Genomic DNA, 136652 nt, shown 5'->3' with positions numbered 1-136652 from the left:
GTTAGACAGAACCAAGGCATTGCATGGTCCTCGGACTCAAGCCTACGGGGAAACTAATCACACAACTATACCTGGGTGCTGAACAGAACAGGGGCATTGCATGGTCCTCGGACTCAGGCCTACAGGGAGACTAACTACAAAATATCCCAAGTTAGGAAAGGATCAAGCCCCACCTAGCCCTTGAGGCGCAAGAGAGCTGCCCATGCATACGTTCTCTCTCCTTATCATCGTTACTGGCACAATTGGCCGACATACAATTCAAGCTAAAATCGTGCAGATCAAAGGAAAAAAGGAAAAGCAGGCAGCGTGTACACAAATAAGTAATTTAAATAAATATAAAGGGAAATTAAATTCGCATTACAATAACAAGTCTGTAAAAGTCGCATGGCAAGAGCCACAGTACATAGAGGAGAAGCACAACAAAATAAAATGAAACAACGCGAAAGTAGGACGAGCCGAGACACTGGGGAGTCTACTCTTTTTGCTCAGGCGGGACAAGGGCAAACCCTGACCCCTCCGAGCCCTGGCCGGAGGGGACGGCCTGCAAAGGTGTGGCGAGAACAGCTACTTCCTCAGTGGCGGGGGTTTGATCGTCGAAAGGGATCTCCACTATCTCTTGGGGCACCTCCTCACTCGAGTGCTCCCCTAGTTCAACAACCCCCACCTCCTCAACAATCTCCCCGGCCTTAGCGCCATCAGGGGCGGCCTCGTGGATAGCGGGGGGGTAATACACGCTCTCTGCCTTCCATAGGTCGGACGTGGCCTCCACCCCAGCTTGTTTGAGGGCCTCAGCCCAGACCTGGGAACAGTATTGCCTACACACCCCCAGGACTTGAGCTTTGTAGAGGGCCTCTACCGCAGCCACCCCATCAGCGTAGGCTGCGGTCTCAGTCTCGTCCTTGGCACTCAGGGTCATCTCCCTGCCATGGTCCGCCTCGTCCTTAGCCCGTCGAGCCTGGTCTCTGGCCCATTCGGCCTCCCTCTGGGCCCCCTCGGCCGATGTCACCTTAGCCCGCAGATTTGCGATCAGATCCCTCGCGATTTGCAGCTGATCCTCCGCCTCGCCCAGGCGCCTTATCTGCTCCTTGGCCTGGGTCTAGGCGCCCTTAAGACCAGACAGTACACTGTCCCGCTCCCTGGTCACCGCCTTCAAATCCTCTTGGACCTTGGCGAGGTTAGCCTCGGAGTTCTTCAGAGCCCCGGTGGCCCGGAAGCGCCAATCACGCTTCCGTTTGAGGGCCTCCTTCTGGTCGTTTGCCACCCCTTCCAACATAAAGATAGCTTGGACAGCCTGCCAGAATAACCAATATGCTATAAGTCCAATAAAAAAAAAAAGAGTGGGAGAAGATTCAAGGTTATAGCCCTTACCATCCCCACATATCGCTTGAGGCTGAGGAAGACATGTTCGCTCGTAAGAGTTAAGCTCGGCCATGTCTGCCGGGAGCAGCAGGCTCCTCTCCAGCGCGTCGGCCACGCGCGCACCTTCACCCTCATTGAAGTCCCTGAGGGAGGCGGTATCCCTCAAGGGCTCCCCACGGAGCATCGGGGCTGGGAGCTAGGCCTGGGCCTCGGAAGAGGTGGTGTCGACGACCTGCCTCTCCTAGCTCTTGTCGCCTATTTTAAGCTGCTTAGAGGGCCGCAGAGTAGTGTCCTTCTCCTGCGAGGACACTGTCTTATCCTCCACAGGCCTTTTACCCTTATCCTTCTTCTTCTTGGGGCCGGCAGGCACGGACCCAGAGGGCGAGCGCGTCTGAGAAGGAGAAGGAGGGAGCTTCTGCCGAGCGGAAGTCGACCTAGTCTTCGGAGGTGGAGTGGGAAGTTTCTGTTGGGACTCCCCCGGCTGGCCCTCAATCAGGTCCAGCAAGTTGGTGGTGGGCTTCCTCTTGTAACCCATTGTCGGCGGAGGAGGGGCTTTTGAAGCAAGGAAGTCTATTTTGGTTAAATTGGGATCACCCAAGTCCCCGGGAGGGTCCTCGAACTGATCAAGCTGAGCGAAAACGTCAAACGCGTCCTCTTCCCCCTCTAGAGCTTCCTCAGCGGCCTCGGCGAACGGTTGGGAAGAGGAGGGGATGGCTAGTGTGACAGCTTCCTGGTCGGAGGGCTCCTCGGGGAACGAAAATCTGTCCTCGGTCACAGTAATCCTCTGAAGCCGAGGATCGTTGGCTCGGATGACGTGCTTCGGAATCAGGAACGATTTCTGGGTAGGTTTATACCCCAAAATTATGTGAGCGGCCCTAACCTGATTGTCGTCCTCATTTATATACACCGACGCCCTCAGCACCTTTTGCAAATCTTCCCGGTTGACCAGATGGAAGTGACGCTCAAAAGCGTGCGGGTCTTCAAGACGAGAACTTGAAACCCCTCCTGTTTCCCACTGCCCCACCTGGTATTCCCTCTGTTGTTGGGCAGTGAAGGCCATCGTGCCATTCCCCTGACGTGATGAGGAAATCCTCGTTGAACCCTTTGCTGGACTCGGGGAGGCACTGAATGAGCCACACCCTGTCATCTCTCGTCTTCAGGTAATACGACTTGCCCTTAAGAAGCTGAAGGTTGTAACACTAGTTCACGTCGTGGTGGGTCAACCTCAGCCCCATCTTCTCGTTCAAGGCGTCCACACAGCCCAGAATCCTAAAGACGTTTATCCCACACTGGGTGGGGGCTAACCGGAAATGCGTGAGGTAATCCCTCATCACCGACCCCATGGGGATCGTCATCCCCCTTTCAAGGAAGGCGACAATGGGAATTACCACCTCGCCCTCCTGTCTGTGTATGCGCCAATCACCATCCTCACAATATCTCAGACCTACATTGCCGAGGATTCGGTAGTCAGTGATGAATTTCTCCATTGCCTCCTCAGTATCGACGTATTTCTTAAACCTACCCATCCCGGTTAACACCTAAAAGAACTAAGGAAGAACAGGCAAAGTAGAAGAAAGAGTAGAGAAAGAGCTCAGAGAGGGATAGAGCGACTTACCGAAAAGAGGAGGAGCTCCTCGGACAGGCTTTTTATGCTGGAGATGCAAGTGAGAGTGTGGCTGAACTCAGGAAGGACGCACGAGAACTCTTGAATACAAATGAGGAACAGGAAGAAGCGGTTCATGTGGGTATTTATACCCCAAATCGAGGAACCGTGCAGGTTTTCCCGCCCATAAATGCGAGACGAACCTCCACCGTTAGATGGGTAACGCCTCATTAGACGTGGGGAGCACAGAGCCGCCTGAATTTAATGATGGGCACGTTACGTGCTCCGAAACGTCAGCGACGTGCCTTGGGCAGATGAGTAGACCCCAGTACTGACGAGGGGGGGTAAGGCCGAGGATGTCAAAATCCTTCTCTCCGCCCGAGGATGCGTGCAGCAAGATTTTGAGGGGCTATTGTGGGGCCAGAAAATCGGGTAGCCTTGGCCCACCCCAAGCCAGGCCCAAATGGCCCACGCCGAGGATGCGCAATGGGTCCGAGGATAACCCTGTCCTCGAGCGTCCGAGACCTCGGAAAAACACGAGGACCACCCTACCAACGGACTCCTGGAATATCCGAGGAAAAGAGGGCCTAGTGCCACGCGTTGGCAACAGAAGTACGAAGAAGGGGCAAGCCTTGGGCGAACTGTCACCTCGGCATTGAATACGCTCACCTAACCCTTCTGGCCGCATTAATGGGGATGTAACCCCTTGACAGAGCAACATCGATCAGGGTGAACCACTGGAGCATGGATATGGCCTCTGATGGGACAGACGGTCAGAAGGGAGGCCAATAGATGATCAACAGGAGGAGGAAGAGAAGGATATATAAGAAAGGTGAGCAAAATGTAAAGAGAAAAAGGAAAAGAGAGAAAAAGGGAAAACCTCATCCCCCAGTTGTAAATTGGTCTTAGTGTCTTCCAATAAAAGAAAAGTAGTTTATGCTTCATGAACGCCGGCCGGCGCATAAACCTTCAATCCACTCTCTACAAATTCATTGTTCTGGGTTCGTTGGGCCTGGGGAAACCAATATCTTTTGGGCTACAAAATCGTACTCTACAATGCTAATTAATGTTTGATACTTTGATTGCATGCCCTTAAAAAAGACATAAAGTGGGATACTTTGTTAACAAAGTATCAAAAATTAATAAACAAATATCTATTTAACAAAAGGTTGTTGGACTAAATAAAATAAAATAAAAAACTGGCTGCTTATGATAAAAATGTTCAACCTTAATCAATAGACTTTGATACTCGTTTATCAGAACCAAAAACTAATAAAGCCTCGCACATTCAAGTTTTTTTATTTAACTGATTCTCCCAAAAAAAAAAAAGTTATTTATTTTCCAGGTTTTTCTTATCCTGATTTTATTAATAGGGTATGGTTTTTTTTTTTTTTTTAATTTTTATGATAAATGATAATATTTAACAAAATTTAACCGTGAATGGCCGCTTCCTAGAAGCTGTATAAAATAACAATTACATTTCTTTAGAGTTGGAGTGTTAGACCGAAAAGAATTCCTAAAAGATTAGGGTTTGTTACAAACGAAAGGCAAAATGAATTGAAACCCCATTTAGGTGGTGTTTTCTATTCTATCGTTTAAGTTGAGTTGAACTATACTATTGCCACCTTTCTTTCTAAGTATTTTTGGTTCAAGTATTGCTATTGGAAGTTTCAAATGTAGTAACTTAGTAGGGAGGAGGGATTCCGGCAGTAGCAGGAGCATTTCTTACCAATAATACATATATATATATATATATATAAAAGAGAAAAGAAATCTCATTATGATTGACCTATCACTCGAGTAGTAAATCAAGACGTAAATTGTGTTTTTAGTTTTGACCCTCAAGCAGGCAAGAATGAAGCTAGAATTTGAAGTTAGGGTGTTAGTTTTGTTGCTGTTTGCGTGCGACGAATTCGACTTCCGAATTTGCTACTCAACTGCTCAGGGGTTTTTTATTTATTTATTACTTTTTTATTTTTTATTTTTATTTTTTTTTGTTTTTTGTTTTTTTTGTTTTTTGTTTTTTGTTTTTTTATGTATGCATCTGCTGCTATGTAAGGACAAAATTATTTTGTTTAAAATTTTTTAAAAGGCCGAGTTGTTTGTTTTGAGTAAAATTGGTTGATTAAGCTTAATTGTTTTTTAATTTAATATTGGTAATTTTTTCGTTTGGCTAATTTTTTTAGTGCTTGAATATTTTGTTTTAGATTTTAGATTTATAAATTTTTTTATGGCCTTTAAATGGAGGAAAATGTTAGAGTTGCAAACTTCTTTACAAATTGCGAATTTGGTGAGTTGTTATTGTAAAGTAAAAAAGTTATGTTTTGAGCTACTACTCGAGTGAAACATCAATCTTTTGGGACTTTATCTCTTCTATTTTTAAGCTTATACTTCCCTTCATATTGCATTTACAAAAAGAAAGGGTGTCTATGCCTATATAGTTGTCATGGAGACCTTTTTTATTTAATTTTCATGTTGATATAATATGATTTTGCATTTTGGGGTGGTAGGTTGGATTCCCCCCCCCCCCCCCCCAACCACCATGGAAAAACATTAGATAATGTTGATATTTATTTTAGACTAATTGGAATCAACGGATGGTGTTGATTCAAGTGGGATCAAATTAGCTGAATTGACACCTCTCTATGCACTAAGTGCTTGGTGATTGCTATGAAACATATCATCAAACTACGTAAACTAATTAGGATGATAGTCTGATATTCACCATGACAATGTGCAACTTAAGGCTCTACTTTCTGTTGACGACAAATTTTTCACACCACATGACTTCATTTCATTGGCCACTCACGCCACGTCAACACTATCATGGATTTTGGGAAAATCTCTTGTAAAGACCAAAATAGCCCATATTTACACAAAAAAGGCGTCAAAACCCATGGTTCAAGCTAATAGCATATCATCTCATTTTTGGCTCATAATCCAAGTTTATGAGTCTCATTAGGAGAATTTTGAGAGTCGTGATTTGAAAGGTCAAGAAGTATGTTCAGTAAAGCTCCAATGGTTCAAAGTTGATAAAAGAAAGCATGTTACTTGGCATGTCTTCCTCAATTCCCTGAACTCTAACAGGTCAATGTGCAATAGGTAACACTTGGTAAGCCTCTCATATCAGATAACATTTAAAATGATAAAACTCCCTACACTCTTTACATAAAAATTAATGTTTATCATATAATATAAGTTTAAAAATGTGATTATAGTATTTCATATAATTTATATTATTATTATCTAAATCAATTCTAAGCACATGGCTAAATATATATTAATATCTCATATCTAGCATTAAATGCTCTCTCTACTCTCCAAGGTTTGGTTAAAATACATAAAGAAGACCATAATTACATCTCTAAAACTTCGTCAAATATCAACCAACTAGTCTATTACTTACCAAAATTATATATGGACTAAACATATAATTTTTCCAAGAGAGGAAACTTAGCCAAAAAAAGGGTTCCAGCAGAAGCTGCAAACAACTTCTGCACAAGCTGTAACAGCTCCAGTGGAAGCTATAAACAGCTTCTGCAGAAGCTGCAACACCTTCAGTAGAAGCTGTAACAACTCCAGCAGAAGCTCCAGTAGGTTGACACATGTTCTAAAATGATGTCATTTGCCCATTAATGTCCAATCCCAGCAGCTTGCTGTCATACCCAGAGAAGCAAGAGGATCCCATAAAGATTATCTTGCCACTTTTAGCCAAATCATGAATTTAATGCCAAATACTTTTTTCTCCAAGCAAGATGTCATTTGGATGATATCATTCAGCTGTGACAACTGTGATTGACAGCTGTTACAGCTATAACATCAACCTTAAAGTCTCTAACTTTCTTCTTGTGGCTAAAAAACAAAATCCCTCTAATGAAACCACTTACCTTGTTAAGGACTTTTTCTTTTTTGCTAATTTACCCTTCAACTAAGTTCTGATCTAGTTTCATAGTTTGGCTCTATATAAAGAGGACCAAGCTACACACTAAAGAGGCCCCTCTCTCATCCCCAATATTCTGAAACTTCACCTTTGTTGTATATATCTCTAAATTCTTCCATACTTCTGCATCTCCCTTACAAAAATATCTCTTTTTAGATAACACCATTACATCACACCACACCATTACACACTATCCATCTCTCTCACACTTTAATATTCTGAAACTTCATCATTTTCCTACCCAAAAACACGTCTCCATCTCATTCTTTATTTCTCATACAAAATCTCCCTTCTTAGAAAGCAACATAACCCATGACATAACACAAAAATCACTCCAGCAGCAGCTATAATCTCATGTATTTACCACATTTAACCTTCATATTGTCTATCTCACAATTCCATATGTTTTGCAAACACATTCCTTGCAAAATACCAATACATACTTCTCATATGTCTTTAAACTCCATGTCTCTCAAAGTATACATATACATGATCCATGTTTAACAAAGTATCTACATATAATTCCTATACATATTACAAACACCATATCTCACAATATATATATATATATATGTATGTATGTATGTATGTATGTATTTCTTACCATCTCCACACATCTTAAAACATATCAAACACTCTTCCAAGAACTTATTACTGAAAGCCCTTTCTCATGGAAGATATATATTTACAATGCCAAAAGCCCTTCTTATGAAAGGCAAAATATTAAAAGTCATTCTCATGGAAGGCAACATCACTCAAACTTGACTAAAAACTAAAAGAGCATTACATGGGAAAAATCATTTAAGTGCATGATTAAGGGGACAAACTTAACCAACCGATGCACACAGCTAGACATGCTCTCTCTCCCTCCAATTGCACCCATTTTTCCCTTTTAATTTTAAAGGTTGCTGAAATGTCTAAGTCCACTACTGTTCTACAGCTGAAGCCCCAAACTATGAAGATAAGTCATTACATTTTACCTTCAAACTTGTATTATTAAGTATATTTTATTCATTATCATTATACCACTCAACTAATGTTATTATACTGCTAGAATGTCATCAACTCATTATTGTTATATGGCTAGAGTCACAAATCATACAAAGAACAAAGTAATGCTATACGGCTAGAGTCAAAAACACATAAGATAAGTCAATATTTCTCTATTTTCAAGATTACATTATTAAGTACATGTTAATTCATTATTATTGTACCGCTGGATGCAAGTTACTATAGTATTATCTCACCATTTAATAAACATGATCACACTAATACTTCATTAATGAACATATATATATATATATTAATAAATTGATCTACCATAGTTGGACATGTTATTTGAACAAAAACCATTGTTGGATGTATATTACTTGGACATGAACCATTGTTAGATGTATACCTTATTAGGACATGGATCATTGCCGGACATGCCTTATTATGTTGAACATGAACCATGAACCGCAACTAGACATGGACTATTGGACTCATCCCATTGTTGGACATTTGACACTTAATTAATCATTTTTTAACATTGGACATCACTTAATATACATAATAATAACATATCAACTCACCATTTAATCAAAGCTATCATGCTAAGTATATTATTTATTTATTTCAACCATTATCATTATTCTAAGACTTTGGGTTTTATCTATTTTGTAGGCTTAAAAATACACTGGAAGCCATTGGTCTATGTGGCCCAATGTCGAGTTCCGGGTTGAACTCTCCAAAACAATCCAGGCCTAGCAAAGTCACACCTCCAACGAAAGACACCTGGCTACGTACAAGAAACCGCCCCCAACACTTTCTACACCACTTTTGCACATTTAAAAACACCAAAAATACCCAATCTCTTAAAATGAAATTGTTTAATGCAATCTCTTTTAAATTAAACCATTAAATTATTAACAAGTGATTAGCGATAAAAAAAAATGATTGAAAAAGATAACAACTTTGTGAAAAAAATTCAAACATTTTAAAATCAAAATTCAAACTCAAACTTTTGCACTCACCAGGGGCAATGAAATTGTTATGTTTTGGCTCAGCATGTAATGCCTTCACCAGACACTGTCTTAGTGAAAAACTCAAACCATGAGTATGAGGTTGAGGCCAATCTGATAATAGCCTAAAAACCAGTGCTCTTGAAAACACCAAACAAACAAACTCAATCATTATTAGAACAATTAAACAACAAAAAAGAGGCAACAATTTCATTCAAATGAATAAACAACCATTTGAAATTACAATAGATGAAGAAGAAGAGTTCTAAATCAAAACCTTAATTAAAAAAAAAAAAAAAAAAATCTAATCCAATTGCCTAAATCAAAACCAACTTATTACAATACCAAAAACTAAATCCTATTAAATCTCAACGTTAATATAAAATTTACTTTTTAAGCCTATATATATTTTGATGAAGATTAATCTTTCAAACATGGAAAACTCATAGCTTGTTTACAATTATCTTATGGGTAACATCTAATATAACAGTAACTAACAGACATTGACACCGAAAAATCTATAATATATTTAGAACCTTATTCAATAGTTTTGCATTAAAAGAACACAATATAAAAACCCCAATTTCACTCCCACTAACAAACAAAGAGAATAGGTAAGGGGAAAACCCTGAAATTAAAGTAAAAACATCACTAACCATTCTTTAAAGCCCATGTAGAATTTAATCTTCTATGATGTTTCCCTAGATTCAACCAAAAATAATAGAGGAAAAAGGATTCTTGGATGTGTTTCTATGACAATCCAACACAGTTATGAAAGGTAGATGTCTATTTTCTCAACCAAATTAACTCTGGTACATCTTTAGTCTTGTATCATTCTTTCCATCAAAATTAATGCCTCTAAATCATGTTAGAGGTAGTGTCACATTCTTTACATAAATATATACTCTATTTTGTAGGATGGAAAGCTAAAATAGTCAAATTTTATTCTTATTTAATTGAAGCTAACTTAAATTAGCTTTTGGGAGCCTTGACATTATTCCAATATTCTATGCTGCTATGCTAATTATTGAAAGGTTGTTGACTCTATAGCTAAAAGTTACTGTGATGAAATTTGAGACCCTAACATCAAAGATAGTAGAAGACATTAACTTATGTTCAGGTTTATTCATAAGAAAACTATGAGGAAAAGAAAAACTAAATCAAAAATTCCCAAGAAACAAACAAAGGCTTACACAAAATATTTATTCTTGGCCCCCCTCCACAAAAAATGTTTACAAATTAACCCATGATACCCAATAAAAAATATTTTGGTCCATCTCCTTTGCCGGCCATTTCCCCCAAGAATAAGAAGAAAAACCTTTGGACAAGCAAAAAATACCAACACAACCAATCACAAATCCAATATACTCAATATAGCCCCAAGAATAACAATAATAACCTATAGACAAAACAAATAAACTATAAAATCAATCTAAGTGTGAGTTTGGATTGCGCATTTGCACGTTTCCAGTGCGTCTGCATTTTTTTTCTGTGGGTCTCATGCACTGTTCATGGAACTTGCAAGTGCAGATTTCAACAAATCTAACTTTAAAATTCGGTTCCACAACATTATTCACACATTTAAAAATTATTTCGCTATAGTGTTTTCAATTTTCAATAATAAACGATATCCAAACAGACTCTAAACAAAACATAAAAATAATCAAGAAGTTTAAAACTTAAATATGGCAATTGTTACTACCTTTAATGTTATTTTTTGGAAGCAATAATATTTAGTGTTGTCTGGATTATCTGCCTTTTTTTCCGAAACTTTTGACTGCCTTTGATAACTACATTAAATTAACTCTAAAATATGTGAAATGTCTTTAGTTGACGTATAGAAGTATGATTGATTTTGCAAAGTGTGTATTAGTTTTGTTTTACAGAGGACTAAAAAAAGGTTTTTATTTTGCAATTGTTATTCAAAACAATCAATAGAGAAATTCAGTCGTTTTTGGCTTAAATTATTTTTTTAAAACACCAAAATACAAATTGGAGTTGCAGTTTCATATTTTTATTTTTGAGTCTTTTATATATATTGTATATAATAGATCAAAATCCCATTATGATTGACCATTCACTTGAGTAGTAGCTCAAACCTAACTTGTGTTTTAGTTTTATTATAAGATATGTTCTCAGATATTTTTGGGACAAATATAACATATATTTGTTACGTGTATGTCTAGACCCAAGGACGACTTTACATTGAAGTCAGGGTGGTAACAAGACCAGCTGGCTTGAAAAAAAAAATTATATATAAATTTTTATGATTTTTTACCTTTAGAAAAAATTCGTGACCAATAGCTATTACATCAATCAAAAGTTTAGATTTCTAGTTTCGTAGTCTAAAATTATATATATATAAAATAAGTTTATAGATCGAATAGTAAATAATATTCAATAACATGAAATTTGTCACGTGTTTTAAGGACATGAAGAATATACAATTCAATGATGATTAGATTTTTTTTTTTTTTTAATATGTAATCATGTTAATTTGTTTAATGAAAGTTGTAGCCTTAGACTACAATTATGTTTTTAGCCAAACTTCGTCCTTAAACTTTCGTTCTCTTAACAATATATTAGACCCTAACAAACAAAAAGAAAAAGCCCATGAAAAATTTTATTTAACTAAAATTTTGGAAGAGATGTTGCTTGCAGTATTGATAATAAAACTATCATGCAATATTTGTATTTGTGTGTGTGTATGTGTTTTTTTTTTTTTTCTCTCTCTCTCTCTATTGTCAATATATAAAGTTCTCTTTTTATTAGATTTTATATAATTTAAATTTCTTAACAACTACCTTAGTAAAAATTCCTAGAGCTGCCTCTATCTTGACCCATTCAATTAAATTATCATGCTCAAACCTTAATTCAGATAGTCGAGCATCTATCACATGGAATAGGAGACCCTGCTGATCAATTTGTTTCTCGCGTAAACTGGATTCACATGAGTGAATCAAGAACAAAGATCAGGTTCAACTCTTACTTGTCCCTTCTAAACATTCGTCATCTTTCAAACTTTTTTTTAGTCTAAAGACTGAAATTAGCTTCACGTAATAATCAAAGCAAAAATAATAATAATAATAATTTTGCAAGAAAATGAAAATGACAAATGGACTGAGTCCAGTGACTCGAATTAGGTTACATGTAACTAAAGGAATCATTGATAACTTGCTAAGATTCCATATTTGCCCACTTACACTTCTCGAAATGTGGTGGTCTCATATCAATTGTATCGAATAAAAAGAATTGACCCTAATCGGCTTCTCACGTATACACTTTTGGCCTTCCACCTTTTTTTTAGATCTCCAATTCCAGTTCTTCCATGTACTTTTTGGTGCATTTTTATATTTGGTCACCTGGACCAGTTCACAATTTGATAAGTTTTTGTAAAAATTATAAATGCAATTGAAGAGGGAGAAATGTACGGCTACAAATCCTAGTATAGCGGGCCGGGCTATTCACTGTTTATGGGCCGTAAAATAGACGAGCCTATTGAGTGCAAGACTTGTTGAGGACGGATCCGTAATGAACGGATGGAGTATAGATGGATTGATTGGTCATGGGTCAGACAGAAACCCTAAAAAGGGATACTTGTGGCACATACCATAGAATCTTAAGGGAAACAGAATTCTAATGCGATGAGGATTTCAGAGGTTACGTATATTGATGAAGATCTTCTCTATAAGGAAAAGATTTGTCCATCATGTTTTGGACTCCTCAAGAGGATTTCTACAAGGAGAGGACTTCGACTCCAAGTAAAAGATGTCAACTTTCGACTACTATATAAACCTCAATACCCTTACAAATCACGGTATGCATAATTGACCCTCTCTAGCACTCTGGAGTTGTAAAAGATTCTAACTTGACCTTTGGAGGCTATTTGACCGGCACCACACCGGTGCTCTTTGTTTAGGTCTTACTCCTTTCTTGTGTTGTGTAGGTTAGATTCTGAGCGTGCGAGTACGTGTGGCTCACTAGTGGTTTTTTTGACATCATCAATTGGCGTTGTCTGTGGAAACTATTCGAGTAATCAGTCATTGCTTTATCCCTGAAGACAAAAGAGTTGCATGGTGCTCACTCGCTCGATGGCAACCACCAACGACATCCAAGGAGCAGAACCACCCACAACTGCCCTCGAGAGACAGGTCCAAACTCTCACCGCGGCTGTGGAGTGTCTCACTAAACAAAACCACGACCTAGAAGAGCAGCTGCGCTAGAAAAACGCAGCACCAACAATTTGAGAGAGGACCAGGAAGGTACCAGCGCCATGTGAAGAGATCGAGCGGGGCCTGAAGGCAGTAATGCCCCAAGCAGGCCAGAACGGCAAAATATGAGTCTCCCATCCCTTACAGATACGACTGCACCTCCTATTGTCGCGGAGATGCAGGCAATGAAGGAACAGATGGAGGTCATGATAAACTCCCTCAAAGGACGAGTGTCTAGCGATCTTGACGACCTAGTCAACTGAACCGACTCTCCATTCACCACCCCCGTCAATTCCTTTCCCCTACCACACAAGTTCCGCATGCCGCAGATAGAAAGTTACGACGGGGTAAAGGACCCTCTAGACCACCTGGAAACCTTCAAAACCTTGATGCACCTACAAGGGGTGGTAGATGAAATTATGTGCAAGGCATTCCCTACAACGCTGAAGGGCCCCGCAAGGATATGGTTCNTACAGATTATAGGATTGGGGAGTTGCGGCGAGACCAGGTGGCCGCCCGTGAATGCTACATTGCCATGCTAGAAATGGAAGATCACCAGCAAACCATGTGTATAGAAGAGCAACGAACCATAGCGGAGCCGGTTGAAGAATTAGAGGAGATAGCACTCGATGAATCAAGGCTTGAACGGACGACAAGGATAGAGACACTGGCCAACCAGCCAATACGTGAAGCCCTCGCAGCATTCATCAGGATAAACCAAGACGTATTCGCGTGGAGTCACAAGGACATGCCTGGGATTGATCCCTCAATCATGGTTCACAAGCTTAACATGAACCCCGCATCCTCACCCGTCCGACAGAAAAAGTGAGTGTTCGCTCAGGAACGAGACAGAGCAATAGTGGAAGAGGTCAGGACATTACTGGAAGCGGAGTTCATTCAAGAAGTATATTACCTAGAATGGTTGGTAAACGTGGTCATGGTCAAGAAGGCTAATGGAAAATGGCGAATGTGCGTCGACTTCACAGACCTCAACAGGGCGTGCCGAAGGACAGCTACCCCCTCCCTCGAATAGATACTCTGGTAGACTCAACGGCTAGACACCAGCTCCTAAGCTTCATGGACGCCTTTCTGGGCTACAATCAAATCAAGATGAACGAAGCTGATCAAGAGAAAACTTCCTTTGTCACCAACCAAGGACTTTTCTGCTACAAGGTGATGTCATTCGGACTCAAGAACGCAGGGGCGACGTACTAGAGACTAATGAACAGAATGTTCACCCACCAGACTGGGAGGAACGTACAAGTCTACATTGATGACATGCTGGTAAAAAGCCTGCGCGAAAATGACCACGTAGACGACCTCCAAGAGACGTTCGACACCCTTCGATCATGCAACATGAAGCTGAATCCAAGCAAGTGCGTGTTCGGAGTAATGGCAAGGAAATTCTTGGGATTTATGGTATCCCAGAGAGGTATAGAGGTCAACCGGAGAAAAAGGGCAATCATGGAGTTAGAACCACCGAGGACAGTGAAAGAGATGCAAAGCTTAAATGGCAAAATTGCAGCCTTAAACAGGTCTCTAATGCAACGGACAAATGTCTACCATTCTTCCGCACCTTGAGAAAATCATTTGAATGGACAGACAAGTGCCAGAAGGCATTTGAAGACCTAAAGAAATACCTTGCCTCCCACCATTGTTCAGCCCGTCCAAACCAGGGGAAGAACTCTACCTCTACTTTGCGGTTTCGCAAGCGGTGGTTAGCACGGCCTTGGTAAGAGAAGAGAAAGGATCTCAACGACCCGTCTATTTTATAAGCAGGGGTTTACGGGGGCAGAAGAGGTATACCCCCAGATGGAGAAGTTGGCCTTTGCACTGGTGACTGCAACCTGAAAACTCAGCATACTTCCAAGCCCATACCATCATAGTCTTGACAAATCAGCCACTAAAAAGAGCCATGAGCAGCCCTGAGGCTGCCGAACGAATGGCTCTGTGGGCAATAGAGCTGGGCGGTTTGATATATAGTATCGCCTGCGAACTGCAATAAAGGGGCGAGCTGTGGCAGACTTTATCGCTGAATATACTCAACCAGAAGGCAAGGGGGCAGACGCCCTTAGACAATGGAGCATCCACATGGACGGATCTTCAAACAAGCAAGCTGGAGGTGCCGGTGTGGTAATCCAAACCCCTGACGGAGATAAAATTGAATGCATGATTCGACTAGACTTCCCAACAACCAATAACGAGGCGAGTATGAAGCATTAGTGGCAGGGTTAGACCTCGCGAAGGTAGCAGGCACTGAAACCATGGTTGTACATTGCGATTCCCAAGTGATAACAAGTTAGATTAATGGCATCTACGAGTGCAAAAATGAAAGGATGAAGAAGTACCTGGAAAAAGTCAAGAATCGGATCAACAGCCTCAAAGTCAGATTCGTTCAAATCCCAAGGGAGGAGAACGAATGTGCCGACCGGCTGGCAAAACCAGCCTCGGCAGACTTCATGCTAGTCCTGATCAAATATTGTCGTTCGTCCAAGTTTCCTTAATTATTGATGACGGAACAAAAGTGCAAGAAATGAATTCCGAGAACAATTGGACTACGCTGTTAATAGCATACCTAAAGACGGGCACACTACCAAACGGAAAAGACGCAGCCAGGAAACTGAAAGTCCAAGCCTCGCGATTTGTGCTGATTAATGATGTCTTATACAAAAGGGGATTATCACAACCATACCTAAGGTGTTTGGGTAGTGAGGAAGCAGACTACGTAATGAGAGAAGTCCATGAAGGTATCTGTGGAAACCATTCAGGGGCACGGTCCTTAATGCACAAATTGATCCAAGCAGGGTACTATTGGCCTACAATGCAAAAGGACGCACAAGCTTATGTCAAAATATGCAGGTACGGGATACCCAGAGTGCTCATCTCCGACAACGAAAAGTAATTCGACAACGGTGCGTTCAAGGACTCTTTTCGGAGCTTGGTATCAGCAATCACTACTCGTCGCCTGCACACCCACAGACCAACGGCAAGTCTAGTCATGAATCGTCCTTACTCAAGATCATCAAGACCCGGCTCGAAGGGGCTAAGAGCATCGCCTAACGAACTACCGAGCGTCTTATGGGCATATCGTACTACAGCAAGAACACCCACTGGAGAAACACCGTTTAGACTAGCATACGGAAGTGAGGCTGTCATTCCAACGGAGATAGGGCTTACGAGCTATTGGGTGGACAACTACAACGAGGATAAGAACGAAGAGGCCTTGCGGCTTCAGCTAGACTTGGTAGATAAAGTTCGGGCTACAGCAGAGCAGAGGTTGGCATGATACCAGAACCTCATGGCAAAATACTACAACTCCAATGTCAGACATAGAGACTTTCAAATCGGAGATCTAGTGCTACGGAAGGTAATGGAAGTTGCTAAGGACACTTCACAAGGAAAGCTCGCCCCAACTGGGAAGGACCATACAGGATCTCATCATGGCAAAGGAAAGGGACCTGCCACCTCGAATCTATGGACGGACGGAAGCTGCAGCACCCATGAGACACGGAGCACCTACGGAGATACTACCATAGAGACGACATGAAGAGCATCGACGCCCCCAGTTTCCAGTTTATTGTTAAGTTTTATTAATTTTTACTTCGAACAATTTTTAGTTTTGCTATCGCTAGTTTTCACTTAGAACCAGTGCCTTTTTAAGTCCAAGAGGGCAAGTACTTTTCCTACATGGTTTTCTTTCAATAAGAGAAATATTCAAACACGACTGTGTTTTTCCTACTTTATTTACCAAGTCCAATATTGGACGGGTATAAACGTAGTCCACAAAGTGGAACCATCCCAAAGGGATGAATTAACAAAGTCTAGTAACGAACGGATATAACCAAGTCCACAAAATTGACGAATCATCTCAGGAGGATGATAACTCTAGTTCCAAAAGGACGAACATAGATCCACTAGATGGACGGGTATAAAAGTAGTCCACAAAGTGGATGGACCATCCTAAAGGGATGAATTAACAAAGTTCGATAAACGGACGGATAAACAAGTCCATAAAATGGACGAATCATCTCAAGAGGGTGATAACTTTAGTTCCAAAAGTGGACGAACATAGTTCCACTAGAAGGACGAGTCATCCCCCAAAGTCCAAAAATGGACGAATATAACTAAGTCCACAAGATGGATAGATCATCTCAAGAAGATGAAAAGTAACAGGTCTGAAAGTAGACGAGTATAACTAAGTCCACAAGATGGACGGATTATCCCAAGAGGATGAAAAGTAACAAGTCCAAAAAAGGACGGGTATAACTAAATCCTCAATGTGGACGGATCATCCTAAAAGGATGAAAAGACTATATCCAAAAGCAGACGGGGAACTGTTGTCACAATATGGACAGATCATCCCAAAAGGATGAAAAATTCGAAGTCCATATGGTGGGCGAATATAAATGAGGTCCGCAAAGTGGACGGGCCATCCCCAATGGATGAACGGATATATCCATAAAGTGGACGGAGCTTCACAAACGAAGTATCAAACAAGTAAAAGGATTGAGTCAAAATAGAAACATGGACAGGAATTAATAAAAAAAATAAAAAGAGCCCGCGAAGGGAAGATGTCTACATGATCCAAAAGCACATGACAAAGTAGTAACATATTGTTCTCCCAAATATTCTTACATATAAAGAAAAAAAAAACTTAGTTATTACAAATTATCAATTCACAGTAGTGGTGTCTTTTTCCTCGGTATGACGGGCCTGATCATCCTTAGGATCGCTTTCAACGACTGTCTGGTTAACAAGAGCTTCATGGATAGGGGTTCTCACAAAAAAGTTCATCTGTATCGTCTGATTAGGCGGGTTGGACGAGTGTTTGCTCTAGGGTAGTAATGGCGACGTTTGACAAATCCAGCTCTGGATTCAAGGTCTTCACCTGATGAATGGCATCGTTAAAACCGTCGTTATATGAAAGGCTAAGCTCAATAATTAGGGCGTCGGAGTCGCGATACTCCCGTATCACGACCTCCTTAGCTTGACGGACTTCCTTGTCTTTTTCCTCCAGAGCTTTCTTCAGATACTCTGTCAGCTTGATACATTCATCCCTAGCTGTTTCAGCCATTTTAAGTTTCTACTCTTAGACGACCTTCCAGGTCTTCAACTCAAGCAGCTCGTCCTCCGTCACCTTGGCCTTCTCACGAACACGATCTAGGGTCATCTCATGGTTGAGACACCGTCCCATCATCCCTTTCATCATAATCATGGCCTAAAAAAAAAAGGGAGAGGACGGACTATATGACAACGGATAAGTTACCTGAGCAATGCTAAAAAGGTCGTCTCTCCCATTGCCTCCGTCGAGTGGTTAGCCAAGCCTCATAGTCTTCGGTAGTTATGATGGACGAGAGCCTCTTAAGGGCATACTTGGAGTCCTCGCGGAGTAGAACGGGTGGCTTCTTCTGGCTTTCGGACAGACGATCATTAGGCCCTTACCGGCCCTATGTTTCATAGGGGTGACCGTCTTAGCCCCCTCGGCCATCAAGCCAACGACAAGCTCCAGAGGAACCTTGGGCTTTTTGGGTGCACGATCACCTTTGACGGTTGCTTCTTTTTAATTTTTTGCTTGCTGGAGCCCGTCCCCATAGGGTCTGCACCAGCTTCCTTGTTTTTGGCAGCTTGTAATCTGATAGCCGCTCTCCTTTTAGCATCTTCCATCTCTGAAGAGGTAGACGGGTGATCAAAAAAAAAAATCAATTTGAACAAGGAAGAATGACGGACTTACGTTGACGAGTGTGCTTTTCGTACTTATTTGCCACTAGAGTGGTGGCTCGGGTCCGTCAACAGTACCAATGGATGGTGTTGAGGTTGACGAGTTTAGCCCAAGTTCGTTCCTCTGGTTTGGACTTAGTAAAAATTTCTCAAGGAAGCTAAACTCCTCAAGAGTGACTTATGGGCGCCGTCAGACTATACAAAGAAACAGACGTTCAAAAAACAATAAGTATTAAATAAACTGAGAATAATTGTTATATGACTGGTTCATACCAGACGGATTTAATACGCCCCAAACCTTGTCGACAGGCATATGATCCGTTTCCCCTAGACGACATATCCAACCGTCGCCCTCAATGAAAAAATAGCGGCTCTTCCAGTTTCTATTTGAGTCTGGAGTTTCATAAATCACTTTCAAGACGGGGCTCCTAGGAACAAAACTATACATCCCCCTGGATTTATCTATCTCATCTAGACGGTAGCAGTGGAGGAATTCCTGTACCGTCAACCTTCTTCTACCGTCTATCATTAGTCCGTACAGGACCTCCATTGCTATGAAGACCCTCCAGGCATTTGGGGATATCTAGCTGACAATAGGCCTAGGTATTTGAGGAGTTCACGGTGCAGGGAGCTTAGAGGAAACCTGAAGCCTGCCTTGAGCATCTGTTCTTACACTCTGATACTGTCTACTCCTTCATAATAACATTTTTCTGACTTATAGGGCAGATGAATGGGGATGTAGTTTGGGATTTGGTAATGGGCCCTAAGGGTATTAAAATGTGGTTCTTTGATGGTAGATGTAAAGGCATTCACCGTCCAGACTCCTCTCCTCACTTAGATCGTCTTGGTCTTTGTGACCTGACGGGTATACCTCTTCGTGGTCCGCCCCGTCACGGACGACCGACTAATTACTTGACGCACTAGACATGGCCTACATGTAATGACAAAACCTAAGACTCTGACGGGCTTGGAAAGGGTGACTAGGGCATAAAGTCTAGAGAAAAAATATACACAATACCAAAAGGTAAATGAGAACTAAAAAGAAGACGGATAAAAGATTACTTACCAAGTTAAGAAATGAACAAACGAAGGTGCAGACGACGGGTGCAGAGCTGAACAGAATGGTCTCTGACAGGTGTGACGGACGTGCTCTGACAATATATTTCAGCAGAAAGTAGAAAAATGAGAGGAGGAGGAGGCTGATATTTATAGAAGAGGTGCACAGAAGACGAAGCGACACCTCGTTCTAAAACTACAGCCATTAAAAGAGTGACACACATCACAGGTCATAAATGAGTTCCTGATAACCTGTCAGGGTATGGGCATAAGCTCACAAGGTTATGTATCATGGCCATTTGCCTGAGATTTTGAACCGTCGCCCCATGGGTCCGTTTGCTTATGTATGATGGACCCATCGGGTGAAGGGGCAACTGAAGTGGGAGAAATGTACGGCTACAAATCCTAGTATAGCGGGCCGAGCTGTTCACTGTTTATGGGTTGTAAAATAGACGAGCCTATTGAGTGCAAGACTTGTTGAGGACGGATCCGTAATGAACGGATGGAGTATAGACAGATTGATTGGCCATAGGTCAGACAGAAACCCTAAAAAGGAATACTTGCGACACCTACCATAGAATCCTAAGGGAAACAGAATCCTAATGCAAGGAGGATTCCAGAGGTTACGTATATTGATGAAGATCTTCTCTATAAGGAAAAAATTAGTCCATCACGTTTTGGACTCCTCAAGAGGATTTCTACAAGGAGAGGACTTCGACTCCAAGTAAAAGAGGTCAACTTTTGACTACTATATAAACCTCAATACCCTCATAAATCATGGTACGCATAATTGACCCTCTCTAGCACTCTGGATTTGTAAAAGATTCTAACTTGACCTTCGGATGGTATTTGGCCAGCACCACACCGGTACTCTCTGTTTAGGTCTTTCTCCTTTCTTGTGCTGTGTAGGTTGGATTCTGAGCGTGCAAGTACGTGTGGCTCACTAGTGGTTTTTTTGGCATCATCAGCAATAATTTTGGGCCAACTTGATTCAACAATACGATTTGCTATAGTTGGCAATACATAATAAAAGTGATACCAGTGATAGACCCAATTAAAAATGATGCCATTACTTTTTCCTATTTCTCTTTAATAAAAACAAAAAAGTGAGTAGTAGAATAATAAATGGGGGGAAGGGTGTCTTCACCTCTTTGCTCTTTCTGTTATCTGATGCAAGAAATCTGTTCACTTGGCTATTGATGGTAGGGGAAGTAGTCCCACAAATGGCATACATTTCCCACTTGGTGTAGTCATTGTTCACCAAATGGATGTACCTATGCCTAACCCTGCAAATTAATGTGAAAAAGTATATGTTAAAACACCAAAATGTCCCAACTAGATAACAAACAAACCAAAGCAATTAGATCGACAAGTTAATTTACAATTTTTAAAAAAATTTCCTTCTGGTTCGTTACCTTGGAATTCTTTGAACGAGCCCCTCTCCAAAGTGATTGAAGGCAATAGTGATTTGCATTACCTTGTCTTGAGTGTAGGCATCACTATGTCCCAATAACATAGCCTTATCATGTTGTGTCATGTAATTGTTTGAAATGGTAATCATAGAAGAACTATCAACTACATCAATCAGACCATCATCACATTTTGAAAATGAGACATGGTCCACCCAAATATGTTTACCACTGAAGATGTTTATAGCATCACCATCTGAAACACCCCTATTCCCAAAGTGACTGGGGGAATCTCTCACATTAGTATTCCCTTCTGGCTTACAATCATGTATGTGTATCCCATGAATTATAATTTTAGTCACTGACAAAATAGTAATGCATGGACCACCAGCTGATGTAGGACAAAATCTACAATTTAATTATTGTAATTTATTCATTTTGGTATTTAATTTGTAATTTTAGTTATTTTAGGTTTAGGTTTATTATTTCCTTGTTTTTAGGTGCTTTTAATACTTTTTAGGTCAAATTTGGTTCTTGTTATGGTTAGATATCAATTAAGAGTTATTTTACATTATATTTTCTTGTCTGTCAAGTTTTACGGAGTCCTTAAATAGGCCTCTAAGTCTATACACGTTTTTAAACAATTATTCAATCAATAAAATTAAATTTAGACTTTTGTCTTTCTATTTCCTAGTGAATTCCAGACCCTTTTTCCTTGTGGATTAAGGACCCTTGTTGGCTCAAGGAACCCTCGTGGATTCGAGGTTATTTTCAGAAGCAAATTTCTTGTTTTTTAGAAGTAGACATATTCTGCTTTTTGACACTTCCGTATCCCGCATCACCAACTATGTGCACATTAGCTCCCCTACCATCAGTGGTCTTATAAGAGTTCATTATCAATTCCACCTTCAATTTGATCATCATATTACGTTCAAAAATAATCCACAATGGTTCTTCTTGGATTACTGCATGTCTTAAGAGTCCCGTTCTTGGGATTTACAACATCATTATCACTAGAATTTGTAACCACATAAATCTTACCATTTTTTCCACCAATAGCATTCTTGCCAAACCCAATTGCATGGATTGGGATAAAAATAGTAGGTTTTTTTGGGGGGGGGGGGGGGGGGGGGGGGAGATTAGTTACTTTGGACCACAAGATGATGCGATAATGCATGTTTATCTTTGTCTTTTCTCACAATTTCAAATTCAATCTATGAATTTGAACTCAGCAATGAACTAAAGCGGTATTTGACAAGGCCAAACTACAAATAATTCTTTTTTTATTGAGAAAAACAACTCGCAACTTAAATCGGTATATGAATAGAAATATTGAACCAAAATTTATGGCCTCTTCTAGTTGGTAACAATTACGCACAGTATTTCATAATTACTCTACTATTTCCGTCATATATTTGTAAATTAACATATGGTTGATATTTTTCTCTGTTCCAATAGATATATTTTTATTTTGAATACCAAGAGGCCTAAAAGTATAAAAATTTGCTAATTTACTAATGCCTCGTTACTGCTAGCCATAAGCCCCTTATATGAGTTGTGGAAGCCCGAGTCTATAACCGAAGAGCCAAAAATATTAAGAAAAAGCGTAAATCCATTCCAGTTTGGCAGGGGTGCACCACCTGGCCTTGTAGCCCAAGTGGTACCCGGTTCACCACATAACCGTCAGCGCGGGGGGTTCTATCCCCCACAATAAACAATTACCCAACAAAAAAAAATTTGCCAAAAAAAAAAAGTTTGGCAATGGTGCACCATGCACTTACCTTTCTTTTAAAATTGATCCTAGGCAATATTTCTAGTAGCCAGAAACCCAAGATGTATACGAGGGTGATACCCATGCATGTTGACCATTACAGGCCCAAAATGTGAGTGAATGAGTCAAACACAAAATCATCACTGAACAAGGAACACCATCTTTTTGTATTAAAGCACTGGCTTAAAGCTCAACTACCATGTCGCTGGTCCAAATTGGTGGTCTAAAGTAGTAAGCACCATATGGAAAGACCAGACACTGTTTCTCAAGTACCCTCCAAATTTTTCATCAAAAAAAAAAAAAATGTACCCTCCAAATTGGTGGTCCAAAGTGACAAGATAATTGTACTTTGAAAGGCCTGTTGAGGGATTGGAGATACAATTCATTGTTAGGCATTAATCAAATTTTATTTTTATACAAAAAAAAAAAAAAAAAAACACTCACACGCACTTTCTTTACTAAGTCGATACTTTTTTTATTGGTTAGAAATGCTCCTACTTCTACCTGGCTCTTCAGTCTTCCCTACTACGTTAATACCTTTAAAACTTCTAACAGCGATACTTGGATTAAAAATACTCAAAGAGAAAACTGGCAATGATATAGTTCAACTTAGGTAATGGGATAGGAAAAACTACCTAAATAGGGTTTTGATTCATTTTCAAAGATCAATACTTTCCCTCGCAAAACCTTTCGTTTAAACAGTAAACACTCCAACTCTAAAGAAATATAATTAGTACTTTATACGTTATGTTCTCAGAGGTTTTTGTGACAAATAAATGACATATATTTGTTACAAGTATTATACTTTAGACTCTAGACCCAATCAATTGAATTATCATGTTCAACCTTAATTTAGACAGTCGAGCATCTATCACATGGAATAGGAAACCTTAGAGTACGTTTGGTACACTAAATGAGAATTAAGATAGGATTGTAATCTTTATTACTATGAATAAAATGTGTTGTAATGTAATAACTAAATCTATTCATTAGTTTGGTTGTGAGTTATAATATTAGAATGAAACTTAACATCTATTTTTGGAAATTTCTTACTCATACAATTATATTTCCTTAAAAATTGTTATTTTTAAATTTAAGAGAGATATGTGTTATTTTTTATGATTTTTTATTTTTATAATTGTTAGATGTATATGGAAAGTTTATTTACTTGGAAATATATTAAGTTTTGAAATTATTACACTTACTAAGAAATAGCTATTACAACTTTTTAAAAATGAATAGTTATTCCTCATTTTGAATAATAGCTATTCATAAGGAATGATTATTCCTTGTAATAAAAACATAACCAAACTAAAAAAATAACTAAATCATAGGAATAACTATTACATTACAGCGTCTATTACAGTCTACCGAACATGCCCTTACTGGTTTGTTTCTCATGTAAACTGAATTCACACGAGTGACTCAAGAATAAAGATCATGTTTAGCTCTTACTTTTCCCTTATAAACATTCTTCTTCCTTTTATCATTTTTTATTTATTTTGTAGACTGAAATTGGCTTTCACGTACGTAATAATCAAAGAAAAAATAAATTTGCAAATTATTGAAAATGACAATTGGGCTGAGTCAAACTAATTAGGTTAATTCCGTGTAACTAAAGGAATCATTGATAGCTTGCAAAGATTCCATATTTGCCGACTTAGGAAAATATGGTGGTCTCATTTCATCATTTCTATATCGAATAAAAAAGCATGACTCTTTCATACAAGAAAAAAAGCTTGAGTCATTTAAATAATGATAGTTTTTATAAATGAAAATGACGTTTAATTGAGTGACTTGTTATGCCTAAATTATTTGTATGAAGCAGCATTAAGAATTAAACTACCAAATTAGCATTAATTCCTGCATTTCAACACTAATTTTCAATTTTCAACCAGTGTGGCCTTCATCTGCTTGTTTGTAAAATAATTATAAGAACCGAAATATATAGTAAAAGATGCACTCTCTGTTTAATTGGAAGACGATGATACTAAAATGGAGGTGCTGAGCCTAACTATTATAATGCTTTATAGCCCATGTTTTACTTCATACAACAACACCAAACGAATCTTAGTCCAATTAATGCTCTTTTTTTGAAAGTTGATTAAAATATAATTGCAAGTTGCAACTAAAAATAACAAGGATAGGTTTATCTCCATTGTCTCACTATATGTGGCCTGACGATGGCCTATCCTTTGTGATTGGAATGAGTTTATCTCTATTTTTTCTTTTCCTTCTTATGTGCTAGATTCAAAAGTTGGAGATGGTTTAGAACCCTTCTTTATTTTTCACACATATATATATATATATATATATAACCTAAAAATAATGACGTTTAAAAATGATGTACGTAAATAAAGAAACTGAAAAATTAAAAGAGAAAATACTACCCTTCTTCTAGATTTTTTTATTATTTTGGATTAACACCCTTCTTCTAGAAAGTCGGCTGCCTTATATTGTGGAATTAGTCTTTTCCTGATTCTTGAGGGAACATTGGCTCCTAACTATTTGAATATATTAATTAAGGACGCCACCTGAACTAGAAGTTAAATCATCATAACTGAAATTCTGGATCGGCAGTGATTTTGCACTGCATGTTTTCACACTTCACCGCAATTTATGCTTGACCACTTTGATTGTTGCATGCATAAATAGGGTAGTTACCGCAATTTATGTTTAACCACTTTGATAGTTGCATGTATAATAGGGTAGTTAAGCACATATAACGGACATTCACAGTTTGGGCAAATAAAAAATCAGCTTTAATAATTCTCAAAAAAAAAAAAAAAAAAAACAGCTTTAATTAGTTATAGATATCATTAAAGTTGTTGTATAATTGTGTAATTTGTGTGTGGTAATTGAATGATAAGTGGTAGTGATTTTGCATTGCATGTCTTCACACTTGACCGCAATCTATGCTTGACCACTTTGATTGTTGCATGCATGATAGGGTAGTTAAGCACATATAACGGACATTCATAGTTTGGACAAATGAAAAATCAGCTTTAATTAGTTATAGTTATTGTTAAAGTTGTTGTGTGATTGTGTAATTTGTGTGTGATAATTGAATGATAAGCGGTAGTGATTTTGCATTGCATGTCTTCACACTTCACCGCAATCTATGCTTGGCCACTTTGATTGTTGTATGCATGATAGGGTAGTTAAGCACATATAACGAACATTCATAGTTTGGGCAAATGAAAAATTAGCTATAAATAGTTGTAGTTATCGTTACAGTTGGTGTGTGATTGTGTCATTTGTGTGTGATAATTGAATGATAAGTGGCAGTGATTTTACACTGCATGTCTTCACACTTGACCGCAATCTTTGCTTGACCACTTTATTGTTGCATGCATGATAGGGTAGTTAAGCACATATAACAGACATTCACAGTTTGGGCAAATGAAAATCAGGTTTAGTTACTTATTATTATTGTTAAAGTTGTTGTGTGATTGTGTAATTTGTGTTTGATGATTTAATGATATGTGGAAGCATGAAAGAAAGAGTATACATGAAGGTTTAGGTAGTTTGGCTTAACGGTCTATGTTCATAATATGAAGGTTCTTAACAACTATATATTTTATTCAGCAAATGCATTACAATGAACTCAATGTAAAATTTACATGCTAAAGAATATTTGACTAACCCTAAACTAATCATATACTAATCCAAGATTAAGTTGCTTGTTCTTCAAGTACATGGACCTACAATTAATTTGGGTCACTTACGCCATAATATATCTAACATATATTAACTTATTGAGTTTGGGAAGATTACGATTCTCATCAACTCTCTTGCTTCTCAGTATAGACATTATTAGCATTTTTGGTTTCGTTTAATCTCCAAGTTGATTACTTCCAACAAGTCTACAGACATAAAATTTTGAAAACTTATGTATCTTGTGATGCTTGGTGCATAATCAAAGGTTTATTAGTGAAGAAATGTTATCTTTAATCACAGAAGTTCTGAAAAAAAAAAAATTATATCTCTAGTATTTCTTGGTTTCATTGGGTCCTGGTTTTGGTCATGTATTATGTGGTTCTCAACTGATATACTTTTGTGTACAAATACCTGTCTCTTCTTCATAGTCGTATTCCAATTAGGTCCATTTCGACTAATTTGGACTAATTGTCTGCCACATGTTTGGACCCACCCACATGTTTATCCAAGAATAAACCAGTTCGTTGCCTTACATATCTTGAGAATGTGCCATTCTTTGTTCAAACTTAGACATAAAAACTCTCCCATTTTTCTTTCTTAGTGTGATACAGCATCATTCCAATTCTTATCATCAATGGTCGCAAGAGTTGAGCCATCAGAGACCATTTGTATTGTCTATGATTTTAGTTCACTCATATTCTTTTGATCACATATGCCATGTTTCTTCTCACCAACATGGATGGACATCGATTCTTCCAATTGCAACTACTAGGACAAAAGTCACATGGAATATCCTTGTGACTTTTTGGAAGATTTATTTTGTGATTTTCATATATTGATAAAATCATCATTTATTTGAAAATGATTAAGTTGATAAGTATGAGTGAATTTAATCACTTTGTAGTTAATACTCTACTGCTTATTTTATGTATGGGGTCAAACTCCCTCTTAATAAGAGTTCCTGAATGTTTAACTTGAATGAAAGATATAATAGAAAGTTTCAAATTTAGAATCACATATTAATTTGAATACAATGATGAATTACTAGTTATTTCTAAGGTTAAAATGATTAGGAAAATGTATTTAATTATTCAGTGTTGTATATCATACATGTCACACAGAAATCCTCTCTTTTATTTATTTTTATTTTTTAAAGGAAATCACACAGAAGTCTTTGTTCAGTCACTTTCCTGCTAGAGCATTCATTGTAGTCTCTAACAATTGAAGAGTGCAATGCATGGACCTGAGGATACAGAGGCCATGACAGTGACAGTAAGACACGCTCAATATGCCTTCTGTGAATGGATGAGCTGCTCACGCCATGAATTTATCCGGTCCCTTTTGTGAACTGAAGTGAGAAGGGCCCATCAATTCTGGGCAGAGTTAGGATCCCACCACACCTTCTTATTATGTCTTAATAACACCGTGATTGGCTGCCATATGGGAGAGAAAGAAGAAAAGAGTAATGGCCAGTCTGGAAGGAGAGAGAATAGAGTAGTGTTGGTTGGGCCTCCATCCAAATTGGCCACGAGGAAAAAGAAATAGAAAAAGAAGAATAAAGTTTATTTACAAAATTGGTTATAATATAAGATTACAACTTTACTCGATAAAATAAATATTACTGCATATTTTGAAAATTTAACCATTAAGTTGCATGTTCTTTATACTCTTAATACACATGTAAACTTTTGTATCAATTGGATGTTATTTATTATATGACCTATAATCTTATATTTTATGCATAATTTTAAATTACAAAACTTACAATTCAAACAATTTATTAATGACATAGCTATTAATCTTTAATTTTCTATAAATTTTACAAGTATGGGGATATAAGAAGAAGAAGTAATCTAAAATTCATTTCCAATAAAAAAATATACCAATTTTATAACTAAATTTTGTATGAAAAAAAAAAATGTTCCCTAATATATGTTTGGAATGGGGAGAAAATGTGAAAAGAAGAGAAAAATATGCTCCTCTTTCCTCTGCTTAGTTTGCAGAGAGAAGAGAATTGGAATGAATATAAGTGTTTTTTTCTTAAAATCGATTTTTACATTTATACCCAAATGAAGTAAAGAGAGGTATAAAAACTTATGGGCAAAAATGTAATTTTGCGAGCAATTAAAAGTCAAAAATTGCTGCTATCTTCGTAAAAAAAAAAAAAAATCAGCTTTCTCCTCATATCCGCCCAAATTGGACAAATCACAAAATGTGGGCTGCGGAAGAATTTTTTTCGGTCACAGTTACATTTTTTTTTTTTCTTTCTCTTATGTCAGCTAAATTAAGGAAATTCAATAATTTTCATTCCCTTTTCCATATATTCTTTCCAAACGCAGCGTGTCGATGTTAGTGCCTACCCAATAGTTTTTGCTATTATTGACATGATTCATTATTATTAGTGCATAATAAAATTAATGTTAGTGTTAAGAAAAATTATTTTATGAAACCGTCTTATGAAGCGTCCCTCTTACATATAATAGATCTTATACACCTGTGAGATATTCATATTACCAAAGAGACTCTATGAGACGGATTTATGAAATACTTTCTCTCCGTGTGGTAGCTAGATTGTAGTAAAATAATATTATTTAACCACAACAAACCAATTCAATAATAATAAACTTAAAAAATGAAAAGAAAAACAATAGTGTAAAATATTATGACCCTATCATTATTCATATCTTATCGCATGCATGTGCTAGTTTGTTAATTTGATCCCAAATCATACTTTGTCAATCTAAAGTATTTTTTTTAAAACATTTCATGTTTTTAAAATACAATATTTTAAACAACCTCCCTTAAAAAAATGTTTTTATCAATGGTTGCCCTTTTGCATTAGTTGGAAAGTTAATAAGTAAATAAATGCCTACTATACTGATAGAATAGTTTCTTGAATCCCTCTAGAAAGGCAATATTATAAGACACCAAAAAAAAGTTACAGTTGGTAGTTGGTGCCATGAGCCTAGAGCACCCAAGCTTTTTGACTAGTGTCAGGTCGCTTAAGTCTTCAAAGATATGATGAATACCCTGTGCAACAATGTGCAGGAGCAGGACTCACTTTTTCTCATTACCCCCAAAGACAAAAAACGAAAAAGAAAAAGAAACTTCACTTGGGACTAGCTTGGCCAAGCAAAAACTCTAACATGAGTACATGAAACTTGAGAGGTGAGAAATGGATTGAAGAGCTGCAGCCTGCAGAACTAAAACAGGTACATAGATAGTAACTAGTCAGCATCAATGTGGGAACTGGAAGCTAGATAGGTCAATTTAAGCATATATATGAGGGGTTGGGACTGAGAGAGATACACTTTGTACCCTACTTCTTTTTGATGCATTGTACCCCCTATCCATTCCTATCCTACTCTTCAACGTGCATGTGCCTTTGCAGCATCATGGTTAGCACTATTCGATACCCACAAACTTCAAGAAAAGGACCCCATAATATGTGCAACTTTGTCAAACCTGTTGTAGTTGTAAACCAATCTTTAGTCCACAGCAAACAGCTCCATCAAAAGAAGGTCCAATCAATAAGGCAAGCATGTGCTTTCTCTTCCATCTCTATTCACAACTATTATATTTACCAAATTTGACACCCAAGTGGGTCCTTAAGCACAAGAACCTAAGGGGATTGGGAGAGAGAAAAAAAAAAAAAAAAAAAACAATTTTTTTGGAGGGAAATTGATTTGTAATAGGGTTTTATTAAAAATGATATTACATTAATCCTCATTGCAAAATGAAGAGAATCCCATCTTGTAGGAGTAATTTGTAACAATCTTTGTAATGTAATGTTACTTTAGTTAGTGCATAATATGCAAAATGATCTGTGTTTTTTTTTTTTTTTTCAAATTATGTGATACTAGTTATGTTATACTATTAGATTCAAAAAATAAAATTTTAAACGTAAAGTCAAAATGAACCTATTCCCCTATTTGTAGGGAATGATTCACCGTGATCTTCGCAATGCAACGTTACTTTTAATTTGTGGAATATTGTAAAGTGGTTTATGGTCTTTGTTGATTGAAGCTACTTGGAATGGACTGGTTGGATTTATCTAGATATACTTGTATTGGATTCCTCTCTCTTTATTAGTATTCAAGTACGTATAGGAACAACAAAAGATGCTCTAGTTGGCTAATTTTCTCGTTGTACAGCTAATTCGGTGACAGTTAAAGCGGTTGTTGAACTTTCTTAATCACTTAAATTAACAAGACTGGTAACTGGTATGGATTGCAACATTTTTCCTTTGTCTTACTTCCATTTTCTCTTTCTCTGTCTTTCAGTTCCGATTTTCTATTTACAAAATTCTTGGCTCTCTTTTTCTTAATATTGGACTCGTTCAAGGCTCATTGAGTTGTGTGAGAGAGAGAAGAGAGAGAGAGAGAGAGAGACAAAGAGAAAGAAGTTTAATATTAAAACCTATAATTGGATAATTTAGTTTTTCAACACTTCTGCACTTGTTTTCTCAATGACCATTGAGGTTCCCACATTGAATCCCCAAATGGTTCTAAGAGTAAAACAGGCCGCGGTTGTACATTGTAATCATGAAACCCTTGGTCAAAAGAAAAGAAAAAGAAGATATAGAGTAGAAATAATGGCTAAAAGAAAGAAAAAAATTACAGAGGAAAGGGAAAGTAGAGAAAAGTAATTGACCCTAATAGGCTTCTCTCTCGTACTCTTTTTGCCTTCCTCTTTTTTTACTTTCCTCCACTTTCTACTCAAATTTTCAAAGATTTAATCGCTTGTGGCCTTGTATGCAATGCTGTTTGAGAGATTTATATCACAAATCAGCATTTAGAACCCTTCCGGCAACTAAGTGTACCAGCATTAGCGGTAAGTAGAGAGAGAGAGAGAGAGACAAAGAGAAAGAAGTTTAATATTAAAACCTATAATTGGATAATTTAGTTTTTCAACACTTCTGCACTTGTTTTCTCAATGACCATTGAGGTTCCCACATTGAATCCCCAAATGGTTCTAAGAGTAAAACAGGCCGCGGTTGTACATTGTAATCATGAAACCCTTGGTCAAAAGAAAAGAAAAAGAAGATATAGAGTAGAAATAATGGCTAAAAGAAAGAAAAAAATTACAGAGGAAAGGGAAAGTAGAGAAAAGTAATTGACCCTAATAGGCTTCTCTCTCGTACTCTTTTTGCCTTCCTCTTTTTTTACTTTCCTCCACTTTCTACTCAAATTTTCAAAGATTTAATCGCTTGTGGCCTTGTATGCAATGCTGTTTGAGAGATTTATATCACAAATCAGCATTTAGAACCCTTCCGGCAACTAAGTGTACCAGCATTAGCGGTAAGAGTAGCAACAAGAGAAGATGGTTTGGCACCTAAGCTCGAAGCCTTAGCATAGCTTGAGGAAGCCCCAGCTCCAGATGGTGTGAAAAATGCACCATTTAGCAATAGGTCTCCTTCAGATCTCCAATTCCAGCCCTTCCAATCACTTTGTGGTGCATCCTCATGTTTGGTCACCTGCACAGGTTCACAATTTGATAAATTACTCAATTCAATAATATGATTCGTTGTAAATAATAGTATATAATAAAAATGATATTAGTGATAGACCCAATTAAAAACAATGCAATTACTTTTCTCTGTTTCTCTTTAATAAAAACAAAAAAGTGAGTTGTTGAATAAGAAATGGGGTTTTTACCTCTTTGCTGTTTCTATCATCTGGTGCAAGAAATCTATTCCCTTGGCTATTGATGGTTGGGGAAGCACTCCCACCAATGGCATACATTTCCCAATGTGTGTAGTCATTGTTCACCACATGGAAGTACCCATGCCTACACCTGCAAATTAATGTGAAAAAGTGTATATTTAAACACCATAATGACCAACTAGATAACAAACAAACCAAACCAATTAAATTAACAAGTTAATTTACACTTTTTCTTTTTCTTTTTCCTTTTGCTTTTGGTACTTTACCTTGGCATTCTTTGAACAAGCCCTTCTCCAAAGTGATTGAAGGCAATAGTGACCTGCATGCCCTTGTCTTGAGTGTAGGAATCACTATGTCCCAATAACATAACCTTATCATGGTGTGTCATGAAATTGTTTGAAATGGTAATCATGGAAGACCCATGAATTGCATCAATCAAACCATCAGCACAGTTTGACAATGAGACATGGTCCACCCAGACATGGGTACCACCAAAGATGGATACACCATCACCATCTGATATGGTCCTCCACCCATAGTGATTTGGGGAATCTCTCACCATAGCATTCCCTCCTTGCTTACAATCATGTATGTTTATCCCATGGATTATAATGTTAGTCACATACTGAATAGTAATGCATGGACCACCAGCAATGTGCACACTAGCGCCCCTGCCATCAATTGTCTTAAACGAGTTCATGATCAATTCCTCTTTCAATTTGATCACCATATCACGTGCAAAAATAATCCACAATGGTTCATCTTGGATCACAGCATATCTTAGAGTCCCTGGCTTCGGATTTACGGCATCATCATCACTAGAATCTGTGACCACATAAATCTTTCCATCTCTTCCACCAACAGCATTCTTGCCAAACCCAATTGCACAATCAGCCAGCCTCTGCCTATTCTTTTCCCAATTGGAATCACACCTCCAACAATCATCAATTGGGTTACCAGTTGAGCATGAGAAATACCCCAACTTTCTCCTAGTCATAGATGCATTGATGCTCCTGCCATATCAAAAAAAATGTGACACATTTTTAACACCATAGAATCTAAACTGTAATAACTAAAGTAACCAACTTTTTCAGGTAACATTTATAGTTTCTTACCTTTGTACTTCTTGTACTACAAGCTCTGGGTCATGAGCTGGGGTTGAGGCAATGAGGCTTGGGATTAAGAAAGAGAAGAGAATGGTGATGAGAGAGAGAGAAGAAGAGCTTGCCATTTTCTTATTCTCTGCTAGGAAATGTGAGTGAGAGAGAGAGAGAGAGAGAGAGAGAGAGTAGGAAAAAGTGATATGAAGGGAAGGAGGGAAAGATTGAATATAAAGAGATTAAAGCCGGGCTAACTGGCGTGATTAAACTAAACGGTGGGGTCCAATGTTCTTCGTGATTTCTGGTTTTATGGGATTCCCTTTGGGCAGTTGTGGCCGTTAAGCAAGGCCTGAATGATGGTCCAGAGAGAAAAACAGAGTGAAAGAAAAGAAAAAAATAAAATTTCAAAAAGGAAATTTCTCTATTTTTTGCTTTTTCAAATCTACACGCTCACTCGGGTGCATTATAGGGTACATTGAGTGGTACTACCTTGTGGGGCATATTGTGTTACATTTTTCTTTTCTTTCTCTATTTTTTTTTTTTTTAATGAACCTTAATGATTTATGAAGGTTCTTTTTTTGTTTTTATTTTTAGGGGCAGAATGAGAACATTGTTTTGAGTCTTTTGACAATATGGTAGTGAATTCAAAAACACAATTAGATTCCTTACATAATTAACAATTGGAATGGTTCAAAAGCACAAAATACTTATTATATACACCTTCTTGGATAATGAATTCAAAATACAAATATATTCATTATCTGAATTGGATAACTTTAAGTTGTAATTGGTTCAATTGTTCTAAAACACAAATAAAAATTCTTTTTGGCTGAGGCTCTTATATTCATATTCTCAAATTTAAAACCCAATTGTTGGTTGCTTACTTGCTTCAATATGACAAATTTGAACTGTAAATAATGGTATAATATAAAACCTAAAATAAGGATTTATAGATCATTCCCTTTTTATTATATGCCAATATTATTCAAACTCTCCTTTGTTACATTTTTAGGATTCCCTCTTGTACACTTTCCCACACAAGAGAAGCTCCACCTTTTCTAAGGTAGTTTATACTTGTATATATATATACACACACACACAATTAAAAGTTCACATTTTTACTAAATTGTTAAAATTACTACTAATTGTACTTTTAAAAAAAAAAGCTTATAAACTAATGTGATAATGAATGTGATTAGTATCACCTCAACAATATAATGAATAAATATTCAATTTTTGTTCTTTTTTTGTGATCAATGATACATTTTGTAAAATTAGTAACTTTTGGCTACTCGACAATGCGATAATGCATGTTCATCTTTCTCTTTCTTACCATTTCCATCTATGAACACATCCTTATCCTTATCATAGACAAAAAGGTATTTGACAAGGCCAGACTACAAAAAATTGGACTCTCCTTTGTTACATTTTTAGGATCCCCTCTTGTACACTTTCCCACACAAGAGAAGCTCCTCCTTTTCTAAGGTAGTTTATAAAGTTTTTTCATATATATACAATTAAAAGTTCACATTTTTACTAAATTGTCATGAAAAATGTTAAAATTACAACTAATTTTACTTTCTTTTAAAAAAAAAAAAACAAAAACAAAAAACCTTATAAACTAATGTGATAATGAATGTGATTAACATCACCTCAACAATTAAAAGAATAAATATTCAATTTTTGTTCTCTTTTTGTGATCAGTGATATGTTTTGTAAGATTAGTAACTCTTGGCTACTCGACAATGCAATAATGCATATTTATCTTTCTCTTTCCTTGCCATATCCAACTATGAACACATCCTTATCCTTATCACAGACGAAGAGGTATTTGACAAGCTAGGCCAGGCTACCAAAAAAATTCTATTTTCCTGAGAAAAACTCACTACTAAAATTGAAATATGATCAATAATAGAAATGTTGGACCATCTGCGTTTTGCATTTGCACATATTAATCATCACACAATTGGATATATAACCAAAACATAATTAGAAAGACACCGACACTTGCGATGTTGCTATCCAGATGTTGTTGATGAAAAAAAAAATTTACATTTTCGTTTGTTATCGTTATTTCCACACCATCATGCTTCCTATCTATTTGGCCCAGTTTAGCTGTCAAGAGTAGATACACTAGGTTGTTCTTTAAGATGACATTATTATAGGTAATCCTGTACATGTGTATTCTTACCTTGTCTTTGTCGCATTTAACATTGGTATTGATAGGGACAAAGAGAAAGACATTAATGGTTCTTAAAATAAAAAATAAAAAGATGATAATGAAGGAGAAGAAATAAACATAGACTGGAAGATGCAAAAAAGTATGAGAATTGTGTCTCATATGACAGGCATAACAAATCATATATAGAATTACCTAATAAAATAAATGTCATGTCATTTAGTTTTATTCTTTGTTTGTNTGGGAGAGGTTCTTATTTGGGAGATAAATGGCTTCCTACTCCAATAACATACAAAGTTATCTCCCCCCCCCCCCCAAAGCCCTTTAATGATTATCCTAGAGTCTCGGCGCTTATTGATAGGGAAAGGAAGAGGTGAAAAGATGATGTAGTGCGAGCTTTATTTTTGCCTTTTGAAGCAAGAACTATTTTGAGTATTCCTCAGCCATAACTTTCCTGAGGACCAAATTATATGGGTGGTAATAGAAAGGGTGAATTCAGGTTAAAAAGCGTATTATATTGCTGTTGGGGTGATTGATAATATGGAGGTAGGGGAAAGCTCTTCGGATTCTAGGAGTCTCCTATGGAGGAAGCTATGGCACTTAAATATCCCTCCCAAGGTACGTATTTTTGCTTGGAAAATGTGTATGAATGCTCTCCCTACATTTCTGAATTTGCAAAGAAAAGGTGTTAATATTTGTGACATATGTCCAGCTTGTGGTATGGAGCCTGAATCAAATCTCCATATTTTTGTTAAATGTGAAGTAGCTAAAAGAGTTTGGAGATGTTGGTTAGATAATCCAGCTGACTTGGTGAATGTAAATATGGATATTGTGGATATTGCTATGAAAATTCTTGATTTTGGTACACCTAGTGACTTGGAAATCTTTTTTGTGGTTGCTTGGGCGATCTGGTGTAATAGAAATAAAATTGTGTTTGAGTCTTTAAGTCAAGTTCCTGAGTATATTTGGGGTTTTGCCATAAAATATATCTTGGAGTTCAAAAATGCCTCAGCTGCTTACTCTCAAATTTTGCCTCAGTCAGATGGTAAATGGATGGCTCCTCCACCAGGTGTGTTCAAGATTAATGTTGATGGTGCTACATCGGAATATGGTAGAAACTCAAGTGTGGGGGTTATTATAAGGGATGCTACTGGTGATGTGTGTGCTGCGTGCTGTACATATTTTCAGGGTCAATACTCGGTAGAGGAAGTGGAAGCACTAGCTATGGAGCGCGGCCTCCTTCTTGCCAAAGAGCAAAAGCTTCCCCAAATTATCATGGAATCTGATGCTTTAGCAGTGGTCTCTAAAGTAAATTCTGCTGAAACTAGTGGCTGTCTTGGCCATATATATCAAGGGATTCTTAGTTTGCTCTCATCTTTTAGTTGCTGGAAAATTAAACATGTGAAAAGAGAATACAACAAGGCTGCACATGAGCTGGCACAGTATGCAAGGCTGAAAGAGGATTCTCAGGTCTGGATAGGAGTTTGTCCTCCTATGGTGATGCAGCTTGTTCAGGAAGATGGTAGATAGGTGTACTGTGTTGTGCTTTTATTTTTTGGCTTTGTTGTACGTTCTTTTCTTTATGGCAATGAAGTTCAGGTGTTTCTGCTTTCAAAAAAAAACTTTCTCTTGCTAATTGGATCTGTTTGTTCAGGGAAAAGAAAAGGCATGCCCAGTATTCTATGGCCCAATTGGAAATTGTCGAAAGCCCACTTCAAGTTGTGGATAATTTTCTGGCAAAGACCTCATGGGTCAATTCTTGGAAAACATATTGCCCCATATTTTTGTGACAACTGACAAACACACTGTGCACCCATATGGCATGAAAAGCAAAACTGAAGTGAGAATTAAATGCTGTCTCTTCAAGGACGATGCATTGGATCCTTATTGGAAATTGTCATATTTGAGCATCATATCTTAACCCAACATTTGTGCTAGACAACTTTAATTTTCCATTAAATTCTGAACAAACATTGTAGCAAATTGAATGAAAAGAATACATAATGTAGAATTTGTTGGGTATACTGAATAAATGATACAAGATCAAATTAAAATTTTCCATTGAAATGTAATTTTATTTTATGTAGTGTCATGTGTTGTGAGATAAATAATTTATATGTCAAATGTTTAAAATATCTTCTCTCTAAATAGAGCCTGGCTCAGTTAACAGTAAATGCTAGTTGATGTTACAACCATGCTTGCTAAGACAATTCTCTCACCCAAAAAGACAAAGATTCATATTTTTTCTTCTAGTTTTGCTTCCCCATTTTCCAAACCCTAAATCAGTGAATAATCCCAACCAAACTGACACATAAAGTTAGAACTTGGAACGGGCTGTTTCACCTGAATCTTTTCATGAATATTTGAGCAAACTCGTTACCTTTTGTGCATCATTTACATGATTGTAAATTCATTAAGTTGTTTATAAACAACTCTAGCTCAATTTAGAAAAGTATGTTTTTTTAATTTAATTTTTATTTAGCAAACAAGTCAAATTGCTCAAACCTAAATCTAGGCTAAACTATTAAACGAGTCAAACTTGAATATAATAAAGTATTTGTAAAAATAAGACTCGATTTAAATATATATAATAATATTTTCTCCTATGTATACTTATATAGACTCAAAATTAGGATATATAAACTTATAAATAAGTTCATATGAAATTAAAATAATTGTTTATAGTTTGTTGTTGATATAAACAAACAATTCGATGTGCAAATTCATAAATTTGCAAATGGGTAAAAAGTCTAAATAAACTTTGATTTCAATATATTTTTACCCAACTCAGTTTTACTAAAACAAAATAAACCAACAGTAAATAAAATTATCTAGATATTTGGTGTCAAAATCCAAGTCCAATTTTCCCCTTCACACTTTTTTTTTTTTTTTTTTTTTTTTTGGAGAAACTCCCCTTCACACTTCAAAAAAATGAAACAGAGTTTAGACAAAATAGGCAGAGTGGCAGAATAAATAGTGGTAGAAGCATTTGATTGATTGTCGCGCGCGTGCACGACATCCAAGCGTAAAGCAGCACACACCACAGCAATAATGTACAGTGTGAGTACAATAAGTAGTACTGAGCAGTATAGTAAATAGAAATTGGTAAAGTATACGGAACATATGCGAAAAGTGGTTGATTCACTTGACTGTTCAACAGCTTTGGAAAAAGTGGACCCCGGTTTAACTACATATCGAAATCGCTTTCTAGTTCGGTTTCCTTTAGGTACTGGAAATAACTATTTCAACACTATGCTGTTTATGCTTCTTTGTACGTATCACTTGAACACTATTGCATTAACTAAATTCACAATTTTTATTTTATTTTTGAAATGGGTGAATTGTATTCATGGAGATATGATTGATAGTCTCTTATTTGTATGTTTTGGTCCTTAGAATGGGTTTGAAAATTGATAGACCCAAATTACCTCCTTTTTTGGGGGGGAAAAAAAAGATACAATTTTTCCTATAATAAACTAATTTGCAACTTAGAAAAGACTGAATGGGTATTCTAGGTCATTTTTTAATGTATTTATTGTTCATTTAGGAATATTTTATTTAAGTTTTTGCTGAAAATGTTTTACTGAAAATATATTCAAGTATATTTATATTTTTAAAAAGTTATCAAAATCGTGGTTTTAAAAAATTGTATATAAAAATTAAAAAGTAAAAAGCTAGCTTTTAAGCTAGTTCCAAGAACACTTACATTTCTTAATGCTTCTCTCATTCAATCTCTTATTATATATATATATATATATATTACATCAATTTTATTCTTGAAGTCATGTGTCTAAAAAGTCTGCAATATTATATAACATATTTCAAAATATGACCTTGATGTGAACTCATTAGTCCTTAAATAATAAAGAGTTGTTTTTTATTTAATTTTTATTTAGCAAACAAGTTAGACTGCTCAAACCCAAATTTAGGCTCGACTATTAAACAAGTCAAAATAATAAAGACTTGTAGTGAATGTAAGTACCCCTATAAACACCTTGTTGCAATTTTTTATTTTTTATTTTTTTTCCAGAAATCTTATTGTGGGGTTAGAATCTAAATTAATGAATACTATTAATAAGAGCATTCACAAAAATGAGCTAAAAGAATTAGTTTTTAGTACCTTAAAAACCTACTTTATTTATTTTAACACCTCATTTTACAATACACTCATCATCAAAAATTCTATTTTAATATACAATAGATTAAAACAATATAAACAACACAATAAAATAATATATCTAACACTAGCCACAACCACCATCGCCATATCCACAACAACCATTGCCACAATCATGGAAACCACCACGTAGCCATAGTCACCGTCACCACCACCCACAACTGCAACCCTCAACCCCACCACAATCCCTACAAATTACAACCAACCACACCCAAAACAAAATAACCACCCAAAACTACCATCACCATCACCGCCACCTATAACCCCAACAAATTGGAAACCCCACCACCCAAAACCAGATCACAAACCCACATCACAACCATTGATCTAACCCACAACCCCCACAAATCACAAATCCACATCATAATCACTAATCTAGACCAAGAGTGAAAATATAGAGGCTTTAGGTTCGGTTAGAGAGAGAAGAGACGAGAAATTGGTTGGAAATTTGTGAAAGACAATAAGAAGAAAGTGGCTTTGGGTTTGATTGCAAGATGGAGAAGAGAGGTATCTTGGGTGAAAGAGATGGTTTCAGTCAAGAGGGGGGCGGGGAGGGGCGATGCATGGGTGATAGAAAAGAAACATAGGAGAAACAAAAAAAATAAAAAATAAAAAGAGAAAAGAGAAGAGATAGGTACTGTACACATGAACTGAATAAACAAATATTTTTTGTTTATAACTTTCAGCTACAGTAAACCACTAGAGATAGTAGTTGAGAACAGGGTCGGCCCAAGGCCTAGGCCATTTAGGCCATGGCCTAAGGCCCCCAAGTATGGGGCCATAAGTTTTTTTATTTTTTATTTTTTGGTAATTAAGGGAAAAAAAATGTGAGTTATGTGTACTTTTTTCCCCATTGTTAAGAAACCCTAAAATATTAGAGTTATGCTAGTACATTACTAGTTTGATTACATAGGTCCTATAAATTGATGTGCAAACAATTCAATACTTAATTGATTCTGTTGTTGAAATGCCACTTCATTGTCATATCAGTTTGTAAACTTTTTGTAATCAAATTTGTAAGTTTAGCATTTTTTTAACAAAAATAATTATTAGAAATACAACCCAATCACCATTAAGTGAATGAAAAATGCTAAAACTAATACAAATTTTACGACAAAAAACTTACAAACTGATGTAACATGAATATGGCTGGTGTCCTTTAAACAATATAATAAATGAATGTTTGAATAACTTTTTTTTTTTTAATTGGTGATATGTAATAAATTGAAATAAAAATTATATAATAAAATAATAAACTAAATATTATTTAAGTAAAATATAAAAAAGGCCCCTTTAAAATTTTCGCCTTAGGCCTCAAACTATATTGGGCCAGCTTTAACTGAAAGTTAAAATTTTTTAAGTATACCATATTTGATGTAGAGTGTGTTTTAGTGTTTTGAGTGTTAAAATAGCATTTTAGCAATGAATGATCTAAGTAATAGTAATAAAGTTTTATGGGAGTATAAGAAAAACAAAAAACGAATGAAAAATAATTGGTGGGAAGGTAAGGGAATTTAAATCTTTTACTACTCCGACAACAAAATGAACTTATATACATATGTTTTACATTAATAAATGATAAAAATAATCAAAAATTGGGGAGCAGGAATTCGAACTTGTATGTCTCCATCAAAAGTACATAGAACTGCCAACCAACTCTTAGGGGTTGTTTGGTTTTTGTATTTTCATCGCCCATAACTTTGTTTCCATCACCCATAACTCAAATATATGTAGGTCCCATGATTGAATGGTTTGTTTGGGGATGTTTTCAGTTTTTGTTTCCATCACTCAATTTTCTAATTTTTGAGTGATAAGTTATGGAAACTGAAAACACATTTTAGGTATTTTCAAGTTATAGAAATAGAGTTATGATGGCAATATGGTAATTTCATTACACTTAGAGGACCCACAGGTTTGTCTTGTCATGTCATGCCAACTATTCCCCACTGGCTCTCTCTTTCTCAGACTCTTTTTTTTTTCTCTCTTTTTAGTTTTCTTTCTTTCTATTCTCCTCATCTCTTCATTCTTCATTTTTTCTTCAACACAGAGCCTCCATTTCTTCATTCTTTCTTTCATTTTTTCCGACTCCAGTGAAACAAACTTTTCAATTCAAACAATATCCACAAACTTTTCAATTCAAACAATCTCCAAAATCTCTAACCTACCACTCTATTTTTCTCCAAAATCTCTGACCCACAAACTTTTCAATTTAAACAGAGTTGGTTCGTTGGTCTGGAGGGCTCACCTGCGATTGGAGTCCATCTCCAACGGCGAGTCGTTTTAGTGAGAGAATCGTCAATCCGTGCAGTTAAGGAGTATCTGTAGAGTCTTGCAATGACGAAGATGGATGACTGGACTCGCCGACGGGCTTCAAGTGGGACTTTTGGCGACTACCGCGCACTGAGTTGCAAGGAGCTTGAAGAGTGTGAGTGTGAGTGTGATTGTGTGAGAGATCAGAGATGGGTCTTGCTATTTCTAGACATTTTTTTTATGTATCATAAATAAGTATGAATGGAGTTTTGAATTTGGGGTGATGAGCTGCTTTAGGTGGTGTTAAATTGTTGAGAGTTTTTGTTGTTTTTACTTCTTTAATTGCACTTTGGCACTATGGCTGTGGTAGTGGTGGTGGCAAAATGAAATGAGCAGTGAAGAAAATGGCAAGGGATGAAACCTTCCGCGGATAGGCTAACAGCTTTGCTTTGACCAAGTTATAAGTATGGGCCTACAAAAAGTTGAAAAATTTGAGGGATGACAAGTTGAGTGAAGTGTGCCAAACGGGTGGGTATAAGAAATTGAGATATTTTAAGTGATGAATGATGAGTGATGAGTGATGAGTGACGAGTGATGAGTGACGAGTGATAAGTGATGAAAATTGAGTGAGGAGTGATGAGTGATTAAAAAAAAAAATACACTATGCTGTTTATGCTTCTTTGTACGTATCACTTGAACACTATTGCATTAACTAAATTCACAATTTTTATTTTATTTTTGAAATGGGTGAATTGTATTCATGGAGATATGATTGATAGTCTCTTATTTGTATGTTTTGGTCCTTAGAATGGGTTTGAAAATTGATAGACCCAAATTACCTCCTTTTTTGGGGGGGAAAAAAAAGATACAATTTTTCCTATAATAAACTAATTTGCAACTTAGAAAAGACTGAATGGGTATTCTAGGTCATTTTTTAATGTATTTATTGTTCATTTAGGAATTTTTTATTTAAGTTTTTGCTGAAAATGTTTTACTGAAAATGTATTCAAGTATATTTATATTTTTAAAAAGTTATCAAAATCGCAGTTTAAAAAAATTGTATATAAAAATTAAAATGCAAAAATCTAGCTTTTAAGCTAGTTCCAAGAACACTTACATTTTTTAATGCTTCTCTCATTCAATCTCTTATTATATATATATATATATATATTACATCAACTTTATTCTTGAAGTCATGTGTCTAAAAAGTCTGCAATATTATATAACATATTTCAAAATATGACCTTGATGTGAACTCATTAGTCCTTAAATAATAAAGAGTTGTTTTTTATTTAATTTTTATTTAGCAAACAAGTCAGACTGCTCAAACCCAAATTTAGGCTCGACTATTAAACAAGTCAAAATAATAAAGACTTGTAGTGAATGTAAAGTACCCCTATAAACACCTTGTTGCAAATTTTTTTTTTTTTCCCAAAAATCTTATTGTGGGGTTAGAATCTAAATTAATGAATACTATTAATAAGAGCATTCACAAAAATGAGCTAAAAGAATTAGTTTTTAGTATCTTAAAAACCTACTTTATTTATTTTAACATCTCATTTTACAATACACTCAACATCAAAAATTCTATTTTAATATACAATAGATTAAAACAATATAAACAACACAATAAAATAATATATCTAACACTGCCACAACCACCATCACCATATCCACAACAACCATTGCCACAATCATGGAAACCACCACGTAGCCATAGTCACCGTCACCACCACCCACAACAACCCTCAACCCCACCACAATCCCTACAAATTACAACCAACCACACCCAAAACAAAATAACCACCCAAAACTACCATCACCATCACCGCCACCTATAACCCCAACAAATTGGAAACCCCACCACCCAAAACCAGATCACAAACCCACATCACAACCACTGATCTAACCCACAACCCCCACAAATCACAAATCCACGTCATAATCATCAATCTAGACCAAGAGTGAAAATATAGAGGCTTTAGGTTCGGTCAGAGAGAGAAGAGACGAGAAATTGGTTGGAAATTTGTGAGAGACAATAAGAAGAAAGTGGCTTTGGGTTCGATTGCAAGATGGAGAAGAGAGGTATCTTGGGTGAAAGAGATGGTTTCAATCAAGAGGGGGGCGGGGAGGGGCGATGCATGGGCGATAGAAAAGAAACATAGGAGAAACAAAAAAAAACTAAAAAATAAAAAGAGAAAAGAGAAGAGATAGGTATTGTACACATGAACTGAATAAACAAATATTTTTTGTTTATAACTTTCAGCTACAGTAAACCACTAGAGATAGTAGTTGAGAACAGGGTCGGCCCAAGGCCTAGGCCATTTAGGCCATGGCCTAAGGCCCCCAAGTATGGGGCCATAAGTTTTTTTATTTTTTATTTTTTGGTAATTAAGGGAAAAAAAAAAATGTGAGTTATGTGTACTTTTTTCCCCACTGTTAAGAAACCCTAAAATATTAGAGTTATGCTAGTACATTACTAGTTTGATTACATAGGTCCTATAAATTGATGTGCAAACAATTCAATACTTAATTGATTCTGTTGTTGAAATGCCACCTCATTGTCATATCAGTTTGTAAACTTTTTGTAATCAAATTTGTAAGTTTAGCATTTTTTTAACAAAAATAATTATTAGAAATACAACCCAATCACCATTAAGTGAATGAAAAATGCTAAAACTAATACAAATTTTATGACAAAAAACTTACAAACTGATGTAACATGAATATGATTGGTGTCCTTTAAACAATATAATAAATGAATGTTTGAATAATTTTTTTTTTTTATTGGTGATATGTCAGTTTATAAAAACTATATAATAAGTAAGAATAAATAATAAATTCAAATAAAAATTATATAATAAAATAATAAACTAAATATTATTTAAGTAAAATATAAAAAAGGCCCCTTTAAAATTTTCACCTTAGGCCTTAAACTATATTGGGCCAGCCTTAACTGAAAGTTAAAATTTTTTAAGTATACCATATTTGATGTAGAGTGTGTTTTAGTGTTTTGAGTGTTAAAATAGCATTTTAGCAATGAATGCTCTAAGTAATAGTAATAAAGCTTTATGGGAGTATAAGAAAAACAAAAAACGAATGAAAAAGAATTGGTGGGAAGGTAAGGGAATTTAAATCTTTTACTACTCCGACAACAAAATGAACTTATATACATATGTTTTACATCAATAAATAATAAAAATAATCAAAAATTGGGGAGTAGGAATTCGAACTTGTATGTCCAAAAGTACATAGAACTGCCAACCAACTCTTAGGGGTTGTTTGGTTTTTGTATTTTCATCGCCCATAACTTTGTTTCCATCACCCACAACTCAAATATATGTAGGTCACATGACTGAATGGTTTGTTTGGGGATGTTTTCAGTTTTTGTTTCCATCACTCAATTTTTTGATTTTTGAGTGATAAGTTATAGAAACTGAAAACACATTTTAGGTATTTTTAAGTTATAGAAATAGAGTTATAATGGCAATATGGTAATTTCATTACAATCAGAGGACCCACAGGTTTGTCTTGTCATGTCATGCCAACTATTCCCCACTGGCTCTCTCTTTCTCAGACTCTTTTTTCTCTCTTTTTAGTTTTCTTTCTTTCTATTCTCCTCATCTTTTCATTCTTCATTTTTTCTTCAACACAGAGCCTCCATTTCTTCATTCTTTCTTTCATTTTTTCCAACTCTAGTGAAACAAACTTTTCAATTCAAATAATATCCACAAACTTTTCAATTCAAACAATCTCCAAAATCTCTGACCTACCACTCTATTTTTCTCCAAAATCTCTGACCCACAAACTTTTCAATTCAAACAGAGTTGGTCCGTTGGTCTGGAGGGCTCACCTGCCATTGGAGTCCATCTCCAATGGCGAGTCGTTTTAGTGAGAGAGTCGTCAGTCCGTGCGGTTAAGGAGTATCTGTCTTGCGATGACGGAGATGGACGACTGGACTCGCTGACGGGCTTCAAGTGGGACTTTTGGCGACTACCGCGCACTGAGTTGCAAGGAGCTTGAAGAGTGTGAGTGTGAGTGTGAGTGTGATTGTGTGAGAGATCAGAGATGGGTCTTGCTATTTCTAGACTTTTTTTTTTTTTTTTTTTTTGTGTATCATAAATAAGTATGAATGGAGTTTTGAATTTGGGGTGATGAGCTGCTTTAGATGGTGTTAAATTGTTGAGAGTTTTTGTTGTTTTTACTTCTTTAATTGCACTTTGGCACTGTGACTGTGGTAGTGGTGGTGGCAAAATGAAATGAGCAGTGAAGAAAATGGCGAGGGATGAAACCTTCCGCGGATAGGCTAACAACTTTGCTTTGACTAAGTTATAAGTATGGGCCTACAAAAAGTTGAAAAATTTGAGGAATGACAAGTTGAGTGAAGTGTGCCAAACGGGTGGGTATAAGAAATTGAGATATTTTAAGTGATGAATGATGAGTGATGAGTGATGAGTGACGAGTAACGAGTGATGAGTGATGAAAATTGAGTGAGGAGTGATGAGTGATTAAAAAAAAAAAAACCAAATAGCTTCTTAGTTTGTTTTTTTTTTTCTTTTCTTTTCTTTGAGATTTAACTAGTAATTTATTATTATTTTTTTAGAGATAATTACAACGTGCTGCTAACCCCATAACTTGAACCATTTTTCTCCTAGATCGGGAAGTATCAATTCAATTATAAGATCTTTGACAAACTAGTGATTTATTTTGAAACAATAGTGTTGTTGAATAACTTTTATTCATCTTAAAAAAAACACTAGATTATATTCTTTGTTTTTTTTTTTAATAAAAAAAATAGGTAGAAAAAGGTAACCTAAACTAGCGTTTTCCACTTAAACGTGACCACAGTAACACCTATCCACTGAACTCGCGCGCCTGCTGCACAGGAGATGGAATGAGGCATTCAATGTTCTTAGTTACATCTCTCACCGCCAGTCCTTCAGACAGTGCAAGAACGCGCCAAAACACTGAGCGTGGGCACCACTTCAAGTCAACCAACCAAAAAACTAAACTGACATGAAACCGCCTTATATATATTATATAAAATGACGAAAACACCCCCACCACCTATTTGGCTCACTGGTCGAGAGAGAGACACAACGCCCCCTCTGCAACCCTCTGCAACAAAGCTACCAAACAAACAAAAACAATCTCTCTCTCTCTCTCTCGTAGTATTAGTACACGTCGACAGGTTTCACAAGCAAATGGCTTGCCCAACAACCCCTAGCATTAATGGCATTTACTACTTTGCCACTTACTACCTCTCATCCTCTACTACTATAGGCTCCACAACTGTAGAGTCAAACTCTTCAACAACAAACACCAAAACCTCAGGTTTAGGCTTAGGCTTCTTTTTTGTTCTTCTTCTTCTTGTTTTTTCTATGTGCTCTCCGCCTTGTACGCTATTGGTTCGCATTTCGTCAACCTCGAACAACTCAGAACCATTACTATTACTATTTTATACGATACTTTCAAACCCATATTTTTTTTAATCCAGGTTTGAGCTTTTTTTTTTCAACTTTGTCGTTTCGTTTTCTTTGTTTTTACTCGCTTTTTTGTATTGTATCGAATTTGAAAATTTTTAAGATTCTCTATATCTCTCTCTCTCTCTCTAGAAGGAATGGTACTGAAGTGGGAATAGTTTATACATTGGTCTCTGTTTGTTTTTCTCAATGTCTGTGTTTATGGGTTTCTGATATTCCATGTTCAGAGTGAGGAAATTTTTTAATTTTATCTTTTGTTTTTTAGAATTCTATGATGTCATTCTGTGAAAAAAAGGTGCTACATTGTTCTGTGTTTGTTTTTATTCATGACTGTGTTATTGGGTTTCTCTTTTTCCAGTTGCAGAGTGAGGAAAAATGTGTATGTGTATGTAGTTTTTTAGTTTTATTCTTATTTTGAATTCTATAGTGTCATTTTGTGATAAAAGGTGCTACATTTTTCTGGTTTGTTTTTTCTTCATGACTGTGTTAATGGGTCTCTGTTTATTCCAGGTTCAGGGTAAGAAAAAAGAAATTTTTATTTTGAATTCTGTAATGTCATTTTATGATAAAAGGTGCTACATTGTTCTGGGTTTGTTTTTCTTCATGACTATGTTAATGGGTTTCAGTTATTCCATAGTGAGAGGTTAGAAAAATTAATTTTTTTTTAATCCCCCTTTTGAATGCTATAATATTATGTCATTTTGTGATAAAAGGTGCCACATTGTTTTCCTAGTTTTGCTGGGTTTTTTAAATTTTAATGCTCATTTTCTATAAATGATAATGCTGAGTGCTTTTGTTGAGAACTAATGAGATTCTGTGCTTTTTTTTTGTTGGGTTTCTTTATATGTATCGTTTTGTGACACTATTTGTTGAAATATTTTGGTTAATTTTCTCTATATATATGGTACTGGGCGTCTGGAAATGTTGAACTAGTAAGATTTTATACTTGTTTGGAGTGATTGGATAGGTTACTGGGTATGACTGAGTGGATTATTGGGGGTCTCTTTTGATTGTTTTCTTACTGATTTTTCTCTTGCAGGTGCTTACTTGTAGGTATTGATATTTGAGTTTGGGATTTGAAGTTTGGTGAGAACTTTAATTTGATTTATTTTGAAAATGAATGATGGGAGGAGACATTCTGTTGATATTCCTATCTCAAAAACTCTAGTAGCATTGAGGAGAGTGAGGTCACTGAGGGATCCAGCAACTAATTCTATGAGCAAATTCTCTTCTTTGGTTGACAATGTGAATTGGGAAACCAATTCGAGGAACGAGATTTCTTTGCGGTTCATGAATGATTGCCACCAGGGTGGCTCTGATGGTTATGGTACTTTGAGGTCAAAGAATTTAGGCTTATATGGATTGAGAGAGGATTATGTTGATGATTTTGAATTAAACTGCACTTTGGGAAAATCCAAGTTGGTCTTACGTGAGGAATCGGGTTGGGGAGGAAGGACAGGCCCTCCCAATAGGACCAAACAGGTTGAAGGATTGGACTATTGTGCATCAAATCAGGAAGAGGTTTATGAAAATAAATCATTGAGTGAAAGATATTGTGAAAATCATTGCGATATTGGATTGGACTTGACATGCATAACACCCTCCATCAATTGCTTGGAGGATGTTGATTCATGCAATGAGCCAACCATAGGATCATCACAAGCAGAAAAAGTAGATCATATTGTGTCAAAACAAAAATTTCTATACAAAAATCAAGTGAAATCCTTTGGGGCTGTGGGTGATGTTACAAGTCGGGTAGGTAGTCCATGTCTATCTGCTAATGATGCTGTTTCAGGCCATAGTCCAACATTATTTGCAAATGAAGATGTTGCAGATCACAGCCATCATGGGTGTGGGATAAGCTGCTGTTGGTCAAGGTCTCCCAAATTCAGAGAATCATATCTTTCTTCTGATGTAGAAGAACATCCCTTGTTATCTGGGGATTTAGATGGACCCGCTCTTTATGGAAGAGGAGCTCAAGCAGATTGGTCATGAAATCACTCCATATTCAGAAACTCCTAGGTGTTTGAGTCAGAAATTCAGGCCAAAATCTTTTAATGAATTGGTTGGACAAAATGTAGTGGCAAGGTCTCTTTTGGGTGCCATCTCCAAAGGAAGGATAACATCATTTTATCTCTTCCATGGTCCACGTGGTACGGGAAAGACCTCGGCTTCTAGGATATTTGCGGCAGCACTGAATTGCCTCTCATTGGAGCAGCATAGGCGTGTGGTCTGTGTCGAGAATGTGTTTTAATCTTTTCTGGAAGGAGCAGAGATGTTAAGGAAGTGGATTCCGTGAGAATTAATCGGATGGACAGAGTTCGATCCCTCATTAAGAGTGCAGTCATCCCTCCAGTTTCATCACGGTTTAAGGTTTTCATTGTTGATGAATGCCACTTATTGAGGGGGGAAACATGGGTGACTGTTTTGAATAGCCTAGACAGCCTTTCTCAGCACGTTGTCTTTGTAATGATTTCTCCTGACTTGGACAAACTGCCCCGAAGTGCAGTGTCACGGTCCCAAAGATATCACTTTCCAAAGATAAAAGATACTGACGTTGCAAACAGATTGGAGAAAATTTGCATTGAAGAGGGCATTGACTTTGATCAGGCTGCTCTAGGCTTTATTGCTTCCAAATGCAATGGCTCACTTAGGGATGCAGAGATGATGCTTGATCAGCTGAGTTTGCTTGGTAAAAAAATCACAATGACATTGACCCATGAGCTTGTGAGTGCTGGGCTATTGTTTTGTTAAATAGGCTTCTAGAGCATGTCTTCTCGTTCAAAATTATAATAGAATTCCCCTTTGTTGTTGTTTTGCAGATTGGGATTGTTTCCGATGATGAATTGCTTGATTTGCTGGATTTGGCTTTGTCATCTGACACTTCAAATACTGTAATAAGAGCCAGGGAACTGATGAGGTCAAGGATCGATCCTATGCAACTTATATCACAGCTGGCAAATCTCATTATGGACATTCTTGCGGGTAAAAATCAGGAAGGAAGTTCTGAACTGAGAAAAAAGTTTTCTACTCGGCACACCTGTAAGTACTGTGTACTGTCATTTATAGTATGGTCATCATATTGTACAAGTTGCTATATGAACCATGTTTGGCTTTCGCATAGATGGATCCTATCAAAATATATGCAATGGATATAAGTTGCTACAAGAAATTTTGCTTTGCTATATATGTCTCACTGGCTGATATTTTGGCCCACACTTGCTAATTATCTAGTTCACTGAGTATGACCACTTAATTTATGCCTCCTTCCTTTTATATTTCTTCCTTTTTTTTTTCTTTTTTTTTTTTTTTTTTTTTTTTTGTTTTAAATGAGGCAGGGCCACTTCATTTACCCTCCCCTGTTGAGTAAACCTTGGATACACGACCTTGTGTGCAACATCACAAGAACCATATATCGGGTAATCTTAGGACTCGAATGGGGAGGCCTCATAGGGGGTTCCCATGAAGCCAACCAATTGAGCTGAAGTGTGGACCCATTTTCTTACTTGGTGCTAGAGACACAAATGGTGTTTCTACATATGGCTTTGTTGACAACCAAATATCTCTTTAGGAAAACAGTATCCACTATTTTAATATAAATTGAAGATGCTGTTTTCAATTATATATGTATTAACCAGCATATATATGTATTATGTGTTAAACAGCATCCGGTATGGGTTTGGGGTAAAGTGCTGATACAGAGTATACAGTCTGCTCTCTAACTCTGTTGATTTAGTTTATTGGTACTTTTCTTTTCATATAGATTGAAGATGCTATTGTCACTATTGATTTAGTCAGTATACATAGTGGTTGTATCATGTTTCCACACTATGCATATCTTCCAGCTATTATCATTTGCTTATAGCCATATGGACTGAGTTCTTGCAATTTTCTGTGTCATAGCTGAAGCGGAAATGCAGAAACTGAGCCATGCATTGAGAATACTTTCTGAAGCAGAGAAGCAATTGAGGATGTCTAAGAATCAAACAACATGGCTTACCGTAGCTCTTCTACATTTAAGCTCTATGGAGTCTTCTTCCTCGGATGCAAATGATTCAAAGTTGCGTTTGAGAAATGCACGGGAGCAAGGTGAGAATCATCACAATTATTGCTTTTTCACAAATAGTTTTGTTGTTTTTTCCCTTTTTCTGGGTTTGGTCGGGGGGGGGGGGGGGGTTGCTAAAAAGCTATGGTTTAGCGTGATTAGACTTTCATCTTCAAGTTTGCTCTGTTTTGGATGCAGATGGTGATTTTTACAGTCCATCTTGCAGAGGAGAGGGTTCAAAATATCTTTCAACTTGTTCATGTGATGATTATAAATCAAATAAATTGGGAATTCAGGAGGATTGTAAAGGAACGTTGGAATCCATATGGAAGAAAACCTCAGACTTGTGCCAGTCCAATTCACTGAAGAATTTTCTTAGGAAGCAAGGGAAGTTGACTTCTCTTTGTGTTAATCAAGGTACATCAATCTGCTAATTCTTTTACCAGAAAACTAATACGTTTATGCAACCTGTAAATTCATATCCTAGGAAAATTAGTTGGGTTGGGTTATAGGTGGCAAGTGATGATCTTAGCTTTGGTTCAATTAGGAGATTTATAAATATTACTCACGAGATGGACTGTAACAAAAAGAAAGCTTCTACATCCTTGCTAGTGGCTTTTATTATGTTGAATCAATAAGAGAAATGAAGGCCACGCTTAAGGTGGTGCACATGAATTCAATCTTGTGCAATGTGATGCCCATGAGCTCTAGCTGCCAAATATCCAAGTTGTGCATTAATTCTAATCACATTTCAACAGCCCATTAATATATGCTCTTGAAATTTAGCTGAAAGGGGGGAAAAATTGCTCCTTGAATAATATTAGGGTCCCTTCCTATTGATATTATAAGACGCTTTTACTAATATTATTAATAATTATTCCAATTAAATCTAAACATTTATCATTGATGCGTCTCTAAGAAAAATAAATAAAATTAGAGATGGACAAAACATCCAAAAACTCCCGAACTATTGCGTTTTTCTCAAGACTTGGCTCATCCTTTTGACTATCACCATGTGGGTACCCGAGGACTGAGGAAGGATCTGAAGGGTCATAATATTAACCTGAGGACCGAGAAGGAAGTTGAGGGGTCCCAGCAATGACACGGGGGCACTGTAAGTCACGGACCCAAGGGAAGGAACCGCCCGAAGAGAAGAGGTTAGGATCGGAAGGGAGTGGATGACAGAGAGCAATAGGGGAGCTGTAGGCCTGGTTTAGCCTGTTGCATTCGCATGAATTAGGGCCAACAGCTTTATCAGCCGCATTAATGAGGAGGTGACCTGAGTAGTATAAACCACAGCTATGTAGGTGCCTGCCACCATCTTCTCAAATGTGAAAGGTAACAAGTGTCGGAAAAAAGGAGGGAATTAGGTTGAGATGGATGGTGTAGATGCAATGGAAGGGGGCTATATAAGGAAAGAGGGAGAAAGAGAGAGTGGTCTGTTTTGGAAAAAGGCCCTGAGTCTTCGGGATCCTTGGTGTAAAAACTTGATGCTTATTCATTCTTTAGAATATAAGTCTGATTGCTAATCTTCAGTTTCTTCGGATAGAATCCCTTCCTGTTATCCTTTCCCATCTCTTATAAATTTCATTGATTTGGGCCAAGCTTGAAGGGAACATCCCAATATTCTAAGTGGGCTTGGGCCTCTACTCTCTTCATCTGGTCCTTACACACCACATAAGCAATATACTCTCTACAAATGATATCTGATTTTCCAAAAACATTTTCCTGGATATCACAAAAGTATTTCGTAGAAGTTCATTATCTGTGAAATATATCAAATAGGGGGGGGAGGGGGTGAGGTGAAGAAAAAGGAAGAAGAACGGCTGTGAGGGTGTGGTGTGTTCTAGACCCACAGACAGAGTGCATGCTTTATGTTAAGATGAAACATGTTTACTTTTAATATCAGATGTCAAGAATGTTCTGTCCAATAATAGTTGAGCTCTACCAATCATCAAAGTATTGAGACATTTGACTAGATTGTATATGGAACTACTTGTGGTATCAGGTTTAGGTGGATGAGTTGTACACATCTCTAGAGTTTTAATCTAGGAAGCACAGACATGGACACGAGTACGGGTATGGTTACGACACAATGACATGAGCAATTTTTGAAAAATTACAACATGAAATGGCCAGTATGACATCGGAATGACACGGGTACGACACTCTAAATAATATAATATCTCTGCTTCCTACATTTTAATTAGGGGTGAAAATTTGTGTTCATAGGCAGGGTTTGTATCATATCGAGCCATGAGTATTTAGTTAGATTGGTTCACTCGAACCTGACCTATTTAGTTAACATGTCAAGAATCCTCAATCCTATGACTTGTTTATTAAACTAGGTGACCCGACACGACACATTTAACCCGTTTAATTAATCAAGTCATGTAAAGGTCAATACAAATAACTTGTTTGATTAATAGGTCATACTTGACTTGAATAACCTGTTATCAATTCCCATATATCTAAAATTAAAATACAATTACAATCATAAACATAAGTATAGTAAATAACATATAATTATAATAATAAATTAAGCAATAATAACAAAATAATAATAATAAAAGCTAATACCTTTATAAGTTAAACGGGTCAAACGCGTTCGCCTGCTGAATAAGAACAGAGAACCCGTTTATTAAACGGGTCAACTGTGTTAACTCGAATATGACTCGAATCCGTTTAGCCTCAACTCATGACCTGTTAATAAATGGGTTAGCCGTGTCAAGTTCTCAGGTTGTACCGGTTTTAATATAGAAACCCAATTTAATCATACATTTATCCTTGGTAGTTGGTTTCAGCTACATGTATGTTTTGAACCATTTTTTTGGTCTTGTCATTTCACCTATTTTGGACATGGATCTTTTTCTGACTGAAATAGTGCATGTACATGAAAATTGTTCTCTTTTCATCATCATTCATTGTTTTGCGATTCTGAGGATTGTAATATGCGTCTTGCTATGTCTGTTTGAGTAATGGCTTATTTATCATCCAAATTTCAGGTATTGCAGTAGCTGAATTGGAATTTCACCATCCTAACGATACATCTAAGGCTGAAAAGTCATGGAAAGAGATTGCAAGTTCACTTCAGTTTATACTGGGTTGTAATGTAGAGATTAGGATCAATCTTGCTTCTTATGATTCTGATCCAAAGTATGCCAAAGTTAGGAAGCCATCTTTTAGTTTGTTCAGTTGTTCGCGCAGTATGCAACAGAAGTGTCAAACATCCACTGAACATGGAAGTGACTCAGACCAATTTGATTATACCTCTGAAAAAGCTATGATAAGAGATAGAGCTATTCTAACCTCTTCCTCAGATGGGGGTTCTCATATGCCACAGAACTGCTGTCACAAAACAGAGGTGGTAAGGACTTTGAGAAATAGTGAAGGAAATGCACTGAGCACAGGGACAGCCCCAACCTGCAGATCATTACAGAATGATATGCCAAAAATGCCTATGTTAGGAGTTGATTCTTCAACAGAAGAGGGAAGCAACCGTAGAAGCCAGGTTTTATTTGTTCAAGAACCAGAGGATCAACCAAACTGTTTTCTGAGAACACTGAGGCTTCAAAAGAAGTTGCGCTCATCAGACTCTACTCAGATTGTCTGTTTGGGTATCGAAAACGAAAACACACTTGCATTGTCTATCCCCAGGAAATCATCTGTTGAAACTTGTACTGCAAGTGATGATAATGTGTAAGTGGTTCCTCTATTCTCTATTTCAGTGCCTTTTCTGCTTGTGTATGCACAACCTTTGGTATGATTTGTAAATGATACAGAATTAAAGTGCCACTCTTCCATCAGAGCATACTGAAATAGAATGATCAATGCCTGCTAATTTGAGTAAGATAAAAGATCCACAAATGGATTGAATTTACAAAGTAGTTTATTTGTACACGCGAGGGATGTTTAGGCCATTGCAATTGCCCTTGCCAATTGATAAAAACTCATCAAACTAAAATTTATTAAGAGTAGCTTAAAGGAGGCACCATTAGGTCTGTCCTGAATGTGGCTATCAGCTTTTTTTAGGGTTTATTATCATACAAGGAAATTTTTGTGGCCACATGCCCTCTAATAGTGTTTATATTCTCATTGAACAACCTATTTTCTGTGGCAGACCGAGGAAGAACTCAGATGTGCTTTGTTGGAGAACACCCACTTTTCCTCATGAGAAGGTATTCTACCAACTCTAACCCTAGGGAATGTCCTGGATTAGATAAGAAATAAAAATGATATATTTTTTTTTTCCTTTTTTGGACACAAACCAAAAAACAAAGTGAGTGGAACAATATTAATATCTATGGCCTATGTCAAATATATAGTAGTTGGACTTGAAAATTAAATATGACCAACAATGCTTCAGATACCACAAATTTCACAATTTGTCGAAGTGCTAGATTGTGACTAGTACAACATTACTTTTACGATGGCTATTATTGATATTACTTTTATTGTACCAATTAAAACTTCTCATTTATGTGAAATTTTTTGTGAATTATTGAATCATGACCAGATGAGGTGTTGATGTTGCAGGGCTGGCAGCCAAGGCATCCAAGACAAGGGTCCCACTTGATGGGGTGGGTACTTCCCTGTGCCACTGCTAAGTAGTTCTGCAATATAGGACAAGATGGCATTAAATTTTGATTGCCGCATAGGAGGCAGGAGCTTCATAGATATTTATATCTTGCTCATTTTTTTATTTTATTTTTTTGAAATTATATTGCAAAACCTTTTGATGCTCCATGCGAGCTCTCATATAAGGCAACAAAAAAATATATATAGAGCTAACAAGTTCTGATTTCAGTAGTCATGTCATTTTGTGGAACATAAAGAAATAGTGTACGAGGCCCAGGAGTAATATAGCATTTCACAGTTGCAAATGTTGGGCAATGTCACAAATGGTTACAAGTCTCATATGGGCTAGAAATGATTGCTAATTTGATGTAGCTGCCTAGTTTCTTAGGACTTATGAGAATATAATTCTGCCATAGGAACAGGCTCAGCAAATTGAATATGAATGTGCAACGATCACTTTCTACAACTTTCTGCTATGTGTGATGTGCCCGGTCCAGTTGGATTTCTCAAATTTTATGCTGATTCTGGCCCAAATTCATTTCAAATTGGTGTCCTAGACTCCTAGTGAGTACTGACTCCGGACATTCATCTCAACTGGTCGATAACCCATGTAAGGGGGAAAGTTTAACAATTTTTTTTTTATTTAAAAGAATTATAAATTGAGGTCAAGCCTAAATACGATCGTAAGTGGCTTCCATTAAAATCAATAGATCGCGGGTTCAAGTCTGAAAATTAAAAGGGAAACAAAGAGGGTCTACCGTTCTAGTGATAGAACAATGCCGGCATTATTTATGGTGTCTCCTGGCTTGAAACCCCACCCAAGGTGTTAATATTTGACTTGATGCAAACATGACATGATGTTAACATGCTAGGGTCTATATTTAACCGGTTCAAATTAGATTTGAGTTGACATGAGATCAATTTGAGTTTGGCTGTGAAACACGTTTGAACCTGTTCGACCCATTTTATTGAAGGTTTTACCCTTCAAAACTTATGGTTGTAACTATTATATTTGGGTGGTTGGTAACTTTGTTTGAAATTTAGTTATGTACTTATACATTCTATAAAATGTGAAAAATTGCTAATAGGTTATTTGTGTCAGCATTGTTAGTTAAATATGTTATTGTTATTTTTTTTAATTTAAGAAAGTAGTATACTAGTTTTTGAGTGGACTATTTCACTCTCTGTCCATAAGATACCCTAGAATCTCCATGGATCGATATTGTGATTGATCAAACCTTTGCCTCAAACTAATGAGCCTACCACCCAAATAACCTCTTAGGTTAGGTAGATATGTTAACTTTGCCTCAAACCAATAAGCCCACCACCCAAATAACCCCTTAGGGTAGGTAGATATGTTAACTTGACTCTGTTCCTCATTTATTAAGCGAATTATATATGCGAGAATTATGTCAATCTGTTTTTTTTTTTCCCTGACAATTACAATGGAAAATGGAGGATTTGAATCATAGATGTCATATAAATATTAGGAGAAATCAACTTGTTTAATAAACATGTTGCATGTTGCAATAGGATTAAGAGACCCTAACATAATTAATAAACATTTGTTTACTTACACTGGTTTGGGAGGCAACCTAAGGTATTGCACTATATCACTATACCCTAGGTATTGCACCTAATGCAATAGTAATGAATGGTTGAAATTGAGAGTTGAAAAAATCAACTTTCAATCTCAACTATTAAATAAAAAATATTAAAAAAAGTAAAAAGTTAAAATTAAAAAGTTAAAATTGTAAAAAAAAAAAAATTGGGAAGAAAATGGGTTAATTGCACGGTGCAACTGCATATTGAATCGCACCGGATCTCAATCATTGTTTTGGTATCACAGTTAAACAACTTTAAACTTTTGCTGTTTCACAACATTAATAAAACTCGCGTCTTCCGTTTTGTTATCAAAACTACGGAATCCTACGCGTTACTTTCCCACTAGAGGTGTACTATGCACGTAGGTTGAAAAGCGTTAAAACGGGTTTGTTAAATACGGACGTATATAAAAGATAAAAAAATTTAACGTAAACCCGTTGCTGTCATAGACTCAAGGTGAGACACAACACATTTAAAATATTAAAATAATCTTAAATGAAACGTATTGCCCTCAAAGTTATTTTAACTTTTATTATTATTTTAAAACAGTACTCCAACAAATAATATTTTCACAATAATTTTACAACAAAGTTTAGGCGATAAATTATTATTGATTTCCATTTACCTACCATTAATAACTTGGCACCTAGTTTTTACTTTTTATTGTAAAATTATTGTGAAAATGTTGCATCTTTGCTTTATTTTTTATTTTATTAAAGAAAAATGCTAAGCCGACAAACTATTTTACAATTTTTTTTTTTTTTACAAACGGCTGATGTTGTAAGTGGTTATTACTTATTAGTAAGTAAAAAAATGATATTTGTGGTGGACCTCAATGAGAACTTGTAAGAATTTGTCACATCAACATATACAGATTGTAAGAATGTTGTAAAATTATTTGTGCCTTAGCATTACTTGTGAAATTCACAAAAAGTTAAACACAAAAGCTGTCATAACCTATTGCCATGCTTCACCACAATAGTAATTGTAAGTGAGTATATATATACTAGCCTCTTTTTTTCTTTTTTCTTTTTTTTTCTTTTTTTTTTTTTTTTGTAAATGTTAATAATTTGTATTTGTTATATTTTTTTTTTTTTTTTTTTTTTTCTTTTTTTTTTTGGTAAATGTTAATAATTTGTATTTGTTATAATTTAGATTTTTTTTAAAAAAAATTTCAAACAAATAAAAATAATAAACTTTAGAGATAATCCATAGCTGTAATTTCTTTTTTGAACATGAAGGGAAAAAAAATTCTAAATTTTAGGAATTTTCTTTCTGAATTCAAAATGAAATTTGTTATTCTAAATGAAGTTACATTTTATTAATGAGATTATTTTTGAACTACATAAAAGTCCAGTTGAAAGAGGGGAATCCTCTAATGGATTGGGTTCAAGTTACACCTAATGTAATTTTAAACAATGTTACACCACCCAATATTTTGTAATTTGATGCAAATTTTGACAAATCCATCGTTAGATTATATTATCTTTGTATATTCTCCATTCTTACAAAATTTCAAGGTGATCAAATATCAATAGTCATGTCATCAATTAGTAGTTTAAATTCAAGTTTTTGTAGTTTGAAATAATGTATAAAAGATGAGTTTATGGATCGAATAGTAAATTACATCTAATTGACATGAAAATTGACATCCATGTTAAGAATATATAGAATATGTAATTCAACGATTGAATTTTTAAAATATGAATTCAATAATAAGTTATTAAGTAATGTAATATTATTTAGAATTATACCAGGTAGAACTTGAACTCAACTATATATATATATATATGCGCGCTAAATGCTTACATATTTTTTATATAGTTGATAGATAGAAGTACATAACATGTAAATATGACTAACTACTATATTTTAATTTACTGTGAAAATATTATTTATACAACGTTTCTTCTTTTTTTATATATATTTCGTTTTTTAGGAGAATGTAAAATATTCATTCAAGAATGAAATTGAAGTATAACTCTGTTTTTGTCCCTTCGGGGACATCGATAAAATTGGAAGTCAAACTCTTTTTATATAGTCAGTACTTCGTAGATAGAAAAGCACACAACACGTGAAAATGACTAACCACCCTACTTTGATTCTTCTCCATTATCCACCTTAAAAAAAAAAAAAAAATAAAAAAAATAAAAAAATAAAAAACGAAGTCGTCTCTCAATCCACGTTCCACACCTATATATTAATATTCGCATCTTTGACACTTCAAAGTTCAAACAAAACCTCCAACGCACCACACCTTCCCAAGTCTCAAGCTCCCAACAATGGCGCTCACTGTCTCCAAAACACCAACAGGCAGCGAATACAAAGTCAAGGATATCTCCCAAGCCGTCTTCGGCCGCCTCGAGATCGAGCTCGCTGAAGTAGAAATGCCAGGTCTCATGTCCTGCCGCAGTGAATTCGGCCCATCTCAACCCTTCCAAGGCGCCCGCATCACCGGCTCTCTCCACATGACAGTCCAAACCGCCGTCCTCATCGAGACCCTCACGGCCCTCGGCGCCCAAGTCCGGTGGTGCTCATGCAACATCTTCTCAACCCAAGACCACGCTGCCGCCGCAATTGCCCGTGACTCCGCCGCGATTTTTGCATGGAAAGGCGAGAGCTTGGAAGAGTACTGGTGGTGTACGGAGAAGGCTTTGGACTGGGGCCCAGGTTATTAAATTATGCTTTAAGCTGATTGGAAAGGTGATGTTAGGAAGACTTTATGGTAAAAGTGTGTCAACTTAAATATTGAGAAATATTTGTTGTATAAGAGATGTTACGTTTACAATAATTTTATAATATTTTTATAACAAATCACAAATGGTTAGTTGTTATTGATTCAAATTTAAAACTAACACTAAGATTATTTTTTTGCCCCAACAATAACAACCAGTAACAACCTGCCACTTAGGATTTGTTGTAAAAATGTTGTAAAAAGGTTGTAGACATATCATTTCTCTTGTTGTATTACTGTTTTTTTTTTTTTTTTGTTTCTTTATAAGTGTGATGGTCACAGTAAATTTTAGGCGTTAAGTTGTTATTAGTTTTAATTTAAATACACTTTTGAAATTATTTTTTTATCCACTAATAATAGTTAGTAACAACTTGATACTTAATATTTATTGTGAAAAATATTGTAGACGTATCATTTTTTTCTTCTTGTTTTTCATTTTGATAAAAAATTATTATCTTATTGTAGATGACTAACTTTTCTAGTTCGAAATAAATCAAACAAGTAAAATAGTTGCACAAATGCGAATTTATATTGATGATTGCGGTATAATTTTCTGTGATTACAAAAGAGTTATCCTCTGATTCGATCTCCTTGCAAGACTTTTTGATTTGGATTTGTGGTAATGTGATTGTGACTTGAACACAAAATATCCTTCAATTTGGTTGAGGGATGGATCGAAGATTGCTAAAACGGAATTACAATGAAGCTCTGGCTATGAGCTTGTTAGAAATCCTTTGTTCTTCACGTTCTTCGTGTTCTTCGTGTGTTCTTCCACAAGAACCTAAACACGTGGAAGTTCTTCGGGGCTTTAGAGGCTTGAATCCGTAGAGCTTCACTGATTTGTGATTTGTTGATGTTTTCGGACACTTTAGGCTTGATTCCCGCAAACTTTTAGATCTAGGCGGATGATTTGGATGATTTCTCTTCGAATGTTCTTCGTATTCGAAGTTGAAGTTCTTGAAGTTCTTTGAGGCTTTAGAGCTTGGTTCCGGCAGAGCTTCTGGACTTCTGAGTGCTTCAAATGGTTTTGGTCCCCTCCAAATGGCTTAGGAAGGCTTCTATTTATAGGAGTTTTGGGGTAGGTAAGCGACATATGGCGGAGTCTGATTGGTGACACGTGGCAGAGCTTGATTGGTCTGCTTATGTCATCGCCTGCACATGCTGGACTGATTGTGTCATCGCTTACACGTGCGAGACTGCTTATGTCATCGCTTACACAAGCTGATGCATGATTGGTTCTTGTATGACACTTGGCGAATTTCTGTTGGCTCTTGAATAGTAATAGTAAAACTTAGAAGCAGCATGTGGCGCTTTGTAATTGGCTGCATTTTGTGGAGTTGGTAGTGTGACGTGTCAGCTTGTGATAGGTCGGGAATTTTCCTTCTCTACACTTATTTATTGACTAAATTGGGTTTAATTAATACTATATAAATAAAAGAAATAACTTTATTGTTTAAAATTTGGGAGTCTTTTCCTATTTGGCAACCTTAGGCAATCGCCACATTTGCCAATAGCATAGTCCATAGAGCCGGCCTTGTTAGGAATCAACACGTGGGATTCAAAAAAGAGGCAGAGTAAAGACAGAGACCAAACTTTGAACCTCTTTCACTAATACAATGTTAAATTATGGTGAGTTTTATCACTTACCCATTATACTAATACAGGTGGTGGGCCAGACTTGACTGTGGACGATGGTGGAGATGCAACTTTGTTGATTCATGAAGGGGTGAAAGCTGAGGAAGAGTACGAGAAGAGTGGGAAGTTGCCTGATGTAAATGGGTGTGAAAATGGGGAGTATAGGATTGTGTTGAGGATTATCAAAGATGGGTTACTTATGGACCCCACTAGGTATAGGAGGATAAAGGAAAGGTTGGTTGGTGTTTCGGAGGAAACTACTACTGGGGTTAAGAGGTTGTATCAAATGCAAGCTAATGGGAGCTTGTTGTTTCCTGCTATTAATGTCAATGATTCTGTCACTAAGAAGAAGGTATGCTTTGTTTTGAAATAAGGATGATTTAGATTTTGAATTAATGAAATATTATGTTTTTATGCTTTTTTAATTAGAAATGGGGATTATTTAGATTTTGAATTCATGATAAAAGATTATGTTTATGTGGATTTTTTAGATTTTTTAAATGGGGATGATTTAGATTTGAATTGTGTATATGTGGATTTTTGCTAAATGGAACTTGGTTTTGACTTTATTGTTATTTTCTACCATTTATGATCAGCAAATCATAGTGCTGAATAGACATGCTAAAAGGTCAAGTCAATTAGGTTGCGGGTCAAAACAAATCGAGTAAAAAACATGTCATTTTAAATAGGTTGAAAACGGGTGAGGTCAATCCGTTGCAGGTGGGTTGGGCCGACCTGAATTTTCACAAAAAAAAAAAACAAAAACAAAAACAAATACATGCCAAAATTTTGAAGAGAATTAATCAAATCAATCAAGGAAAGAAATTGCACCTAATACCCTTTTCTTTTTTCTCGTTAAGTGGGCATCTACTATTATTAGACTATTTATGTTACTATTATATATGTGAAGGGAAATTAAAGAAAAAAACAAAAAACATAAAGGTTTTCTTCTCCATTCAATTCTAATAGTTTTGAGCATGACTAAAATTTTTTACAACCATAAAAACAAAATCTTTCAGGTTAATAACTCACAGTTAGAATGCTTTTAATAAAAATTTAAAATTTGAGAGAGAGATAGATTGTAAGGAGCACCAAAAAGTATATATTTTAAGTTTACACACTTCAAATTCTTAGTTCACTAATGATATGGATTTTTGGACTTTTTTCTTTTACTTTAGTTGTGTTTTGTGCTAGTTAGACTTAGTGTTACTAACTTGGTCTTAGTATATAACTATACTACTTAGTATTTAACTTAGAGTTAGAACGTTTAGTAATGTAGACATGTAGTTGTAGATTCTTTTGTATTTTTTTCCTTTTAATAAATATTTTTTTTTAATAAATGGGAGCATGGCCATAGCTACTGGTGGCTACTAAATGACTAGCTAGGTAGTTCCAATGTAGTGCTTTGTGCCTTTATGTCTACACCTAACACGTTGGCATGTAGTCTAAATATTTTTCAGGAAAAATAAAAATTAAAAAAATGGGTCAGGTCTTTGGTTAGCTAGGTCAGGTCGGGTTGGCTCACAAAAACAAGCAGGTCTCAGGTTGGCCTGTTTTTATTTGGGTTTAAAAAATCAGGTTCAGGTTGAGTCATCAAATTTCAGCCCATTATACCATATTTAGTGCTAAAGAATAGCAAACAAGAATAGACACAAGAAAAATGTTATGTCTAAGCGGTGGTTTCAATATTTTCACAACAAATTCTATGTGATAAGTTGTAATTGGTAAGTAAAAAACTAATTTAAGTGGTGGTTTCAAATTAGTACCAATAACAAAGTAACATCTAATATTTGTTGTGAAAATATTATGGATATAGTACTTCTCATAAACACAAATTGAAAAATTAGGGACCAATGACGTGACAATTCTTGAAAAATTAGGACACAATATAGACTACTAATTAATTAATACATATCATTAGATTTGTTTTATTTATTTTTAGGCATCATATTTTATGTTTATGTTAAGTTTTGAGAGTATATAACAACTATCAAAATTTACATAGACAACATATCTAAAATCAAAGGAATTTTTAAAAATAAAATATGTATTTTTCCTCCCTAGTCCCAAAAACAGTGAGGACATGCACGCAACAATAACACACATGCAAGAGTATCCTTGGTGTGTCCAGGTTGGGCCAGGGACACTCACTTTGCAGAGTCCCTTTTTTTTCGATGACTCAAGACTTTATTAAACAACAACTATACAAAACAATAAGCTTCCTACCTTCCTGATAATATCGTCAAAACAAAGAAGGACAACTACCCAATACAAAAGAACCAAAACATAGTCCATGCTTCTCAGGAGAATTAGAGACTTGACAAGGTCAATATAACTTTTGGGTAGAGATGGCAAGTAGTGGTTTTTTTTTTAGGGAGGGTTAAGGGTTTTAGCTTGAAAATATTCTGATTTCTGTTAGGGTTTTCACTTCGGTATACTGTATTGGGTCCAGTTTTTTGATCATTTTATTATTCTAGTTCCATCTCATCAACCAAACATATTGCTAATGTGAGTAGGCATGGTTGGTCGATCGGTCTAATCATGGAGTCGTTGCATTCTTTTCTTTTTTTTTTTGTTTTTTTTTGTTTTTTTAATTCTTTTTTTTATGAAATCTTGATATTTACAGTCAAATAGCATTTCTAGTTTGTACAGTTTTAGATTTGTAGTTTGTATAGTTTTAATTAATGTAGGTTTAATCTATGATGCATAGAGGTGAAAAAGGTAGGTCTTTTATATTTTGGTTTGCTTCACACAGATCTTTTTTGTTTTTTTTGGTCACCTTTTTAAAGTTTATAATGTTCTGTTATGACGATGTTAATGCAGTTTGATAACTTGTATGGATGTCGACACTCACTCCCTGATGGTCTAAAGAGAGCCACCGATGTCATTATTGCTGGCAAGATCGCTGTTGTCTGTGGATATGGAGATGTTGGCAAGGGTTGTGCTGCTGCTCTCAAGCGAGCTGGTGCTCGTGTGATTGTGACTGAAATTGATCCAATTTGCGCTCTGCAAGCCCTTATGGATGGCAATCCGGTCCTAACTCTCGAAAATGTTGTCTCAGAAGCTGACATTTTTTTGACCACCACAGGGAACAAGAACATCATCATGGTTCATCACATGAAGCAGATGAAGAACAATGCAATTGTGTGCAACATTGGCCATTTTGACAATGAGATTGATATGCATGGTCTGCAAACTTACCCCGGTGTAAAGCGCATCACAGTCAAGCCACAGACTGATCGTTGGGTGTTCCCAGAGACCAATAATGGTATCATTGTTCTTGCTGAGGGACGTCTTATTAATTTGGGTTGTGCAACTGGGCATCCCAGCTTTGTCATGTCTTTCTCTTTCACAAACCAAGTCATTGCTCAACTTGAACTTTGGAAGGAGAGGGGAACTGGCAAGTATGAGAAGAAGGTGTATGTTCTATCCAAGCATTTGGATGAGAAGGTTGCAGCCCTGCATCTTGGAAAGCTTGGGGCTAAGCTTACCAAACTTACTCCTGCTCAAGCAGCATACATAAGTGTTCCTGTTGAAGGTCCTTACAAGCCTCCTCAATACAGATACTGAGTGAAAAAAGCTGGGGAGTGCTAATTATTTGTATTATCGTTCTAAACTTTGTTGTAGTTTCATTGTTTGAAACAGGACGAGCTATCTGGTTGGCGTTTCTATTCTGTAATTTATCAAGTTTGTCATTTAAATGAGCAGATCCTTTGTTCTGTTCTTGAATTTGAGTACTATTGTTAAGATTGAGCCCCTTAAATTTTCATGTTTTTTTATTTGCACTGCTACCAAATGGATACAGCACCATTTTGAAATTTCTGTTCTTTTTTAATGAAGGTTTGTTAGATCTTTCAAAACTATATAGGATCCAATAACAATTCTATTGCAATAGTTTGATTCTCTCCATTTGTTTCTAAAAATGAAAACAAATACCATTTTATGATTAAGATTGGATTCGAAGTATAGTCACCAATATGATTTTCAGACCCGAATCGTTCAAAGAATTACAGAAGAGAGAGATTTAAGGTTTTCAAAGTTAGACTGAGGTTCAACCAAGGTTGAACTGTGATGACATCAAAATTAATTTATTATTAGTTAAAATATAAATAAATGTTTTAAATATATAAAAATATGGAAATTTACCATAAAAAAATATATATCAGTTTAAACAACTTTCAAATGAATTTTTGTTATTTTTATAAAATGAATAGAAAATAATAAAATATAAACAAGCTTTAAAATTTTTGGCATATTAATCTTTCAAATAAAAAGCATTTTAATTAAAAATAAAATCATTTTTAACATAAATTTACGAATTTATTATTCACATGTAATGATGTAAAAGCATAATTCTTGAACACAAATGAATTTAGCAAATATTATTAAGTAAATAGTAATAAAATAAAATGTAAAAATATTATTCTTGTAAAATTAAAATAAATAAAATATAAATTCCATTGGTGACACAAAGAAGCCAATTAGTTCAGTGGTTAATGTGCTGGACAAAGATCTTAAATGAATGATTAATATGACTGTCATAGTGAAACATATTTAAAAAAATGTTGAACATTTGAAAAGGGTATAATATTTTTTTTTTTTTTGGAAAACAAAAGGGTATAATATTTTAAAAATAATTTTTATTTATTAAATTGTTAGGCCTTAACTAAAATTTTTATATCGTAAGACATATAGATTCTATCCGCCAATATAAGATTTTCTATTTTTTTTTTTCCAAGAGACCTTACTTTTTTATTATTATTATTTTTATGCAATATCATAAAACAACATATATACAGATTTCCAATCAGGTGAGATCCAGGTTCATCATATTCGTTGACCAATTTTTTTCAATAGCTAATTTTTACTGGCTAATTTTACATAAAGCTATTTCAGCATGTAATTTGGTTATGTTCTAAAAAATTGAAATTCGAAAAGTGTTCTACCAAAAAAAAAAATCGAAAAGTGAGATTCTCTGTTGATGTGCACCTCTCAAAGTTGAATAATTTATTGACATGCATGGACATATCTAATAATAATCACTGTTTTAAGACCTCTAGGAAGTAGGAACTAAGAAGTAGAGAGTTAACTCCTTGGGGATTGGGGCCAATTAATATCTTAGGACAATCTGCTAAGAACAATATCACGTAAAGTAGAGGTTACTAGTTTGAATGTACCCTTTCCCTGGCCATAATGAAAAACTTATTTTTTTTTAAAAAAAGAAAAAAAGAAAAAGAAAGAGAAAAAAGCCCTTAAACCTTGCAAAAGGGTGTCTATATAAGGAACTAATTGAGAAACACTTTGCTCAAGGTTACTTTTATTCTTGATTTTGGCAATAGTTCAGGATCAACTATTAAGCAGCAGTGGCAACCATCCAGTATGGTCATTGGCAACTATTCAAGAGTCTGAATGTAGCAAATCTTTTGACTGCCTGAAAATTTGCTCTACCTTATACCTGTATGCTCCAATTTTCCAATAATGCTTCGGAGTTCGGACACCTAATTGCACAATACGCTAATGTGGTTGGTTGTAAGCGGTCAATAAAACTGGAGGGTCTATCTAAATAGGAGTAGTAGAGTGGGCAGAACTGCCAACCATTTATAGTCAACTATATCAGCATGTTGGGCGTGCCCCTAGAAATATTATTAATTTTTTTTTTTAATAATTGGGAGCCAAATGCCGAACACCCAAGTTGGATATTTTTAAGGACAAAATTTAATTATAAAATTAGTTGTAATCTCAGGTTACAAACTTATTCAATATTTTTTTATTAGAAGTAAATTTTAACAAATCCATCATTAGATTACAACTTCTTCTTATATTCTTCATGCTTGTAAAATTTCTAGAAAAATTAAAGATCAATAGTTATATCATCAATATATTATTTAAATTACTATTTTTTTAGTTTAAAATTATGCATAAAATATAAACATATAAATTATATGGTAAATAATATCTGATGAAAAACTCTTTTGGTTAGTTAAAGAGAAAAATGGGAGAATAGAAAATGTACTTTATGTAAATCTACTGTTATACCCTTATATTACATAATAGGTAAGGAATAATTTATATTATATTAATTAAATAATTAAAATATTACTTATTATTAATTAAAATAACATTTTTTAAAAATTTACATATCATACATATTTATTATATTGTATTATATTATATACATACATACTGTGCGGGTCGCAAATGAGGCCAATGGGCTCAGCCCCACTTGGGCTCACAACTTATTTGTTTGTTGGGCTGAATTTCCTACTATGGGTAGTTCTACAACTAAGGACTCAATGAGATCACTTTTCTCTTTCTCGGCAACACAATCCTTCCTCCTTCTCCCCTCGGATTCTCTCTATTTAGTTTTTTTATTACCACTGTTCTCTCCCCTCCCTTTTCTGACCAACCTTTCTCTCTTATCCTCCCCTCTTATTTATAGTGCTCAGCCCAGGCGTAGGTTATCAATGCTCTCATAGTTTGTGCAACAGAGGGTCCAGTAGGATTTTCTCTAAGTGGGAGGTCAGGTATGGGTGGCTTTGGGACTTGGTTCCCACCCCCGTCGGCAGCTCGGCAGAGTTGGTGCGCGCTTAGCGCTACGGAGGGTCCAATCAGGGGGATGATAAGTGAGAGTCTAGGCCTAGGTGGCTTTGGGACTTGGTGCCCACTTCAGGTTAGAGCTAGGTAGTGGCGCTTAGAGGGCCTTCTTTGAGCCAAACAAAGATGATGCGCCGTTCACTGACACTTCCGAACATGCTCGGTAAAAAATATGCCGATCATAACTTAGTAGTGAAGCTCGGCACCCCCGAGCTGTGATAGCAAGGGTTGGGCCTTAGGGCGAATGAGGATTGGGCCCAATGACTCTGCGTTTGGAGCGGAGACTAGGGGCTGAGTGGGCCCAACAATTCGGATGCCGCACACATACATATACATACATACATACACACACACACACACACCACACACACACACACACACACACACATATATATATGTATGTATGTATATAAGAAAAAAAAAGGAAGAAAAAAAAAAAAGCTAAACCCGTTATAAAGAGAGGAAAAAAAAAAAAACAAAATAGGAAGATTTGGATAGAGAGAGTTGTGGAATACTGGAATGTAGTGTAAAGGGGGAAAAAAGAAAGAAAGAAGATGCATGATGGGGACACTGTGGCGTAGTTGCTGTTTAAAGAGAGGCAGAAGTATAAGATCATGGCTGAAGCAACATTTTATAGAAATCAACCCAATTTTATCCCCATTTTGGGGAGAAAAAAATTTTGGTGGGCCTAGGGAGAAAACACCTGAGCCCCACCACTTTTTTTTCCCTCCTCCTCCCAATCAAACAACCACTAAAAATGTTAGCTCTCCACTTTTCTCTCCTAAATTTTCCATCCCCCTTAAAATCTCTCCAAACAAACATACCCTAAATAAAGGAAATGGTTATTCTACCATTGTTCCAACAATCATGGCATGAGCTACACAAAATAACCTTCATTCCTCTCTTCCCTCTTCTTTTCCTTTTCTCTTTTCTTTATGTTTTCAAATGCATTAAAAGTAGAGGAAAACCCAATTTACCTGCATCTCCACCAAAGCTACCAATCATTGGCAACCTTCAGCAGCTTGGCAAACTCCCACACCTTTCTCTTCAAGCCCTCTCTAAGAAGTATATATGGCCCTCTAATGTTCTTATACTTTGGTCATATACCAAACTCTTGTGGTGTCATCTGTAGATATGGCAAGAAAAATGATGACAACACTGTTGAGAAGAACAAAATAATTAGGAACCACATGAATTGTCCCAAACAACAAAAATCAAGTATAAAATTATAAATGCAAGGACAGGGGTAGAAAAATAGATATATTATGCAAGGGCCTAGTTATAATTGGTAATCTTATTCCCTAATATGAAATAATTAAAAGTATGTATCTCCAAAAAGAAAAGAAAAGAAAGTAATATATTAAAGCTAATGCCAAATAGAATCAAGAGAAAGAAATTAAAAAGAACGATGTTATTGATGAGGTTTCTAGGATGAGTTCGATTTTCGTGACCCCCCCAAAAATTAACCAATTTTTTTTTTTTCAAAAGTGAATTAGAACAATCTTTTTATTTTTTTCACTTGGTTCTATCGTCTCTCTCTCTCTCTCTCTCTCTCTCTGACCTACGTCTGTCTCTCTTTATTCTGTCGTTATTCAAATTCTTGGGATTGTGTGTGTTTTTTAAAGTTCAAGTGCGTCTGTATTGATTTGAAAGTTGTGAAATGTTTAAGGAGTAAATTAGTCAATATAAAAGTTTAGAGGGTGTCTTTGCTATTTTCTCCAAAGATTAGGGGGTGTATGGACATTTTTCCAAGTTTATTATTCATTAGCTTAAAATCTTGCACTATTTTTGGATTATTACTATCTTTGTTTATTATAAACTTGACTTTTTTGCAATGATAAACATTTATTTCATGCATTTATGATTTATACCATCTTAGCAAAAACTAGCGTCTAAGCACACATTTTTTGTTTTTAAAGGTTAACAATTTCCTTTCATTATAATTTGAGATTTGCTGCATTTTTTTATTACAACAATACCCAAGGGTGTGATGAGAATTATATACATAAAAGTTTTTTTACTCACAAACACATAATATGATCACACCTCTAGGTATTTTGGTGATTGAAAAATGTAGTAACCTCTAATTATGATGAATGAAAATTAATAACTGTTTAAAAAAAAAAAAAAAAACTTAGAAGAGCCTTTAAGCACGCTCGTGACTGCTTCCTTATAGCATTCACATCAAAGATGTGAAAATTGCTAAAATGCTATTTTATAGCTCAAAACACTAAAACAAGCTCTATATCAATTGTGCCAAATCTAAAACATTTTAGCAATTTGCTACAGTAAGTTGCTACTAGCAACTAACTGTAGCAAGTTGCTATGTTTATTTATTTCTTTTTTTTTTTTCCCAATTTCTCTCTTGCCAGGTCTCTCACTCATTCTCTATCTTTTCTCTCTTTCTCTTTCTCTTTCTCTCCACCTCTCTGTCTCTCTCAGTCTCCCTCTTTCTTCAATTTGGCTCTAGCGGCAAAGCCATAACCAACACCATCTACACTCACCTTAGTGCCAGTCATCTCCAAAAAGTTGTCTCCATTTTCTTTGTTGCTCCAATACTTTTCCTTTATTCCCTTTACACCAATCTCTTCCAAATTTGTTTTTGCAATCACGCCATTGTTGAAGCTTGGAAGTTCAAGTCCGATTTGGTCACCTTCTCCCTTACACCACTAGTGTTTCTCCTGAACTGGGCGCCCATTTTTTTTTTTTTTCGCTTCTCTTTTCTGGTTTTTCTCCCTTTCCCTCACATACCCACAAAAAACTTTCCCCCAAAACACATACCCACAAAATAAACTGAAATTCCTCCTTGTCGTCGCCGATTCAGCGACGCTTCTGCTCGGCGACGCACCCAGCGACGCTTGGACTCAACGTCGCACCCAGCTTTGATTCAGCGACGATCCCAACATCACACCCAGCTTCACTTCATCGACGTACCGGCGATGCCCCGACGACGCTAAGGCGACACACCGACGACGCTAAGGCGACGATCCCAGCGTCATACTCAGCGTCGCTTCTGCGACGTACCGGCGACGCACCCAGCGATGCTTCGGCTCCCACCTAACGATGCTTCGGCTTCCCTTCGCCGGTTCAACCGGTGACCCTTTGCCTTCCCTTCACCGATTCAGGTCTTTTTCTTCTTCTTTTTTTTTTTTTTTTTTTTTTCTCTTTCTTTCTCCTTTTAAGTCCAATGCTAATCTTCTTCTCTTTTTAAAATGAATTCTTAGTTTTATACTTATTGGTTATGACTGATTCTTTGGTTGCAAATCTTTTTGGAATTTAGGTTTTTATTTTATTTTATTTTATTTATTTATTTATTTTATTATTAATGAAATTCAATTCTGAACCCTTTTGTTATACTAGCTTGGGTGGGTGTGTTGTTTTCTCTTTTTCTTCTTCTTCTTCTTCTTCCTTTTTTTTTTAATTTTTTTTTTATTTTTTTTAATTTTTTTTTTATTTTTTAACGAGACTCGGAATCGGTGTTAGCGGTGGCGACGAAAAATTTGCCTAACTTTGTGCAAGCTAGCAATGTAGGAATAATTGACCATTGCGCTTGCTAACGCACTAGTTCTTCCCACAGACGGCGTCAATTGTAAGGACGAGATTTGAGCACTTCTACTGTTGAGTGAGTGGACTCAAACCCAGCTAGTCCAATACAATGAATTTGTAGAGAGCGGGTTCAAGAACAAAGCCCTAACAAGCGGACAATGCCCAATGCAGTGTTTGCCACCATCGAACGCAGATGGATCGAAATTATCCTCCAAAATTTGTCCTCGGCCTGGTCCGAGGAGCTTGATAATGGTCCCTCTCCCATGGGAATTGTCCTATTTTCTGATCTGTTTCTTTCCCTTATATAGTCCTCCTCTAACAATCCATTTCCTCCACTTGTTGATCATCCATGACTCTCCCTGACAACCCATCCCATCAGCCATCTTATCAGTCCCCCTGTGGGTTGCAGCAACCAAGGTAGCACTCCTCAGGGGTCGTGTCTCCATTAATGCGGCCAAGGGCTTAGGTGGGCGCACTTAATGTGGAGGTGACAGTTCATCTTGGGCTTGCTCCTCCACCATGCTTCCATGGTTGACACGTTGTACTTGTTCCTTCTCTTTTAGGTGTTCAAGAAGGCTGCTTTTGGTGGTTCGTCACTTCTTCCTCCCATGGTCTTCGTTGGACAACCTAGACCCTTACACTTCGTCCTTAGTCATTTCTTCCTCCTCGGTATGGGCCTTGGGCCGGGTATAAAGTGGATCGGGGTTGCCAAATTCTCAGGCCCCACACTACCATTGTATGGTCACTAAGCATATCGTAGTCCAGATCTCTCTAGCCAATCTTTTGTGCAAGAGAGATTGAGAAAATTTTCTATACAACTAGAGAAAAAAAATCAACAAATTATTAATTAGAAATGGTTTCAACTTGTGAGATTACTTGGTGAGTGAAATAGATGATTGTGAGAGTCTGAAGAAATGAAAAAAAAAAAAAAATTGAAATGAAGGTTTTTTCATATATATATATATATATACACATATATTAAGAGAAGTGCTATGTCAACAATATTTTTACAACAAATTATAGATAATAAATTGTTATTAGTTCTAATTTGAATCTATAACTTAAATTACTTTTTTGCCCATTTATAACAACCAATAACAACCCACCACTTAAGATTTGTTGTAAAAATATTGTGAACATAATATTTTTCATATATTAATTAGTATGTTTTCAGTTGGATTGGTTTAATCTCGTCTAGGAAAAAGTATTTTGTATCATATAATAACATGTATCAAAATCTAATAATTAAAAGATGGGTTAAAAATAACCATATCAATTTTCCACCACTACTCTCAAAGTGGTAGTTGAGTGGTCCTGCGATTCTAATCTTAAACCGAACAGAATAGGATCAAGTAGGGTGGATTCCAATTCTACTAAGATTCTACACAATCTCAGGGTTAAATGGTTTTTGTTTTAATTATTAAGCCTCCAATTTTGAGCACAAGTTGAGAACAAAGGGTCTTGCTGTGTTTTTTGTGACCAACCCACTAATTAAAATGAATAAAAATAAAAATTTTAATATAAAAAATTCCACAAAATGAATTTTTACTATATGACACAAAATCTTTCACAATGCACATGTGATGATTATATAATAATTTTAAAAAATATATTTATAATAAAATTATGCTAGTAATGGACTTAATCAAAATTTCTCACCTTAAAAACCATACATCAACAATAACAATAACCCAAGGGTTGGCGGAGTTGGTTGGGCACTCGGTCTCAAGGTGCTTGTACCAAGTTCGACTGGGTGTGATCCATAATTCGAATTCAGCTAACTGCACTTTGAAAAAATTCATTGGGCTAGCGATTTACCCCACTATGGGTTCTCGTCATAAACAGTGATTAGTATCTAATTGAAAGTTTTGAGAATACACGATGCGAATGAAAGTTTTGAAAATACACTGTGCGAAAGCAAAAAAAAAAAAAAAAAAAAAAACTAAAAAAAAAAGCCAACAACCACAAATGCCACCTCAAAAATAATGCTTTAACAAATTGTGAAACAATAAAGGAATAAAAATTTTGTGAAAATTTTGTTGCTATTGGCATTATCTCTTTTGGTTAGAAATTTACAATATTTTATTTTGTTTTTTTTAAAAAATAGTATTACTCTTTCAAAACGACGACGCTTCGCTTGTATATAATTGAAATCGATAAGAACGAATCAACTTTGAAAACAAAACAACAAAACGGAAGTGCTCTTCAGTCTCAGAAGGTAGCTCTGAGTCTATGGAAGAAAACACAAGCGTACGAGTTCTGTGCACAAAGCTTCTCCTCCCTCACAGAAACGAACCGGGTCTCCAATGGCTTATCGGATCCCCATTCTTCCCTCCACTCACCATAATCTCCACCGTCCGATGCATCCACACCCTCTCTCCCTCCGACGCTCCAGATCTCCTCAAAGAATCAGAGGATCTTCGAGCTCTGCTCTTGAAGGGATTCGACGTGATCGGAGCTTTTGTGATCGGAAAATCCGACTCGGAATCGAATGTTCGCGAAGCAATTGATGCTGCTCGTAGGTTGAGGAAGCTGCTCTCTAGTGGAGGTGGAGATTTGGAGAATAAGGAAATGATCGGTGCATATGTGGAATTCAATAGTAAAACCGATATTCGGTTTTTCGTGTCGAAATCGGCGAGTTCGACGAGCATTGAACCGGTTAATTCGGTTGTGCATGAAGATAAGCCGGAGAAGTTTGTTTGGGAGACTGGTTGTTTGCTTCGTTGCGAGGTTCCAATTCGGTTTCCAGTTTATTTTCCTGTGAATAATCCGATTGGTAAATTTCGATTCTATGTGCAATTTCTTGCTTGTTTGAGTGTTAAAAGTTCGTTTTTTTATGAGCTAAATGTTGTGTTGAACGTTGAGCTTTGGTGTTAGTGTGGTTTTAGAATCAATGCTTCTCAAAATTACAAATTTACAATGCATTTAGTATAGATGATTGAAAAGGCGGTAAATTTTGAGTTTACATTCAATTGCTTGGTAGCAGAATCAGTGCTTCTGAAAATTACAATGCTTGGAAAGGCGGTAAATTTCGATTTTGCATGCAATTGCCTGCTTATTTGAGGGTTAAAAGTTAGTATTTTTATGTAAATTGTGTTGAGCATTGAGCTCTGGGATTGTTTGGTAGAGCAATCAAGGCTTATCAAATTTACAATGCATTTAGTTTGATGGACACTTGTGATAGTATATAACTAATTGTGTTCTAATTTTTTTTGTATCAGAGGCAGAGAAGATATATTGGCGTGCAACTGAAGCAGTTGCTGCCAAGTTGAAAGACCCACAGGTTGTTTACATGGTAGAAACAATAAGAAAAACTTCTGCAGAAGGACCTAAACCTCTCATTCTTCGTGGTGCAGAATTGGACTTTCAAACCGATGTTTCAAATATTAAACTTTTGGGTAAAGATGCTCAAGGTTCCGACCCAAAGTGTATTCCATGTGCACATTTTTGTTTGAAAAGTAAACCTGACTCGCAAAAGTTTTCTGCAGTGGTAAGAAAACAGCATATGAGATTCACTAGTGTTATTTTGGTTGTAAGATTGGCCCTTAAGAGTTTGAATGACCTTCTTTTATTGGGTAGTTTGTTTTATATTGTATCCTTTGTTTACAGTCACGACTCACAAGGACTATCATCATTCTATTTTTGTGACAAGTTCTTCTACTTAGAATGCAGATACTATTCAAGTAAGTGTTCTGCTGAATAACTCAGAAAAGTCTCTGAAATCCATTGCACCAGTTGCAGAATACGTTCCAGGTATCAATTTCAATGTTAAATAATTGATGTTATTAATGCATTAGAATAATTTTATAATTCCAGCTTTGTAGTCAAGTCTTTAACTCACTTTTGAACTGTGTGGTTTCAGCTTTGGAAGAAGCCAGACTTTTAGTTGTAAGCTTTAAGCTAGAAGTTCTCTGTTATGCGGCCGAGGATATTCCAGTGATGTACGCAGTTTCTAAGTTAATCATCCCTGGTTTGGTTGATCAACTAAATTCAATGAAGAACTTAATCTTACCCAACCTCTTAACAGAACATCCTCAGGTAAGACAATTCATTATGTATACAAAAGTATACTAGGCTTGTCATGTGCTCAACTATGCCACCAGTTCAATCAATATTCCATACCTTCACAAACATGCACATTACTAGCACAAAATGTTTCTTTTTGCTCTGACTCCCGCTTCCATCTTCTGCTGCTTGTTCTTTTGACACACGATGATCTTTGTGGTCAAGGCATTTAGTTGAACATGAACTCTTTGCACTCCATAATTTACATTTCAGGTCATTGCACCTCTTGTCCAGCCTTGGTCAGAACTTTTCTCCCATCTCATTCCCCCTTACCTCCAGATTCCAGAGAATTTGCACGTGCAAATACACATTTATGTGCACATATTGTGATAACCTAAAATGCACAGATGCACTTACACATGCATTGATACATATTACTATAAGTTAATATTATATATATATATATATAAAGTAAAATATGCCAGATACAAGTGTTGAGTGGCAGAGGAGTCCCATAAAAAAAACTAAAGAACATACCCTACAATAAAGAGAATGCTTTAGCATTGAAGTGACCCAAGGGTAGGCTTAAAATAGATCATCTGAAAATTTCCAGTGCATATTCACAGCATTTCTTAAGAGAAAAGGACAAGAGAGGGCAATAAAGTTCATTGGTTAATAGAACTGCACCTAGACTAGTCTCTTTAGATAAGAAATAAAGGTTATGAGTATCCAAGTATAAAATAAACTAGTAAATGCTTCTAAATCTAATGAATTTAATAAATAATTCCAAAACTGTGTACATGAAGTTATTCACAGTTAGAATAAGAAAATGAGCATTAGCATTGTACTTTTGGATAGGAAATTACAAAACTTCCACACATACACTGGATTGAACCCATGACTAAACCCTCCATTTGAAGGAAAAGAGATGCCATTTGGTCCAAGGACCATTCACCATTGGCACATTAGCCTTGTTCTGTCGTTATCAATAATAACAGTGAATTCCAATTGGCTTAACTAGTAAAGCCTCTTGTCATTGAATAAAGTACCTAGGTTCGAATCTCACCTACACCAAAAAAGAAACCCATTGGTCTTGGCTTGGTGGTAATGAGCAATCATCATGGATTGAACACCATAGGTTTCAAATCCTATCATAGTTATGATAATAACAACATACAAGGTTTCCTTATCACAAGATGTTCTTTTTAGTGTCAATTCTTTATCTGTTAATTCAGAAGATTTCTCCTGCTATTGGATAAAATGAATACTTTTTCCTATTTTTTCTTGGGGAGCTTTTTATGTATAATATATCTGATTCTTGGTTTGTACGATGGTTTGGTTTTTTTTTTTCCTCTACTATAATTATGTTCCCAGAATACATCTTAATGATGTTCATTTTATGTGTTTGCAGCTTCATCCCTATCACTTCAATCCTCCTGGAGTTTTGCATCCAATCACTGTAATCTACGAACTTAATTATGGGGAGACAGAAATGAAACAAGGTATCCAGCTGTTTAATTAACTTTTTCTGCACTATGTAGTATCCAGCTGTTTAATTAACTTTTTCTGCACTATGTACCTATAATGGCCGAAAAAAGGGTTGAATGGTAGCAGAAAAATGTTCCTTGATGGCTGTGAAGTTCACTCTATCTTTTAGTGTAGATTTTTGTCTTTTCCCCTTTTACAGTCATGCCTGCAATTCAAAGTAGTGACAAGTTTGGCCTCATTGTTCAGCCATAGAGTTTTTTTTCGTTTTTTTTTTTCTTCTGTGGGACATTCAGGATTAAATGTAAAAGGAAAAAAAAAAAGAAAAAGAAAAAAGAAAAGAAAAAAAAGAAAGATATTTCTTGCCAAGTTATATTTCAATTGACGAAAAATCATCAATTTCTATAGTCCAGAGTAGCTCTCAGAAGACATTTACATGTTTGTCAGTCCTGAAGATAGAACCAATGTAATTGTCTAGGATTCCCTGCGCCGGATGAAAAGTACCAGTACACCTTTTACCATAAATGGTGTTTGTTGATGAGGAAAAATGATATATTTTAATTTTTTAAATAAATGGAGAATTCTGGAGAGGAAGAACCAGTGTGCTAATCTATTTTGTAATTTTATATATTCTTAGTTATCAATTAGTATTATATTTGAGACTCTTAATATTATCTTATTTTTATGGTGTTTACTTTCTGCAGTTGAAATTAGAAAATCCCTGCACCTAAGACTGGGATTACCTTTTGATCGTCCTCTCTTAAGGATTGCTAATGTGCTTGATTTGTCTACAACAAATGTCGGTGGAAGGAGTGACTCAATACGAAAGGGTAACCATTCTCAACTAGAGAGGCAACCATTTTTTTATTTTTTTTTTGAAGTCAGAGGCAAACCTTTTCTTCTTTCCCACTCCCCCATTCTCTTTCATCTTTCTGTGCATGTTGTTCTCAAACTATGTTGGCGGATCTCTTTGGTTATATCAGGTTCTACTTTTCTTAAAGATGTACATATTGGGATTCCAAGCAGTGGAGGTTAGTGGCTACCATTGTTTTCTGTTGATTCCTTTTCCCTGCTTCCTCTTAGTTATATTCACTGGAAGTCTGGTATTTTATGCAGTTTCAGGGGGCAGTATGTCTCTGGTTCAAGGTTCTTATGAATACTATCACTATCTTCAAGATGGTTTTAATGATTCGGTAATGTAGATTCTCATTTCCTTAGTAGTTTAATGTTTTGTTAAACAAACATATTACCTGTGACATCCACTAACGTTATTATTCAATATATTAAAAACATGCTTAGAAATTACTTTGATGACTTCTGCTAATATTTACATAGTTAATGTCAGCTATATTTAGAACCTCTTCAATGTTTTGGTACTATTTTTTTCATAGAACATATTGTAATGTGTACTTAGTAATCATGATTTAATAATCTGACTTTGAGCTATGAAATAATTAGTTTTTTTATGTTTTATAATTCACCATGTTGTCCTATTAAAGCTTTATATACTGTTATTCAAATCTTTGCCAGTATCCTTTCTTCAAGCTTGCATGTATAATCTTATAATTATATTTAATGTTTAAACTAATTATTACTAGAAACTATACTAAAAGCACTATGGGTAGTGTCTTGTACTTGCACTCTTCTCTTAGCTTCAGTTATCTAGTAGATCCAAGGAGTGGCTATATCTATTTTATTAAGAGACCAGATTAAGAAATCAGATCTTCTTTAAATTATTGCCTTTACCCCACACCCTCCCCCCAAAAAAGAAGTAAATGTCTCAATTTCTTGAGGAAGGTTTTTCCTTTGACTGAAGTCAATTTTAATTGACATGAGTGCTCTCTGCCTGGGATTTGTAGCATGACAGTTTTGGTTGTCAGAAGGTGGTGCTATGAGAGATAGCTGGAACTTTAGTTGGCCGTTTGGAGACTTCATGTCTTGGGTGAACCATTAATTATTGTTGAATATGACTCCTCTGGCAATTTTAGTTGTGAAAAGAAAGCTTCTTAAGGCGCAGAGAGAACCATGCACATTCCTTTACCACATTATAGATATTTTTTCCTTTGAGATTTTTAGGTTTTCTGTCTTTTTTTTTTTTTTTTTTTTTATCACTATCTTCAAGATGGTTTTAATGATTCGGTAATGTAGATTCTCATTTCCTTAGTAGTTTAATGTTTTGTTAAACAAACATATTACCTGTGACATCCACTAACGTTATTATTCAATATATTAAAAACATGCTTAGAAATTACTTTGATGACTTCTGCTAATATTTACATAGTTAATGTCAGCTATATTTAGAACCTCTTCAATGTTTTGGTACTATTTTTTTCATAGAACATATTGTAATGTGTACTTAGTAATCATGATTTAATAATCTGACTTTGAGCTATGAAATAATTAGTTTTTTTATGTTTTATAATTCACCATGTTGTCCTATTAAAGCTTTATATACTGTTATTCAAATCTTTGCCAGTATCCTTTCTTCAAGCTTGCATGTATAATCTTATAATTATATTTAATGTTTAAACTAATTATTACTAGAAACTATACTAAAAGCACTATGGGTAGTGTCTTGTACTTGCACTCTTCTCTTAGCTTCAGTTATCTAGTAGATCCAAGGAGTGGCTATATCTATTTTATTAAGAGACCAGATTAAGAAATCAGATCTTCTTTAAATTATTGCCTTTACCCCACACCCTCCCCCCAAAAAAGAAGTAAATGTCTCAATTTCTTGAGGAAGGTTTTTCCTTTGACTGAAGTCAATTTTAATTGACATGAGTGCTCTCTGCCTGGGATTTGTAGCATGACAGTTTTGGTTGTCAGAAGGTGGTGCTATGAGAGATAGCTGGAACTTTAGTTGGCCGTTTGGAGACTTCATGTCTTGGGTGAACCATTAATTATTGTTGAATATGACTCCTCTGGCAATTTTAGTTGTGAAAAGAAAGCTTCTTAAGGCTCAGAGAGAACCATGCACATTCCTTTACCACATTATAGATATTTTTTCCTTTGAGATTTTTAGGTTTTCTGTCTTTTTTTTTTTTTTTTTTGATAAGTAAGAATGATATATATACGAAAGGCTACTCTATGCATGAAGAACATAGAGCAAACTCAGAAAACACAAGAAGAAGAAAACAGAGAAAAAACATAAAAGAAACCAAACAAAAGAAAAGTTACAAAAGAGAAAGGGAGCAAAGAAAAGAAGGGAGGGAATCACTAGACGTGAGTCCCCACGCCTGAGACCAATCAAAAAGAGTTCCACTAAAAGAAGCAAGCATCTGATCACTAGAGCTATCCAAATCCTCAAAAGTCCTCCAATTTCGTTCCTTCCAAATACACCATAGGATGCACAACGGGACTAAGTTCCAAATTTGAGAAGAATGCTTCCCCAGCCAATTCCACCAACCAAAAAGCACGTCTGGAATCGATCTAGGTATAACCCAAGACAAGTCAAAAGTTATAAAGACAAAGCTCCATAACTGATAAGCCATCTCACAATGAAGAAGTAAGTGGTTGACCATCTCCCCACAATGACGGCACATAATGCACCAATCTACAAAATCCAATCTCCTCAATCTCAAGTTATCTCCCATTAAAATCTTATTCCAAGCTACACACCAAACAAAAAAAAGAAACTCGCCTAGGGGCCTTTGCTCTCCAAATAGCTTTCTAAGGAAAGACAATTAAGGGAGAATCCCTTAATTTGTTATAATACGACCAGATGTCAAAAGCCCCATTAGGCTTCAATTTCCATCTCATCTGGTCTCCAACATCCATAGGAGGAGTATTGGCTCCCAATATACGAAGAAAATGCAGCCCTTCATCCATCTCCCAGTCATTAAAATCTCTAATAAAATGTACATCCCAAATTCTTCTCTCCTCTGCCCCCCGCCTTGGCAAAGAAGCTTCAACAGAAACCTCCTTATCAATGGCAATACCATACAGCCTTGGAAATGCCAATTGTAAAGGTTGATCCCCATACCACTCATCCTGCCAAAACCTCACTCTATTCCCCAACTCAACAACAAACTGACAATTTTTGTTGAAATCCTCCCATTCCATGTGAATACCTCTCCACAAACCACACCCATGAACTCCCCTACTCAGCTTTGAGGTCCATCCCCCCCATTCTTCCCCATATTTTGAAGCTACGACCCTCCTCCATAACAAATCCTCTTCCTTCCCAAACCGCCACAACTATTCTCCCAATAAGGCCTTATTAAAGGTAGTAAGTTTCCTTATCCCCAAGCCACCATTGGCTATAGGCGCACAAACTTTATCCCATCCTACCAAATGAATCTTGCTATCACCCTATAGAAAATCCCTTTGCAACTTTTCAATTTTATTAGCCACATGAGTAGGAATTGTGAATAACGATAGAAAGTAAGTCGAAAGACTAGATAGCGTACTCTTGAGTAACATCAATTGACCCCCCTTAGACAAGTACAACTTCTTCCACCCAGCTAATTTCCGCTCAATTTTTTCCAAGATTGGATTCCAAAGTGAAGGGGAATTATGTGAAGCCCCGAACGGCATGCCAAGATATGACATAGGCAAAGTCCCAACTCTACAGCCCAAAATTTCAGCTAGGGCATGCACATCAACAACCTCTCCTATTGGAACCATTTCACTCTGATGCACATTGACCTTCAAACTTGTTACCGCCTGAAAACTAAGTAATAACAACTGAATATGAAGAATTTGCTCCACATCTACATCACAAAATAGGATAGTATCGTCTACAAAAAAAAAGATGTGAAACACGTTCCCCACCATCCGTCCTACCCTCAAGATTAAAACTACGGATCAAACCAACTCCCTCCACTCTTCTCAACATCCTACTAAACACCTCCATCATGATAAAAAAATAGCAAAGGAGATAGCGGATCTCCTTGTCTTAAACCCCTTGAACTACCAAAGAAATCAGTTGGAAACCCATTAATCAAAACAGAGAACTGAACTGTGGATATGCAAGTACGGATCCACTTACACCGCTTCACTCCAAAGCCCATCCTATTCAACAAATACAGCAAAGCCTCCCAATTCACATGATCGTAGGCTTTCTCCATATCGAGCTTACAAATGACTCCAGGAGCCCTACTCTTCCCTCGGCTATCCATACACTCATTTGCAATAAGAACCAAGTCAAGGATTTGTCTCCCACCTACAAAGCTATTCTGATTCTCAGAGATCAACTAATCTAAAACCACTCTCAAATGATTTGTCAAGACCTTAGCCAAGATTTTATACACACTCCCCACCAAGCTAATAGGTCGGAAATCTCTAATATTAGAGTCATCATTCTTTTTAGGAATTAAAGCAATGAAGGTAGCATTAAGGGATTTTTCAAACTTACAATGTTGGAAAAACTCTTCAAAAACTGCTAAGACATCTTTCTCCACTACTCGCCAACAATGATGATAGAACGCCATAGTAAACCCATCCGGACCTGGAGCTTTGTCCCCTTCTAAGTCACTTACAACTTGAAGTATCTCCTCTCTCTCAAACTTCCTTTCAAGCCAAACCCTCTCCATATTCCCAATACAATCAAATTCCAAACCCTCCATGAAAGGCCTCCACCCCTCAGTCTCCTTGTACAAATTTTTATAAAATTGTACAACTTGATTAGTTACCTTGGAAACCTCCTCAAAAACCACCCTATCCACCTCCAAGGTCCTTAGATGATTAAATCTTCTATGGGAGTTAGCCATTTTGTGAAAAAACTTGGTGTTATTATCCCCTTCTTTGATATATAACATCCTAGATTTTTATCTCCAGGAAATTTCTTCCAAGGAAAGAAGATACTCCACCTGGGACCTCAACTCTGCCCTATGACATATCTCCCCATCGAAGAGACCAAAATCCCCTTCCTTAGTGCCTAATGTTTTCAACTCCTCCAGTAATTGCTTCTTTTGACGCGCTACATTACCAAACTCTCGGCAAATTCCATTGCACAGTGTCCTCTTTTAGAGCCTTAAGTTTTTTTGCAAGCACGAAACTAGGTGTACCTACAAAGGAATGCCGATTCCACTAGGTTTGAACTCTATCCACAAATCCCTCCGTCTTCAACCACATATTTTCAAATCTGAACGGACTTTTCTCCCTTGCCATTCCCCTGCCTCCAAGAGAATTGGACTGTGATCTGAGATAGGACGGGGTAAAATCCTTTGAATAACATCTGGGAAATGGTCCTCCCAATCTGAAGTGACCAAAGCTCTGTCAATCCTAGACATCGCTGGTTGATCAGAACCACTTGACCATGTATAGCTACCTTCTTCCAAAGGCAAATCAACCAAGTTAATATCCTCAACAAATTCAGAGAATTTCTCCATAGCTAGGGTCAAACGGGTCTCGCCCCTACGCTCGCTAGGAAAGCGAACAATATTAAAGTCCCCAAAACGACACCATAGTATCCTCCAATACTGCTGAATACCCACTAACTCATCCCACATGTGGCCCCTCTTGGCATTCTCATTTGGGCCATAAACGCCTGAGTAAGCCCATATAAACCTGTCCCCCACCCCTTGCCACTTTACCGACACCGAGAAAGTACCAACCATAACCTCCACCTTATCCAAAACCCTTTTATCCCACATAAGCAAAATACCACCAGCAGTCCGATCAGCCTCCAAAACAGCCCAATTTCTGTCTTATTCATCTTAAGTAAAAATAAGTTAATTTTCTTGCTGAAAGGGAGGTGCTTATTTTACAAGATCATAGGGGTCACTTTGCTCTGCTCATGCTTGGTTTGAGCAGTGGCCAAGCTACTCTTCTAATTTCTTATCTTTTAATTAAACATTCTGTTTAATATTGGATGGCATATCTTATCATTGTCATGTTCAGTTTTAGTATTTGAAATTCTACTCTAATGAGGAAATTATATTTCACTTGACAGGGATGGGGTTGTGCTTACCGTTCTCTTCAGACTATCATCTCATGGTTTAGACTCCAACACTACACATCCATAGACGTTCCTTCACATAGGTACGCAAAAGTCAATGCTTAGAATGTGGAGCTTCAGTTTTTTTTTTCTAAACCTGTTTAGGTAGTGAGAATCAGACTCTTGAGCTCTTCAGGACTCACTGCTTTCGAAGTTTGATTTTCATCAATTTTGTAACTTGAAGTTACGTTATTTTTAATCTGTTATTCTGTACTTTATTAATTGAGATTCTCATTATGAATCTAAAGGGAAGTCATAACTGAGTAAAGAGGGTCCTTGCGATCATATCAATTTCATAAAATTAAATCTAACAAATCAGTTGAATTTATCAGGGAAATACAACAGTCACTTGTAGAGATTGGCGATAAGGATCCTCCTTTTATTGGGTCACGTGAATGGATTGGTGCCATTGAATTGAGCTTTGTCTTGGACAAACTTCTGGGTGTAAGTGAACTTTTGCAATTTCTTAAGTGTCACTTGCAGTGTATATGGTTATTTTTTCCTTTTCCAGTCTGCACATGGACGTAAGAATGAGATGAATTGTCAGATTGCATAGTACTAGTACTATGAATAGTCCTCTGTCTGTATAACACACAAAGTAAATTTGACCTTTCCATAGATAATCAAAGCGGTGTACTTGAAAGTATATCTAATAAATTGTATATTATGCACAAATCGGTATGGGTATGACACAGCAACACAACAATTTTCAAAAAATTAGCCCTTACTAGTCCTTACCTAGGAAGCACGGGAACGGGTACAACATGGGCACCCCAAATGAAGTGCACTTCCTAGTTTTCAAGTTTGACGGGATTTGTTGCTGTCTTGAACAGGTCAGTTGCAAAGTTATGAACTTCAGATCTGGAGCTGAGGTTCCTGAGAGGTGTCGAGAGCTGGCCTTGCACTTTGAGAACCAGGGAACACCTATTATGATTGGTTAGTTTGTTGAAATAAACTGTTTTCTTTTACTTATCTGCCATGTATTGTGGCTTCTCTTAAGTAAAGATAAAGTGACGTACTATTGCACCTTATAGCGTCAACAGAGTTGCTGAAAATTAATTTCCTATTTAGGATTGTGTTTGGCCCTCCTGTGGCTACAAGGTGCCTAGTATCATGAGTTGGTCTGGTAAATAGTTAGAAACATTTGGCTATTCTAAGTAAATAAATGAATGCAGGTGGTGGTGTTCTTGCATATACCCTATTGGGAGTTGACTACAACGAAGCAAGCGGAGATTGTGCGTTTCTCATACTTGATCCTCACTACACGGGCAATGATGATCTCAAGAAAATTGTAAATGGTGGATGGTGCGGGTGGAAAAAGGCTGTTGATAGCAAGGGAAAAAGCTTCTTCTTACATGATAAGTTTTATAATCTTCTGTTGCCACAACGACCAAACATGGTGTGATTTGGACAATCGAGGTGGAGTTACCGCCAACTCTTTACCCTCTAATTTCTTTGCAGAAGAGGCAGCCTTTCAGTAAGTTATGTACATGCAACCAATGTTGACTACCCAAAAATGAATTTAAAAAATTGTTGGAACTTAGGGTGAACTGGGAGTGGTAAATAGTTGCCAATTGTGAGTTTTGTCTTCTTTTGTAAGTCATAGTTAATTTTGTGATTTGCATACAATGAAGTACGGTCAATTTCTTTCTCATTGCCATTATTTTCTGGTTGAATCAGCTTCTTGTTCAATTGTGGAACTGGGCCACCCTTGTTTTATATATAACTTACTTTAGGAGTGTTGGTTGCTATAGCTGTTTGCTACTGATGAAACCCATGTTATGTCTCGCCCCTACGCTCGCTAGGAAAGCGAACAATATTAAAGTCCCCAAAACGACACCATAGTATCCTCCAATACTGCTGAATACCCACTAACTCATCCCACATGTGGCCCCTCTTGGCATTCTCATTTGGGCCATAAACGCCTGAGTAAGCCCATATAAACCTGTCCCCCACCCCTTGCCACTTTACCGACACCGAGAAAGTACCAACCATAACCTCCACCTTATCCAAAACCCTTTTATCCCACATAAGCAAAATACCACCAGCAGTCCGATCAGCCTCCAAAACAGCCCAATTTCTGTCTTATTCATCTTAAGTAAAAATAAGTTAATTTTCTTGCTGAAAGGGAGGTGCTTATTTTACAAGATCATAGGGGTCACTTTGCTCTGCTCATGCTTGGTTTGAGCAGTGGCCAAGCTACTCTTCTAATTTCTTATCTTTTAATTAAACATTCTGTTTAATATTGGATGGCATATCTTATCATTGTCATGTTCAGTTTTAGTATTTGAAATTCTACTCTAATGAGGAAATTATATTTCACTTGACAGGGATGGGGTTGTGCTTACCGTTCTCTTCAGACTATCATCTCATGGTTTAGACTCCAACACTACACATCCATAGACGTTCCTTCACATAGGTACGCAAAAGTCAATGCTTAGAATGTGGAGCTTCAGTTTTTTTTTTCTAAACCTGTTTAGGTAGTGAGAATCAGACTCTTGAGCTCTTCAGGACTCACTGCTTTCGAAGTTTGATTTTCATCAATTTTGTAACTTGAAGTTACGTTATTTTTAATCTGTTATTCTGTACTTTATTAATTGAGATTCTCATTATGAATCTAAAGGGAAGTCATAACTGAGTAAAGAGGGTCCTTGCGATCATATCAATTTCATAAAATTAAATCTAACAAATCAGTTGAATTTATCAGGGAAATACAACAGTCACTTGTAGAGATTGGCGATAAGGATCCTCCTTTTATTGGGTCACGTGAATGGATTGGTGCCATTGAATTGAGCTTTGTCTTGGACAAACTTCTGGGTGTAAGTGAACTTTTGCAATTTCTTAAGTGTCACTTGCAGTGTATATGGTTATTTTTTCCTTTTCCAGTCTGCACATGGACGTGAGAATGAGATGAATTGTCAGATTGCATAGTACTAGTACTATGAATAGTCCTCTCTCTGTATAACACACAAAGTAAATTTGACCTTTCCATAGATAATCAAAGCGGTGTACTTGAAAGTATATCTAATAAATTGTATATTATGCACAAATCGGTATGGGTATGACACAGCAACACAACAATTTTCAAAAAATTAGCCCTTACTAGTCCTTACCTAGGAAGCACGGGAACGGGTACAACATGGGCACCCCAAATGAAGTGCACTTCCTAGTTTTCAAGTTTGACGGGATTTGTTGCTGTCTTGAACAGGTCAGTTGCAAAGTTATGAACTTCAGATCTGGAGCTGAGGTTCCTGAGAGGTGTCGAGAGCTGGCCTTGCACTTTGAGAACCAGGGAACACCTATTATGATTGGTTAGTTTGTTGAAATAAACTGTTTTCTTTTACTTATCTGCCATGTATTGTGGCTTCTCTTAAGTAAAGATAAAGTGACGTACTATTGCACCTTATAGCGTCAACAGAGTTGCTGAAAATTAATTTCCTATTTAGGATTGTGTTTGGCCCTCCTGTGGCTACAAGGTGCCTAGTATCATGAGTTGGTCTGGTAAATAGTTAGAAACATTTGGCTATTCTAAGTAAATAAATGAATGCAGGTGGTGGTGTTCTTGCATATACCCTATTGGGAGTTGACTACAACGAAGCAAGCGGAGATTGTGCGTTTCTCATACTTGATCCTCACTACACGGGCAATGATGATCTCAAGAAAATTGTAAATGGTGGATGGTGTGGGTGGAAAAAGGCTGTTGATAGCAAGGGAAAAAGCTTCTTCTTACATGATAAGTTTTATAATCTTCTGTTGCCACAACGACCAAACATGGTGTGATTTGGACAATCGAGGTGGAGTTTCCGCCAACTCTTTACCCTCTAATTTCTTTGCAGAAGAGGCAGCCTTTCAGTAAGTTACGTACATGCAACCAATGTTGACTACCCAAAAATGAATTTAAAAAATTGTTGGAACTTAGGGTGAACTGGGAGTGGTAAATAGTTGCCAATTGTGAGTTTTGTCTTCTTTTGTAAGTCATAGTTAATTTTGTGATTTGCATACAATGAAGTACGGTCAATTTCTTTCTCATTGCCATTATTTTCTGGTTGAATCAGCTTCTTGTTCAATTGTGGAACTGGGCCACCCTTGTTTTATATATAACTTACTTTAGGAGTGTTGGTTGCTATAGCTGTTTGCTACTGATGAAACCCATGTTACTACTTAATACTGCTCTGTGCTACACTGCTAGTTGCATATGAATCTGAATTGCTTAAAAAGTTTGCACGTCCTAAAGAAATCCTAGCAGTTCTTTTCAACCTTTACAAAATGGTGGATAGAGTGTAACAACAGTATGAAAATTCTATCTCAATGAAGTGTAAAAAGTTCAAATATTATGGATCTGAAGAAACGAAATCTTATTACTTCGGGTGAGGATGATTCCTGAATTCATATTTGACTGGATTTTGTTTTTGTTTAAAGAAAAAAATTATTATAGCACGATTAATCCTTCTGTAAGGTTCTCTAGCAACCTACAAAGGAAAAGCCAAAAAAAAAAGTCCGAGGACATTACCAAAACGACCTTACTTTTCTTGAAGATGATCTAAACTGTTATCTCTATTTATTATTAACAGTATAGTTTAGAGGTTGTAATAGGGATAGCAATGGGGCAAAGTCGGATAACGGGATAAGGGGTCTTTCGTCCCCTTTTCAGGGCGAGAGTGAAACAGGTTTGGTTTGGAGGTATCTTTTAGTATACCTAATAAGATTGTTTCCACATTAATAAGATAGAAATGAAAGAAAAATGGAAGGGAGGTAGCAAGTGCACTAAAAAAGAGAGAAAGCAAGTGTTTTAAGGATGGTAATATGTATAAAAATATTAATATATATATATATATATAACATTCAACGCGAGACAAGGCTAGCAGGATCTGTCTCTCTCTTATGACCTCCTCAAAGTGGAGGAAATTCACGTGGGGAAGGGAAAATCAAGTGTGCGGTGGAATTTTTGCCACCCTTAGAGTATAAGCAATTAAATCCTATAGTTTTTAGTAACAAATTAAATATGAACTTATATTAAACCTTGTACGCAATCCACTTAAATGAGCGGAGGTTTAATTTGTTACCTTTTGAAATCTCTATGTTTAATTTATTACTCTTTGAATGTCTAATTTGTTATTTTTTGAACTTCATAATTTAATTAATTACTTTTGAAACTACAAAATTTAACTTGTTTCACCATATAAATTATTAACTTTAAATTTTAGAATCTAAATTCCCCCTCCCCACCAAAAATAAACAAATAGAGTAGACACAATAGGAATGGCAACAACCTACTAGGTATGGGGCGGGTTTCATGTTCCCCGTTCCTGCCCCACTTCTGCTTCAACCTTTTTTTTTTTTTTTTTCCACCCTGTTCTAGCAAATATTTGCGGGTATCCATCCTGCCACACTCAATTTTATTATATATATAATTCATTAAAATTTTATTTTGAATATATTAAATTAAAACTAATAAAACATTTCTAAAAATTAAAAAAATAAATAAATAATCTAACATTACAAAACCTTCTCAAATCATAACAATGGGTGAAGCGGATACCCGCAGGGCAAATTTAAAGCGACAATCCCCAGGGACTAAAGACACATTATTGAACAATTTGTAATTTTGTCCACTACAACTAACGACTTGTCGTTTGTGTAATTTCTTGGTGTCTCTTTCCTTAAAACTCACCGTTAACGCTGTCCCACAGTAACATAGCATAAACCTCCCGAAAGAAAAAGAACCATATCTCTTCTTCTCTTAAGCTTAAGCTTAGTGGTTGTTGTTACTGACTACTGCTAAGCTGAGTAGCAAGCTATCCAAAAACCACCATGGCTCTCACACACCACCACCACCACCTCTCTTCTTCTCCATTTTCCTTCATTCACACTCACTATCCAATTCCAAATCCAACTCCTTACCTTTCACTTTCACTCTTCTCCAAGTCCAAATCCAAAACCCCAAGCCTCTTCTCTCTTTTCTCAACTCCACCCACCTCCACAAACTCCTCTGACTCCTCAACCCACATTTTCCTTCCTTTTCTCCAACAAGAACTCCTAGAACCCCAACAACAACAACAACATGATGAAGAAGAACAAGAAGAAGAAGAAGAACAAGAAGAAGAAGAAGAAGAAGAAGACTCAATGATAAGATTCTTCAAGTCTCGCACTTCGTCTTCAACCCAAGACCCACAACGCGAATCCAAACTCTCCTTCCAAAAGAATCGCCGCCCCACGTGGCACCTAGCTTCCGATATGGAATCCGAGACAGAACCCGAAACCGATGTCGAAAACGTAATCTTTGAGGAGAAAAATCACCACCACCACCACCTCTCTTCTTCTCCATTTTCCTTCATTCACACTCACTATCCAATTCCAAATCCAACTCCTTACCTTTCACTTTCACTCTTCTCCAAGTCCAAATCCAAAACCCCAAGCCTCTTCTCTCTTTTCTCAACTCCACCCACCTCCACAAACTCCTCTGACTCCTCAACCCACATTTTCCTTCCTTTTCTCCAACAAGAACTCCTAGAACCCCAACAACAACAACAACATGATGAAGAAGAACAAGAAGAAGAAGAAGAACAAGAAGAAGAAGAAGAAGAAGAAGACTCAATGATAAGATTCTTCAAGTCTCGCACTTCGTCTTCAACCCAAGACCCACAACGCGAATCCAAACTCTCCTTCCAAAAGAATCGCCGCCCCACGTGGCACCTAGCTTCCGATATGGAATCCGAGACAGAACCCGAAACCGATGTCGAAAACGTAATCTTTGAGGAGAAAAAACAAGTGGGTCATGTCGAGAAGTCAAACTCGAGGCCGTTGCCGGAGGGAATTGTGGGTGAGATTGTGAGAACTGCGAGGGAGTTGCCTGGAAATATGACGCTAGGAGAGGCGTTGGGTGGTTATGAGAAAAGGGTTAGTGAGAAACAGTGTGTGGAGGTGTTGGGTTTGATGGGTGAGGAGGGTCTTGTAATGGGTTGCTTGTATTTCTTTGAATGGATGGGGTTGCAAGAACCTTTGCTTCTGACTCCTCGAGCATGTTCAGTTTTGTTTCCAGTGTTGGGAAGAGCTAGAATGGGTGAGAAGTTGATGGTCTTGTTTAGAAACTTGCCGCCCAAGAAAGAATTCAGGGATGTTCATGTTTATAACGCCGCCATTTCGGGGCTTCTGTATTGTGGAAGGTATGGGATTCTTGGTACTTTGCTGGTGGTTATTGATTTTGGTTTATGTATTTGTTATAGGAATATGCTAAAAGTACTATAAATTTTACTGCAAAATGGTTATAGAAGGATGTGCTAATGAATGTGATTGGTCCTGCATCAACACATAGAAAACTTATTACTTTGTTGTTTTGTTTTTCAAAAGTTTATACATTGGTTTGTAAAGCCTATGTAATGAAATTTGTTCTAACTATAGCATTACTCTTTGTTATATATTTTGTTATGTTGTCTAGTAATTTAGAGTTGTGAGTTGGTGGTTATTGATTTTGGCTGATGTTTTTGTTATGTTGTCTAGAACCCGTTTGTTTCAAACCACAGCTTTCTAAAACGTCACTTTCTCTGGTACAACTTCTTTGAAAAACATTATTATTTTTTAATTAGTAACTTACACAGGCACCCGCAACCTCACCCTCCTTCTCATTATTAGTGGAAGATGAACTTCCAGTTGCACTATAGGTCATCAGTACCCTGGTCTCTAGTTGAGCTAACCAAAACCCACCAACCAACCTATTTTGAAAAGCTGAAAAATAAGCTTTAACATAGGCCTAGTCTAGAGATAGAAGTATCCTCAATTATTGTGCTTTAGGTTATATGTCAAACAAGAGTAATGCACATATTTTTAGACATTATAGTTCACCTCATTAGTATCACTTGTGCACATGTCAATTAGGAAGAAATGGTTATGTAGCAGAGTTGTGGTAATTGGGGACAAATAGAGTTGCTGTGAAGCAATATAAAGGCTGTTATGCCGTGGAAGAATTCAATGTGAATTTATACCCTTTGCAAATTGTTGCTTCAGTGCCAATAGTCTTATAGCTCAATTGGTATCTCCTTGTATTTTCAACGGAGACATATGGGATTTAAATCCCCCACCCCCAAATATCAATGTATAAAAAAAATTGTTGTTTTTGAAAAAAAAGCAGCAGTTGTCAATAGTGCATGAATATAGGTGCCTTTTTTTTTTTTTGGATCAAATTAATGTTACTGATTTAAAATGATGAAATTATAAAGCATCGGATGAATGTAGCAGCCCATTTTTGTCTTAGACCAATTCTTTTAAATGTAGCTTATTGATGGTTGAATAAGGGATCTGGGGTTCAATTCTTACATACACCAAAAATCAATTGGTGTCTTGATTTGATGATAAAGAGCTATCAGGAGCAAACATTATAAGTTGAAACTCTCAAAAAAAAAAAAAAAAAAATGCTATTGATGATTTTTTCAAAATAGACTGTCTATTTTATCAGCTTGACCAACTTCTGCACTTGATTACATTTTTCATCAATGTGTTGAGGGGATTTCATGCTTGAGAAAAGAAGTTTGGAAATGGGAAAATTGTAAATCTGATACAATTCTTACAATGATGGGAAAAAACACATTGATTTTTTTTTCTTGTTTTATTTTTCCAAGTGATCTGGATCATTTTCCTCATTAAGCTTATGTTGTTGAATTTTTAAATAATGCAACTCTATGTTCTTTATGTCTTAAACCTCATTTGGCAGTCTTGATGCATTTCATCTCCTGGTTTAGGTGTCCTTGATGGCAAATAGCATTTCAGTAATTTTCCCTTTAGTTATTTCGTAACTCTTTCTTTTTTTGTGGGGGTGGGGGGGTTCTCTTATTATTTAAGAAGACTGTGAAGCACTACAATTGATGAGTCAATACCCAGAAGTCATCTGCTTATGATGAGCTACAAAGACGTCCACAATGTTTTTGTGGCATACATTAAGGCATTCATTTTCATATCAGATAGGGTATCACTTCAGTGGTCCTATTGGGGTTCTCAGTGCCCAAATTATAATTTAGATATCAAATTTAAAAAAAAAAAATTATTATGTAGTTTACTCTTACTCTCTCTCTCTCTCTCTCCCTCTCAATACATATTTAAAAGCTTCTACTTCTACTATAGAGGAAAGTGTTTCATATTATGTCGATATACAAGAGCTCATTATTGATGTGTGCTGACTTATTTCAGGTACAACGATGCTTGGCAGGTGTATGAGGCAATGGAAACAAATAATGTGCTTCCAGATCATGTGACATGTTCTATTATGATTACAATCATGAGAAAAACTGGTCGCAGTGCAAAAGATGCATGGGAATTCTTTGAGAGAATGAATAGGAAAGGAGTCAAATGGAGTGTAGAGGTTTTGGGTGCTCTAATCAAATCATTCTGTGATGAGGGGCTGAAGAATGAAGCCCTTATCATCCAGACTGAAATGCTGAAAAAGGGAATCTCCTCAAACACCATAGTGTATAACACTTTAATGGATGCCTTTGGTAAATCCAACCAAATTGAAGAAGCCGAAGGTCTTTTTTCTGAGATGAAAATGCATGGGCTAAAACCCACGTCTGCTACCTATAACACTCTTATGGATGCATACAGCAGAAGAATGCAGGCTGACATTGTTGAGAAGCTGCTGCTAGAAATGCAACATATGGGCTTGAAGCCAAATGTCAAATCATATACATGCCTCATTAGTGCATATGGGAGGCAGAAGAAGATGAGTGACATGGCAGCAGATGCGTTTTTGAGGATGAAGAAAGTTGGCATAAAACCTACTTCGCATTCCTATACAGCTCTTATCCATGCTTATTCGGTTAGTGGCTGGCATGAGAAAGCTTATTCTGCATTTGAGAACATGCAAAGGGAAGGAATAAAACCTTCAATAGAAACATATACTACTTTACTAGATGCATTTAGGCGTGCTGGTGACACACAGACATTGATGAAGATATGGAAATTGATGATCAGTGAGAAAGTTGAAGGGACTCGGGTGACATTCAACATTCTTCTTGATGGATTTGCTAAGCAAGGTCACTACATTGAAGCAAGGGATGTGGTCTCTGAATTTGGGAAGATAGGCTTACATCCAACTGTCATGACATTTAATATGTTGATGAATGCATATGCACGAGGAGGGCAACACTCAAAGTTGCCACAACTGTTAGATGAGATGGCAGCTCTGAATCTAAAACCTGATTCTGTCACTTATTCAACAATGATCTATGCCTTTGTTCGTGTCCGTGATTTCAAGAGGGCATTCTTCTACCACAAAAAGATGGTAAAAAGTGGACAAGTGCCAGATGCCAAGTCTTATCAGAAGCTTAGGGCAATTTTGGATGTAAAAGCTGCAGTTAAGAACAGGAAGGACAAGAGTGCCATACTTGGTATAATTAATAGCCAAAAGGGTTTGTTGAAAGCGAAGAGGAAGGGAAAGAAAGATGAGTTCTGGAAGAACAAGAAAAAAAATGTTAGAACTCATAGTTTTGCTCATGGTGGACAATGATGATGCTATTGGTGGAGTCCTGTGATCTCCGTAAAATCATTTTCACACACAGGCTCTCTGTATGGTTGAGCTATCTTCACTGTGTCAGTTAATGGCTTCTCCTGAGTGTTTGCTTCGAATGGAATAGAATAGCAGGAAAAAAATACAGGTGGCTGACTCCAATAAGTCTGTTGAGAATCCATTGCTGACCCCAAAAATTTTGAGACTAAAACTTGGTTGTTGTTAAATGAGATATTTCTTTCATACAAGAGATTGCTACTGTTGGGAAAAGCATAGTCCTGCTATCGCCTATCATTCTTATAATGGAAGCTTTCACAGAATAGTACTCATACAAAGACATTGTTTGCAGTGGATGCGTGCCATGCCAAATGATGAACTGGGTAATTTTCTTGGTCCATGCCTTATTTATATTGAAAGCTATTCCTTTTCTTTGTTGAGTGAATCCCTTGTGTAAAATCATGTTGTCATATTATACGAACAAGTAAAGTATATAAAATATTGAAGTTCAACTTTTCCCATTTGTTTTATTTTTCATTAGTGTAATCCAACCATGTGGGAGTAGTAAAAAAGGACAAATCAATTAAGGAAATAACAAGGGGTATAACTTCGGATAAAATATTATGACAGTAAAGAATTCATGTGGGATGTTGCAAATCCTTAGCAGATCTCAAAATTTTGGAACCAAGGCTTGGTTGTTGTAGTAGCTGTAAGCCTTAAGAGGAAGTATATGGGACCAAAGGTGGTACACCTTAAGAGAGTATTTGAGCTGTCTGGGTAAGAAGATTTAGGGGCAAACAAGATGATGTGGACTTTGTTAAGCTGACTTGGTTGAGTTTAACTGGTTCTGTTTTAGCACATTGCTCATATACCAAGAAGCATATACCTGAGAAACTGCATTTTTTTTTAATAAATGCATAGCCCAAAATAACTTTCTTCTTTGTGGATGGATACATCGAAGAACTAGGAATATACTGAAGGTTTGGTAATGCTTGTACAAGGCATTTTTCTGGAATTTAAAAATATTTGGAAGAGGGGGGGGGGGGGGGTCGCTTGGGGGTGTTTAGACTTAAAATTTTGACTGGACAAACTGGGTGCTGGGATGACCCATTGCTTAACATGACAAGTGACAACAAGCCTCACTCTATTCTCTTGCTTTGGTAAATCAGTGGCAGACTATAATTTGCTTGCTTTTAACAATATATATCTATAGCCTAGCTACTTTAACTCTACTATCAGAAGGTTGTTGCAAATTTTTTGCAGTATGTCTTGTGTTTCAAATTTCAATAATTGCATATGGAATTGGAATTATGGATCAGACATAGAGTATGAATCATAGGAAAAGCATTAGATACTCTTGGAATACAGTACAACTAACATGGTATCCCATGCCCAATAATGTAAATCACCTAAAATAAAAATTACTAAATCATATATAAGAAAATTTTGAAATTTGGAAAGCTCACCACTCACAAACAAACAATAGAAGACCTCATTTTTTTGGGGATGAGCGTTTTGGTATATATCCAAACCCTGTGGCATTCATTTTATGGGCCTTATGGTGGTCTCATCCAACGGTACAAAGAAATTGATTAATACTCACACATGCACACTTTTGTCTTGTGGTGTCAACTTTCATATAATGTGAGGGCAAAATCATATTTTAAGCTGTGTCAGATTTTGTGGGTTGAGGTTTGTTTAGGCATCATGTTAACCTTCTTTTCATACCTGATATTGGTTATGACATGCACCAGTGATTCCACTCACAAGTGATTTGTCTACTTCTTTCTTTTAATTTATTTTTTATTTGTCTTACTTTCTTATATGTACTTAATTGAAATTTGATTTAAGCATCACTTGTATTGATTTTGTTTTTTCCTCTCAAGATTCTGCAAGGATTAAGATTCCTTGATCTTCAAACTTAATTGGTTATGGCACCAAACAGACTCATTAATAGTTTTGAAGTTGTCTTTTTCTTTATTTATTTATATATATATATATGTGCTTACTAATAATAATCATCATTATGGTTTGTCCCTCTCAATCTCAAGAATCTGCTGGGGTACTCAGTTGCTCCAAATTTTTTATTTTTATCATTGTTCAGTATTATTTTCTTTCAGTCATACATCATTCTAGTTTCAAACGTGCTTGAGCACTTATTTTGGACAGAATTTACCGAAAAACAAGTTTAGAGAAAAGCTCTTTCCACCATTATGTGAAGACATGGTCTATATTCTATTACTCATCCATTTAATAATCATGTGATTTTTTAAAATGATTTTATAACTTATGTGAGTAAAATATATATGAATGATGATATGAATTGTCATGTAATTGGTCTGAGGATTTTCTTAAATCTAGTTTGAAAGAAAATTTTATTTTTATTATTTTTGTCAACAAAAGTGGATAGTTTATTTCTTTCTTTTTTTTTTTTTTTCTTTTTTTGGTAGTAAAAATAATGGTTATGAGGGGATAGTCACCCCTTAACCGCCTAGGGGCGATATCTCATTTTTATGAAGTATAAGAAGCATTACCACTTCGCTAGAGGGGAAAGGTTTCGAACTCAAGACATATGGCTTATTGGCCTAAGTCCCAGCTACTAGTCCTCTCTCAACAGTGGTGAAAGCGAATAGTTTCATAAACTATCTCTCAAATTTATGACACCATCAATTTTTAAAGATGCATATGAGGTATAAGATTTAATTGCTTAGTTATGATGTAATAGCAAATACTTTTGTAGTTTTAAATACTAACTATAGGAGGCCGTAATTTTGTTTGATTGTTGGTTTGAAACGTCTTTTTTAAAATAATAAAAATTATTATTATTTAAATTTCGCAACTTCTTTGAGAACTATGAGTTTCTAATAGAAAATAGTAATCCATTGCAAAATAGTTGGAGAAAAAAATAGATGAATATGATAAAACTTACAAGCTATTGTAGGAAAGGAGAATTTGAAATTTGAACCATAAATATTACGGATACTTAGAGAGGTACAAATCAATTAAGTTAAAATATTACTGTATCTCAAAAATAAAAATAAATAAAAGTTACAATATTATTGGTTAAATGTTATAGTATAAGTGTTCAATTTATAGCATCCGTTTTATGATAATTGTTATTTATCATCGGGCCTAGATCTTAATTTATTTTTTGTGTAAGTGGGGATCTTAGTTCTTTTACACAACAAACTTTATTAATTATGCTAACTAAAACCTATCCAATTACTTTTTTTTTTTGGACTTTTTTATATTTTGTGATTCTATGGGCTTTCTATAGCCCATTCTTGTAGTGAGTTTGTTTTTTACGGTTTATATTGTGTGCTGACACTTTTTTATTATTTTCCTTTTCGGGTGCGTTAGTCTAATCTAATCCCTGTTTATGAAAAAAAGAAACATAATTTGTAATTTTTTAAAAATGAAATAAATCAAATATGTGTCGACTGACTATCTACCTGTAATATATATAAATATATATATAATTATATATATTAATTAGAAGGCTGTCTACTTGTACTTTCCTCTTGATGTGTCATGTGTGCACCGAGTCTGGGCATCCTCAGTCCTCACACACTCACTGCAAGCCTCTAAAGACAAACCGTCAAAGCCCTCCACCTTGTAAAAGAAAAAACTCAATTGGAAATAACTTTTAGCTGTTCTTATAAATTGGTAAAAACCAACTTTTAGCTGTTCTTATAAATTGGTAAAAACTAAAGGTGTAATACAGAAGTTACAAATTATTTTATAATATTTTTATAAAATATTGATATAGTTAATTTTTTATTAATTTTTTAATTTAAGCTTATTATTAATATCTTTTTATTTATTTATTAGTAATCACTCGCTATATTAATAATTTATAAATTTTTTTGTAATATAATTTGTATCTCTAATATTACTCAAAACTAAAAACAGCTATAATTTGGACTAGTCTCACTTCAATTATATTTAATAAACAGCACATTCACTAGAAGCCTTTCATCCGCATTTTCTTTTCTTTTCTTTTTTTTTTTCGTTTAACTTCTTGTATGTGAACTATGAATTTTTGTTGCGACTCTAATCTCATCGTTAAAAGAAAAAAAAAAAATTTAAAAACACTTTATTGGCAAAGATGTGGCAAACAATATCTCAATGCAATAATATCTTAATGGTGGTGTGTGGCTGTTATAACAAATTGGGCAATGCGTTCCTCAATAATGCATTTAATGATGGTAAACGCGTTCAGGATTGATGGGATTTTGTAGTAATAAATGTCATCAAAGGGCAGGTAATAATGAAAATTATGAAATTTTGGCATCTTCCTTGATTGCTAAAATTAATACAACAATAACCTATAATTTATGATACTCCAAAATAAACAAAATGGTAATTCCAGTTTTTTTAAAGCTGTCTTATCAAATTTTTACTTGCCCTGCAAGCTACTTCACATCTTTGTCTACTCTAAACTTTGAACATAAATATAATATTTTTTTGGTAAATGAACATAAATATAGTAAATGTCACTTAGGTGTTCACATTAAATATGTTTATCCAAAGAAAGAAAAGGTCATCACATGTTCACATTTAACCTTTCTCTTTTCAAGAAAACTACTGGATTAAATATCATTTTCTCACTTTGCAAAACTATTGGCATCATTTACTTTTTAAAACAAATCAATATATATTGCCATTATGTAAAAGGTTAAGAAACAGTAGCAAACATTTTCACGTTATGTTGTTAGGAGACCATGGTAATCGGTAATCTAATCCAATGAAAAAAAAGATATTTTTTTAAAAATATAAAAGTGTTGAAAACAATTGGATTTTGCAAGAAAATTGCCTCAATAGGAAGTGAACTCCCATGTTAAAAAGAAAATGTATAATTTGCTATGAATAAAATCACAATTATTTGATTATGGGTGAAGCTCTGTTTCCATACTCGAGAGCATTATACGAGATACAAAAATGATACATAACTTTTCACATGTTTTGTCCAATAACCATTCACATGTTATGTTCATGTCACTGAAATGATACATGACTTTCACATGTTACGTTTGATGACCTATCACATGTTATGTATGTGTCATAGACACTGAGTTTTGCCCATACTAAAAAGAAAAATCTATATTTTGCTATGAATAAAATCGTAAATATTTAATTATATGTATGTTGAGGTTCAAAATAATTAAATAGCCACAAATAGGCCCAAGAGAGATGGAAAAAGACTTTGGGCCCATTTCACACAAAAAAAGAGAGAAATAATAAAGGGTGGGTTCTCACAATAAAGAAAAGGAAGAAGAAAAGAAAGAAAGGGGAAGAAGCCCAGAGGATCTGATCCAGAGGTCCACAAAAAGAGGTCCAAGAAAACAGATAGAAAAAACAGCAAGCCAAAGGAAGCCCAGAAAGAAGAATTGGGTCGGGACGCCTAGAAGCAGTACCAGAGGCAAAGGATCCCTGGACGCATGAAGTGAAACTAAAGTAGATTTGAAGAGAGAAAAGAGACAAAAGGCATGCGGACCTTATGACCTAGGCACACAGTGGAAGTACAAAGCAAAAATGCAGAGCTTTGGTTCCAACCATTTGAAGAAAGAGACAAGGAAAGGTACAACTGGGAAAGCTGGAGCAAAAGCCAAAAGGCCTCAGGTCAGCCAATGGGAAAATCTGGAAATGGGAAGCTGGCTAGGAGACTTTCATCTGGTCGCAACAAAAAGAAAGAAACTATGAAGAAAAGGGAAACGACATGATCCTGAAGCAACCAGGCACGGAACAGACTTCAAGGGGCAAAAAGGAGAAATCGGTAGTACCCCGGGAGCCCGAAGCTGTGCTATAAAAAGAGGGGAAGGAAAAAGGATAGGGCATCGAGTTCTAGACGATTAGATCATTTGTTAAGGCATTTAAAATTTGTTTTTCGAAAGTCTCACAAAATTGTAGAAGAGGCTCTGTAAAACTGAAGAGAAAACAGAGGAATTTGTTCCCAGTATCCCAGAGGCAGCCACTACAGTACACGCTCGGATTCAACGAATTCAGATTTTGCAAGTCTTTGAAACTTGAATGGCTATCAAAGTCTGTAATTTTTGAACTCATTTGAACCTTGCATCATGTCTTAGTGAGCTTTGTAATCACAATTAAAAGAAACTAATGAAACACACCTCACTAATTAGAGGATCCCTAACGTGTTCTTTGCATTATATTTCATTTATTATGCATTTCCTTTACTGTTAAAATGTCATTCAATACGAATACTCTTTTTTGTTAGTTGTTTGTATTGTAGGAAGTTTGTTCTGTGCGCCAATCTATTCTTAAAACAGTTTCATCCGCATTTTCATTTTTTTTTTTTTTCGTTTAACTTCTTGTATGTGAACTATAAATTTTTGTTGCGACTCTAATCTCATTGTTAAAAGAAAAAAAAAAAATTTAAAAACACTTTATTGGCAAAGATGTGGCAAACAATATCTCAATGCAATAATATCTTAATGGTGGTGTGTGGCTGTTATAACAAATTGGGCAATGCGTTCCTCAATAATGCATTTAATGATGGTAAACGCGTTCAGGATTGATGGGATTTTGTAGTAATAAATGTCATCAAAGGGCAGGTAATAATGAAAATTATGAAATTTTGGCATCTTCCTTGATTGCTAAAATTAATACAACAATAACCTATAATTTATGATACTCCAAAATAAACAAAATGGTAATTCCAGTTTTTTTAAAGCTGTCTTATCAAATTTTTACTTGCCCTGCAAGCTACTTCACATCTTTGTCTACTCTAAACTTTGAACATAAATATAATATTTTTTTGGTAAATGAACATAAATATAGTAAATGTCACTTAGGTGTTCACATTAAATATGTTTATCCAAAGAAAGAAAAGGTCATCACATGTTCACATTTAACCTTTCTCTTTTCAAGAAAACTACTGGATTAAATATCATTTTCTCACTTTGCAAAACTATTGGCATCATTTACTTTTTAAAACAAATCAATATATATTGCCATTATGTAAAAGGTTAAGAAACAGTAGCAAACATTTTCACGTTATGTTGTTAGGAGACCATGGTAATCGGTAATCTAATCCAATGAAAAAAAAAGACATTTTTTTTAAAATATAAAAGTGTTGAAAACAATTGGATTTTGCAAGAAAATTGCCTCGATAGGAAGTGAACTCCCATGTTAAAAAGAAAATGTAGAATTTGCTATGAATAAAATCACAATTATTTGATTATGGGTGAAGCTCTGTTTCCATACTCAAGAGCATTATACGAGATACAAAAATGATACATAACTCTTCACATGTTTTGTCCAATAACCATTCACATGTTATGTTCATGTTACTGAAACGATACATGACTTTCACATGTTACGTTTGATGACCTATCACATGTTATGTATGTGTCATAAACATTGAGTTTTGCCCATACTAAAAAGAAAAATCTATATTTTGCTATGAATAAAATCGTAAATATTTAATTATATGTAAAGTGTCGATCTAGTGTTTCAATGTATTGGACGAGACACGAAAACAACACATAACCTTTTATGCCTCTTGTCTATGTCACAAAATACTAAACACAATGCAAAATCTTTAGAAGATAATAATTGCAATAAATTTCATATAAGAATTAACATTTCTATATATAAATTGAAGGATAAGAATAGATAAGATCCATTAAATGCAATTCTCTAAACCCCAAACAAATGAATAACTTAAAACAAAGAGAAAAGTTAATTTATGAAATATTTTTAAAAACAATTAATGAGAAAAATAAAACAGTAACTAAATTTTCTAACAACTTTTTATATTTCCATAAAAGTAGTATTAAAAGTTAAAATTTTCTTAAAATAGTTCATTAACAAATGCATTGATGTGCAAGCATCAAGAATCATCTAATAATTTTATAATTTTCTTCTAGTAACTATGTTTCTAATTTAATTTCCAATCACACCCTAAAAAAGTTCAAATCTTGGAGACCGAGAATAAAACAAAACAAGGCTAGTTTGGTAAATCCACCTCCACAATCCCCCAATTGGTCCTGGGTTGGCGACCACCACCACCGCCGTGACTGGCTAGCAGCTCCTTTTATGCCACGTGCCACGTGGACACCCTAATCAAAGATGACGTGTCACTCTCAAACCATAGCCTCCATATAAATACTCTTCTCTCCTCAATCCCTCTTTTTTCATTCTCATCCATTTCTCACTCTCTCTCTCTTTCTCTTTCTCTCTCTTCACTTTCTGTTTTCTCTCTTAACCGATTCAGACTCAATAGACACAAACAAACAAAATATTCGGATCCTCTCCGGCTCGGACCGGCCGGACCTAGTTCCTGATTTAGGGTTTCTTTCTGGAACGTGGTTTCGAAGATCCGGTTCGCTTGGCTCGAGATCCGGGCCAAGCACTCAACTACCGGATTCGCCTCCAGATTCACTACAGGTTCACTCTCTTCCTGTTTGGTTTCTAGGCAAACACGGAATCAACTATTGAAATCTTAGATTTCCTTTTTCGTTTCTAACTTCTTAGAAAACACTGATACTATTTTTTTTTTTATATATATATATATATATTAGGATTTAGAATAAGTGCAAAAAAATTGTGTATATATATATATATATTTTTTTTTTTGGTTTTTATTTTGTTGATCAGATTGTGTTTAGGATTTGGTTAGTGTGAATGGCGTCGAGTGAGGGGTTTCTGACGGAAGAACAGAGGCAAAAGTTGAAGATAGCGAGTCAAAATGTGGAGAGTTTGGGTTTTTCTTCTTCGCCGAAATCACCAACGTATTTGCTTTCGGAATACAGCATAAAAGCTCCTCCTGCCAGTGGCGGTGGCGGCAAGGCTGCCAGTGCTGGGATTGCCGTGAAGCACGTGCGCCGGTCACATTCGGGGAAGTGTGTGCGGGTGAAGAAGGGTGAGTGTTCCCCATGAATTTGATGAAATAGGTTATATTTTGTATTGTATTAATGCGATATTGACATGTTGTGTGCTAGGATGATTAAGAGTTTTAGTGTTTCAATCACTTCACGAATAGCTTTTTCTATGTGCCTTAGGTTCATTGGTTGGTTTCTCCTAACTTGATGGAGTGATTTAAGGAATAGAAACGATGTTTTTTTTGGTTCTTTATGTGCTTTATTGGGTTATAATGTTTTGGTCTTTTGTGTATGATTACTGCACTTTAATTTGTGGCTTATTGACCAAGTTAATTATGGAATAGACAGGAGCTTAAATATAATTTTTCACTCGAGCTGGAAATACCCAAGTCAATTTTATGAACATATGATTAGTTTTTTTTTTTTTTTTTTTGGTGGTTTCTGTAGTAATGAGGCTCCTGAATTTTCTACAATTGAATTGTTTAGTTAGGTTGATCACTGGAAGAATTATACATGGTGTTGTTCATCATGGTATGGGATGTGTAACATGTTTCTTAAAAGAAGAAGAGAAATAAGGGGGGAAAGTAAAAAAGAAAAAAAATGGTATATGGGGTGTTTAACATGGAAGCTGGTCTTATATTCTTGGATTATTGGTAGTGGCTGTCTGCTATGTATATGTTAAGCTGCTTTCACTATTGGAAGTAAAAGAGGCTAAAATGAATATTTTCTGTTGTGTGTGTGTGTGTGTGTTCTGTGGGCTGCTGCTTTTTTTGGGTGTTTGAGAAAAAGGGGGGGGGGGGGGGGAGGGGGAGAGGGCGATTGGGGGTTGATCAAAAAGGAGGAACAGTTGAGGTTGGAACTATTTCATGTTGAATTTTTAGATGTTAAATAATGTGTTTTTCATTTGATTGGAAATTAAACGAAGATGATCTTTTTATTAAGATTTGTAGTTCCTGCATGGTGAAAGCATGTGAAAATATGCAATGGTTCTAATATGCTTCATACATCAATTCTTTATCTCTTTAATACTTTCAGATTCAGATTGACCTTTGAAATTAGTTTTCTTATCTTCTTTTAAGAATCTATCATCCACAACCGCAAGAGTATAGATTTGTTCTTATTTTTGTTTCCCTTTTGATTGGTCTTTATATACCCCCCTCCCCACTCTCTTTTTTCTCTCCTTTTGCACTAATGTTGTCTTTGTAACCGCTGAAGATTATTGATTTTCATGGATATTGGTGTAGTCTTGGTAAATTATTACCTGATAGATTTAATAACACTGTCTAGAATGCAGTTGATAGGCATTGTTTGGAAAATTTCTATATATTCTGTGGCCTCCATCAATAGTGACTACAGATTTATAATGTTCTTCTTCATTTGCCACAGCAATCTAACGGCTAGTTAAGGGTGGCTTCAACTATCTTTTCTAAAATCTTTTCTAAAACTAAATAATCCCATGTAGAGGTCAAAGCTTAGATTGTTTCAGTTGTTAGAGTTCTATGTTCTCACGATCTATTCTGAATAAATAAGAATCCTGCAACCTGGAAGAAACAAATGAATATTAAAAATCTATAATGTGCCACTGTGTTTCTGATTTCTGACTAGAAATATTCTTTTATGAAGCGGCAAAAATGAGGCATGCAGATGTTAGTTTTATTAAAATTTTAAAAATCTGCTATTAGATTTTCCATAACCCTATGATGAGTTTTGACTTCATTATCAAAAAGAAAAAACTGATGGTAGTCATATTTTACATTATTCTTGGGGGGTGATTGTCGATTTTCCATAACCCTATGATTGTCGATTGTCTTCTTTCTTCTTTTTCGGCCAGTTTTAGATGGATGTTAGTCAAGGTAGCTGAGTGATTTACCTTATGTTTACTTGTCATACTTTAGTTATTTCAGTGCAAGTATCTGATGATATTAGTGGTTTTTCAAAGCACCTCTTCTTGTATAATAATCAGCTGCTCTTCTCTTTAACTGATACGTGCAGATGGTGCTGGTGGTAAGGGTACATGGGGAAAACTCCTTGACACTGATGGTGAATCTCATCTTGATCGGAATGATCCAAATTATGACAGTGGCGAGGTATTAGAAGTTCTTAATTTTTGTGTATTAATTAGGTATATTTTATCAGGATTTAGGAGTACTAAATAGCACTTGTGCTAGTTGCAGTTTGACTTTGTACTGTAATGAGATATATCAATACTTGTAGTTAATGTTAATCTGGAGATCAGTGCCTCCGTTTTTTTTTTTTTTTTTTTGGGGGGCGGGCCTGGTGGACTGACTGCCAACCACCTCTCCTTGACTACACAAAAGTTTCTTGTTCACTGGGTATAAATTTTTGTAACGTTAATGTTGTTGTTGTCATCCTCCTATCCCTGTTGAATGTGATTCTTTTATCCTTGCTTTCAACAGGAACCCTATCAACTTGTTGGAACATCTGTTTCAGACCCCTTAGATGATTACAAGAAAGCTGTTGCCTCTCTCATAGAGGAATATTTTAGCAATGGAGATGTAGAATTGGCAGCTTCTGACCTCAGAGAACAAGGGTCAAGTGGATATCTTCCTTACTTTATTAAGCGGCTTGTTTCAATGGCCATGGACAGGCATGATAAAGAGAAAGAAATGGCTTCAGTTCTGCTTTCAGCTTTGTATGCTGATGTCATCAGTCCTGACCAGATACAGGATGGATTTTTTATGCTTCTTGAATCTGCTGATGACCTTGCTGTGGACATCCTTGATGCAGTTGATATCCTTGCCTTGTTCCTAGCGCGTGCTGTGGTTGATGACATTATTCCTCCAGCTTTCCTGAATCGGGCAAAGAAAGGACTCCCAGAATCTTCCAAGGGAGTTCAGGCTATCCAAATTGCTGACAAGAGCTATCTCTCAGCTCCACACCATGCAGAACTTGTGGAGAGGAAGTGGGGTGGTAGCACTCATATCACTGTTGAGGAAGTGAAGAAAAAGATTGCCGATCTGCTGAGGGAATATGTGGAGAGTGGAGATACTATCGAGGCATGTAGGTGCATAAGGGAGTTAGGGGTTTCATTCTTCCATCATGAGGTTGTGAAGAGGGCTTTGGTACTTGCTATGGAGATTCGTACAGCAGAACCCCTTATATTTAAGCTATTAAAAGAAGCAGCTGAGGAAGGCCTGATTAGTTCTAGTCAAATGGTAAAGGGTTTCTCTCGTTTGGCAGATAGCCTTGATGACCTTGCCCTTGACATTCCATCAGCAAAAACTTTGTTCCAATCACTTGTCCCCAAGGCAATATCTGAAGGATGGCTTGATGCTTCATTTGCAAAGCCCTCAGGTGAAGACGGGGTGGTGCCAGATGATACGAAGGTGAGGCGGTTTAAGGAAGAGTGTGTGACAATAATTCATGAATATTTCCTGTCAGATGACATTCCCGAACTCATCCAGAGCCTTGTGGATCTTGGAGTGCCAGAGTATAACCCAATTTTTTTGAAGAAGCTCATCACCCTTGCTATGGATAGGAAGAACAGAGAAAAAGAAATGGCGTCTGTTTTGCTGTCCTCTCTTCATAGCGAGATATTCTCAAGTGACGATATAGCGAATGGTTTTCTCTTGCTTTTGGAATCTGCAGAAGATACAGCACTGGATATTCTGGATGCTTCTAATGAGCTCGCGCTTTTTCTGGCTAGGGCAGTGATTGATGACGTCTTGGTTCCTCATAATTTAGAAGAGATGAGCTGCAAGTTACCGCCAGATTCCAGTGGGAGTGAGACTTTGCGAATGGCCCGGGCACTCCTTTCTGCACGACATGCTGGTGAGAGGATCTTGAGGTGTTGGGGAGGTGGGACTGGCTGGGCTGTGGAGGATGCAAAGGACAAGATTTTAAAGCTTCTGGAGGAATATGAAAGTGGGGGTGTTGTGGGTGAAGCCTGCCAGTGTATTCGGGATCTCGGCATGCCTTTCTTTAACCACGAGGTGGTGAAGAAGGCATTGGTTATGGCTATGGAGAAGAAGAATGATAGGATTCTGGATCTGCTGCAGGAATGTTTTACTGAAGGGCTGATCACTATCAACCAGATGACAAAAGGCTTCACTCGGATCAAGGATGGGCTTGATGATCTAGCTCTTGACATCCCGAATGCCGAGGAGAAATTCAATTTTTATCTAGAGCATGCCCAGAAGAAGGGGTGGCTCCTACCATCCTTTGGTTCATCAGCACCGGACGCCTCGCTAACTCAAGCTGCAGCTTCTTGAGAATAACATGTATTTTCACTTGTTTTTCTCTTGTATGTGCTTTTTTTTTTTTTTTTTTTTTTTTTTTTTTTTTTTTTTTTTTTTTTTTTTTTTTTTTTTTTTTTCTTAATCTGTATTTTCATGTTTAACAATGGATTTAGTTGGATGAATTACGTATTGTTTATCGTGGCCAACTCAAGCTGGATTTGTTGAGCTGCTGCTATAGAAGAGACTCATAGGAGTAATAATATACTGTAAATTTACAAAATTTGAAACATGAACAGGTGGGGATTGAGGAACAAGCAATGTCATTACTCATTAGGGGCCATGGCAAGGTCAAGACTCTGACTGTACCAGCTTTTCTCCTTGGCGCATGATTAGCTTTGTCTGCTATCATGTGCGTGAGTCTTCCCGGGCTGCATCGTGAGCTCTAGCTCCATCGTCAGCCATTACCTACCCTTCAAAGGTCTTCTTGGCTCCTTAGTGAGCTATCATCTGCCCTGTTAGTGGGCTGTCCCTGCCCCTTGTGGGTATCAATATAATCATAACCCGTTTCAAAAATCTTGTCGATTCTCTGCCGTCTTCTTTGTCCGTGAATTAATTTCGGCAAGCTATGATTCTCCTTACATGGAATTGTCGTGGCCTAGCTCAAGCTGAGTCGAAAAGATCTCTCAAAGCCATTGTAAATAAGGTATGTCCTTATTTGCTATTTTTGTCTGAAGTTAAAATTAGTTCAAATAGAGTCAAATCTCTCCTTTATTCATTGGGTTTCTATAAGTTAGAATGTGTTGAACCAAGAGGTCTAAAAGGAGGCATCATTTTGGGATGGAAAAATGGTGTAGATGAGGAAATTGTGATGTCAAACGATAACATGATAAATGCCCTTGTATTCTCGGACCCAATAAACGAACCATGGTTGTTGTCAATGATCTATGGGCCAAGCGCAAGGTTAGGGAAACAAGCCTTTTTGGAAGATCTTCAAAAGGTTGGTGAGTCATTTGCAGGGGCATGGATGTGTATGGGAGATTTTAACAACATGTTGGGGCCAAGTGATAAGAAAGGTGGGAAACCAATATCTTCATCTTCTACTGGGGGATTAAAAGGATTGGTAGATTCTGCGGGATTAATTGATGTAAAATTTGTCGGGGCACCTTACACCTGGTCCAACGAATGCCTAGGCCTTGCCAACATAAAAGACTTGACAGAGCTCTAGTTAATACTAGGTGGACTAAAATTTTCCCAAGAGGGCTGTTGAAGCACTTTCCTTCGAATTCCTCTGACCATATCCCAATTGTTCTTTTCACTGGAGAACAGGGTAGCAGACCAAGACCATTCAAATCTGAAGAAATATGGACAAGGGAGGAGGCAAGTAAACTTGTGGTGGAGAATGCTTGGAGGCTCAACTTCCCTGGCTCCCCAATGTTTAGATTATGCAAGAAGATCAAATAAGCTAATCTAGAGCTAAAACAATGGAATAGATCCTGCTTTGGCAATGTACAATCCAAAATCAAGGAGGCATGGAAGAATTTAGACCAAATTCAAAGTTTAGACCCAAATCCACAAAACTTGGAAAAGGAAGCAAATTTGTGTATGGAAATCCAAGAACTGTTGAAAAGGGAGGAAATATTATGGCGTCAAAAATTCATGATCAAATCACTTACAAGCTCCATCCTCAATACAAGATTCTTCTATCTAAGTACAGTGATAAAGCGTAGAAGAAATTCCATTGATTTTATGAAGAAAGAAAATGGAGAATGGATTTCAAGTTGGGAGGAGATTGGTCAATGCTTTCAAACCTTCTTTAATAACATGTTCTCTTCTTCAACCCCAAATATTCCTTATGATCTAATTAATTTAATTCCAAGGTGCATCACTCCAGAAGATAATGAAATGTTGCTAGCCATGCCTTCAATGAAGGAGATCAAACAATAGAATTTTCGATGGATTCTCATAAAGCACCTGGGGCTGACGGAATGTCCTCCCTTTCTTCAAACACTACTGGCACTTGATAAGTGGTGATGTTGTAGATGCAGTTTTAAGCTTCTTCCAAGGTGATCGTATGCTGAGAGAAATAAACCATACCTTTATCACCTCAATCCCCAAGCATGAGAGGGCTGCCATGGTTAACCAATTCAGGCTAATTTCGCTCTGTAATGTGTTATATAAGATAATTTCAAAATTAATAGCAAACAGATTGAGACTAGTCCTCCACAAGATGATATCTCCCTGCAAGCTGCCTTCATTCAAGGTAGAAAAATATAGGATAATAGCATAATAGCCCATGAAATCATTCATGCTATGAGAAAGAAAAAAGGTAAGGAAAAGTGGATGGCAATTAAACTTGATATGGAAAAGGCATATGATAGACTGGAATGACCTTTTATTCTTAATGTCTTAAGAAATTTTGGATTCGATGAGAGATGGATAAATTGGATTTCAGAATACATTTCAACTACCTCTTTTTCTGTACTTATAAATGGCTCCCCATTTGGATTCTTCCAACCACAAAGAGCTCTAAGACAAGGGGATCTTCTTTTCCCATTCTTATTTATTTTAGCAGAAGTGCTATCCAAACTCTTGCAAAAAGCTGAAGAGATTAATAAGCTAAAAGGTATCAAGCTTGCTAAGGGCTGCCAACCAATATCTCATCTCCAATTTGTAGACGATTTGTTCATCTTTGGGAGGGCAAATGAAGAGAATATAAGGTCCATAAAAGAATGTCTATCCACTTATTCTTCCTGGTTAGGGCAAAAGATAAATACCCACAAATCTACCATGGTTTTCAGCAAAAACCTAACTAGTTGGCATTCTAAACATTTGCTAGCTTGGATCATGGGTTTGAAAATTGAAGGGTTAAAAGGAAAATATTTAGGGCTACCAATGTTGATAGGAAAGACAAATAAAGGTACATTTAAAGAGGTGGTGGAAAGAGTTGAGAAGAAGTACCAAGGTTGAAAAGTTAAGATACTCTCACAGGCTGCTAGAACCTACCTAATTCGCACAATTACCTTAGTCATGCCATCATATGTTATGTCCTCTCTCAGACTCCCAAAAGAAATAGCAAAGAAGCTTGATGCTTTAAATAGGAAATTTTGATGGGGGTTTAAAGGAAAATGGTTCCAGCTGTTGCATCCTAAAGAATTGGGATTCTATTTGCAAACCCAAGTCCATGGGAGGTCTAGGCCTCAGAAAAAGTGAAGATTTCAACTAGGCTCTACTAGCTAGCTTGGAAGGTCCAAAAAAATGAGGATAAACATGGAATCTTTTGCAACCAATGATGTGGTTGCTCTAAGAGGTGGAAGTTTTACCAATACAAGGCCACCTAAACAAGTGTCTTGGATTTGCAAGAGCTTATTTAGTTGTAACAAGCTCATTAAGAAAGGCATGTGCTATAAAGTGGGAGATGGAAGAAGTATTAACATATGGGATGACCCTTGGGTCCCTAAAGAACCAGATTTTAGACCAAAACTCAAGGTTGGGGTGGCTTCAAACAACTTGCTAGTAGCCAAGCTCATCCATCATGACTCAAGACAATGGGATAGGAAATTTTTTTTTTGATTTATTTGAGACTCAATCAACTATAAGGATCCTTAATATTCACATTCCTACCTCCTTAAAGTGTGACACCTTATGTTGGGGATAAAGTCCATCAGGTGAGTTTACTGTAAAATCAGCATATATATTAAAAATGCAACAAAGCAGCACCTCTCTGGGGCCAATGCATGAAGCATATTGGAAGATGTTGTGGAAGAGTAAAATGCATGAGAGGCTTAAGCTTCTTCTCTGGAGAATAGTTTGCAAATCTCTTCCGATCCAAGAGATTCTTAGTAAAAGATTTCCAATTGCTGACATAAGCTGTCCAGTTTGTGGGGAAGAGGTTCAAACTGTTGAACACGTCTTTATACGCTGCCCCATCACAGTTCAAGCTTGGGCCAACTCAGTTTGGCCCTTAAACATGGATGTATTCAAAGATATGAATATTGATCAATGGATAAAGATTATACTAAATCCAAGAGAAATGTTAAAGATCCAAGGCAAGGAAGCAAAGAAGTTTTTTCTTTTTGCAACAGTTCTCTGTGACCAAATTTGGAAGAACAGAAACCAAAAAATGTGGGGAAACCAACCAGTAGACTTAATCAAGCTCTCCATCCAAATAAATAAAGTACTTATTCAACACAAGTGATGATGCCGAAAAAAATCACCAGTGAGCCACATGGTTCTTGCATACTCGAAACAGCACTTGCACAACACAAAAGCTAAAGAACTTAAAAGAAGTACCGGTGTGGTACTGGCTAAATACCCTCCGAAGGTCAAGTTAGAACTTCTCACAACTCTAGAGTGCTAGAGCGGGATCAATTATGCGTACCTTGGTTTGTGAGAGTATTGGAGCTTTTATAGTAGTAGAGGGTTGACCTCTCTTCCTTGGGCTAGAAGTCTTTTCCTTATAGGAATATTCATGAGCGTATATTGTGGAATCCTTTCCTTGTAGGAGACTAACACTAAGCGTGGAATACAAGATATTTCCTTATATACTCAAGCGTGGTGATCAAGACAAACCACTTTAGGGTAGTCAGCTTCGCCTACGCCCTTCAGCTTTATTAGCGTCGGCTACCCATCTTCATTGCCTAAGGTCAACTCGTCGGCTATGCAATGAGCTTCATGGACTTCCTAACATTGTCACTTACTAATGGATCCCGACGGAGGTTTGCTTACCCTCTTTAGCTTGTTCTCATCGGCTTCCTCTTATGCTTACTATCTTTAGCTTACTCTTCAGTTTACTGTCTTTAGCTTACTATCTTCAGCTTAATCTTCAGCTTACTGCCTTCAACTTACTGTGCCCAAGATGCAGCCATCAGGTATGGAGCTGTAGACTTTACAACAAGGTTGTCTCTCATGAGTGAAGCTGACAACCTTGTTATGTCCGTCGCCTATTCCCTTCAGCTTAGTAGTGTCAACTTTCCATTTATGGCAAGTTAACCTCGTCTTCCTAAAGCTGTAGACGTCCTAAAGCTGTTTGATTGCCATTTATGACAAGTGAGGGCGACGGGTCTATTTTGAACGTCGCTTCATGATACTATATTCATGAGTATTCACATTTACAATTTTACCCTTATCAACAAGCAAGCTTGGCAATCGATTCTTGGAGAAAAAGAGAACTCTCCCTCATGGAAGCCTCCTCCTCTTGGATGGATCAAATGTAACTTTGATGCAGCAATGAAGCCTGATAAGGTGGTGATGGCAGTGGTTTGCAGAGATAGCAACAGATCCATAGTAGCAACACAATCTCAGGAAGAATGCCCAAGTGAGTCCTTATGGGCGGAATCTAAAGCAGCTCTCTTAGCAACTAGTTTGGCTTGTAAAGAAGGTTTTGATAGAGTTGTGCTAGAAGGAGATGCCCAATCTGTGATAAAAGCTATCCTAAACTGTTATGACTGGGTTTAATCTTTAAAGGAATAGGTAGTTGTTTGGTCGTATTCGAGATGACCGGTCTCCCAAATAAGAAAATAGAGAGGGAATTTGGATAATAATTCTCTGCCCTTTTATTCATTGTCTTTCACGTTAAATACAAGTCCTAGGAATTCAAATGACAAATAGATAACCATAGATAATCCTATGACTATCCAAATACTAACAGATAATCCTAAAGGGACTCAACTTCTTAGAAACTCAAATACCAATACCAATTCAAATATAACTTTATCTAAATAACCATAATTCAGATATGAATGCAGCAGCAACTCCATAGTCATCCAAATACGAATTCAAATGCAATTCTATCCATCCACGGCAAGAGCTAACAGTGCACCCTTTTCTTCAGACATAACATAAACCCATCTACAACTCCTCAACAGTCCATTAATGCTATTATAGAAGATATCCGTGCGATTCTAAACTCTTTTGTATGTTGGAATGCCTCTTTTGTTTTTAGAGACTCTTTGTAACTCATTCCCTAGCCCAATAGGCATACTTTTGTAATAGATTTGGGTCCCCCCTTTTCTCCGTAGTTTCTGGGTTTGTGGAAGGAGGTGTAGGCTAAATCTCTCCCCTTCCCTTGCTTCTGTTTGTTTCTTTTTTTTTTTTCTTTTTTTGTGTTAATATATTGCCTTATTCAGCAACAAAAAAAAGAAAAAAAAGAAAAAAGAAAAAGAAAAAAAAAAAGAGGTGTCAAGACTCTGACTAAAGAGTCCATTATACCAAGAAACACGATACTCTTGTAGGCTTTAGATTCTAAAACTGTGGGATCTTAAGTTAAATCTTTATAGTAATATTTTTTTCATAATATATCTTTAAAGCAATTAAAATATAACGTAATTAATTTTTTTCTTAGACTTCCATTTATTTTATTGGATGTAAAATTATCACTTACCAGTGGAAATTAATTTAAACTTTACATGTGATACTCACATGAAAATTAAATTTCAATTTACAAAGTCAAATTTTGTAATTGAGGAATGATATCATATATCACATGTTTTTGTTCACATGAATACATGATATTTACATGCCAATTTCCTATCCAATAAAAATGACGAAAATGTAACAAAATATCAAATACCTTGTTTTAAATACACAAAAAGGTTAACAAATGATATAATTGGGTTAGGAATATTTTTAGAAACTTTTTATAAAAAAAGAAAAAAAACTGATTTTTTTTTTTTTTTACAGTTTTTTATATTTCTCATGAAAGTGATATCAAAACTTTCCTAAAATAGTTCATTATCAAATACTCGAAGGACACCCGTTAACCAAACCTAAAAAATAATATTAAAAGTCAATTTACAAAGATAATTATGCAATCTATACTGTTTTTAAGATGATTTCTCTCTTTGGACTGGACTTTTGTGTGATTCAGAAATACCCCTAATAGGATAAAACTTGAGGATAATTTAGTAAAAATATATCTCCAATTTCACATAAAATGATTAAAAATAGGCACTCTCATATTAATTCATGTCTTCAAAACAAACTCATCCAAAAATTAAAATTAAAAAAAAAAAATTCTTAGCCCACTTTGATATTTTCCATCAAGATACGTTCCAACTTTTTTTTTTTTTTTTTTTTACTTTATCAAGACTCATTGGTTTTTTTTTTTTTTTTTTTTTTTTTTTCTAGTTTCCTTAATTTCTAATCTCACGTACACTAAAAAAAAAAAAAAAGCCTTATCACATGTGCTTCATGTCTTTAAAACAAACTTATCTAAAAATTAAAATTAAAAAAAAAAAATCTTAGTCCACTTTGTATTTCTCTCAAGACCACGTTCCAACTTTTTTTTTAATACTTTATCAACTGGTTTCTTTTATTTAATTTTTTTTTTGAATTTATTGTTTCCTTAATTCCTAATCTCACATACACTAAAAAAAAAAAAAAAAAAAAATGAGCCTCATCACACACACACAAAATGTGTGTAATGAGACTAGTAAAAGATAAGTATGTTTAATAATAACTTATACAGTTAAGAGTATTATAACAAACTTAACTGCTATTTAATTTTCAAAAAGAAACTTAATGGTATTTTTAAGTGTTTTTTTTTTTTTTGAGCAAGTATTTTTAAGTGTTTTCAATTAATACATTCAAGATTCAAATTCACATCCTATCAAAAAATAAATTCAAATTCAAATTCACATAAACTATTGGATTTATAATTTATATATATATATATATTTTTTTTTTTAAAAAACTATAGTATATGCTCTGTAGTCTATACAGTATATTTTTAATGGAGCGGAGTTGTTCGTGTGCAGGATGAAACCAAACCCCGACCCATCTCGCACAGAACTTTGAGCCAAACAAAGCCTATTGTAGCTCCATCTCAACTGTCAAGCAAAGCAACAATCTCTCTTTGTTGTTGCTTCTTCTTCTTCATCTTCATCTTCGACACCATAAAACTTGCAAAAGCATAAAATGTCCGAACCGCACGAACCTCAACTCCGAACCGCAGAGACCTTAGTCGAAGAAAGCTCCTCAAAACGACCTCCTAAGCTCGTCGTTTTAGCCGACCTCAACGACGAACCTCCTGAAGCCGACGACAACGACTCCCTCCACGTCTCACCTCCAGACCTCTCCAGGTCCCTCTCTCTCTTTCTCTTTGTTTGGTTGCTCGGAAAATCCGAGAAAAAAAGATTAGGAAAAATGAATTTTCTCTCTTTCTCAAACCCTAACTGGAAGAATACTTGGTTTTGCATTGCTTTAATGCTTAAGGAAACTAGGTTTAGCTTTTAAATATCATGCACAATGAAATTCTCTATCCTGTGTGGTTGAACTTTGATACAGTATATGTAGAGATTTTGATGAGCTTATTATAGTTTAGATAATTGATTCATCGCGGTTTGTATTCGATACTAGTTTGATATAGTGGAAAGTAGGGGAAAAAAACTGATTAATGCTACAGTATTTGTAGAGATTTTGATGAATTTAGTGTAATTTGGATAATTGATTCTTCGTGGTTTGTATTGGGGATTAGTTTGATATAATGTGCAGTAGGAAAAAAAGCTGCTTAATGCTACAGTATTTGTAGAGATTTTGATGAATTTAGTATAATTTAGATAATTTTGTCGCGGTTTGTATTGGAGACGAGGTTGATATAATGTGAAGTGGAAATTTGATAAGCAATTTGAAAAATTTGATAAGAAATTCAAAAAAGTTTCTTAACGCTACAGTTTTTGTGGAGATTTTGATGAATTTAGTCTAATTTAGATAATTGATTAGTCATGGTTTGTGTTGGAGAATAGTTTGATATAATGTGTAGTGGAACTTTGATAAGTAATTCAAAAAAATTTCTCAATGCTACAGTTTTTGTAGAGTTTTTGATGAATTGATTTTTGTTTAGATAATTTTTTCATCGCTTTGTATTGAAAACTAGTTTGAACTTTGGTGTAATATATTATAGGTTGACTAATGATGAGAGCAGTCAGGATAAGAGTACAGTGATGTGTAAGGACAGTGAGACCATGGAAGGTGAAGTTAAACGGTCAAACAAATCGGGGAAATTCCGTTCTAGAAATAGTAAAGCGGACTGCTCTCCTGATTATGGAGCTGATGCTGATGGCGATCAGCAGGGTCAAGGAGTTCCTTCGTTGCGTGAGGAGAAAGTTAGCAGTCTTAAAACTGTGAGTTCAACTCTGTTGTCTCTGTATCTATTTTTCAGTGTTTAAATTATGCTGTTTACTGCGTATTGTTCATGTATCTGTAACATTTGACACAGCCTTGCCAAAAGTTGGCTTTGTGCTGCATTTGCGTTTATGTGTATAGATGTATATAGTTTTCTAGGTTTGTGTTTCCATATGTTTGTTTCCTTCTGTCTGATTATGTTAGCAGCTGGCTTAGTTAAATGTTAGGAGATAATGTATTAGATTTTGTTCCCATTACTGTTTTTTTGTGCCTTGAACTAATATTTCATCCTCTCCAAAAAAGGGGGTGAGGGTGCCTACCAATCACCTCTCCCAGACCCTGCAAAGTGGGAGTTTTGTACATTTGATATGACCTTTTTTATCTGATATTTCATGTGATTTATGATTAGGAAAAGTCTCTAGTGATTCATCCATATATTTTTTTTGTTTATGTTTTCCTACCTTTCAAATGTGATGGATTTTATAGGCATTGAGCATGCTTGTCAACTCCTTTCATGTTACCATGGCTCACGCCACAGTTGCACAATAGTTGCAGCTGATCTATGGTAACTCTTTTGGATTTCCACTGCCCAAGATTTGTACTGTTTATTCTACAAAAATAAATCAGTAAGATTCCAGCTTTTTAAACTCGATCTATATACCCTTCAGTGAATTTTGTGATTGTTCTCTTTGTCAGATGTGATTGTGCATGTGGAAGTTGGAACAGCCTTGTTGGTTGTCTTGTACACACTAGTCATACTCATACTGTGGCAGATATCGTTTAAAATTTCTTTGATGTAGTTCTAATGTACTCATTTCATGCTTGCAGGGGTTAGTTCATGTTGCAAGGAAGATGCCCAAAAATGCTCATGCTCATTTTATACTTGGCCTAATGTACCAAAGGTTGGGTCAACCTCAGAAGGTAGACTTTGAAACTCTCTGAATGTTTCGTTTTAAAAATTAATGAGTTCTGTAAATATTTCATCAAGTTCTAGAATATTCTTAGGCAGTTTTGGCATATGAGAAGTCAGAAGAGATCTTACTCCGCCCTGAGGCAGAGATTGACAGGCCAGAGTTGCTTTCATTGGTTCAAATTCACCATGCACAGGTGCAGTAGTCCTTATAACTTTATTTTAGTTTCCAGTGTATGTAATATTTTCTTATTTTTATTATTATTTTCTTTAACACGATAAGTAAGTGACTTATTACTATTATTTAAAAAAAGAAATAGAAGATAATTAAGTGAATGGTCCTAATGGATGGTAACATTTTTTGTCAACTGTGTAGTGTCTTATACTAGAAAGTTCGGGGGATAATAATTCAGATAAAGAACTTGAACCCAAAGAGCTTGAGGAGATTCTTTCTAAATTGAAGGAGTCAATGCAGTCAGATATCAGGCAGGCAGCTGTGTGGAACTCCCTAGGCTTGATACTTCTTAAAACTGGTCGTCTGCAGGTATATGTATGAAGCTTCTTTTGTTCACTGTTGCATATTCTCCTTTTATAATCTGATTTGAACTTCGCTATTTTCTGTAGAGTGCTATTATGGTTCTATCATCATTGTTGGCTGTTTCCCCTGACAACTATGATTGCCTTGGAAACCTTGGGATTGCTTACCTTCAAAAGTAAGAGTGTAGTAATATTCCATCTATATTGTATCTAAATGAGGTAAAAAGCATGTATGTTAAGATCTTGTCATCAGACTTACCTAAGTTAGCATAAAAATGAAGGATGCAATTGTGGAGTGCAAACGCAAGAAGTGAATCAGACAAGTTTGAGCATGAGCATGTTATTCTGGGAACTAAAATTATCAAACATTTTGAATTTGTAGGATAAAGAAACAGAAATATCAACAATAACGTGTACGAAAATTTTAAATGATTAGTCATTGTCCTCTTGCTAGTGCTAGTGATGATGATTTCTCTACTAATCATAGCAAATATTCTCATTTCTTAATGATCAAGGACCTTTATTGACAATTATTGGATGGATGTATAAACTTTGGGGGGGTAAAAAAAGCGTGGAGGGTTTGGTTTTGAATATCACCTCTTTTAAGAACTTTGAAGCATGCTGTTTCTTGCTTCTAAGATGTACTTCTGAGGAAGCAGGATTTTTACCCTTCTAGAATCTTCCAGTTATTCTTGGTATTTCTTTGACTGAACATTATATATGATAGAATTAGAAGATTTATGGCATGAGTCTGACAATTATGAAGTATTATAATTCAATGATCATGAATCTTGACTTATGATTAACCTATTTTAATGTCCGTTTCCTTCATTTTCCTCATTTTTGCTCATATAACTCTAATATACTCCCCTGTATACATTGGTTTTTTTTACCCAATAAAGTATGTTATTTATATTAAAAAAAAAGAAAAAAGATATGTTTCCTTTGTCTGCTTTATGATGTAATATGCATTCATATAGGAGCAATATGAATGTATTTAACACCATAGTATTGTCTCAAAAATCATTCTATGATTGTGATTACTAAGAGTTTTTTTAAAAAAATTGTCATGTTCTGGGTGATTCTCTGGCAGCTTATTATATTTATTTATATATTTTCTTTGAATAACGTGGCTGGGGTATAACTTAACCCAAAAAAAAAAATATGGATGGGATGGATTTTTGTATTACACTGTTGATGAATATGGGAACAGCAATTGAAGTGTTTTCTCCCCCACCACCCAATTTTTTTGAAAATTTTTGCTTTGACTGATAATTTTCTTACTTGGGAAATGTTACTGGTTACTCTGCCCTGCAGTGGAAATTTGGATCTATCTGAAAAATGTTTCCAGGATTTGATCCTAAAGGATCAAAATCATCCTGCTGCCTTGATCAACTATGCTGCCCTTCTTTTGTGTAAACATGGCTCAGTTGTAGCAGGTATGCTTTTGAAGAGTTTGAACTCATTTTGGGATAAACTCTACTGATTTGTTGTTCTCTGTGCTCATTGTGCACATTGTATGATTCTAGTGGATTCAATTCAATCTTTGTGGAATAATTATTTTATGTTGTTATTAGATTGTTTAAGAATCCTTGATAAATGTAGTTCCCTCCTTCTAAATTCTTAGGTGCTGGGGCAAATGCTGGTGAAGGTGCTTTCACAGAGCAGGTTACAGCTGTCAATGTTGCAAAGGAATGTTTGCTAGCAGCTTTAAAAGCAGATCCAAAAGCAGCACATATATGGTCGAATCTTGCTAATGCATATTATATGACTGGGGATCATAGGAGTTCTGGCAAGTGCTTGGAGAAGGTGCTCATGGCTCATTGCTAAAGTCATTATTATGTTATTTTTGGGGTCATCTATGGTCTCCTTGTACTCAATGGAAAGGTTTTCATCTTTGTTGTCTGACACTAATTATTGTAGCTATTTATTGCATGTGTTTATTTATAATGTTAAAATTACCATTTTTGTTTCTAAGCTTGTGTTTCAATTCAATAATTTTTGAACAAAAGTGTCTGCCCTTTTAACTTGTGGGTTTCAATTGAATTAAGCTTGCTATTTTTCTATAGGCAGCAAAATTGGAGCCCAATTGTATGTCTACCCGATATGCTGTTGCGGTTAACCGAATCAAGGATGCAGAAAGGTCTCAAGATCCTAGTGAACAGCTTTCTTGGGCTGGAAATGAAATGGCTTCAATTATAAGAGATGGGGATTCTGTTCTGATTGATCTTCCCATGGCATGGGCGGGGCTAGCCATGGTTCACAAAGCACAACATGAGATTTCTGCTGCATTTGAATCTAAGCAAAATGAGTTGATGGATTTGGAAGAACGTGCAGTTAGCAGCTTAAAGCAGGTATTTTTGGAACATTGTTTGTAGAAATACCTGCATTGTATTTACTTGATACCCTCTGATTTATAATAACTAGCTAAACTTATTATTAGTTTTCTCCAATATTTCAATAAGTTTGCCAAGAATATTGTAGGTTAATTGGTTGGCACCTTAATTTCCAATAGAGATATTCATGATTCATATTCCCAAATTATCTATATATAAAATAAAATAATAAAAATTTGAATAAATTTCCTTGTGAAAAATTGTAATCTTTAGTTATTTTATAGACAAAATAGAAATCATACTATGTGTGTGTTCACAAATTGAAAATTGCATGATATAGTGGTATAGATAAACATGTTTCATGCCTACTAAAAAAATGCATATATCCTTCAATTATTGTTTCTCATATAAATGTAGAAAAAGTATAACTAAAACATGTGACTGAAAGGAGTTAGGAAATTTAAAGGACTAAGATTTATTTTAGTCAATTCACCTATAAAAAAAAAAGATTTATTTTAGTGAATTCACAAATATTTAATTTTTTTATGGCTCTTGTGTCAATTGTTGTCAAAGCAATTAAACATGAGTAAGAATGTCATATTCTAAATTTATTATTATTATTCCAACTAAAAATTATCTTTTAGATAGAATTTATAAAAATAATCATATAAATTCATTTGATATAAATAATTAATGCATAACTATAGATAATTAATATAAGCATTTATTCTATTAGCTAATTTAATGAACTAATACTTTGATAAAAATGCAAACTTTGTTGATTTAGAACCCTAAATAAAGAGAACTTCAAGGAATGCTCTACATGACACAACCTTATACTCTCTAACATGAGATCTCTGCTTTTATATATATGTATATATATTGATAAGCCAATGGTTGCACGATAGGAGGAATTTATGCATCAAACTTTACATGTCCAGTATACATCAGGGTAATATGATGATTATAATATGAAAAGATATTGAATTGTATCCCCTAGCTATTCTAATGGTATATTTTCTGCATTGAACTTGTACTCTTTTTTCTTATGGTTGTCAGATTTGGAGAACAACCAATTCATGTCTTTCATATTTATGCAAAGGAATAGACAGTTCATTGATCTCATCTAATAGAATTAAACTAGTTGATGTAAATGATTAGCTAGAACCAAGCTTGGTATTGTTTTTCATGTCTATAAATTCTTCCATTGTATTTTTAGATAAATAAATGAAATTATCTTGCATTAATCTATGCGTTTCTATTGGAGTTAGGCAATCGCAGAGGATCCAGATGATGCTGTACAGTGGCATCAGCTTGGCCTTCATAGCCTCTGCACTCGACAATTCAAAACATCACAGAAGTACCTGAAAGCTGCAGTAGCACGTTTTAAAGAGTGCAGTTGTGCATGGTCAAATCTTGGTATGTGCAAGTCATGACTTTTTTATGTCAATTTTTTGCATCTCTAGCGTCTCCTCCGAAAAAAAGGAAAGAAAAGTAAGTGCTTTCTGTTAATATATTAATCTTGCTGTTACATATATGCATCGCTAGGTATCTCACTGCAACTATCAGAGGAGCGATCACAAGCTGAAGAAGTGTACAAGCGGGCCTTGACATTGGCGTTAACTGGACAAGCACATGCTATATTTTCCAACCTTGGAAATCTTTACCGCCAGCAAAAACAATATGAGCGTGCAAAAGCAATGTTTACAAAGGTACTTGAACTTCAACCGGGCTATGCTCCTGCATTCAACAATCTGGGTCTTGTATTTGTTGCTGAGGGTAGCTGGGAGGAAGCAAAGTATTGTTTTGAAAAAGCCCTCCAAGCAGACCCATTGCTAGATGCAGCCAAGTCCAACATGATTAAAGCTGTGTCCATGTCTAGATTGTGCGAAGGTTTGAACTCATGTCTTCTGCGGGACTAATATTGTACTCTTTTGAAGGAAGCTCTTAACCCCCCCAAAAAAGTAGTTAGATAGCTTTTCTCAATCATGAAATTGTGATTGTAAAATGACAGTTTAAAATGTATCTGATGAAGCATGCCTTACCCTGTATCTCTATGCTCAAATTTAAAATGACAGTTTTTCTTCAATTTTCCTCTCTATATTTTCTTGTTGAGATTGTGAAATCTTCTATTATAATTGTAAAAGAGCCGTCATCATATGCAATCAAAGGAATGAAGCATATTCCCATAAAAAAAGAAAAAAAAGAAATGAAGCATATTAACGGTGTGCCTCTAATAACTTTTTTTTACATTGATTCTATTATAGTCTCTATAAAAAAAATTACACAACGAAGCTTATGCTAATTTATTTTGAAAATAAATAAAATCAATTAATAAATAAATTTCAATCATAGGAAAACAAAATGGTCAACGATAATGAATAAGGAAACTGATTGAGGCAGTTAAAATGACATAACCAAATTAATTAAAAACCAAAAAGAGAGAAGCAGGAGGGTCATCATGGTTATTTTAAAGATATTCCAATAAGTTCGTATATTTCCTCAAAAAAAAAAAAAAAAAGAAGTTACGTATACGTCATTGTTTCTATTTTCATATTTTGCTAAGGGGTTACTTAAAGAGTAGTACTTATCCAAGCAGGCCACTTGCATGTACCTTTTTTTTTTTGCTCGATAAAGTTTAGATACAATTTTTCCATAATTTTGAGGTGGTGACTATGTGATGGAAAAAAGGTAAAAGAATCTAAGTAAAAGTGAATGTCAACCACACAGTCGATCGTATCATCAATTGTGGCTAATGGTATGGTCATAGCAGAAGTAGAAGAACTGATTTAGACTTGGCCATAATCAGCCATGTTTATGTCACCTCAGTCCATATTTACCATACCAAGCCAGGGTCAGTCTAGACTTAGCCCGATAAAAGTGCTCATTTCAATAGATTATCGTTGTTATCATGTGCAATCTACAATGGAAACTTACAATAAATATTAAAAAAGCATCAGGAAAAACTCCCATAACAGTACTCTGTTTTAAGTTTTAATAATCTTTAAAAAGAGCACATATTAACTTTTACATGGAAACTTCGTCTTGCTTGGAACTGGGGCACGCTTGTGAGAGCTCAAGCGTAACTGGGCAATGATCACTTCCATAAAAGCCTGCAGAGAGTTTAAGATCAATGTTAGACAATTTAGTATGCTAGAAAAAGAGTAAACTTTCTGTAGGGGCTGACCTATCAAGAAATAAACAATTTTTATGTCATTTACTTTTTATTTTATGAGTAAAATCAAAATGAAATAAGATGCACCTTCTAATTCAATCCCTTGACCATGCATCTCACATGCAGTAATTCTATCTTTCAGTTGCTCAGAAACTATGAAATAGTCTATTCTCATTCTTTTTCCTCGATACCTGCAAGAAAACCACCCATTTTACATTCATGAGTCAGTAAATCCCAGCCTAGGATAGTTAATCACTCAGCTAGAAAATATATTGATTATCCAATGTCAACAAGTGCAACAAATTAACAATCCAACATTGTTAATATAGCATCAATTTGCTAGGATAGTCGTGATATATATATATATATATACACATATATAAGTGATTGTTGTGATTTCAATTTCTTACTTCCCAATGGGATTTCCAGACCATGAGAAACCACGCTCCATGTCCTTCTCCTTGTGTAGGAATCTGTATGCATCTATTAGCTTTCCCCTGAGGCATAAGCCATGTTAATCAACATATAAATTGAGAAATTTATCAACGTAATTTAAAAAAACCCTATAACCATAAGGAAGTCAATGGAGTTCAAACTTTGAATTTTTGGTAATCAAACACTAAGAATATAGCAAAATGAATAAATAAGCTTCCTACACAACATCCATAATGCCAGTCCAGGATCATGAAAAGGGTTATAAACTCACATCACTGAGTTGGTTCAACACAAGGATATTTTAGTTTGTTGATTATAAATGCAAACTCTTAATTCCTTCAGGAACAAAGAAGCAATCTCATACAACTGAATTGAACTTAAAATTAATCTACCTGATATATTGAACTTAATATTAAACCAATTTATTCATATGTAAGTTCAGATTAAAGGCAAAGTAAATATTCATTTTTAACTAAAAAGATAACAGAGTATAGGACAAGTTTATTTGCAACAATCTGCTAATATTAGGTGAATTTTCTGCTCAAGAAACCCAACTTCATTCTTCCTACTCACATCTAGTAAAGGGTGGAAGATCTGTTGCAACAAAATCACAAAACTATCACGCTGATACCTGAAACAAGTTGGGGAGATTATCTTCCTTTTTTTTTTGCTAAAAAAAATTATATAATGTGGAGCCTTTATATTTAACAATGTGGGAAAATAAACAAAAGGTTTTTCTAAAACTAAAAATGGAGCTGTTCCATGAGAAGCTGTATGAAATCGAGCCATGATGTTCCTCCAAGCACATGCATGCCATGAGAGGAGTAAAGAAAAAAAAGAATTATACATGAATCCATGACCAATAAAGCCTCTGCTCCATGAGAAAAGGGGTAGAGCAGCAATAGATATAATGGGGAAACTGGAACCAGCTTTCCTCTTTCCACTAAATGTAGGGAAGAATTGAAGACAGGGCGACTAAAGAAATTGTTGGAACAAGTTGCTACTTCACTTTTTTTTCTTTTTTCCCTCCTGCTGACCTCAGTCTCATGGAAAAGCCATTTGCTTGCAGGTGATAATTTCATAATACTAATTTCTATGCAAAATGAAGGAAGCAAAGATTTTCTAATCACGCACTCTTTCAGTATTGTACCAAATCGCCTCCTTTCAGCTAATGTAAATCCAGGCTGCCCACAGTCCTGCATCATCAAAAATTAAATAAAAGCCAAATCATAATTATATTAAATATGGAGTACACTACATAGAAAAGTGCACATAACTACATGTCATTTAAAAAAATTAGTTTAGATAACAATTCATAATTCATAAACAGGACATCTCAGAAAACAGTCATCATTAGCTGAAATGGTAATGATGTTTACAGAAACATTTAAAAAACAAAGCTCAAGTATTTTGCCAAATGGATAGAGAACTAAAGTATTACAAAACTATGTCCAAACAAGCACCAATAGACTAACACCTCTTTATTTGGAGGAACATAACCGTTCTGCTTTGCTGCACTGTAAAATTCTGGATGACTCACATCGATCTCTTCATGGCTGCAAGTAACAAATGCAAGCAGTTGGAAGAGTATATAAGCTCAACACCCCCCCCCCCCCCCCCCCTCTCTTTTTTCCCCAAGAATAAGGTGATAAATGGAAGAGAAAAACAATTACCTAACATTCAGATCACCACACCATATGAGAGGCTTATCTGAAGATTGAAGGACAAACTCCAATATCCTTTTATCCCATTTCCTTCTCCTTGGAAATGAATTTTCCTCCTCTTTCCAACCGTTGTTTGGTGCATATGTATTCAATAATCTAAATGTATCAAATTCAGCTAAAATGACTCGGCCATCTGGTTCATGCTTTGAAGCTAGCAACAACAAAGACAAGTGTATGATTCAACTGCCATTCCATTGCAAATGCAGAAAAGAAGAACAGATTTAAGGGATGAATTCCAAGCATAAATATGCATCCAAGACTTCACCAAATATGGAAATAAAAATGTAAAAAATAGGAAAATGAAAACATTCATTTTTATTTTTTATTTAGCAAGTACTTAAACATGCATTCAGTCTGAGAAAGTAAAAGTTTACTGACACAGGGCAAACCAAAACAATGCAATAATAATATTGAAGAAGGTTTGATTTGCAAATTAGATATTTAAAGAGCCTATGATCATGTTAGCTGGGGAACTCTACTGTATATGCTAGAGAGAATAGGGTTTGGTGAGAGATGCAGGGGTTGGATCCATACATGTATTACTACGGTCTGGTTTTCAACTCTTGTAAACAATTCTCCAATAGGCTTTTTTCAATAGGGGCTTAGGGCAAGGAATCCTCCCTCGCCTTAGCTGTTTATCTTGATGATGGAGGTTTTGAGAAAAATGTTGAGTTGGATGGGGGGCATGTAATACATATCTGGCTTCAATGCTGGTAATGGTTTTGATAATGGGTTTAAGATCTCACCTGCTGTTTGCTGGCAATACAATTCTGTTTTAAAATGCAGTAAGGTACCAACTCCTTCAAGATGTTGCAGGTTTGAAATTTAATCAGAATAAGAGTGAAGTAGCCGAGGTCGGAGATATTGACAGATTGGAGGAGTTAGCTTCTTTACTAATGTAAAGTTGGGAGTCTACCCAAGAATTATTTGGGAATGCCTTTGGGTAGGGGTGGCAATTCATGTTCGCGTGTCGGGTTCATGTCGTGTCAATTCATGAGTATCTAACTATTTGGGTCAACACTAACCTAACATGTTTATTAAACGGGTCAAGATTTCTCAACCCTAACACGACCCATTTATTAAATAGATCAATCGTCTTGGCCTGTTTATCAAATTTTATCAAAATGAAAGGAAAAAAAATGTAAAAACAAACAAATAAATATTTTTAATATAAAATTAAGAACTAACGAGTAACTGCATCACAAATAATCATTCAAAACTAAAGCATATCTCAATATCACAAATAAACAATCACAATATGTCAAAGAAAGTGAACCACAACAACTAATAAGTTTATATACCTAGGGTTTAAAGGGTATATTAGTAAAATGTCATTTAATTAAACGGATTAAACAGGTCAAACGGGTTCCATAGGTTGAACACTAACCCAATCCATTTATTATATGGGTTAGTCATGTCAACCCGAATATGACACAAATCCATTAAGTCTTAACTCATAACTTGCTAATTTTGTGTCGTGTCATGTCGGGTTTGCGGGTCGTGTCCAATTTTGTCACCCCTACCTTTGGGATTGTCTTTTAAGGCTATGATAGTGTGGAATCCATTTATTGAGAAAATGGAGGAAAGATTGAAAAGATAAACTAACATTGCTTAAGAGTACATTGTCAAGCCTTCCAATCTACTACCTTTCTGTGTTTACTATCTCGTCTTATGTGTCAAATAGATTAGAGAAGTTTGCAGAGGAATTTCTCATGGAGAGGAAAGGGGGGAGTTGTTTAAGTTTCACTTGGTGGATTGGAATACAATTTGTTCTTCAATTGCTTGTGGTGGTTTGGCTAAGAGATTCATTTATCAAGACCAATCATTGCTTAAAGTATGGGCAGGATAGGCCGATAGGGGAGGTTGAACGATGAAGCCTGTGTGTTAAACAGTTGGGTGTAGCTTATGAAGAAGTATTAAAACAGGGTGGGACATATTTGTTAGCCATGTGTGTTTTTTTGTGGTCAGGAGTGGAGAAACGTGTGCAATTTTGGCATGATAGGTGGTGTGGAGATCTCTATTTTGAGGAGCTATACCTGACCTTGTACTCTTTGGTAGTCGACCAGTAAGCTTTCATAGTTTCATACTTGAAAGGCAATATCAATGAGAGGGAGAAACTTTGGGATTTCTGGTTCATAAGCCAGATTAATGACTAGGAGATGAATATGGTTGCTTCCTTGCTTGGATTACTTGTATTAAAAAATACCAAGGAGGACAGGTCCTGATAGAATGGGGTGGAGTTTGCGAGGTAAAGGGGTTTTTAATGTGCAATCTTACCATGGTGTGCTCAGAGCCCCAAGAAGCATTCCACAGAGAGGAATTTGGTATATCAAAGCACGAAAGTGGGTAGCCTTATTTGTGTGGACAACAATGTGGGGGAAGATTTTGACTAATGATAACCTTAAAAGGAGACGAATCACACTAGTAGACTGGTGTTGTTTATGTAAGTGTAGTGGGGAGTCAATGGATCATTTTGCATCTTCTTGTGTTTCTGTCTATGTTGTGGGGCTACATATTTTGTCTTTTTGGATTTAATTGGGTAATGTCATGTAGAAATTTGATTTACCAGTTGGGTGCAGGAATTGGTTTGTTAAACGCTTGTCCAATGTGGCTTTGTGGCATGAGCAGAATTCTCTCACCTTCAAAGATATGGAATGTTCAGAAGGGTAGTTGAAGCTTTCATTTCATAGATTACTCAGTGAATGGGCGACTGTCTTGGGCTTTAGTGACTAAGTTTGCTAATTCAATATCCTCTTAGGATAAAAATTTTAGACAATGTTGAGCTTTGTATTGTTCATGAGGTAGTTATTTCAGAATAAAATCTTTTATTTATAAAAAAATGAAAACATGTGTTATTGCAAATGAAATACCTATTCTGTCAAGATTGAAAAAGATCTTTTTTGGTTGGAAACACTTCTTTACAATTAATGCAGTTCCAGCATACTTTGAATCTGCAAGAGACCACCAAACACGATAATTTGCAAAGGGTGGACTTGAAAGAGCACGCATCAATATCTGTATGGTTTTGATAAAAATACAAAAAAGATTGAACGTTAGAGATATCATAAGTGTTACACCTATATCAAATTGTTTTCTAAAAAACCTGTTAATGAAATCCACAACAAATAGGATATATGCTTCCAAATCATTCAAAGCCAAGCAACGTTATCATTTCCAATTGTGACAAGAAAAGATATAACAACCCTATTCAATTACTAGGTTGGCTATCTTCAAGTTCTCTATGTTGATGGGTAAGTAATAAGATAAGGTTGCCAATAAAAAGCTTCAATATTTGACTTAAAACTGAGTCTTAAGATTCAGATGAAGGATTTAAAGCACATTTCTACTGATTAAAAAAAAAAAGTATAAGTGATGCAGTGCACTCATTCAACATTATAAGTTTCAAACTTTTGATGGTTAATACTTAATACAACACGCCAAACAAATTGATCATACATCAAACATCAATATGATTAGTATACGTTTGAAAATCTTCTAAAGAATTTCAAATTCACATAATAGTAAAGGGTCACTGTCACTGTTTATTCTTCTATTGCAGCTGCAACTTTCTCAGTTGACAACAGCACCAACAACAACAGCAAATCCTTAATCCCAAAATTATTGGGGACAGCTGATCTTTCTCAGTTGAATAAAACTTATTTATTAAGTAAAAAAGGTAAAGGTAAAGGGTTTCAATGGAAACATGTATGCACATGTGCACATGTGTGTGTGTGTGTGTGTGTGAGAGAGAGAGAGAGAGAGAGATAAGTTTTATTGTCACCTGATTAAAAAAAAGTAATAAATTTTATTGAAAGTGGGGAAACCCAACGTAGACAGTGTATATACAAAGATAGTCCCTAAAGAATTACATTACATAATAATTACATTCTACGAGAGAGAATCTATAAAGCTTTAATTCATTCAGATTTCATAGTAACCTGAAAATGGTTTACCTGTTTTTCTTCACGTGATGAGTTTGCATCATCTTTTAATTCTCCTGGATTTTTAGGTGCACCCTTCAAACCAGCTGCAGGCATCCTTACTTCCTAAAAGTGATGTCTGGTTAGTTGCCAACAAAAAGGGATGAAGCCCAAAAAAAAAAAAAAAAATTAAATAATTCACAGAACAATTTTGAAGCACACATAAGTTGTGCCAAACCATCCTGTGGGCTCAGCTTAAATATAACTACTTCCCCCATGAAAGAACCCCCTCAAATCCAACAGGTAAACAGTGTAATATGTACAACTCCATCAAAATTAAGCAATGAGTTTACACAAGTGTTTTGGAGAGGTGTAATCTCACTTTTAACTTTCCAACTAACCTGATTAATGTCATCATGATTCATGAGCTACATATCTCTAACGTCAGTATCTATCCTTTTTAAAGGAGGTTAGGTTGAGTCTTTTCTCCCTTCAAGAGGAATCAGACAAGGGGAATCCTATATCCCCTTTTCTATTCATTTTATGTACGGAGTATCTTGGATCTCTCATTTATGAGAAGCATGCCAATGGATCTTGGAAAGATGTGAGAGTGTCTTGCTCAAGGCCTGAGTGAGTTTACACACTTGTTTTTGCTAATAATTTAATACTTTTTGTTGAATCTAGCCTCCAAATGCCCTTGTGATTGATGAAGTTTTTGCCAGATTTTGTAATCTGTCAAGCCAGAGAGTTAGCAGAGAAAAGTCACAGGTGCTTTTCTCTAGAAATACCCCTCCCTCAACTAGAGATGGAATTTGTGCAGTTCTTACAATTTCAAAAGCTCAAACATTTGACATATATTTGGGCTTCCCACAGAAATATGGTGACCATGGACAGCCTGATTTTTATTTTGTGATTCAGAGGCTGCAAGATAAATTGGCTGGTTGGAAACCAAGTCTCCTCTCAGTCGCAGGAAGGAGGATTCTTATGCAATCAACCAAAAAATCAATCCCAAATTTTGTTATTCAAGGTTCTCTATTGCCAATCAGAACCTGTAAGAGAATTGGCCAAGCCAACAGGAATTTTATATGGGGATCAACACTGGACAAAAAGAAATTGCACTTGGTTAACTATAACAAAGTCACAATGCCTAAAGAGTGGTGGTCTGGGTTTGGTGTAAGTAAAGCCTAGAAATTTAAGCCTGCTAGCCAAGACCAACTGGAGGTTGTTGAATGAAGATAAGTCCCTTGGGCCCGAGCCTTAAAGGCCAGATATGTAATGTCGGGTTTGTGGAATCCAAGGAGGCCATGTTCTAGAGTTTGGGTTGCTTCCAAGGCTTCAAAACCCATTTTAGAGAAAAATCTCAAGAAGGTCATCAATGATGGTCAATCAACGCTCTTTTGGAAAGACTAAGGGTCCAGTCTAGGGACTCTGCATATTATATTAGTGGTCCTCTAGATAGGGGCAAAGAAGAATTGAGGATGAACTAAATGCTAGAGGAAAGCAGAAGCTGGAATTGGAAGCAGTTAGCCTTTGCACACCTGACCAAATTCATGTAAACCATTCCAGTCGTCCTTCTACTCGTGCTGTTGATGATTATTTTGCATGGGGTTTTAACCTTGACCAGAAGTGTCATTTGTAACAGAAAAACGGAGACTATCTCTTATGTGCAAGACATTCAAGTCATCCCTATACTCAAGTGCTGTTGATGATTATTTTGCATGGGGTTTTAACCTTGACCAGAAGTGCCATTTGTAACAGAAAAAACGGAGACTATCTCTTATGTGCAAGAATGGATCTTCTCGAAGACCTTCTGAAACAACCTTGGAATTCCTAATATGTTGTTACCTTCCTTCTCTAAGACCATTCATGATTGGTTCTATAAAAATAGCACATCATCTGTGTGCTCCCAAAGGCATAACATCCCCTGGTGTGTCTTATTCTTGTTTGGAATTTGGTGTCTAGGGCTTCATAGGAACAAAATGGTCTTTCAAGCAGAGGGTTCCAATATAAGGCTTCATAACGAATGCTCTAAGAAGTATGAAGGTAGTGGAATCTTGTTATCGTTCCTGAGCTCATTACCTCCCTCCCAACCTCACAAGCAAAGATTTTAGTTAAATGGAGCAAGCCACCAAAGGGTTGGTTTCAACTCAATTCAGATAGGGCTTCTTTAGGGAATCCCAGCCTAGCAGGTGGGGGAGGTCTTATTGGCAACTCAGCTCGTGGATGGGTCCAGGGTTTCTCTAGAGCCATTGGCATCACGTCAGTGTTATTGCCTAGCTATGGGTGTTGCATGATGGGTTGATTATGGCTAAAGAGATAGGGGTTGAGAAGCTTTGGGAAGTAATGGATGCTTAGGAAGTTGTTAACCTTATTGCTAACAGAGGTTCCCCTGAAAGACTAATACAAAGTTTTTTGATGGAATACAGACTATTCTCCAAGCTTTCCAAAAATCCAAACTGGAGCATAATTTCAGGGAAGCCAATGGAGCTGCTGATGACCTTGCCAAGAGGTATTGTAAACAAGTTAAGACTTTTTAATCCATTACTATCTGCCAATGGATATTCTTTTGTTCTAGCTATAAATCACTCTGATCGTTAACCCGCATTTAATGCAATTTCATTTGTTTACCCAAAAAAAAAAAAAAACAAAAACAAAAAACAAAAAAACAAAAAACAAAAAAGAATGAGACACCTCAATCAGATACCAAAACATCAAACAGCAAATGTGCCATTCCACCCATGCATCAATGCTCAAAGACTCAAACTTTAAATACCCATGTTCCAATACGCAAATTCATCAATTTTTCCATATACAAAACACCCACTTGCCATTACATTCATCTTATCTATATTCATCAAATGCCTACATAGAATCAACTAAAACAAACACAAAGACTCAAACTTTAAATACAATGTTCTAATACACACATTCATCAATTTTTCCATATATAAAAATAAATAAATAAAAAAACACCCACTTGCCATTTCATTCATCTTATCAATATTCATCAAATTCCCACATAGAATCAACTAAAAAAACACTATTTTCAAAAGGGGTACATCAAAATAGAGAGTATAGGAACTGTAAGAGAGTCACCTGTATTGCAATGACATCAGGGTCAAAACTGGTGACCAACTTGGTGAACTCAGGCCAGTTGTTCTTGACTCGGAGAAGAAAGCTATTGGCATTCCAAGTCATGAACTTTGATGGCTCTCCTTTGTTTTCATTTGATAATGAAACGTCTTCTTCCTTTTCAGGCTGTGAAAGAGAGGGCTTTTTCGAAGACCCTTCCTTCTCTACTGGTTTGAAGAAGCGTTTCATGGCAAAGTGTCTCTCACTCTCCACTCTCAGCTCAGCGTTGTCAGCTTTCCAATATAAATATTGAGGTTTCTGCAATGTCTCTCGCTGCAGCCTCTACTGGTTGTTTTTTCTTTTTAAGTGTTTTTTTTTTATTTTTTATTTTTGGAAATTTTAACGTGTAAAGGTTTTTTTTTTGGGGGGGNTAATCCCCCCTCACCTAAATTTTTGTTTAAAAAAAAATTGGTTTTAAAAAAAAGTGTAAAGTAAAGTTACTTGTATGCCCTTTTTGTTATAAACGTTGTGATTGATAACTGGGAAAGGTTTTGATGCAGCAAAATTTTTCCCTTGATAATTTGATATACAATGCAACGATTACAAGGTGTTATTCTCTATTACTGTTATTTATTTATTTTTAATTATTGGTGTCCTAATGGAGAAATCATATATAATATAAAAATGTTTAGAGTTTGTATGATGTTTAGTGAGTTTTTTATTTCACTTTTTATTATTGTCTTAAACTTATGAAACCGTTTCAATTTAAAGTTCACGTTCATCCCTCTAATGCATTTTACATTATTTTGAATAGTAGCGGAGTAGTCATCTATATAATCAAGCTTCAACATACAATCAAGCTCGAGCTTATTTAACAATAAAATAAATTAAGCTTAATTATATAATCTAGTTTAGTAATGATCTCGATTTCAACTCACATTTGAAATTAAATTAAACGAACAATTTGAACTTTTAATTCTCGATTCTTTTCACTTGCTTACTGCCTTAATTTTACTTTTTTACTTGGTGTTTCAAACTTAGAGACAAATTATATTTTAAGAGAAATATTATATCTACAACATTTTTATAACAAATAATAAGTGTTAAGTTATTACTGGTTCTAATTTGAACCTACTATTGAAATTACTTTTTTACTCACCAATAATAGCCAATAACAACTTACCATATAATATTTGTTGTAAAAGAAAGTGTTATAAAAATGTTATAGATATAGCATTTCTTAAAGTTGTAAAAGGCACTGCCTTATTTTCTTTTTTATAGAAATTTGTAAAATGCTCATAACAACAATACTCTAAGACAACAAAAATACTATTGTCACAAAGAACCTAACTTTCCAAGAAATGCATAAACAGGTGCATGTAATGCATTGGGTTCCAGTTAACTTCATTGATAAAATATTTGATTGTTGAATAAGAGAATTGGGGTTCGATTCCCCTGCCTAAACTAAAAACCAATTGGTATCTTAGTTTGATGATAAAAGACTATCATTAAAAGCAAACGTTATAGGTTGAAACTCTCTAAAAAATGTGCATGTAATGCAATGAGAATGATAGCTAACTAAACATAGCCTTGTATGCTAGTCGCAGACTTGCGTAATGTGAGGACAAATTTGACAACATGTTTTTTTTAAAGTAAAAATTGAAAATAGTGGATGAGATGTAAGTGTTTGTTACAAAGTATAGTTTTTATTTTTTTTAAGAAGCAGTTGATACAATATATTAGATTTTTTAAATTAAGCTATCTACATTTGTTATTTGATAATGTTTTAAGTTTGTAAGTTTTTTTAAGGAAATATAATACATTTTACATTCAATAATTATATTATATATGGCAAGATATTTTTATAAATAATGAAATGTGTAGTTAGAGTTTATTTCCAGTGCTCTTTACAAAGGATTCACCATTATTATCAAACAAAAAAAAAGGATTCATAATTTAAAACTGTTCAAAGTGGACCAAATCGACATAATTAATTGAAGAGATAGTGAAGATGTTATAATTATATGAAAAACGTAATTGAATAAAAATATTTAAATTATATAATTATAATATTGTTTTACATAAATAGAGAAAAATGTTATTAAAAAAATATTTTTTTAAATATACCATAATCAGTTGACTAATTTGAATATAACCAAGAATATTTTTTTAAAAAAAAATATGTACACCCTCATTCCATAGAACACATATAACGTTACATTAAGTTTAATTTATTATATAAGTTTAGAATTGTAGCATTTTTTTTCCTTTCCAAATATATGTATAATGCTTATATTATTAAAACTTGAATTTTTAGGCAATCTTTAGAATATTTATCATTTTTATTATTTTTTTAGGGCTCATATCTCTAATTTCTAGTGCCTATTTTTTTAATTCTTTATTCGAAAACTAAAGAGTTTGGTTCAAATAGAATACTTTTTATACTTTTCAACCCCAAAATTAAGAAAAGAAATAATTTTTTGAGCCGAAAACTAAAAAGGAAACCTAAAAAAAGAATTAATTTAACGCCCAATTAATCCAAAAGGGACCGAATGGATTGAAGTGGTTAAAATGAACCGAATTGGACAGAAGTGCACTAAGTGGACCGTATAGACCAAAGTGGACCGAATGGTTTTAATGGACCGAAGTGGACTGAATAGACCAAAGTGGACCTAAATAGACCAAATTGGACCGAAATGGTTTGAATGGACCTAAATGGACCTAAATAGACCTAATTAGACCGAATGAATTGAAGTAAACCAAATGACCAAAGTAGACCTAAATGGGTTGATTGAACTGAATTGACCTAAATGGACTGAATTAGACCAAAATAAATCAAATTGGATCGACTGAAATGATTAGAATGGACCGAATTGGGCTAAAATAGACCAAAGTGAATTGAATTGAACCAAAGTAGATAGAAATGGACATGAGTGAAATGGAATGGACCGAAGTAGTCTGAAATGTTATGCTAATGTGACTCAAAAGTAGCGTAGTAAACTAGTAATAATACTAATAAATATTACGCTTAAGCTTTTAAGTTGTTTATTATGCTCTTGATGTGAAACTAACCAATTACGTCACTTCGTAATTTTTGTCACTTTGTAATTTTTTTTAGTCAGTAAATAATATCGTTTGAA

At 35.8% G+C, this 136652-nt stretch overlaps 8 protein-coding genes, 2 long non-coding RNA genes and 1 pseudogene across 13 annotated transcripts; 7 read left to right on the top strand and 4 right to left on the bottom strand.

Moving 5' to 3' along the window:
• Positions 1 to 1096: 1096 nt before the first annotated feature.
• LOC112013896 (probable pectate lyase 5) lies at positions 1097 to 23213 on the bottom strand (annotated as a pseudogene).
• Positions 23214 to 31590: 8377 nt separating this feature from the next.
• LOC112013877 (probable pectate lyase 5) lies at positions 31591 to 33735 on the bottom strand. The gene is made up of 4 exons (XM_024046254.2): positions 33512 to 33735; positions 32663 to 33409; positions 32388 to 32526; positions 31591 to 32206 (listed from the first exon to the last, which is right to left on the bottom strand). The coding sequence occupies exons 1-4, from the start codon at positions 33625 to 33627 to the stop codon at positions 31985 to 31987; spliced, it is 1224 nt and encodes a 407-aa protein (XP_023902022.2). The 5' UTR covers positions 33628 to 33735; the 3' UTR covers positions 31591 to 31984.
• Positions 33736 to 47297: 13562 nt separating this feature from the next.
• Positions 47298 to 56511, top strand: LOC112002109 (protein STICHEL-like 2). The gene is given in 10 exon segments (XM_024034264.2): positions 47298 to 47599; positions 48625 to 49549; positions 49551 to 49807; positions 49810 to 50312; positions 50408 to 50627; positions 51489 to 51674; positions 51829 to 52047; positions 54636 to 55329; positions 55751 to 55808; positions 56167 to 56511. Coding segments are annotated over 9 exon segments (3060 nt in total). The 5' UTR covers positions 47298 to 47599; positions 48625 to 48701; the 3' UTR covers positions 56242 to 56511.
• A 3508-nt stretch (positions 56512 to 60019) lies between these two features.
• LOC112002113 (adenosylhomocysteinase) lies at positions 60020 to 65820 on the top strand. The gene is made up of 3 exons (XM_024034270.2): positions 60020 to 60483; positions 62212 to 62534; positions 65006 to 65820. Exons 1-3 carry the CDS (start codon positions 60096 to 60098, stop codon positions 65750 to 65752), a joined length of 1458 nt encoding a protein of 485 aa, XP_023890038.1. The 5' UTR covers positions 60020 to 60095; the 3' UTR covers positions 65753 to 65820.
• Positions 65821 to 74488: 8668 nt separating this feature from the next.
• Positions 74489 to 86406, top strand: LOC112002105 (probable Ufm1-specific protease). Its single transcript, XM_024034256.2, has 12 exons — positions 74489 to 75098; positions 75544 to 75812; positions 75988 to 76075; positions 76185 to 76360; positions 77739 to 77829; positions 78517 to 78642; positions 78796 to 78843; positions 78929 to 79005; positions 84708 to 84796; positions 85085 to 85196; positions 85586 to 85688; positions 85928 to 86406. Exons 1-12 carry the CDS (start codon positions 74555 to 74557, stop codon positions 86155 to 86157), a joined length of 1953 nt encoding a protein of 650 aa, XP_023890024.2. The 5' UTR covers positions 74489 to 74554; the 3' UTR covers positions 86158 to 86406.
• A 171-nt stretch (positions 86407 to 86577) lies between these two features.
• Positions 86578 to 87972, top strand: LOC136070375 (uncharacterized). The gene is made up of 3 exons (XR_010631633.1): positions 86578 to 87171; positions 87460 to 87571; positions 87961 to 87972. It is a non-coding gene; the product is annotated as an uncharacterized LOC136070375 (long non-coding RNA).
• A 2249-nt stretch (positions 87973 to 90221) lies between these two features.
• On the bottom strand, positions 90222 to 90569 carry LOC136070374 (uncharacterized). The gene is made up of 2 exons (XR_010631632.1): positions 90458 to 90569; positions 90222 to 90418 (listed from the first exon to the last, which is right to left on the bottom strand). It is a non-coding gene; the product is annotated as an uncharacterized LOC136070374 (long non-coding RNA).
• Positions 90416 to 95757, top strand: LOC112002110 (pentatricopeptide repeat-containing protein At5g50280, chloroplastic). The gene is made up of 3 exons (XM_065780257.1): positions 90416 to 90872; positions 91326 to 91915; positions 93930 to 95757. The coding sequence occupies exons 1-3, from the start codon at positions 90564 to 90566 to the stop codon at positions 95242 to 95244; spliced, it is 2214 nt and encodes a 737-aa protein (XP_065636329.1). The 5' UTR covers positions 90416 to 90563; the 3' UTR covers positions 95245 to 95757.
• A 7646-nt stretch (positions 95758 to 103403) lies between these two features.
• On the top strand, positions 103404 to 108413 carry LOC112002108 (MA3 DOMAIN-CONTAINING TRANSLATION REGULATORY FACTOR 1). 4 transcript variants are annotated; one of them, XM_024034261.2, is made up of 4 exons: positions 103404 to 103650; positions 103883 to 104125; positions 106077 to 106171; positions 106502 to 108413. In XM_024034261.2, exons 2-4 carry the CDS (start codon positions 103888 to 103890, stop codon positions 108314 to 108316), a joined length of 2148 nt encoding a protein of 715 aa, XP_023890029.2. In that variant the 5' UTR covers positions 103404 to 103650; positions 103883 to 103887; the 3' UTR covers positions 108317 to 108413. The 4 variants fall into 4 exon arrangements, with proteins under 4 accessions (XP_023890029.2, XP_023890027.2, XP_023890028.2 ...); XM_024034259.2 differs by having other exon boundaries at positions 103872 to 104125; XM_024034260.2 differs by having other exon boundaries at positions 103861 to 104125.
• Positions 108414 to 116015: 7602 nt separating this feature from the next.
• LOC112032736 (probable UDP-N-acetylglucosamine--peptide N-acetylglucosaminyltransferase SEC) lies at positions 116016 to 123285 on the top strand. The gene is made up of 11 exons (XM_024065813.2): positions 116016 to 116361; positions 117183 to 117402; positions 118232 to 118324; positions 118409 to 118510; positions 118690 to 118857; positions 118938 to 119026; positions 120168 to 120289; positions 120478 to 120659; positions 120920 to 121204; positions 122458 to 122605; positions 122735 to 123285. Exons 1-11 carry the CDS (start codon positions 116198 to 116200, stop codon positions 123106 to 123108), a joined length of 1947 nt encoding a protein of 648 aa, XP_023921581.1. The 5' UTR covers positions 116016 to 116197; the 3' UTR covers positions 123109 to 123285.
• Positions 123286 to 124052: 767 nt separating this feature from the next.
• Positions 124053 to 133869, bottom strand: LOC112029997 (DNA-(apurinic or apyrimidinic site) endonuclease). Its single transcript, XM_024062991.2, has 9 exons — positions 133537 to 133869; positions 130474 to 130566; positions 129391 to 129535; positions 126470 to 126671; positions 126274 to 126352; positions 125931 to 125992; positions 124772 to 124858; positions 124449 to 124552; positions 124053 to 124299 (listed from the first exon to the last, which is right to left on the bottom strand). Exons 1-9 carry the CDS (start codon positions 133759 to 133761, stop codon positions 124214 to 124216), a joined length of 1083 nt encoding a protein of 360 aa, XP_023918759.2. The 5' UTR covers positions 133762 to 133869; the 3' UTR covers positions 124053 to 124213.
• Between the last annotated feature and the right edge of the window lie 2783 nt (positions 133870 to 136652).

Source organism: Quercus suber, unplaced genomic scaffold, assembly GCF_002906115.3.
Source record: "Quercus suber isolate HL8 unplaced genomic scaffold, Cork oak 2.0 scaffold_229, whole genome shotgun sequence".
Classification (NCBI taxonomy): Eukaryota; Viridiplantae; Streptophyta; class Magnoliopsida; order Fagales; family Fagaceae; genus Quercus; species Quercus suber.
The sequence above is the reverse complement of the archived record's forward strand: the minus strand, read 5'-3'. Positions and strand labels throughout refer to the sequence as shown.

What these genes read in the sequence shown, in the direction of transcription:
- LOC112013877 (XM_024046254.2), bottom strand. Translation starts at nt 33,627, where the DNA reads ATGGCAAGCTCTTCTTCTCTCTCTCTCATCACCATTCTCTTCTCTTTC. An exon ending in GTAGTACAAGAAGTACAAAG is followed by an intron (nt 33,410 to 33,511) that starts GTAAGAAACTAT and finishes TTGATATGGCAG; the next exon opens with GAGCATCAATGCATCTATGA. An exon ending in ATGATAGAAACAGCAAAGAG is followed by an intron (nt 32,207 to 32,387) that starts GTAAAAACCCCA and finishes GAACCTGTGCAG; the next exon opens with GTGACCAAACATGAGGATGC.
- LOC112002113 (XM_024034270.2), top strand. Translation starts at nt 60,096, where the DNA reads ATGGCGCTCACTGTCTCCAAAACACCAACAGGCAGCGAATACAAAGTC. An exon ending in GGCTTTGGACTGGGGCCCAG is followed by an intron (nt 60,484 to 62,211) that starts GTTATTAAATTA and finishes ATACTAATACAG; the next exon opens with GTGGTGGGCCAGACTTGACT. An exon ending in ATTCTGTCACTAAGAAGAAG is followed by an intron (nt 62,535 to 65,005) that starts GTATGCTTTGTT and finishes ATGTTAATGCAG; the next exon opens with TTTGATAACTTGTATGGATG.
- LOC112002105 (XM_024034256.2), top strand. Translation starts at nt 74,555, where the DNA reads ATGGAAGAAAACACAAGCGTACGAGTTCTGTGCACAAAGCTTCTCCTC. An exon ending in TCCTGTGAATAATCCGATTG is followed by an intron (nt 75,099 to 75,543) that starts GTAAATTTCGAT and finishes TTTTTGTATCAG; the next exon opens with AGGCAGAGAAGATATATTGG. An exon ending in AAGATGGTTTTAATGATTCG is followed by an intron (nt 79,006 to 84,707) that starts GTAATGTAGATT and finishes TTCACTTGACAG; the next exon opens with GGATGGGGTTGTGCTTACCG.
- LOC112002110 (XM_065780257.1), top strand. Translation starts at nt 90,564, where the DNA reads ATGGCTCTCACACACCACCACCACCACCTCTCTTCTTCTCCATTTTCC. An exon ending in AAGAAGAAGAAGAAGAAGAC is followed by an intron (nt 90,873 to 91,325) that starts TCAATGATAAGA and finishes GAACAAGAAGAA; the next exon opens with GAAGAAGAAGAAGAAGACTC. An exon ending in GGGCTTCTGTATTGTGGAAG is followed by an intron (nt 91,916 to 93,929) that starts GTATGGGATTCT and finishes GACTTATTTCAG; the next exon opens with GTACAACGATGCTTGGCAGG.
- LOC112002108 (XM_024034261.2), top strand. Translation starts at nt 103,888, where the DNA reads ATGGCGTCGAGTGAGGGGTTTCTGACGGAAGAACAGAGGCAAAAGTTG. An exon ending in GTGTGTGCGGGTGAAGAAGG is followed by an intron (nt 104,126 to 106,076) that starts GTGAGTGTTCCC and finishes TGATACGTGCAG; the next exon opens with ATGGTGCTGGTGGTAAGGGT. An exon ending in CAAATTATGACAGTGGCGAG is followed by an intron (nt 106,172 to 106,501) that starts GTATTAGAAGTT and finishes TGCTTTCAACAG; the next exon opens with GAACCCTATCAACTTGTTGG.
- LOC112032736 (XM_024065813.2), top strand. Translation starts at nt 116,198, where the DNA reads ATGTCCGAACCGCACGAACCTCAACTCCGAACCGCAGAGACCTTAGTC. An exon ending in GGGATTGCTTACCTTCAAAA is followed by an intron (nt 119,027 to 120,167) that starts GTAAGAGTGTAG and finishes TCTGCCCTGCAG; the next exon opens with TGGAAATTTGGATCTATCTG. An exon ending in CAGTTAGCAGCTTAAAGCAG is followed by an intron (nt 121,205 to 122,457) that starts GTATTTTTGGAA and finishes TATTGGAGTTAG; the next exon opens with GCAATCGCAGAGGATCCAGA.
- LOC112029997 (XM_024062991.2), bottom strand. Translation starts at nt 133,761, where the DNA reads ATGAAACGCTTCTTCAAACCAGTAGAGAAGGAAGGGTCTTCGAAAAAG. An exon ending in TGTGGTGATCTGAATGTTAG is followed by an intron (nt 126,353 to 126,469) that starts GTAATTGTTTTT and finishes TGTTACTTGCAG; the next exon opens with CCATGAAGAGATCGATGTGA. An exon ending in ATGTTCCTCCAAATAAAGAG is followed by an intron (nt 125,993 to 126,273) that starts GTGTTAGTCTAT and finishes TTGATGATGCAG; the next exon opens with GACTGTGGGCAGCCTGGATT.